This window comes from Falco cherrug, chromosome 7, assembly GCF_023634085.1.
Source record: "Falco cherrug isolate bFalChe1 chromosome 7, bFalChe1.pri, whole genome shotgun sequence".
Lineage (NCBI taxonomy): Eukaryota > Metazoa > Chordata > Aves > Falconiformes > Falconidae > Falco > Falco cherrug.
The window spans coordinates 29,251,571-29,395,749 of NC_073703.1; the positions used below are offsets into that span (position 1 = coordinate 29,251,571).

Consider the following 144,179-nt stretch of genomic DNA (forward strand, 5'->3'; position numbering starts at 1 on the left):
CTGGAGCCAGAGGAAGCTTCGCCTCTGACTCCAGTGACAGCAAAAGTGGAGCTCAGGGGACTGGAGGAGCATGTGGGCACACAGAGAAGTGAGATGTTGATCAGGGATGTATCCATGGCCAGGAAGACCGGTCACCTGTATGCCAGGTCATGCTGCAGCAAACCAAGCATAATCAGGAGTTTATACATATTCAGAGAGAAAGATTCGAGCTGTCCGGAGAAAATCATAATAATACTGGGGGAAAGAGGGAGGGAAGGAGGGAGGGTGTCCTTCCTGAATTTGGAAAGTATTCTTGTTTATTTCTACTTGCCTGTGAGGGAGATGGCAGCATAATGAATCATCCTAGCCGCATAAAGAGCACAACTAAGATTCTACCTGAACAAGAAGAAAGCTTTTTTCAAGGCTCATAAATGCTTATTGATTTGTCCTTTTCTATTTGTGTGCCTCTGCATTCCCAGGAGCACAAGTGGAAAGAAAACATCCCTGAAAAAAAAAAAACAACCTATTAGCAGAGGTCTGACCCTTAGCCCCTTGATAGCACTGAAGCCACTTGCCTCCAGCAATGGATTTGGTCCATCCTCTGCTGACAAAAGCAAACCAGCCCGGGTGTGCGGAGCCCCTGGCCCGCAGCCATGCCCTCCTGCGCTCCCAGCTGCCTCTCACCTGCACACATTCACCCTTCAGGCAAGCCCAGGACACTGCCTGGGGTCAGCTGGGGGGTAGCCAAGAGTTTGGCCCACAGTGTCTTTCGGCTTATCAATGGACTGTTGTTCGGCTTGGGATTCCTGAGGTCCTTAGTCACGTCTTTGCAGGTAACTATAAATCACCTTCTGCAGAGCCCAAGGTTTTGCAATACTTGGCCCTTTGCAATTTTGCCTCTTCTGCAAATAACAGGAGTGGCCATCTTTGCTCTGCTTGAGACAGACTTTCAAGTTATGGGCTCTGGGTGTATAAGAATTAGTTGGGCTGATTTTTCTTCCTTGCCAAAGTTATTAGATTTCATTAAAAGCAGCTAGAAACACAGTAAGTTCCCCTATGTTCTTGTTTCTCCAAATAAGGAACAGTTGCCACTGGGCTGGAAAATTGGCAAAAGCATCTATAAAAGCTTCTCTAAACAGGCTTGGGAAAAGACTGGGAAGGGATCGCATACCTGGTCAAGTTTATGTCTCTGGTCCAGGACCTCCACTGGTGGGTGGCCTTGCCCCTCAGGTGAGCTCATTGTTGTTTGCTGGGTGAAACCCTCCTGCTGTTGCTGTGACGGTGATCAGTTTGGCAGAGGCAGGTGACTTCTGGGGTCTCCCATCCTCCCCACATCAATTCCCATCCCATCACTATGGGTGGTGGAGTCTCAGAGGACAAAACCCGCACCCATGCCCTGCCCCTGTATCTCATGCCATGCATGTCATGGCACAGCAGTTCGGCTGGGAGCACGGCTGCAGGGATACACCTGCACAGCTAAATGTGGGTCCCAGGGAGGTCCTGGCTGATGGCTTAGGAGTGTTGTGCCCATGGCACCATGGCCCTGCCACCACTCCCAAATGTGCTCAGGTACCAAGGGGGCGTACTCTCTGGGGAGACAAAGCTGAGCTGATTAGCACCAGCCGTGGTGTCCCCCAGCCTCAGGTGCCAGCAATGCCACCCCAGGAGCACTTGGCCAGGCTCACAGGCTGTACATAGCTGATTGGGACTGTAGCACTTCTGTGACATTTGGCTCTGGGGCAGCTCATGCAATGGCAAAGTATTCCCACTCCCTCAGCCCTGAGCTAATTAGGACAGAAACAAGTGCACTGCAGGCTTTAACATTTACTGCCTCATTTTTCACACAGGCTCCTTCCCTTTCTAGGAAGTTGCGAAAATCATGGAAAAACCCCATGCTATTACAGCAAACCATCAGCATGGCTGTCATGTCTCTGTCTCACGTATGGTCAGCTCTGCCCGTGAAAGCAGCTGCCGCATTGGCTACTGAGGCTGCTCAGGGTTGGGTTTATTTTTTAATATTTTTTTTTATTATAGGGATAGATTTGACTTTTCCACTTTTCAGGTTCACTCACCCTCTCGTTGGTGCCTTTCTCTCTCTCTCTGAGCTTGCTTAATAATGCATGACAAGGATCACAGGCTGCTTGCTCTGCCACAGCAGTAATAATGCAGCATGTACCCACTCCGTGCGGGGTCAGGTTTCTGCCGCTCGGGAATTCAACAGATGGAAACGCTGGGATTCTTTCCATGGCCCTCCTGCCTCCCAGGCCCCCAGGATAGCAGAAGATTATCAGGGGCATATCCCAGCACAGTCGCTGGCATGGGAGAGGGAGGACCTATGGTGAGGGCTGGGGGGAGGCAGAGGTGGTAGAAGTTATTATTTTAATGAAAGTGCTGAAGATAAGACCCTTCCCTCTGCCTGGGAAAGCAGTTCATTCATAATCATATTGCTAATAAAATCAGTTTTGCATTTTTAAACTGATTTTGTTTTCACTGTCATGACTCACCTGATTAAAAAAGTCAGAACCAAGGTCCCCTCACCTCCATCCCCAAACTGATGCTGCTGTTTTCTGTCCTTTGTTTTCTTTGCACTGAGTCAGGAGATGTCCTCTGTTCCATATGAGCCTGAAGAAAATGTCCAGACACTGGGGTCTGCCTAGACTCCCTCACCCAGCAGGGCTGAGGCCGTGGTTGCAAGCTTGAGTGCTTCTGCATGAACATTGCACTGCCGTCCCGAGGCTACTGCTGCTTCAGATACCTGCTTCTAAAGATGTGGGGACTGGCTCACACGATCAAGCCCTATCCCTGTTCATGCAGGGGACTTTGCTTTCAGATTGGTCCCATTTGTGCCCAGTGCCCCATAGGTGCCAGTTTGGACAGCAGAGGAGAACAGGGAATTTTGGAAGCTGGTCTTGTGGGCAGCAGGTTATATATCTTATTTCCCTTATCTCTGTTGTCTATGACAACTAGGGTTTTCAGGTGACAGAAGATGGGACAGAAAAACCTGGATTAGGAAGAGCCAAAATGCACAGGGTGCACTGAAGAGAGATGTGACCAAGCAGATGTTGCAGCCAAAGCTGAAAAAGAACAAGAAAAGACATCTCATTTGAACAGGTTTGTGTTCAGAAAACAAAGAGCCAGTGGTGGTGATCTGTGTCATGTGTCTCTGTATCTTCTTTACACTGAGAAGCATGGACAGAAGCAACAAGGTGCAGGCCAGGGATTTCAGGATTTCAGGATCAAGTGTCACCCATGCTGGTGTGTACACAGGTGAGGACATCCTGAAAGACAGACTGAAACCTACACTCAGCTTTGAGCTCTGCAGCTGCCGCCCATCACCTCTCACATTCATTGGCATTGTGGCATGATGGTTTTTTACTTTGGCCCCAATCCTTTCTATATGGGGAAAGACCTGGTCTTGTCACCAGGAGTCATCTTTCCTTCCAAAAAAACCCACCCACCTACCTTCCGGATTTCATCCCAGATTGAATGGCTGCTTGTTTCAGCAAGAGCCGTCTGTACTGTAACAAAAATATTCATCTTAATTTTAGCGTATGAAACATTGCAAAAGTCAAAGTTGGTTATATTTTGCAGTTATGGCAGAGCCAGCTGGAGCAGTCTCACAAAACCGGCAGTGCTGTCAGAAATGATTGCTGGAATGTGAAAACATCAGTGTGGCAGATATTGTGAAGTTTTGGGGATCATTCAACCTCCTCTATAGTTGCTTCCAGTGGCATTAAGTAACAGGAACCCGTTATTCAGTGCCATACAGTATCGGTGTGTACCTGGGATGCTCAGTTATGGCAGAGTAAGCGTGATGGGAGCTGGTTGCTGTGCCTGGGCACACTGAGTGCGTGCCTACAGCTGGTGCTGAGCCAGAGGCTGCCTCCCCAGTGCTCCTCAGAGGGTGCACGCTGTGCTCCTCCTTCTGCATCTGCACCCCTCATTTCACCTCCTAACGCTGCCCCACGCAGCGACAAATCGGTCTAATATGGGACTTAGGTATACCCATAGTGTGAAGCCATCGGTTTTTGTCTCAGGCAGGACACGCAGGGTGCTCTGGCAGCTGTAGGAGCAAAGCGTGCAGGAGCAGGAGCCACCATGCTCCCGGGCATGCAGGCGGGCTGGTGCAGCCCTAGGTCTTCACGGCCAGCAGGGCAGGCAGGGGAAGGATACGTGCTGGGCTTTTGCATCCTCAGCTCCTGCTTGGGGTGGCAGGGAGGAGGTGGTAGGGTGCAGCGGGGCTGCCCTGGGCCTCTCACTGGTGGTCAGTGACAGACAGCTGGGAAATCACCGCGGGGCATGGCGAGCCTCCCCTTGGCTCCGGAGAGGAGAGGCAGGGCGTAATGCGAAACATCAGGCAGGCGTATCGTTTGACTTTATCCCTTCATGAGGCCACTTTGTGGCCACTGTCAATCCTGGATGACAAGATATGTAGATGGAAGCCAGCATTTGCTCTGTGTCTCAGTTTGCCCGATCCAGCCGCATGCAGAGGCTTAAAGCGCCTTGAGAACAGGGACAGAGACAGCTCCTGGACCAAAATATGTTGCTGCGGGCTGACGCAATCCAGGCAAGAGACAAGGGGACTTAAGACAGCTCATGAAAAAAATGCCATTAGACTCACTTTTAAACTTTGTCTTCAGGCTTTTGGACTTAAAAATAACACACACCGTTGACCATTTATGTTTAGCTCACTGGGGGCTTTCTTTCCTGCAGGAATGTGAGGATTAGATGGTCTTCTCCGCTTCTGCAGTGACTCCACCAGTGCCCTGTGAAGTGATCATGTTCTCCTCTCCTAAAGCCTGGGCTGGATTGGCAGCAGTGGTGCAACAGCAGATGCATGAATGAGATTCCAGTGTGCTGCGTCCCATCCAGGCGGGAAGGAGGGGACCGCTGCACAGGGCAGGCTCCGTGGTGGGCTGGAGTAGGATCTTCCAGCCAAGCTGACTCTAAGGAAAACGTGGGTGGCGTTCAGCTCCATTTTACAGGCAACAAAACCTACTGATAGCAATGCCCTGGTTTCTGAGGGTCAGATCCAGCTGCCTGCCTGAAATCGATGGCAAGCTGCCAGCAGGTTTCAGTGGAGTAAAGCGGCTATGAGTGACAGTAGGAAGTGGCTACAGAGGTTTGTTAACCAAGGAAGTGTTAGAAAAGCAAGTACTTAGCAGGGTGCAGCAAAATCGTCAGAGAGGTGTAACACTATGTTGTGGTTGGAGCTAGGACTGGAGCCGTGTCTGGGGATGTTGGGGACTCAGAAACCTCACTCTGCTCTCAAGTCTGAGCTCTCTGCCATACGTCAAAATAAGGTGTGGGGTGAAACAAGCTGTGGGTCCAGTGCTGGCTCCCCTCCAGTTCTTCCGCAGGACAGACACCTGAATCTGAAAGACGCAACCCCTGGCCTCAGTCTAGGCAGCAACTTGTTCTTTGATTGAGTTGTGAATATACGTGTGCAGTCCCAAGGCACAATCCCTCAGCCTGACGAGACAGTGCAACTGAATGCAAACGCCTCCTGCCCCATGAGGAGAAAGGGCTGCCCCAAATGGGAAGCTCATTTCTGGGCACCCTGGGCAGGAGCCAACCCGTTACACAATGGGCAGAACAAGGTCTCAGACCCCACTGCCGAGTGCCTTGGCTGCTGCTAGCACCTCCTGGTGTCTCTGGTGTGCACCTTGGGGTCCGGAGAGCTGTCATTAGCCAGGACATTCCAAAGAAAGAAAAGTGTTTCCTGAGCTCACTGGCACATTTCTTTCTTTTTTTAAAAAAAATGTATTTTAATTAAGCAGCTTTTTGGCCAAGTAACAATTTGGGGATGGTGGGTAAAATAGGAAATAACAGAGGAGGCTTCCTAGAAGAGGCTTAGAAATAGCGTTCACACAACTGGAGAGCAAGCTTACTTCTGAGAGTGAACCTGGGCTGCAGGCTCTGCCTCACAGTAGAAGACAACTTTGACACAGGGAGAGACACTCGCGTCTTCATCCCTCAGGGGACAGACAAGTGATGGAGCAGTGCTCCAAAACAAGCCTGCTATACCTGTACACTGTCTTGCAGATATAGGGAGACAAATTTTTTTCAGAAGGAATTTCATTAGCGGGGCCAGTGAGGTTGGAGTAGGTGCTGGCTGCCATGCTGGGTATTGAGGGGCTTTCCCAAGGTGGTACCAGCCCTCTGTCCTCCTGCAGAAGCACTCTGGCCAGCCAGCCAGAGGGCTGTGGCAGCAGACACTGCTGAGCTCTGGTCTGTGCACTGCAGGATATGATTCACAGAGGCGCACTGGGCTTCCCCAGCGCTGGGGAAGTGGTTTCAGCCCAGATAATGCAATACCTCCCCACCTCTCACAGCAGCTCAGGGCACCGGTGATGCCTGTCAGAGGCCACTGAGGTTGCCATGACTTTCTCCGTCAGACAGTTTCAGGCTTTCCTAGTGCCTGCTTCTTGGGTCATTTCACCTATTTTGGGGTCTAGCTGAAATACTTCTGTGGCTCCCTTCACACTAGTGCCTCAACACATTTCACCTCCAGCTGTGAGAAGAGCTGATGCTGTTACCTTTGCTTCACAGAGTCTCCTAAGGTACGCTGGTTTTGGAGGCTTTGTTACAGTATTGCTACCACACTTGGGTAATAGCCACCTCCAGACCACTGGCTTGCATTGAGATAGGCAGCCCTCTTCCAAAGCTGCTTCAGCCTTCTATGATCTTTGTGGAGCACTTTGTTATGTTAAGTGTAGGAAGTAGCATAAGACATTAGGGCAGTGGTCCTTAAAATATGCTTGCTAGAGAAGGAACATTTGCAAGGGTGAACCTGAGGTGAGAAGAACACATAGCTCAGATGTCAAATGCTATACTGAAAAAGTTGTAGCGAAATAAAGATTGGCAAACCTTGTGATGGCTGGTTTAAGAGATCAAATATTGCCTTCAGGCTACCTGTAAAAATGTGGAGCATCTAAAGACACATGGGGGCTGGTGAAAGAGAAAAGTGGTGGGTGATCATTCATACCAATCTAATAATGTTGGAAATAATTTGAAACAAATTAGCAGTGGAAACCAGAGGGTCAAAAAAAAAAAAAAAAGAAGAAGTAGGAAAGAACAACCTGTAGGTATTGCTAATATTTCTTGTCCTTTATGAGAAAAAAATTTCCTTGTGAAAAATTGGACTCTCCAGCCAAGTGAGAATGTGTAATTGTAATTCATGTGGAGAAGAAACTGTCGGTTGTCATCATTAATGTTAATATATTAGTACTGGATGTTCCAATGAGGGCCCTCTGTGGTCAAGTAAACATGCCTGCAGGGCTTAGCTATCATCTCTTCCTTTTAGAGAGCACCTAATTACATCTACAGAGACCTATTGCACATTTAATCGTGATAAATTATCGTTGCTATTCTGACACTAGAGCTGCCTATCTGCTGAGCAATGGTAGAGATCAGGAAGGAGACTTAGTAGGTGGTTCCTAAGTAAAGTAGAAATCACTACTGCCATCTGAGTGTAATGTGTTTTATTTCCACACACCTTCTGATCTTCTGGGTCTGAGCTGGCCAAATGACACAGACAATTTTCTTTTCTTCTGACCTCCCAGCCTTCTGCCAAGATGCAGTTCCCAAGAGGCAAAACACCAGGACATGGTCTACCACAACCATTGACCTGACTCTCAGGATGAAAGGAGGTGGCTCACCCAGCAGGTCTTCACAGGACTGAGCACCCCATGGAGATCCATGAAAGAGCCTGTGTTGAAGTACCTCAGGACAACCGCAGAGGTATTTGCCAGAGAACTTTCTTTGCTTATGAAGGGAAGAGATCATCTCTGCCTCATGGGGCCTTTGCAGAAACTAGCTTGAAGAACAGCAAAACCTCCTGGTGATCCCTCTGCATTTATGCAAATTAACTCTTAATGGGGAAAAAAAGAACTTCAGATTTTTTTCTGGTCACCTTTCTGATTTGCAGCTACAAAGTTTTATCCAGTGGTACCTATTAAAATATTTCTTGAGAGCCGTTGGGGTGGCACTGTTCAGGCAGGCCAGGAAGCGTTCAGAGAAGCAAACTGGCTCTCTTGATGCAAATGAGCCCTCTGAGATAGCTGGAAAGTTCTTTCTTGTGGGCTTTGCTAAATATGTGGTCTAACGGGCCGTTATTTGCTCCTTTGTACTGACAGTACATGCTGAATGCACACCCTGGCATGACGTTATGCTGTTTGTCCAGACTGCAGGCTGGGCACTAAAATTAATGAGCACAGACACATTGAGCTTGCAAAAACAAGAGGTTCAGAAACCACTTTCAGCTGTACACCAAGCCGCACAGCTAAGGGCCTTACTTGGGCCGCGTTTGCCCTTGTTTTCCACTGGCATAGCCCTGATGACTTCACTGCCATATAAACAGGGTCAGAATCACATGGTAAATATCTCTGTGCTTACAGTAGGACTTGAATATACAACAGTGGTACAATACGTCTGCTTCTAAAATCCCGTGTGTTTCCTTCAAGCAACTGTATAGAAGAGATCGGAGAGGTGCAGGCCCAAGTGGCTCCAGAGCTCTCTGCTTCGGTCTGCTGCTGAGACAGCAGCTGAGCAAACTACCAAGCACCAGGAAGCCCTTAGCTCACTCTGAAGGAAAGCGATTATCCCTAAATGGCTGGGGAAGTCAGGCAGGCTGTGGTTGAGGTCTCAAGTCAAAAAAGTCTCCCCCATCGGTCAGCACATGGTCTACCCTAAAATACCATTACATATATATATATATATATAACCTAAATAATCTATATATAACCTAAAATACCAGTCTGGCAATGATGTGCTTAACGCTGATGGTGAGCATTTTCCCAGCTCAGTGCCCATGTGTGTGAACAGTCCCACAAGAAAATATCACTGAGAGCTCCTCAGCCTTGCTTGTCCTGGGGCAGCAGGGACTACACCGACGAGGCCTGAGCCAGCCTGCCAGCCAGGCTCTCCTCTTACGGCCCAGCCAACAAAGCCCTGACCACACATGCAAAGCTGCAGAGAGCTTCTCCATGCACATTTCTGCTGGACAAGGTGGTCAGGCCATGGTGGTTTGGGGCTGGTTTGGGGTGGCCTGGACCACCACACCAGAGCAGTCGTGGCATCCATGGTGGAGCAGGAAAGAGCTGGTGGAGTGAAGAACATTTCCATTGCTGTGAGCCCCAGCTCCCCTATAGCATCCAACTGCAAACTGCAGCGAGGCAAAGAGAGACCATTTCCCTGTACTCTTAGTGGCTTTTTGTCATATTTTCGGCATTGGTTCACATCCTGTTCTTTTTTCACAGTACCTTTGAACTCCCTTCTGCCTGTCCCTTCCAAGCCTGATGCAGCGAGGATGCTCTGCCCTGCCAGCACATTTCCTTGGGGAATCTCCCTGCCCTGAGTCCTGAGCCAGCCCCCTGCACGGGATGAGGGCACCTAGTGATGTTCATTTGCCACAGGGCAGCAGGGCTCTGGTTTGCTCCTGCTTGCCCGCACATTCCCACCGGGGATAATAGTATTGTCTCAAGGAGTGGCAGGTATAGGTAGGGGATCAGGAAACTTGTTTGGTCATGCCGTAAGCACAGCCAGAACTCTCTTACCCGCTCTTATCACGCAGGGCTGCAGTGCGGCTTCCCTACTGCAGCAGCCCATCTGAGACCTGGCCAGCGGGGCCCGAGACCCCAGGGCAGCAGTGCCACCCAGGAGTCACTCAGGCTGTCCTCCTTGCGCTGACGGCCACATTCAGCTTCCTTGGGGATCCTGTAAAAGCGTGGAGGGATGGGAAAGAGGGCAGGGGGGAACCTGTGCATTCATTGCAGCTGTCTCCCAAGTCGGATACTGCTACGAGGCTGGGGCCAGCCTCTCCCTTGCCAGCAGCGCTGTGTACTGGTGCTGCACCTGGCCATGTGGTGAACCCCAGTGAAGGGGGGCTTGGCTACCCATGAGCCTGCACAGGGGGCAGCCGGGCCTCCAGGAGGAGTGCCTTGGCATCAGGTGACAGAGATGGGAGAGGACCCATCAGTCAGGAGGTGCCTGTGCCACCTTATCCCTGCTACGGCCAGCTTTCCTGCACTCGTGTTATCTGCTTATGAGTGAGGTTTGAGAAGGCTAAGCCAAGGTTTTGGACAGCTTGACAGATCCAAAACAAGATATTAACTTCAGCATGGTGTTTGCCACCCCTCCAAAGCCTGGCTGGTGCTGCCTGCCTGGTTTCTGGTCAGGAGCAAAGGTGAGTGCCAGATCTGCTGTGCTCTGCAGCCCTTGGCACAGAGGGTGGCCTGTTTCAGGCAGCAGCAACCAGGAGCAGCTAATTAACCCTGGCCTTATTTGAAATAATTGCTATGCAAAACAGATGCATGCAGGACTGGTTAATGCATGCCCCTGTTCCATGGTCAATCATCTCCTCATGCTCCTGGACAGCTGGGATTTGATGGTAGTTCCTCTGGACCTCTTGTCTGGAGGAGTTTCTTCCATAAGGAGGAGCTGGGAGGGTGAAAATTCACATCCTGAGATGCCCTGTGCCTCCCTGCTGCCCACCCCACACATGTATGACAAGATGAAGCAAGAAAAAGAAACAGGAGTGAGGATTTCTGATAGCATTTGAAGAGAAGGAGGGACCGGTCTTTAGAAGCTGGGTTCAGGATCATTTCTGCACTGAAGCTGGTGAGCTTAGCAGCTGTATTTCAGCCTTTTGTTTTAGACCTTGTTCACCATGAAAATACTGTGATACCCAAAAGTATAGGGGTGAGCCAGTGGCTGCAATCTTTGGGTTGGGTCCAAGTGTGGACAAACTGACCCTGGGCTGTTGGCTGATGCAGCACCAATTCTCTCTTCCTCACTTTGTTGCCCTTGGGGCTGCTGTGGCTGACAGCATCTTTACTGACCTCCTCTAAATCCAAAAACAAACAGAATTTTTCTATCATGTGAATACTGCTGTGATTTATTGCAGAATAATCTACCAAAAAGGCAATGGGGGAACAGGTCAAGACAGGAGGGTCACGGTGTCCTGGGCAGGCGCTGAAAACAAATGATACAAGAGGCTTTAGAGCGGAGTTGGGACATTGAATCAGTACAGAAGCAAGATGTAAGCCTTCGGTTCAGCAGAGAAAGCTGCTGACTTCAGTTTCAGGCTCCAGGGTTGAACTCAGTGCAGTTAAAATATTGCAGAAGAATGGGCAAAGGCTGTTGTGGAAATTAAAGCGCCATTGCTTGTTTGCTTTTTTCCCAATATACTGCAAGGAGCAGTAGCAGCTAAGCAGCATCTCATGGGTTTGTCCTGCATGTGAGGCATTGCCATCATCTACAAGCCATTCTTATAAATTATTTTACAATATATCACAGCAGATCTTCCGCCAATGGAAACTCTCTGTTTGTTCTTGGATTTACGGGGAGAGGCACGCTGGGGTCTGGCTGGGCCAGGATTGAATGTGTTTGCACATTCCCTCCCCTTACAGGATTGAATCCCTGTCAGCCTGGTGATTGATGCACTGCTGAGCCAGTATATCTGATAACCAGAATCATTAACTAAATTGTTGGAGGGTCAGGGGTCGGAGGGCCAAACACCGTTCTCGCTCCCAGTTTTACAAGGTTCCTTTGTCACATTGTGTGCAAGTGCAAGTCGTGTAGGCAGGGAAAGCCACCGCAGAGCCCTGCAATCACGGCCGAGCCACGGGGGGATGTGGCAAGTGAGGGACAAGCTGTTTGCACAGGGATGCAGAGAAAATTGTGGGTCTTGGGTCACTCAGCCACCGGATCTGCCATATCTTTGGAAATGAATGCAGGATTTCCCTGTGCTCATGGCTTCGTTTGAGAATGGCATTTGCCTTTCCTCTCTGCAGAAGGAGAAAGGGCACTGTGGTTGCAACTGGCTCCCCCCACCCATCTTCCTCACTGCCCTCCCCTCCTCCTCCTCCTCCTCCTCTGGGAAAGGTCATTTATGGGACGCAGCCTCTCTCCCTGCTCCATCAGGGCCTCCCTGCAATTTCTAGCTGTCACACACACACAGAGAAACTTTTCTGGAAAATTGCCCTCCATTTACTTACATCTGATGCACAAATGTGTGCGGATCCTGGGGAGGCGGCCACTCTCCCAGGCAGATGTCTCCAAGTGTTAAAAAAAAAATCAGCTGCAAGCTGGGATGCTCCTATTCATCCTGGAGGGCAAACTGCAGCAGAAAGAAAGGGCTGTGCCTGTTCCCTAGCTCTTTATGGAGGGGCTGTTGCTTAAAAGAATTGAACCAGATTCAATGCACCACTGAGGCATCTAAGAGGGGATTTAGGGACTGAAATTTGCCTGTGAGCACTGATACATGCTTTGTGAACAAATAGCTGTGTCCCTGAAGAGGTTATCAGGCTGCCAAAAAAAAAAAAAAAGGAGGGAAGAAGCAATCGACTCAGGTTGGATCAGACAAGAGGGAATGGGAGGAAGTGGCAGCAGGGAGGTTCAGGTGGGCACAAGGTGGGGAGCAGTTCCCCCAGGATGAAATTCCCGAGCAGAGACATGCGCTGCCCAGCATCTCGAGGAATACTCTGGGAAAAGGGTAGAAGGAAAACTGGTGATATTAAGTACATCCATTTCAGTGACCAAAAATACTATTGCTCATTCTTCAGTGTCACAAGAATACATTTTTGACATAGTATATTCAGACAGCTGCCTGCAAATATTCAGATTGAATTCTCTACTGCCAGGGAGAAAAAAAAAAAAAGAAAGAAAAAAACAGAAGAAAAAGAAGAAATGAAAAGGAAAGGAAAAGAAAGTGCCATCTCTTAAAAAAAAATGGCAACTTTTTGTGGGAATACAGAGCTTTCAAAAGTGACTTTGCAAGAAGCTATACTGGCACTTTCTTGCCAAGGTCAAGATATTCTCTTGGCCTTTTCCAAGAGCCTCTTTTTTTTGAAACAACTTTTCATTAATTTTTAATGCATATTCTATTACAAACAGCACAAATAGCAGTGCAGTTCAGAAAGGACTGAGCCTGGAATGAGGAGCATTGATTGCATTTATGGAGAAGGTTCTTCTGACTTCTGAAGTCCTACTTGTACCTCTGGAAGATTTCAAACATTTTTTTTTTTTTTTATTACATTTTGGTTTGGAAGCAATGTTTCAAACTCAGATAAGTTTCAAAATCACATAAAAACCAAAGGAAATTCTCGTGCTGCATAGCTTTACTCATTTCCCTCGCAGACCTGTGAAATGTGTCATCACCAGTGCCACTGCCAGGCTGAGGGGCGAGGAGCTGCAGAGCTGGCAGAAAGCCACTTATTGGCTGTGGGGAATGGGAAAAACTTCCAAGAAAAAACCCCACATCACCCACTTCGAAACGTGGACATTCTTAAATCAAAAAGCCACAGGCAGCCAAACACAGAGCCCAGGGGATCTTGCCCCTGTGCGAATATATTGATATTCATTTGACTGAGCACCAAAATGATTTCAGGGAAGATTTCTTGGGGTACATCTGTGAGAAGCCTGAAAGGCAGTGGGGTGTCGTGACCCTGTTAGCATCCCCTGGTGAGGGAGGTGCTGCAGACAGCGCAGCAAGGACCTTTTCCAAGTTCAGTCCGAATGATACCCGGTGCTGTTTGTGGCCTGGGCTCTGGCTCAAGAGGGCTGTGCTGTAGATTTGTGACTTTATTAACCCTGTGGCTTGCTGACCTTTGAAAGGAGACAACCTGGCTGCAGTCCCTGGGGAGCTGCAGGCAGAAATGGAAACCAGGGATGGCTGGAGACAGACCCCATGGGACACCCAGCTTCATGACACACTGTGGTGGGGAGAAAAAAAATGCTGAAAAGCATAATATTCAGAGGTGCTTTTCTTCAGCTGCTCTTGGCATGACTCCACTCCTAGAGATAGGAGAGGGCCATCAGGAAGCCCCACTGCAGACTGCCCAGCGCGGTGACACAGCTGCAAGGAAGCAGGGAGTAACAGCTGCAGGACCAGTGCAGGCACACGGTGGAGACCAGATTAGAGGTGACCCAAATTCCTGGGCTGGAGCACTTGCCAAACAGGTTCTTTCACCTGCACCACCAAAATTTGAGGGCTTCTGTGGACATGGTGGCTGCACACCACAATGTTTGTGGAAAGCAATGCTGCATGGCTGCGGCCCACGCCAAGGGCTGGTCCTACACCAGCAGCACTGAGCTGGGCTGCTGGGCATGCTCTGTGGTCAAAGGCAGGCTGGGCAACCCTCCCTCATGGTTGGCTCCAGACCCAAACACGAGCCCAGACCTAAGGAGCAAGCCTGGGAGCGTCTCTGTGTATGGGCAGAAACCAAGCAGGTACTCTCAGAAGGTCCCATTGACTCTCCATCAAGTAACTCACCTTCTGGATACATGGGGGAAGGCAGAAGAAAGAAGGTGCACTAAAAACTGGCCTCATACAGTAAGTTTTTTGCACGTCTTCCTCTCCTATGTCCTAGGACATTCTCCCTCTGGGGTGAGTTCCTGCACAAAGAGCCTTTTGGTTGCCTTACTCGACAGCAGATTCCCAGCTGGATGTTGTCCCAGTCCCATTGCAGATGTGTGGGCTCCAAACGCTCCGCACTTGACTCCCCATTTGGCAAACCACCTTGAGGTCACTTGGCAAATTTGGCACCTCGAGGTGTCAAAATTGTAGCTGACTCAGAGGTGGGCAGAAGCTGCTGCCATGAACTTGGTTTGTGAGACAACCGCACACGTCATCTCCAACATGAGAGCTGATTAATGCCACCGAGGTGATTGCTGGAGCATTTGCTGAATCACTGCACTCCTCTGCCTCAGATGGGTCTTTTTTATTATTCATTAGTCATAAGGAAGAAAGGCTTCTCATGTTTGTAAGCCATGGGCTGCTCTGTGGCATTCAATTAGCTTTGCAGCAGGAGGCTGCTTGGTCTCCTGTCCAGATTAAAAGCAACAAATATTAAATGTTCCTTCTTCTGATTGTATATTTACAGCAGGGTAGTAGAAAGGTGTGAGTATTCCTGTGTGAAGACTATATTTTAAACGAGAAATTATTTGATAACCAAACAGACCCCATGCTATGACCCCTTTTAGTGACATTATTGCAGGGATTGGTGGATGAAATGGTAAATTGCACATCTCTGGAGTCAGCCAGCTGTGGGCAAATGATTCTTAAATTGTCATCTGTGATGCAACACTGCACGGAGGGCAAGAAAACACTTACTTCCAAACAAGCTAATAATTCTCAGCAAGGAATTTGTTTGGTGAAGGTGAGTGAGGTCCCTGTGAATTCCTTGGAATTATTGACTACAAGGCTTGGGGGGGGCGGTTGCGGGTTGTAGGCGGGGAGTTTTGTTGGGGTTTTTTTGCTCGTTGTCAGAATTTCAGGTGCATTCTGGTGGGAAATGTAAGCTGTGGCATACGTTTCTATCCCCTGATGAACTCTGCAAAGGATTTGCATTGAGAGAGGACTTTCTGTAGCAGGAAGGACAATTCAGTGAGGACCAATAATTGTGCCTGAGGGATAAAAATGGGGATAAACTGAGCTGCCTGGGGCCTATGCAGAAGAATTAAAAGAGAGGAAGAATAAAAAGAGAGAAAGAATAAAAAGAGAGAAAGGATAAAATAGTAGTAGTAATACAATGAACTAATAATGCAATGAACTTTGTTTCTCAGGCAGTCCTGCATATTTATATGAAGTCATGCTGGGTCAAAACTGACAAGCCACAGGTTTGATGTTTCTTTGGTAAAATAATGGCTCAAGTGAGGATTTGGTTACAGCTAGCTCCAGGACTTGAGCATGTCCTTGTGCCAAGACACTAGCATGTCATTGCTCTGGGACATTGACACTTCATTGCTCTAGGACATTAACTTGTCACTGTTCCACGAAGTGAGCAAAGCCCAACAGGCCAATGTCAAGTGAGTCTTAATGGGGTATTCAAGCTCTGGGGAATGTTTCCGTTCTGTGATGAACTAAACCCAGCTTGAGGAAGCAGCTGCAGCTGTGAAGTGATTCCTATGGACAGAAGGACAATCCCAGAAGTGTGGCCCACAGTACAAATCCAATGTGCTCTTTGCCTGGTTTCTTACCTCCAAAACTGGAGGTGAGACCATGTGTTGCCAAAACCTGGGCCCAGACTGAAGACCAAGGAGCCCTTTGATCTCTAATTTTTCTGTGCTAACAGGTACCAGGCCAGGCACTAGCTGGTCAGGGAGCAAGTGGGCTTTTCTCCCTGTCTCTAGAGCAAACCACAGATACTCCCGGCTCTTCTCCACCCAGGGCAAAGCCAAAGTCACAGTGAGGTAAGCACAGCTCTTGGGCTTTGTCATGGGATGGAGGGAATGAGGAAGATGGCTGTTTGCTCTGTACACCACAGGTTGAGTGCAGAGGGAAGGGTGCAGAGGAAGCATCCTATGGGTAAAAAACATGCCGTGGAAAGGAGACAGCTTTCTGCAGTGAGCAGCTGTGGCAGTCAAGGTCCTACATCCTGAACTGCCTCACCCCATCCTTCTCTCAGAGCTTTGGGGCCTGAAAGCATTGCCATAACCTGGCATGAATAGTTCAGATTTTAGATGGTGACTCATTTTTCCTCCAACATTTGGGTTCTGTTGATGGTTTTTCTCCTTTTCCTTTTCAAGGGCATTTGAAAAGCCCCTGTGCTAATGACTTGAGCCTGCTCCTCTTTCAGTGTTTGAGTCAATACCCTTCCTTTAGCACATGATGGGCTCAAAGCACCACTGATTGCTCCCCACAGCACTATTACCAGACCTGTCTTGGCTGGCCAGGGATCCCCTCCGGGATGCTAATACCCATGTCCAATGCAGTACCCCGTGGGCCCTGAGTGGTTTCTCTGTCCCCATGTTGTGTTTTCATCACGTTTATCAAGTCATGCCACCTCTGAACAGCCCTTGGGTATTTTGTCAGGCTTCAGATTGATTAAAGGATGTTTTCCTATCTTTTAAAATCCATTGTTTATTCTTTATTCACTTACTTCTGTTGATTCAATCTGCTGCAGAAATGAGCCATTGCATGGAGGCTCCTCTGAGCTCCTGGAGGAGATGTGCACTTGGGCAAGGTGCAGCCCTCCCACAGAAATCATCAGCTCCTTGTTCAGTGGTGGCCATCTTCCATGGAGATGCTTTCCCAGGACCTGCTGCTGGGACAACCTTGGCCATAGGGGGGTCTTCAGTTAAACTCATCCCAAAGCACCTGGTTTTGGTCACGGGCCCTTTCCAGAACCTGAGGAAAAATGAAACATCTTCAGTTTTGGAAACTGTGGAACACCAGGCTTCTAATGCTGCATGCCAGGGATGTACGTTATTCATCATGGATGTAAGAGGCACAGCAGCAATACAGGGACAGGGGAGGAAGGCAGACCTTAGAGTCAGTCTGTTAAGAAGTTGAGTCTCCCCTTCATTTTAGCAAAGGGGACTGAGAGACCGCCTGCTATACATGCTTTGAAGGGGTGAAAACATTCAGTGTTACAGGGATCTTTAACATTACCAAAGGCATGGGTGGTTTGAGAGTTAAGGACAAGCATATTTGAACCAGAAGGAACGTACATGACTAAACAATGATGGTGACCAGTTACTGGGGCAAAGAGAAAGAGGCACTCCATCTCCCAGCGTCTTCCAAGCAATGTGGGCTTTAGTGAAACTCAAGCGATTGAGCTCAGTGATCTGGGTAAAGCCAGATTTAGCAATTCCTTCTGGTCATAAAAGCTATGACCCTGCTGGTTCTCACAGTTTAGTGGCGGGAAAGGGCTGAATTTGGTAAACTCAGACATAAATGTCGTGTGTTATATTTATACAAAAGAGTGCAGCATTCTCTGTAGGGAAGCAGCCCTCTCACTGCATGGCAGCAGTGACTCATCAAAAGGTAGCAGCAGGCCTTTGCCCCCAGGAGGGTGTCTGGAAGCCATCCACAGCTGTCCCAGGGTAGCGGTGCTGCTGGCATCCCAGACCAGCTTCTCCACCCCCAAGGAAGCTTGCAGGCAGAGAGGGAGGGTTTTGCGTACCCGGAAAGGCACCTCCAAGAGGTCCAATGTTGGCAGCATCCTGCAGCGCCAGGACAGGAGCCTAACACATAGAGGTGTGCTGTTTCTGAAGATGGCAGATAAATGGCATCTGCATTGCTGTAAGCAGATCTGATGACAGTCAGCTTCATCCCACATTTATGTAAATGCAATTATCTGAACACTCAGAGACCCCTAAGCTTTCCCAGCCAACCACACTAGCCCTATCCCACTGATCCCTGCAATAACAAAAAAACCACAAACGTGTTAAAACACTACAAGAAATACAAGTTTTGTAACTCTCCAAATCCACTTTGGTTCCAGGACAATACTCTTGTAAGACAGAGGCCAATTTCCAGCTTTTGTCTGGAAGACAGCTTCACCTGCTGGGCAGAACCCCCTGGTACCAGCCCCCTGCTCCCCCATGGGGCACGCACATGGGTGACCAGAAACGCTGCCCCAAGCCCAAAGCTGAGCTTGGGCACTAGTCTGCTGTAAGGCTCATGGTATTAACCAGGCCTCCTATGAAAGGATCTTGAGCATGGAGGGTAACACAGGGAGTGGCGTGAAACCCATCGGGGAGAGTAACCAGAGCAGCTGCATCGCTATGGCAATGGAGATAAGGGGCAGCCCTCACACTGCAGCTGACGAGTGACATGTTTTCTAGCCCTTTCAATGCCTTGAAGTGTTTTCCTTCTTGACTAGAAGTAGCACAACTTAAAAACAATCAATGTCCCCTTGGAGAAAATTAAAAAAAAAAAAAAAAAGCAGCAGCATTTTTCCCTTCTATTTTTAAGTCTCATTTCACCACAATAGCTCCAATATTTCACTCCTGACTCAAAGGCAAAGTCCGAGGGAGCAGGATATGCTGTAGGGTATCTCTCTTGCCACACTATTCGTGTTATTTTCAAGTTCCTCTCTCCTGGGTTGATCTTGGCAGCAGATCACAGCGCCGGCGCAGCACAATGTAAACCGGAGCCATTGTTACTCCATCTCCCGCTCCTCATCGCTGCAACAACATTTCCCCACACGCCTCCCAGCAAATTGTTGCCATGTCCCGTCCCACCTTCCCCCCCCCTCCAAAATCCATTAGCCTGCTGCAGTTCAGCTATTCATCTAGCCCCCTCAGAGGCACCGAAATAAAATGGTTTCCCTTTGTCGGCTGACATTACGCAGGGCTTTGACGAACGGTCTTGGTGACAGCGGTAAGGAACTGGCTGCCTGATGGTTTGTGTCATATGTGCTGAGCGGGCAGAAAAGGGTCGTAGGGAAGCAGGCAGCTAGTGAAACAGCCTTAAATTGCTTCATCCCCTTCCATCACCTGGTGAGGGCACAGCAGTGGGTCTGGTGGAGGGCTGGGGAGGTGACCTCTTCACATGGGATCAGGCTGTTGTGCCATCCTAGGAGCATACTGTGGTCTGGGGTGGCTTTTGCTGATGGAGCCAGAACTGAGGATGAGTTGCAATACCAACGGAAAGTGAGGGCTTCAGTCTTCATTAATGGCAGCAGATGCTGTCTGCTGGGGTTTTTGCTTACAAATTGGTGGCTAATGAGGCCCTGTATATCTGTGTATGCACGTGGGCTCACCCCTTCAACAACACAAAGCCAAACACAACACAAAGCTGATGCACAGCAGGGTGCTCAACCTCAGCTATCCCACCTTGCCTCTTGTGGGTGCATGTTACCCTGGCCCAGCAACTGCAGCAGAAGGATGCTCAGCCAGCAAAGCCAATCCCATCCCTGCAGAAATCCTCATGGCCATGCTCTGTCCAGGCTGGCAGTAGACAGTACCCACGATGGGCTGGGAGCAGCGATAAAAGCAACGTCCGTGGGAGTTCACTGCCAATTTCAGTGAAACAGGATCAAGCCTTCTGTCACTTGGCAACCCGCTTTATTAACATGAACTTGTATCTCTCTCTGCTGCTGTTTTTCCAAGGGCTATTCATGGTTCAAAGCTGTAGACAATACTGTTCCTTTCTTCACTCACCGCCACCTAGTTATCTCTGGCAGAGTGTGACTCTGGAGAGAAGCAATTTGAGAGAGGAAATACATTGGAGATGGAAATAGCATGGAAGATACAACAAGGACTTGACTTTCTTGTTTCTATCTTATTCAAGATTATGTTTCCTGACTGCATCCCCAAAGTCATTTGAGTTGTTCTAAAAATTAAGAAAGGAACAAAAAATAATTTTCATGCACATTATAGAAAATCCAGAGTGATTCTGCTGACTTCCATGGTGTGGGAGTGGGAAAGGGGGTTTGGAACCTGGCCCTTGGCTAAAGCATGAAATACAGGGAAGTCCAGGGCCACAGGAGAAAGAAATGCTATACCCGATTCAGATACCTAGATGGGAACATTTCTGTCAGCATCCCAATTCATCGCCCACTGCAAAACCCATCTTGGTCTCTGCAAATATTCAGTGTCATAAAAATGCAGTAGGTGGACAGAAAAATATTACAATGGAAAATTCTACAAATAAAGACTGTGGCAAGACAGGTTTAGTTGGGAGGAATGACTGATAAAACTCAAAGCCATATGTGTCAAATCTTGGGTGTAGTCCTTTTCCTTGGAAGTCTGTTGGATCAGTTCACCTGTACGGCAAGAAAATTTGTCTTCTCATGCTGGGCTTACCCCAAGTTCCCTGAATTGACATTGAAAGTTGATTAAGAAGCTTCCACAAATTTCATTCATGGAAAGGTGAAAATGAAATACATACACACAAAGACAGGACAATTTTTATAGTAACAGCTTTGTAATTTCAACAAAACTTTTCTTGAAAGACCAAAGTTATCCTCCCATGGGTAAGTCTGATCTGCTTTCTTTGATTTTCTGAAAAATGTATACATAGACTTAAGGTGGTAAGTTTGTAATGAATTAACCAAAAGGCATAACGGAGCATAAACAGAATAGAAAGAAAATGTCAGGGAAGGTGTGAATACAATAACCTTGAGAAACAACAAAAACATCCAATCAGCCTTTCCCCCACTTGGCTGACCTGCAACAATTCAGGCTAAAAGGTAACCGCAGCCCCTGCGGGAGGGCCCAGTGGCCCTGCTCTGAGCGGTGCCCTGAGGCTGGAGGGGGCTCAGGGCAGCCCCATGGGCAGAGCTCCTGCTGCTGCCCCACCACCCAGGACCGAGACACTGGTCTGCAAAGCAGCACTGGGATGCCAGATTATCCCCTCTGTACTTTTGGGGCCAAATGTTGGAAAGCCTCACCAGGACAGTGGCTCTGAAGAGACCCCAGGATGCCAAAATGCCCAAACTGAAACTTTCTATTTTGATCAAATCCAGCTTGATTGCAAAGGTTTCTCCTGCCTGATCCCAAATGGATTTGCAGATGGGGAAATTTATGAGAAATAAACAACTACAGTTAGATTAACACTTGCAGGCCTCTGGCTATCCTGGTAATAAATTAAAAAATTTAAAAAAAAAAAGGGAAAAGGAAAAAAAGGAAAAGGAAAAGAAAACGAAACAAAAAAAAAAAGAAAAAGAAAAAAGAAAAGAAAAAGAAACCTGACAGCAAATATTAGCAATAGATTTTTAACAGGTGGAGGAATTATCGTATGTATCTAGGAAAGAAAACAAAACAGGCACTCCTAAATCACTAGCGCTGTTTTAAACATGAGCTTTTAAATATAGTGTGTGAGCAGCAAATGAGTTCTAATTGAGGAAAGCTTGTAAACAAACAACAGCTTTCATCTGCAGCATCACAGGCAATACAGGCTTTGTGCTGGGGGTTGGACTGTGCTGTGAAGCCCAGGCCTGGGAGTGGAGGCAGGTATGGGTTCTGATCTCCCTGATGGATTTCAGGGCAGGAGCATCCTGGAGCAATGAGGAACAGCAAACCTGGACTCACCTTCTCAGGGTCTGGGTGAGCAAAGGGAGCAGCGTCAGGGCAGTGAACCAGGCACACACAAGGATCCCAGGGCTGCTCCATCTCATCCAGGTGCTGGAAAGAACCAGAGCAACATCTGGAGACAGCCTTGGAGCAGTCAACCTGCAGCGAGAGTCACTTTTTTAAACCAGCTTTAAGAGATGTCACTTGTCTTGAAGTAAGAGAGTTGAGGGCCCTTTCCAGTGCCCATGTGGGCATCTGATCCTTGCCACATTCACTTTTCATCTCCTGCTCTGGGTAAAGACTTGCCTCGACATCCAACATCTATCGAGCACCATGAAGAAGTATTGGAGGAGCGACCTGGGGAAATGGGAGTAGCAGAAAGGAGGGAATGCAGCTCTGAAAGATAGCTGGGGCTGCGGTCAGGGAAGAAAGGTCTGTTACAGCAAAGCATGTGAAGTTAATGCTCAGCCTGTGATGCAAGAGCAGTGGAGATACAGCACGTCAGGAAATGTCTAAGCAGTGCAGATACAATCAGGCTGAAAACACACTGAGCATGCCAAGGAAGTAACCTTGAATGTCTGCTGGTATTTTTCTCTGGAAAGCAACAACAGGATATTACAAAGGGACAGAAACATGGACATGGTTGCCAGTGCTTACCTAGATATATAAATTACCTGCCCTGGAAATGAGCATGAAAGGGAAAACTGTTTATGCCTGGTTCCAGACCGGGGCTCCTTAAAAGGCCAGCGCTGGCTGTGCTGGCAGCGGTGCCCTGCTGAGCTGTCGCAGTCAGCTGGAGGTTTTGACAGCCGAATGGTTGCATTCAGTGTTAGAGTTCAGCATTTCCACTGGGTCTGCAGGGGACAGGCCATGAAAAACACTCCTGTTGCAAGAGAGGTGGGCTGCAGCGGCCAAGCTGTGTGTGCGTCGGGCATCTGCTGATAGGAAAAAGTAGCCCGCCTTAACTCAGATTTTATTTCCAGAAGTTTTAATTGCTCTCTGCTCCAAGAAATGATTAATCACCCAGATGAGCTGAAGTAGAAACTGGCAAATCAAAGCCACCCTTGTTTGGAAAACACTTTACCCACAACCCCCAGTTTAGCACCATACACCACAGCAGGAGAAACACAAACCCCAGCAGAATATAGCACCCGCAGCTCCCAACCCAAGTACCCAAATTTAGGCATGTCGATAGAGCAGCTTAACCCTGAGGATTGCTGGGACCCATATAGACCACCAGAGTCAATGGAAGCAGCAGGTGCTTGGAAACACTGCAAATCAAAGCACTCATTTAGGGCACTAAATATAGAGCAAAATTTAAACACCCGGGCTGGAAAATGTCGGCCATGTAGTCCCTCCGTTGCATTTTGCTGTGGGTCTCGTGCACCCAAGCTGCTGCTGCATGATGCCCGTAGAAGGTGCTGGGTCTCTGCTCCCACCACCGCTGCTCATTAACAGGCTTTTATCCATGGTGACACAGTGCAAAGTAGGTTCTCCTCCTCACTTTTTTAGAGGATATTGCTGCACTTGAGATAACCTCACCGGTTTATCTGTACCGAAAGTGATGTCAGCGGGCTGTCAGAACACCTCCCTGCCCACCCATCACATCCATGCCGCCTCGGGGCTGTGTGCAAGGGTTGTCCCCATGCCACCATGCCGGGGACCCTCTCCAGGCTGAGATTCGCATCCAGGCACCCCGAGCAGCCCTCAACCAAGGCAGTGCCCTTGTGCTTCCCCGAGCACGGTCAATAGTGTCACAGGACAGCAGAGCTCTTTGCTACCCATTTTTTAATTTTTTTTGGTTGTGATTTTATTAAAAAAAAAAAAAAAAAAAAAAAAGAAAAGGAGGGAGCAGGGAGTTAAGAGAGGAGAGCTTGATGATCTGCACTCACCTTTTAACTCGCCCAAATGTCCAGCTCCAGCAAATGCCTTGTTTTGTCTCCTGTTGAGAAGCTGCTGCACTCGCCATTTCCAGTTGCTTCTAGGAAGTGGAGGTTAGAAAATGCTGCAGCAGTGGAACTTTTGGTGCCATGTGGAAGGGACAGCCCTGCCCAGGGGACTTTCAGTCCCGTGGAAGGCAGGCCAGGTCAGGGATGTCATCTTGGCCGGAGCAAGGGCTGGCTTGCCCATCTCCTGTGCAGGCTGACTTGGGGTTCCAGTGCCCAATGGCCCTTTCTCACTCCGCTTTACACCTCCTTGTAAGTAACACATGGAGGATTTTGGAGTGTCACCTAGTCATGTAGGCATACATCAATGAAGGGACCACCAAAGAGGGAAGAACTAGATAAACTGGCAAAAGGAGAAACAGATACATAACTGTCCCTGTATTTCTAATCTGTAGAGGTCAGGTCCTGGGACTGCATCCAGCAAGGGTATAAATGGAGGGAAAACTCCCCTTTCCCCAACAGCTATCATATGTTATTTTAAAATTATGTAACACAACTTTATATAAAACTATAGCTCCTAAATATATAGAACTGCAAATCTGAGCCATTTCTGGAGTTACGTTGCTGCTTTTCCCAGCATTAGTAAAACCTAGAAAAGCCCTGCCAGGGTATTTCCTCAGCTCCTAAAACAGCGAGCTGTCTGCAGCAATTCTTAAACATGGGTGAGCTTTTAATAACAGGCAGCCCAGCCATGGACAGGAGCTGCCTCTCTCCACCAGACGACAGTGTGGAAAGCCACCCAGGCTGCTCTCCTCCTGGCTTGAGCAACCACATGTCTACCCAGGGCTGAGCATAGGACAACAGCCACTCAACCCTTCCTCCTTCTCCCTTTTGCCTCTCCAACAGCAAACCTGAGTGCTGGTTGTGCAGCATGAACATGGCCACGTTGGCCTCCCCTTGGAGAGTGCAGGGCTGTGGGTACACCGCTTCTGAGAAAGACTGTACCAGCTGTGACTCGTTGCACAGCTCTTCAACAGCAGAGAAATTGAAAAGGAACGAAGTAACGCAATGTGGTACCCAACCCATCATGTCTGCAGTTGCTGATGTAGCGGTACCCAAAACATGGTCCTCTTCCACACTCACCGATGCCCACATCCTTTTCAGCTTCCTCCTTGGCAGGGAGGCTGCAGACTTAGTTCTTCTACTACCTTTGCGTGCACAAATCCTGAGCATTGGCATATTCCCTCCCTAAAACAAACAGGATCACAGTGCTCAGGCCCAGTGTGGAAACCCTCACTCCACCTCCCAGTGCTGCTCCTTGCAGACAGTCATGGGTAGAGCAAGCTTCTCCAGGGACCCCGACTCTCAGAGCAGCAGGATTCAGACAGCTTTGCACCTTCGCTCTAACAAGAACCAGGCACATGCGGAAGCCAGGCATGACACAACCATCTCCACTTCCTCCTCAGTCTCAAAGCCCACAGGGGCCAAAAAGCAACCAGCCCACCAGGGGCTGCCAAGAAAGGATTTGAATGAAGTAGAGAACAGTGCTGGTCTCTGTGGGGTGCCCACACATCAGGTGCTGTTCAGTTTGGTCATCCTGACTCAAATGTGGCAGAGAATAACTTGGAAAGGCACGGAGCTTATACAGGAAAACCAGCTGGAGATGTGGAATAGCATCTCTGCCAGTGGAGACAGAAGAGACTGGGACTCTGGACCTCAAGACTTAGCAAGAGAGGGGTGTCTGCACTGTAAATCCCAAACGATGTGAAGACGGTGAAAAGGAAACAACTACTTGCTGTATTCACGCCACCTTATCAAGGAACAGGTTCACAACAAACAGAAGGAAGCACTTTTCTACCCAATTCACAGTGCAGTTGTGGAACTCATTGCTACAGGATGCTGTGGAGGCCTAAAGCATGAAAGGGATGATGCATGGAGAAGAGGAGCCTACCAAACATGTCTGTCGCAGGAAACCCCTAAACCACTGATCGACAGAAGCTGCATGGGTACGAGAAGGGCTCCTGCTGCAATTTGCTGCTTTATTGCACATTCTCTAAGCATCTTCCACTGGGCACTGCAGAACATAGGATGCCAGACTAGATGGACCCTTGATCTGCATCAGCTGTTGCCTGAATCAACTTCCACCCACAGGTAGGGTTTAGTTAATTAATAGGTGGGGTTATGCCCAGAGTTATGCCTCCAGGCAGATGGCCAAGCCTTCAAAGGACCTTACATACACCGCTGCCACAGCAGTTTCCAAACCTGCTCCACAGCTCCCTGCTCAACCTTCTTTCATATGCAGCCTATCAGCACGGCAAATCTGCCACAGGGAGAAGTCCCCTCCAACCCAAGCCTCCTTCAGATGGGTGGGAGAAAAGATGAGATAGCAGCTGAGAAAGATCTACAAGTTAACACGCCTTTCCATACCAAACAGGGCTGAAGGATTTGCACTTGGTTGGGTTTGTGGTTTTTTTTGACAGAACGTTTGAAAGCGATAGTCTCTCTTGGGAACCCCTAGGCCAGAAAACCGTGTGACTCCCTCATGGCAGCCTTGCATCCTTACAGGATTGTCACATTTACACTCGCAAAGCGATCCTTCTGCCTTATCCATCACTAGGAAAAAAGAAATAAATCTCAAAATGGTTTTCAGAAAAGCACACGTTCTTTGTGTCTCTGTGGTTATAAAGAGTAATATGGATGGAATATGATTAATATGAATAAAAGCGTAACGCCTCCTAAACACTGCCTGTTTAAGGTTTCTACTTCCCACCCCCCCACCCCCATCTAGAAAAGCCTGAAGACTTGCTGTCACAGAAAGAAATCAACTAAAGTTCCTCCTGCGAGTTTCTGAAGACCTGGTCATTTTCCACTCAAGCTAGTTGATTTACATAGTCCTTTCATAAAGGTATTGCAAAGTACCTTTTGAGAAGGATGTGCTCCATCTGCGTAGTTGTAGGAACAGGTTACAGGTACGAACTACAGGACTGGTTATTTGGCTGCAAGAATCATCAAGATGGCACTCTTCAGTCGTTGGGAAATTACATGCCTAGTGCAAATCCTGCCAACTCTTGGCAAATAACCCGGTCTGTTAACTTTGAGACAGGGGAGTTGGGTACAGACATTGCCCTGTATATCTGTTTCTTCTTACTCCAGAAGTAGTACGTACAGTGTAAAAAGGAGACTCCTATAAACCACCCAGATTTTACTAGTTTTTGCAAGGGAAAAGGTGACTCAGTGAACCATGAAACTTAGTGATGCTTGCAGAAACCCCCCCCACAAAACAACATCCAATTTAAGAATGTTGCCTATGACGTTCATTTAAAAAAACTGATTGCAAGCAGATGTTTACAATCACATGCTTGAAGATCAAACATTTGCACTTAGTGTAAGTCCCTGTCATGCTGAAAGAAACCACTTGTATAAAAATTAAAATCAGTAAGTTCCACATTTCCATACAGAAACATCGTGTACATGAAACTGGGTGCTGTAAAAGGGATGAGCATGGGAAGGATTTAGTCATGTCTCATTCCCAAGGGGACCTTTTGCTCCTTTAATGTTTTATAAGCCCATTTCTTATTCCACCATCTGCAATGAAATAAGGACAAGAGGTTAGTTAGGGACTGCTTTGCACTGAACAGAGCAAGTCTGAGATTCACATAGTTTTTCCAAATCAAGGACAAGATTCCTACTACGAGTGACTCAAACACCTGTTTTACTGTTGAGAGAAGAGAAAAAGCAAAGCCAACCTCTACCCTCCTCGCCCCCAGAGGTCACAGCTAGACTGCCTAACAGAAGGGATGCTAACTGCCTGGGACAGTTCACGAGCTAGTTGAACTCTTCCTCAGGCTCATTCTTTCACTGTTGCATCCAAAGGACTAGGATAGCCCATCAGCACTCAAGATTAATGAGACAGCAATAGCACCATAACTGAATTGAACCAACTAAATTCCTGTGCAAGTCCTGTCCATGCTACCCCAATCCCTTGTTGTCCAAGCTACTTCACAACTAGTGGCCCAACTAATGTCCTCTGCAGCTTTCAAGGCAGTGACTAAAAATGCCTTTTAACTCTTAGGTTGTTCTTGAAGAAGTATGGTAGGGCAGCAGCAAGTTATTTTGCTAAATGAACTAACTTCCCACATAAGCATAGCTTGACCTCAAGGGGACTAGTTGCATGGTCCGCTGGAGAACAAACCAGACAAGACCAAATGGCCAAAAGACTCAAGCTCAACTGTGTTCCACATTCACACCAGATCTTGAAAAGATCAGAGAAGAACAATTAGCCTGGAACTACTCGTTCCTTAGAGCAACTTCAAGGAAGAGCTAATCTGTTCTTGTAGCAGATATGATTCTGGAACTAACACAACACTTAGCACATGTGCACCAGCAAGAAGTTGAGATGTAGAAGTTCAACATTTCATGTTAAATAAGTCAAAAGGAAACAAAACTACTGAATAAGGTGTTGTGGAGCAAATGAAGAAGACATGCAATTAAATTAAGAGCAGTACAGAAATTAAATCTGCATAAAATACATCAAGTTAAACTGTGCAAGTCAAAAAGTTTACTTTTTGTTCCTCCTCCTCTTTTGTTCATCTTGTTTCACGTATCTCAGTCTACATAACTTGCCCTTGGTCATTGCATGAAGGTTGGCATAAAATAATTCTTGGTTTTGGCAGGCAAACAGCATTACCAGGTTGAACATTTGTCCATACTGGTTTTGTGAATCCATAGGGGAACAAGGCCTGGACACAGGATCAGCCATTGTGGAACACTCTACCACTTTGTTTGGAACAGTGGGTGACGACCGCTGTTGTGACTCATTACTTTCTATGCTATTTCAGTAACATAAAGCAGCAGAACCAGCACCTTCAGGAGCAGTGAGCTGCACAACAGAACAGCAACAGCCTTATTCTATATGTATATAAAAAATTCTACTCTTTCTCCTTTTGCCTACAGCAGCAACACCCACTACATTTATTTGTATTCACGTAGAACCTCCAACAAGGAGCATTCTCTTTGCTATTTTAAGCACACTGTGAGTATCAAAAATTGCTCTCTGCAGCAGATACTCGCACTAGTCTGAGACTACAGTATTTGAATCTTTACAAAAAACCACATTTTTCTACACTGGCCCTGTCCTGAGTGGTTACAGCATTGCTCCCACTACTTCTGAGGAGCTAATGGCAGCCACTAAGTTTTCCCAAGGCACCATGGAGTTGATTTTAGGAAGTCATTATTGAAAAAAGCATTGGTTCTTTATCTCAGCTTTCAATTTCCCCTCCCCCATCTCTTCAAGGGCAGGAGAAAGATATTTGAAAAGTGGAAGTCAAAGATAACAATAGAATTTGATTTTGAGAACTTCGAAACAGCTCTCACTTACCAAGATAAAGACAAGCCAATACTCCAAGGAAAACAGTAACAAAGTAACTGTATAACGACTGGAATAAAAACTTTACTATGATCTAGAATTCTGCTTTGGAGGTTGATAGCTACTAGGAAAAATTCAACTTTTGTATTGCATATTATCTTACGTAAGAGTTCATCTTTTCCTACAGAAAATATTCTACACAAAAGCCATTCAAGTCACGCAAGAAACAGGCACAGACCTACTGAACTGAAATTGGAGCACAACACGTAAAAGGTCTGAATGGCTGCACAACAGAGCAGAAGTCATTGCATGAAGGTTGGCATAAAATAATTCTTGGTTTTGGTAGGCAAACAGCATTACCAAGTTGAACATTTGTCCACAGTGGTTTTGTGAATCCATAGGGGAACAAGGCCTGGACACGGGATCAGCCATTGCAGAACGCTCTACCACTTCATTTGGAACAGTGGGTGATGAAAAGAAAATGAAAAGCCTTACTTTAGAAACCAGCTCAACTGGGCAAGAATATCCCTGCATGCTCAAACAGCCCTCATCACCCAAGGAAGCAAACGATGCCACTTGGAGGGCAGTCATCCCAAACCAGTAAGTGCCAGGTAAACCCAGCCTTGGTGCTTTGCAGAGGGGCAGTGCAGGGAGCGTCCCGGTTCAGGTACCAAAGGTGTCTGTGTCCCGAGACCACGGGTGGGATACCACCTCCTACGCACGCTGTCAGCGGAGCAGTACTGGGCAGGGGACAGCGCTGCCAAGTTGGCTCAGGAGGTATCGGCACTTGGACGCAGGCTGTCAGCTCAGCTTGCAGGAAGTGCCAGGTATTAAATCAGGATTTTGACTCCTCCTTCAGCCTCATCACATCAGAACTACAAGCACTTAGAAAGCAAACACAATCTGAAGTATCTTACACACAATGAGGGAATCATTTTATTAGTTTATGGAAGACAGCAGCATAACAGTACAAAAAGTTACAAGAGTAGCAGAAAAAAAAAAGTGTTTTTGGTTTAAATACTCAGGATTATACTGGGGAACATGAGAAGGATAGTACCCTTTTCTAAACTAACTCCTAAGCAGGTTATCAAAATAAGTTTTGAATATTTAGCACAAGTAAAAAAGTTACAACAAACATCATTATAAAATGCTTTAATAAATAGTTTCTTTTCTGAAAGATTTTTTTAAAGAACATGTCAAAAAAATGTACTAAAACAGAAGATCCTGCAAAGCAAATCCTGCATTCCTGTATAAAATAACTGATTTCGAAACATTCATGTTTACATTGTTCATGGGCCAGAGTTTACACTCTCAAACATCCGCTCCTCTCACTGGTAGGGTAACTAGGTGTATGTAGTGTTATGCTTCTTCAGTAATTAAAATAAACTTATGGTTTGCCAAGTTAATAGCGATAATAAAGCCTTTAAAAAAAATTTGTTAAGTCTTCCATTACAATAACCATATCTAACGAGGTACTCCCATCTTCTGAGCTTGCCAGCCTTTTTTCTTTAGAACGAAAGATGAATAAAGCACAACAGAAACAAGACTGAGGAAAATATTGTTCCCTTCATTAGGCCTGTATTTAAACGCAAAAAAAGTAATACCACATGTAATTAACATATTCACAAAAGAAAAAAACAATGCCTCACTATGTTGGTACTGTACAGTAGATGCACCCGTTAGTGTTCTTGAGATGGGCTGAACATGGGGATAAACAAACATTTCTGGATCTATTTACACGTAAGTGGTTATGTTCCTAAGTAAATACAAATGACCAACAGATTCCTAACATTGATTGTATTAACATAATTTTCTAACCTGGACATAATACCAAAAAAAAGTCTTATAAACTGCCATAAAACCTCCTTTTCTACAACATAAATTAAAAGGAATGACATGTAAAAAAAAAGACCAAAATATTTAAGTTATTAAATCAAATATACAGAGTGATTCATTTAATATGTACATATTTACAAAAAAGCACTTTCACTATTAGAAAATAAACTGTGTCAGTTGGGGAACCTAGAGTTCTCACAATTTTACTATATTGATATGGCAGTCTTTGACAGTTGCTATAGAAAAAGTTTAATCTCAAGGCACTTGTCACATGCTTCAATACTGCAATTCTAAAGTAATTAAACAGAAATAAAAAGGCCACTTTTAAACCACAGTTGAAAGATCTCTATAATTATTTTTTTTTGTTCCTATTAAAAAGTGTGTAAGGCAAATTTGGGAAAAAATCTTACAGAAGCTACTAACGTAACAAGTGCTGTGAGCTGCCATTAATAGAGATTCAAAGTCAAGAAAGCAGTTTAAAGTTCACACAATTTCCTCAACCAGGAGGTTTTAAAGCCACCATTAAATTAGAGCAAGTAATAAAAAGAAATACATTCTGTAAACAGTGTACAGTCTTTTGTAATAAACTTTACACATATTGAAAATACAACCTCTCCTCTGCCACACAGCGAGTGTATTATAAGTAAACTTTACAAAAATAGCAACTATCAAAGATTACTCATTTTTTTCATCTGACAGTCATTGAATAATTTATACAAGGCTAAAGAAACAAAATAAATTTTATTTATTATTTTTATTTTTTTTTTTTACGCAAAATAAAGAAACTATGAACATTTGACTCCAGATATTTTTAGTCCTTGATGCAAAGTGGAGATGTCAATTTTTCCCCTCCCCAGTAAGCGTAGGCGCAGTCTGCCTACATTCCAAATACAGGTTAGTCTCTACTGCCTTCAAAGTTTGACGCATTCACATTTTTTACAGATCTGTTGTCCATTTTGCCTATTTGATGGGATTTCTTTACTGGACTGCTCTCTGACGTGTCAGATGCCTTTGTCGGCAAAGGCTTTGCGAGTTTGTGAGAGAGGAATTTGTCCATTTCCTCATCTCTTTCTTCCTCTTCATCCTCCTCTTCCTCATACTCTACATACTCCTCTACTGCATCACAAGTTCTTTTTTGAGGAGATATGAAGTTCTTGCATTCATAACGAATGTCTTTGTTACTGTAAGATCTGTCTATAGGATTTCTTATGGGATTTAAAGGTGCCCACTGGTTATTGGCACCCTCTTCTCTGGGAGGACGACTTCTCTCTCTCTCTTTTCTTCTCTTCCGAGTCCACCACACGCAGATGATTATACAAGTCAGCCATACAATACTAAATACCGCACAAAGAATTGGAACCAAATAATCTAGAGGGCAAATAAAAAAAAAAAAAAACACACAACACAAAGTCTTGAGTTAACAGAACTAGATCTATAGCACCAGACATATGCAAGAGAAATATCCATACATAACTACGTTACCTCTCGAAAGATTTGTAAGAATAAGTGTCATTGCAGCACAATGATAGTGGTCTGAATTCAGCAGTCCATCTAGAAATGCTCTTTACTAGTTTAAGCTGAGTTTTCCCTGTGTACTGAGGTTTGGGGTGGGTGGGGTGGGGAATGCTACATTTGAGATTATTTTTTTTTCCCCTCCAACAGACAAACTGGTTATATAAACAGAATCGCTTTCTCAAGCGCCTAAGGTAAGTTGACCCAGAAAACTTCAGTAATGACTCTCTCAAGGGGGGTGGAGGGAAGGTGGGGGGAAGAGTTGTAGGAGGCAGGCTATAGAGTACTATGCCTCTAAGTTGCTCTACAAGTACTGGCATTTGCATCAGAAGTATGTCCTGTGTTTACTATCAGAAAGAAGAGTCCTTTACCATCAAGTCCAGATCTATATATCAGCCATCTCAGAAAACATTCGGGTTAGAGCTATGTAATCAAATCATTCATGCACTCTTTAGGATGTTCCAGTTTTAGTTCAGAGTAAAACACCTGAGTATTGTCCCCAGAGACAGGAGTCTTTACTGCTCAATAAACAAAAGGAGTTACGGCAATTGCTTGTCTCCACGTTCCCAGTCACAAACCCCACGAGTGCTCTCCCAACCACACAGACCCAGGTTCTTTCTCTGGGAAAGAATTCCTGAAAATTTATGTATGCTTGGGCTTCTTTTTCCCCCTCTTCAAGGGCTTTACTGCTAGGATAGAACATTTTTCTGCTTTTCTTGATAAGCAAGAATTCTCACATGGTAAGAGGCAATAAGACATGAGGTGCTCGGCTTTTTGTAGAGACAACAGGACTGCTCAAAAGCTCTGTGTACAAATCATGTCAACCTATCACTCCGATTTCCAATCCAAACAAATTCCCTCTGCAGCTTTAAGACAACTGCTTACAGAATAACCTGCAAATAGCTGCACAAAAACAATCAACTACTTCAACACTATGGTCCATTCTAAAATTTAAGAATATATTCAGAAGACATTTAAGTGGAATATGACACGGTTTCAAACCTTTCCTTCTGATAAAGGGGGATAAACTGTGGATGTGGTTGGCCTTAAGGGATCTAAAAACTGTATGTTAGTAGTCTGCAAAAGGATTGTCCTCTTAGGAGTAACTACTATTCTCTCCTCATTTTTCATAAGCAATCTAATATTAAACCATGAGTGGGGGGGAAATACTTCAATGAAAAAAGGAGCTCTTCATACCAGCTTCCCCAAGATTACATCACATTCTCACTGCTATCACATCTAATATTTCATCATGAGCGTGGATCTAAGTTTACTTTAAGATTCTTATACAGAGGTCTGTATACATATTCTGAACTTGGAATATTTTTTTCTTAAAGCTAGAGGAAATTTACGAAGCATTTAAATGATCGCTTCCATCCAGACACTTGAGCACCCCACAGAAATGAGATTCTCAGAGAGCTTTACACCACATTTTGTGATAGGTTTCTATCTAATTCACCCAATTAAGAGGCAGCAATAAAACAAATGAAATAAAAGAACATGAGAGTCCAGGTTGCACTTTACTTCATAACTCCACTTAAAGAACTAGGGGTGAGAAGTCAATACTGAGCATCCATATTAAAACGAGGAGCCTGGAAACCATTCTCTATTACTAACTGCAAGAGAAGTCAAAGTCTCTCTACTCTCTTAGGAAAATATTTGAATCTTATAGAGATGGGAGGAAATTAATCCCTATCCCTTTTACCCTAGCATTTAACACTATCAGAAGAAAGAGGCTAAGGGATGTCAGAATCTCAGCTTGATTCTTTATCTTCTATGCAATTTCTGTTCAATACAAGAACAAAGCTAGTACACTCCTTCAGGAGGGCCAGGGAAGTAGTACATTTACCAGGGCTTTAACAGATAAAAGGCATTCCCTAGAAGGGAAACACAAGGGAAGTGGAACCAGGCAGTTTACTAACTAATTGTTTGGACTATGGGCGTAAGATCTTCCAGAAGATTATGTGGGGAAGGTCTAGGAAAAATTTGGGAAAGTCTCTTGCTATTGTAAGATTTCCACTCTGGGGCTCAGTTGAACTTGAGCCGACTGCTGGTCTTCCAGCAGACCATCTCCTGCCTCCCCCAGGCAGGAACACAGGCATGCAGAGCTGTCACCTGCTTATACTGACGTGGCTCTTGGAGAGCCAGTATTCAGAGATAAATGTTTCCCCGGTCATACCACATCCTCATTAAGGGGGATGGACATTACATTTTAAGCCAGCTGTGTGCTTGTGAGAAACATTGAAAAAGACAGCAAAGTTTTATGTTATCATGGCCAAGTACTGGAGAATACTAGGCATCCTTAACTGTCATTAAGGTAAACAACACTTAAGGACTTCGGAAGAGACTTGGTATCACAGTATGTGTCTTCCCCCTTCCCCCCATTTTCGTTACCTCACAGCCTCACTCCTATAGCGCAGCAGCACCAAGGGCTGAGGTTGGGTTCAGGTTAATGTGGGGAAATAGGAAAGGATTGGAACAGTGCATGAGGAGGACGCTGGCTCTTGTGAAAGCTATACTTAGACTGGAGAATGGGGTTGGAAGTCAGAGCCAAAGCAGTGGCAAGGGTAGCTAGGGATATTACACTAGGGATGAGGTTAAGTTTGAACTAGCAGACAAGCACAGAGTCTTGATTTTAAAACCACCTTCTCTTCAGTTAGTAAAAGCAATTAGCAAAACAACTCAATCTACCTTTTTCCCCAACATGTAAAGAAAGATGAGAAAAACACCTGACAGCAGGGGAACAGAAAATGCTTACGCACACAGAGGACATATGCATTTGGAACCTTACCTGATGATGAATTCCCAACAACAATGGTCTCTACTTTGACTTCAGTTACTGCCAACATAACAGTGCTGTTTTGCCGCTTAGTGATTGCATTTACTATTGTATTAGCAGCATTCTGTATAAGACTATTATCTTGTTCATCTCGATGCGGGACGAAAGACTAAAGGGAGTGAAGGGCAAAATCAAAAAGTTATTGCAGTCACTTAACTGTGGAAATCTGCCTTTTAAATCCAGCTACATCTTAATTGAGTTCACTAGGTTGAATTTACCTGACAGTAGTTACAAACAGTGTCCTAAAAGTTTACTGTTGCAATAGCATGGCTGGCTCTATCCAAACTGCAGATACAGCGTCAGACTTGGTGGGTAACACACCTACTTGCTAATCTAGCATACCTCAAATAAAAGGCAGCTGACTTCCATGTTACTTACACTGCTGAGCTAAACTTAGTCATAGTTTGGAGCACTTCAAGACATGTGGATTAATCTAGATAGAAGCTTGGACTAATAACAGTCTGCTCTATTTATACCATACACTTTGCTTCCTGCATCATGGCTCAGCATGTTCTTCACAGTACTGGTAGAGACAGTCAATCCAGCTTCTGCCTGGATGAACACTTTACTACAAAAATTAACTCTTTCCTTGAAATTAAGCAATACACAAGCCTTGAGTCATTGGGCTGTAAATGCCTCTGCAGCAAGCCTTTAGCTCAGCAGGGCAACAGTTACTTTCACCTACTCAACTTGCACCTTCTTCCACTTAGCACTTATTTATTTAATAAACATTCTCAAGCAGTCACACTCTAAACGCACAGCAGAAACTTCTTCACAAGAGCAAATCCAGCCACCTGCAATCATATCTCCTTACTGAGATCAATAGCTCAAGATCTGACAGAACAGATAGGCACCTGTTCACTAATTTGGGCTGAATTAGTCTTTACAGTAATTTAATCAGGAGGTTTAGGGAGTCTTCTGTCATTAATGAAACCTGTGTTTCAGCTATCTAGCATTATAGGAAATTGAGAGATCACAAAATTGCTTTGTAGGCAGGCTAAGCCACTGACTGCAGTACCTGCATTGAAGTGAAACAAGCTTAAATAACCTTTTCCCAGCTCAAACTAAAAATAAAACATTTTCCTATATATACTAATGCAAGTCTCATACTTACAATAGCAACTTCCACTGCATTCTCTGTGGAGTAAGAGAGATCACACAGTATTATCAGAGTTCTGTCCCTAGAAACAGTCCTAGTAGCTGGTAAATACCGGATCTCAGAACAGATATTTTCAGTTGTAGTGCCCTGTTAGAAGCAAGGGAGATTGTATGACTTTAGTTCAAGTGAAAAATAGTACATAAACACCTTCAGAGTTTTTGCAGTTACTGAGACCTGATCAAGGTAGCAAAAGGCGGCAGCAAGGAAGGGCAGAAAAACGAACAGGATTTCGGAATGAAGGGTGAGAAACTGAGCTTGCATGACTATCCGAATACAGTCTGAGCCCATCTTGCAATATAAGAAAGTAGTTCTTTGAGATTTAAAAAAGAAAAGAAAATACTCAGTACAAACCCTAGTTCTGCCTTGTCCTTTAGACAACGCACAAGACAAGGAGTCTCACAAACCTGCAAAATTTATTTTTACAGCAAGCAGTCATATTAGAAACATTAATCTTCCATGCTTTGACATGTAATATATCCCTACATATATTGCCATTCTTCATTAATAATTCTGTTCTTACCTGAGGGACTTTGTCTCCGTTAAAAATTAAAGTAATTCTAGCACAGTCATTGTCCAAGTATCCAGAATTAGGCAGACACTTGATATTGGCAGGCAGAGGTTCAGAGGCACTGCATTCTCCCCAGTCCGTGCATGGCGGCTGAAAACATTTCATATACTTCTCCTGGCATTCTTGACCCATGGGACACTGGTTATTCAAATTATCCCAGTGTCTGTGTAGCAGACAAGGTTTTTTCCCACACCACACCTAGAAATTAAGAACAAAGTACTGTTACAGTTAATTGCTCTTATGCATCAATTCAAAATAAGCAGTTTACATAAGACTGTCATGATCTACTACTGACTGGAAAAAAAAAATCCGTATTTCAATACTGCTGTAGTTTTAGTAGCAGATGGGGCTCACTGTCCCACAAAAAGAGGACATTTTGCACAGATAAGAGTAAAAACTGCAAAAATTACCCAAGGCACACCTGACTAGTCTTATCTCCTTAGAGCCTTACAGATTTGTCCCACATAACTGAGTTACAGTAAAGTTCAAGCATTTATTTTAAACCAGTTGTCTAGGCTTCTATGATCTAGAAAGAGAAACACCTCCACAAAGATTAATTTCTTCAGCACTTATATTTAACTCTTTAGTATTTAGACTGAAATCCTTGCCACAGGATGCTGAATACATTAAGAGTTGATGCATATTGGTGATAAGCACTGTCACTTCAACCAGTCTCCTGAAATAAAATAGTATGCTGGTACCCCCAAGTTACTGAGGTGCAGCAAGCTCTCAAACACAGCTCCATGTCATGATGTAACCTTTAAAGTTCTATATAATATTACACAGCTATTAGTTTAGGAACTTAAGGATCTCTTAAAGCACAATTATCAGCAAGAAAGCGTATCTGTTCCATCACGCATGAAAGAACCAGACACCACATGTGGATAAATTGCATTTACTGCACCACCATTCCTGAGACTCTAGTTACCTCCACATACTGTTATGTTCTGAAGACATCTCAAACTTGAAATCACAATGCCATAAAGGGTCTAAAATAGCATTTCTAAATGAGTAAGTGCAAGATTTAGTTCTTTGCCTACGGTACATACATAGCTAAACAAATTAAGATTAAGGATGGATAGATCAGCAAGACCCAGAAGTTTTTTAAACTGGTGCTTCCAGTGAAATGTGGGAGACAGCCGTGTGAGGCAACGTTATAAGTGCTATTAGTGCTCATCTGGAGCTGCCCACCTAGCCCTACAACTTGTTAGCAGCACTGATCTTGTCTCTCTCCAGCTGTGATATAAAGCTGTACAGGTACCAAAAATCCATGGAGAAATGATCTATCAGGAGGGCTGAAAGGCTTGGAGCACATATACCAGCGTGTTCAATCTGCATTTAGGCTAGTCTTATTTTAAGTCACAATCACCAGAATATAGGCCATAATACATATACAAAGGTTGTAATCTGTCAATTCATAAAACCTACTGAAGGATAATACAAAAAAAGTGATCATTACTCACTGAAAAAACTTTTCCTCCCACATGTCTTCTACCTTAGAACTAGCGTTTCACAAAATTAGGAGCTCTAAAACTCTGTTTGCAAAGCTTTGGCAGAGTGATTTATCTATCTTTTCAAGGATCATTATTCCATTCCAGTTCATACTTTTGTGCAAAAAGTGCCTTTCTGCTTCTAGAAAGCTTGTTCTAACCAGTTAGAGAGCAGGAGAGTAGCTTATCATTATAAAGAATATCCCACAAGCATTTTTACAGGCAGTCATTAGGCATTTTGTCCTTTTTTTCTTTTAAACAAAGCCAGTTTGGGGGAAAGATTAACTTGTGCATGAACAACAGTAAGTTCAGCCAGAAGGATTTAATAAAATAGGTCAAAATGCCTACCTTGGTGCAGTCAATACGGCCATCCAAACAGTGGCAGTTGTTGCATTCTTGATCCCACCTGCTGCCATGGGGAAAGGTTATTCCTTTAAGCCAGCAAGGTTTTCCAATTCCAATAACTACAAAAAAAAAACAAACCCAACAACACACTCAGACACTTGACCTCTGAGTTACTGAAGCTATACAGATTTACATTCAAAAAAATACTAGCTACTGTTCCTAGTCTGTAGCACAGACTACTTGTGCATAAACTCTATACCGGCTACATTGTACTCTACTGGTTTTTGGGTAAAAGCAGACAGCAGATATAGGAATACCTTCTTGGCACCTAGGACCAATTCTTCCAGGGGGACAAGTGCATCGGTATCCATTTATTTCATCTATACAAGTGGCACCATATCCACAAGGGGAAGACTGGCATTCATCAATATCTAGATAACAAAAATAGATAAAACTCAATGTCAAGGACATAGAACATTGCAGTTACATGTTTACAGTCTCTGTAATCAGACAGTACCTGCTTTCTTAACAAACAAAAGACAGTTTGGCTTCAGAATTAATCTCCTAACTGGACAGTTCTACCATTTTAGCAGTAACCTCTAACAGATTTCTCATAATTGCACGTTAATTGAAGTTCTGATGATCAAAGAAGCAGTCATATGCTGACTCATCTCACAGAGCAAAGGTGTTGGACAGCTGAAAGTGCTAATGTCTTCTCCTTCAGCAATAGAACTGAAGTCCCACATCTTGTGCTAGCACTAATCTCAGACATTTAGGTTTCCCAGAAAAGCACAAGCTTTCCAGAAGTTATCACAGTGCAAGAGCTGAACAATGAATTGGCTCAACAGTGCTCAAAAAAGTGACTTACTGCAATACAATTGACTATAAGGAAGAAGAGTAATAGCTTAGTTTGTAACAGCCATTTCGTGTTACTTTATTAATAACCTTGATATAGAGAGAGTAGATTAATTTAGTATATACACACTTAGCACAAAAGCCTCTTTAAAAAACCTTCAAAGATTCAGAGGCTTAACCCTAGAAATCTACTGAAAAAGGCAGGGAAGCATAGCGCATTCAGATGCACAGCAGTGTTCCTTGTTATCCTGGGGAAGTGACCAGGAGTATTTGATGCAACAGTCCACCAACAAAGGCGACAGAAACCAACCTGGCAAGCTGGGAGCCACAACTACTTCATTTTCAAGCATAACCATTCTCTTCTGAAGCATCTTTTGAAAGGTTTTCTGCCATTAAAAATGAATGCCCACTCCACGCCCTCAGAAAAACTGTTTAAACACCAATTCTGAACTGATACACAGTAACAAGTCATCATCTGTGTTTAAAGGACTGGACTTCGAAAGCAAACATTATGAACAGCAGTAGTGGGACCATTAACCATGCAGGCAATGGAAAATATCAAATGCATGTGGAAGGGCTTTTGGTTCTATCACAGCTTCCTTCAGAAGTACACCAAGATCAAGTTTTATACAAATACAGAAGAATATAAAATACTAAAGTGTTATAACTACTCTTTCTTCCTCTCCTCAAGCTATGTAGATTTAAGATTCTCCAGCCTCTGTATGCTGAAAAAAGTGATTGTTAACTCTGTTTTTGTTATCAGCCATAAAAGGCATTTTTGTCAGAGCTACCCCTTTTTCTCTACACCAGTCTAAAGCAAAATAAAAAAGTCTGCAGTCCCATTACAAATGTACAGTATTTGTCTTTGATTACAAATAGTTCTCTTTGCATTTCTTGTCTGTAAAAGGAGAGATCCATATCCCTCATTGTGTGTCCAGACCTAGACATCCGATTTTCTGTCACCCCTGGTCCTGTGTCCAGAGATCACTAAGCTGATGCTACTACAAGTAATACAGTCACCCTCTGACTAGAAGGGCTGGCTCATTTACTATCTGCCAGAATGAGGATGAATTCTCAACTTGACAGCACACCACCATACCGATGGAGTGGAAGGACAGAGTGCAAAAGCCTTGAGGCTACAGAAGACACAAAGTCTGATCTTCTGAGGAGATAGAAATAAAATAAGGTATCTATCACATACAAGTCAAAATGGAAATATTCATTAAAAAAATCCAAAACCAAAACCATCTTCTAAAACACTCAATGCAGTTTTAGGGTCTTCTGCTCCCCCTTTTCAGTTTCTATCCTTCAGGATAACGTCAGTGTAACAGGTTTGGTTTATAGTTTTGAAAGACCTTCACCATACTTCTGTTATTCACCAGCACTACACTCCTGCTGTTTTGGTTTTCATTTGTGATTTATCAGTGGATTTCGGTTTCTAATGTTAAACAGAACATCCAGTGATATATGTCATCTTTAACAAGCTGCTTATCAAGAAAAATACTTAAGCTTCTACGAAGCCTGCACTCCAGAACCTTCAGAATTGTCTGACAAAATCCAGCAACCAAGTCTAAGTATAAACCAAGCCAACTCATTTCAGTTCCATTCAGTGAAATGAAGAAAGGTACGTAAGTTGCCATTATTAGCAAGGTATCAGTACCTGACTGACTGACAGGTGGCTTCTGCTTTGTTATTTGAAGTTCAGCTAACCTAATGCGAAAAGGGTCACAGGGTGTTCTTTCCAACTTGTGTGTCAGAATGGTACAACCTTTCAGTACCTATACCAGTACTTACTAATTCTGCAGTCAGGACCAGCAAACCCAGGCGCACATTCACATCGAAACCAATTCACACCGTCAACACAGATGCCTCCATTGTAACTGTAAAAACAATAAACCTATCATTAACACAGACTGTTCTCAGAGGTAGATTCACTGGTCTAAAGACAAGCAAAAACCATAGGTCTCATGCAGCATGTTCAAATGCAAATTTCTATAGTTGCTATTCACAGTACTTTCCCACCACTCAGGAATGCAGAACTAAAGTACCTGCTAATACATAATACCAGTCTACTTAATAAGCCATCCACATTGTTTCATTGCTCTCCAATTAAAGCTTTGTTAATTAAACCTTTTGTTGCTGTTTAGAGGCACAATCTATCCCCGTCAACAGAGAAAGCATAATATTAGACATTAGCATTGCTTAGTAAGTCACCTGTTAAAACAGCAACATCCTACAAAAGTGCATGCATGCACGGGGAAGCAGATCAACAGAACTCAAGGAGATAAGACAGCACTGTAAAGTGAATATGGGGAAAGCCCGAGGTTTTGCAAGGGTTTGGCTTTTTTAGTACACAAAGTACAAATTATTGCATCAGAATGGACAACAGAAAAAGATAAGGTACATGGTTTGCTTCATCCACATATCAGTATTTTTCCCCTTCAACTATAAATACCAGCCTATGTATTTTAAATACTCCCATTATATCTTCCCAAAATAGTAATTTTGTTTTAAAAACACATGTATACATAGTATTTGATCCAACAGGACATTTTTTATATTATCGATAATTATTTCCTGTAAACTAACAGGTTTTGGTTTCTCATTTTTTATTCTAAAATTCAATTTAGATGCTTGAAATGTTATCAAGACATTCATTTCATATTACTGTAATTTACTAGTCAGTTCTGGCATGAAAACTACACAAATACTTTTATCTGTTCACATATGAATCAATTCAGGATTGTTTTGTGGTCTTTGCTGCTGTCAAGGAATAGATAAAGCATAGCAAAAGTTTGGTTTAAGATTTTTACAGAGGCTGGCTTCAATTGTTTTAGGCTAGAATGAGTTCTAATCTAGAATAAAAATCTGTATTACTGTGTTCACTTATTTTCAAAACAGGTACAGAACCGCAGTTCACATACTTACCATGGATGAGGGTTGCAGTCATTGGTATCTATAAAAAAAGAATATGGACTAGTGTAACTAGTGGCACACCTATTTTCTAATGTATATTATAGTTCAAGAGACACTGTATTTGATAAGGAAAGAAAAATAGAGAATTGAACATTTTCTTCCACACTCGCAAAGGAAGTTTAACTAGACATAACAGACCAATTAAATACCTTCAATTTCATGAACAGACTGACAAATGCAAAATTGTACAGCTTCAGTGTTATTTTGATAGATCAATGGCACAGACTGATACACAGCATGATGACAACATAATAGAAATAAAATGGTATCAGTTGCATTGGTAGAGGGTAATTCAGCCAGGCTCTAAAAGCTTTCTAAAAGATTACTACTGCTTTGGCACTTCACATGTGCATGTGCAACTAGTCAGATTTCTTATAACAAATCCTTCCCATTATAAATAGCTCTAAACTACTTGATAGCGTTTATACTAGTACTGTCAGTTTTAAAACTGCTAATTAGGGCAAACATCAATACAACAGTAATTTCACAGTAGATTCAGAGTAAAAACAGAACTCAAATTTAGCTTTTCCATTCCCCCCCTCTCCCTTTATGTTACGCCTTTAGGAGGAAAAAAAAATAATCCAAGTTACAGGCTTTATTCCACCTAACCAATTCATTGTGTTGGTACGTCAAAGTAGTTAGCCGCTATCCTCGGAGAAAATGATGGAATATACACTACTGCCTGCATTCCCACATACTTTTCATTATTAAATTATTTCTGAGGGGACTTTTTTTGTTCGGCACATATTCCCAAAACCTATTTTTATAGGAGGCTGAAAGTCTTATTTTGGCAGAGACTAGTTGCAAAAAGCAGCATGACAAGGTCTCCATTCATAACTTGAGCGTCATCTTCTTTACCTACCTCCCACCCTGAATGATTCAGATATTTTGGCAGATGAACTCTATAAACTTGCTTTGTTTCAGTTAGCAGTTCTGTGCCAGACACTCCTAATATCCCAGGGGAATGCAGGGGAAGAAAGGAGAAAAGCCTTACTCTGTGTGCATGTACGTCCCTCCCATCCTTCTTTGCAGATGCAAGAAAAGGAATCTCCACTGCCAACACACGTTCCACCATTCATGCAAGGGTTTGGAATACAGCTGCTGTTTTTAGCTTTGAAAACAGAAAAAGTCTCTGTTTAGCACAGAAAACAAAAAGTATCATCTGGATCTGTCAATATCACAATCCTGAAGAGCATTTAAGTCAACAGTGCAAGACTTGCAAGAAGGTTGAGACTCCCAAACCAGTCACTTTGCATGATAATCTCTCACCTACCTTCACCATCATCCCAATTCAATTGTTTAATTGAACCATGATATTTTATAAAAAAGATTGTCTACTGTTTCCCCATCTGTGTAAACATCCTTCAAATACTGCTAAATTCTTACTTTGGCAATGAGTTGCCCAGGTAGTGAGGTTTACTTCATAATAAAATACTAGTGTTTAAAATTCAGATTTTGAGTAAATGCTGCAATTGTACATATAAAGTAGAAGAACTAAACTAAATTCCCTTCATCCAACTTCTTGGTCCTAATGGAAGTTTCACATTCAAAAAAAAAAAAAGTACCATGGAGACTACATTCAATCCCCCAAAAGCTCAAGAGTAGCTCCCTATGGTAGGCAGAAACTCTGCAAATCCCCTAGCAAGAATCACTTAATTTTATTTTTCCTGAGTGTGTCTGCTCATACACCTTTCAATCACAAACTTATTCACATTATGAACCATCGAGCAAAGCAGGGGACTAAGTTCCCAAGAAAACCTTTACACAGTGGTCTCTAAAGACTAAAAGAGAGGGGTCAAGACACAAGTCCAAGTGTTGTAAATCTGCCTAGCAGTAGCTGTGTAAGACCATGTAAGCAGCCTGCAAAGAACAGCTTCCTAATAATCAGTAGGATGTCAGGTAAGTGGAAGAAATTACTCTAAACTCCAGTCACCAGTCAACCAGAACACCTTTGAACTACCCAGCTAGAAGAACAGTGTGCCTGTTTACTAAACAGTTAAGTATTACTTGAACACTTCTCCGCTTCTTCTGGAGACACTTATCTGTAGATGATTTTAAAAGCTTACCAGTGTTGCAAGTACTTCCTATCCATTCTGGAGGACATGAACAGCGGAATGTATCTCCATCATCATAGCACGTTCCACCATTGCTACAAGTATTCGCATCACATTGGTATTCACCTATACGTCATAATAAAACAGTTTTAGCTTCCATTACTCCTGCTGAATTTTAAGACCAGGTACTTTTTTACCACAGTTACTTTTAAAGAGACTTCACATTTAAATGCAACAGTAGTTCTACTTGCTGTATTTACAGTAAAAAATCAGAAGGGTGGAATCCAAATGCATCTTTTACAACACTATTTCACTACATGAAGGAATACATTTTTTAAATATTCCATTTTGTTGCTGGGAAACTGGAAGAGGTAATGAAAATATGCCTGTTATTTCACTGCAATTGTTTTATTTTAAATTTCAGGAACTCTAGTCTCCTGAGAAAAAAGAAAACAAATCTTTGGGTAAACTAAAGATCAAAGTAAAGAACACTTACGTGAATGGCAAGTTTTGCCTTTCCAGTCATTCTTACACTCACAATAGAAGTCATTTACCAAATCAATACATCGGCCACCGTTATGACATGGGTTAGGAGAACAGTCATTGAAATCTAGAAAAAAATTATTCAAATTAGATGATCTAGCCTAGCCAAGGCCATGAGAAAGTATAAAATACTTCTTTATAAGAGTAGTAGGTTGTGCACTATTTAGGAAGACAGCATTCCTAATTGTCGTGGGGTTTACATAAGCAGGGGAAAAAACTCTGATTTAATACAGAACAACATGAAATAGGAAAGATTTTTCTGGCCATTTAAAGCAGAAAAGTATCATTCAGTATGGCTTCTAAGTAGACCACCAAAATAGTTTCATTTTTCCAGCAAATAGCTGTATTCTGACCTTCAGAAAAAACTTGCTAGTAGGGACCACAATGTCCTGAAAAGGAGCTCCAACGCAGGACATCCACACAGGACAGCTGAGACTCCCTCTCCTGCTTTACGTCTCAAAATACAGAGTGCCTTTAAGCCATATAGATGGCTTAACAATACATATACATATATGTGCGTGTATACACACATTCAACATATACATAGGTACATGAATTTCAGAGAAAGTTATTTTCACTTGAAACAAATGTTTTAATAGGTAGAACATAATTATTCCAGACTGAACTTCATCTAGACCACACAAAAAGCTCTTCTGACAGCGATAGCTGCCAAAAGTTTCTCAGTCTTTATTTCACATCTCAATTGGTGCATGTCCTGTAATAAGTCTCAGCAAGTCCTTGCTATCGTGTTTAAGAAGGGGCTTCATTCAGAATAGAAAAGGAACCAGCTGCAGTCTCCTCTGAGTTAACTTAACCATCTGCTGGCCTAGTACACTACTTTGTCAACTAAGGCCAGTATGTCTCAAGCCAGAGCAGCAAGAGTAAAGGCCTGCTCCCACTGATCTCAGAATACAAAACACTGACTCATATTCATCAAGAAAAAATTCAGGCTTCAGCAGTTCTTGTCTTACTAAAGGAATAGATATTAAATTTATAAATTCCTTCAGTAAGGTGGAAGGACATTATAACTTGCACTGGCTTCAAGCTAAAAGGCTTTTCAGGTTTGGAAAATACTGTGTATGAGTGGATTGGGTAAGGGACAAACTTTTACATACAGTAAGTACCAAGTAGTACCTAAGCTTATAGCAATAAAAGCAATATAATGAATAGACCACCTAACAGGGTCTCTTCTCCTGAGATATATCCTGTACTTTACTGAAGAATCAGATTATGGTCCTATTCAAGAAACTGAGACTTTCACAGCTGCTACCCAAAAATCTTCTTGAAAATCCTTTTATAAATAACAGTGGGTAGACTAATTACAGAACAGAGAAACTACCCCATTGTTATTAACCACATACCAACCGTCACTAACAGTTACAGCAAAGCTGTAATATTTGAACCTCCAATGCTTAGCAGTACTCACTTGTGTCACACAATTCTCCTTCCCAGCCGCTTGAGCAGAAACATCTAAATGAATCGACCTCATCAATGCATGTCCCACCATTCTTGCAAGGTTTCCCAAGACAATCATTGATATCTATGACAAAAAGTCAATTATTACTCAAGGCTGTCTTCACCTACCTGAAGGAGTGATCAACATTTGTGTTCCTAGGAAACTCAGTACAGAATTACACTCCATTTGTACGTATGTAAGAACAGCTCAAACATCTGTTTTCAAGCCTGGTAGCATTTCTAGATGTATTCTCTCTTACCTTGCAAGTTGAAACAAAGTGTTAAGTTCACCTGGCAAAAATATCCCAGTGTTAAAAAAAAACCAACCCAAAACAACAAAACACAACCCTAAAAACCCCACCAAAAACTGGAACACCAATACACATGCTCCTCCTAAGCTGTGCTGTCAGCGTGTCTGTCCATTCTTTATCATTCCCATGTTGGAGAACTCCATGGCTTCCTGCAAGACTGTGCATAAACGTAGTGGATACAGACACATTCACATTGAAGTTGGACTAAAACCAGTTTTCTTTCATAGAAGTGTGAACCGCTACAAAACCTGTTACCAGAAGAAACTGCATTTCAAGCAGTACACCAGAGAATGATCCATGCAACTTTATTAAAATTCTAATGTTTTATTTGAAGTTGTAAAACTTCATAACAAAAACTAAGAATGTTTTAGAGCAACAAAATCATTTAGAAGAAACTTCTACTTACTTTCATGACAGTATATTCCAGTAAAACCTCTTTCACAGGCACAAGTAAAGTTCCCTCCTGGCTGACTAATACACCGTCCATGAGGCCCACAAACATTAGATGAAATGAAACGGATTCCTTCTTGGGTAGCATTAGTGAAGACTTCTATTGTACAGCTGTCTATTACTAAGAACAAGAAGTGTATCATCAGACATAATCTGCATCACCAATCACTTCTTAGTTTTAAAAAAGTTATCCAGAAATTAAGACTAATCACAATGCAAAAGTTAAACTGTAAGTTAACTTCTGCCTCTTCATAAATAAGGGCTGTTAACAAGCATTTCTTCTCACTACCTACTTCACAAAGTGAGTACAAGAAAAGTTTTTCTGCATTATGCTATTCCCAGAAATACTACTGTTCTTTTTTTAATGCACCACCAATACATTAAGACAAGTTTCTGGACAACAGCAGGTACCTTTACAAGAGTTATTCTTGCAGTGGTCCTTGAGATGAGAACAATTCTTTCCATCATAGTCATCAGGGCAGGCACAGTAATAATCTCCTCCCAGATCATAGCATTTAGCCCCATTCTGGCAAGGATTAGGTTCACAGAAATCAATATCCATCTGTAAGAGACACCATAGTTAGCAGCAGCTACTTTGTCTCCCAGGAGTAAGCAGTATTATCTGTAGTGCCAAAGCTGATGAAGCTAATATACAAGGAACCTCAAGTTTTAAGAAGGTTTATGAATCACATATATTGCATTCCATCCTATAACACAGAGACATACTTCAGGTTACTGTGGTCAATCCTAATACAAAGCATTTCTGATACTGCCAAAAAGATACTCCTTCGCAAGAGGCTGAATAAACACATTTGCAAGAACTTACTTAGCAAAGAACAAGCCATTAAGAGAATCTTACCATTACTATTCTGGATCATTTTAAGTCACTTCCCTGTCCTTCACTCCCACATACCAAGTGCTACAACACAAATTAAATACCAGTGCACTTGTCAACTTTGTGTCTGCAAGACACTTAGAATACAGAGAACCGTAGAAAAATCCTATTACCTAGAGCGACTTCTCTTCCCATCTCAATTAACACATATAATTTATTACAGAACCACATAGCTTGAAAGGGACCTCTAGAGGTCAGCTACTCCCCACCTGCTCACAGTGGGTCTAGCTAGACCAAGCTGCTCAGGGGCTTATTCCTACAGATATTATCACCATACCAATTTACACACAGAAATACCAGGTACATTTTGAATGCTTCTTACCATCTGAATTAAAAAGCAAAATTCAAACCTAGCTTCATAATATAACCCTTAATACAGACAAACTGCTGTAGCAAAGCAATTCTACTTCTACATCTTATGCTGACACAGAAGATCAGAGTGGTGATGCCCTAAATTGGCCTCAAAATCCAAAGGAATATTGTTACATCACAGTATCTTTCTTCTAAATTGTTGGTCTCAAGGATTGCTTTCTTCCCCTCCAATGAATTTTTCCCCTCTCAACATCTCATGTGAGAAAGATAGCTTTCTCAACATTACAGACATAAAAGTAAGTCCAATAGTGGACTTTGTCACTATTTTCAGTAGTTCTGTAGCTAAACAGGAGAAAAAACCAAAACTAACTAAAACAGAAAGAATGCAAATGGTGCTAAGAATTTAATTCAGAGGAGTACTAACAATTCCAGCTGCAATAGAGAGATTTTTCAGCAAGCTATTTTGTGCTCTCATATGGTACATTCAAAGCAAACTACTAAGAACAGCTAAGGTCTGAGAAAGATTCTCATATCTCCTCTATCAGATGTCTCCATTTGCTTCCTTCCATTAGTGTAAATTTCCCCTTCCCAATGCAAGTTCAGTAGCTGGTACTTTAGCATCTGGAATCAATGGTAGATATTTCCTGCAACACACAAGGCAAGCAGCCAACTCCCCCCTATTATTCAAACCCATTTGCTAAAACTTTAATTACATAGTATGGTATGAATCAGCCAAGAGTAGAGCACTCAAGCTATGATCCTTATGTAGAAATGGTACAGGATCTATCAGGTACTGCATCAGTTTAACAAAACTGGTCAGTATCTGCAACCTTTTTAAATTTCAAATAAAAGGATGGCATTGTTTCTTTAACAATGCAAATAGAGTAAGATTACTTCAGCATATAACAGACATCACTCCAATACCCTCCACAAAAAATTCTGGAGCAAATCCAACAAAATTCTAACACAATGCCTCCAGTTGATACTGTCTTGCTAACCATAATGCATGAATTTGGCTATCAGCAAAAGCCAGAAAGTGCATACTTAGGGCAGTATAGTTTTACATTGAAAAGTCTAATGTCCTCCCTAGAATGAAGATCTTAGTGATAATTCATAAAGTACTTCATGATAATTAACACTTCAATATTTCAGATCCGAATTCTTATTTAAGCAGCAGAACTACACATCCCTAAAATGATCTCAAACACAAAGTTCTGAGAGCTAATACTTGAGTATCTGTCTGCCTTTAATTATGTGGCTACTCCTACCAACAACAGCAGGATTCCTTGAAAGGCAATTCAGTTTTGTACTTCAAAGTTACTAGGATGAAGACCCAGTAACAAAAGACCACAGGTCCTGAAAAAATTTCCTTCAAACATTTAGGAGAGCCAACACCTATGTGCAACAACTTGCAGTTTATCAGGCTGCAAATTAAAGTGCTACAGCACCGCACAACAAATTTGTTTATTCAGAGTATCAAGTAACAGCTACATTAGTCAGTAGCACTTTAGGCTTGGGTTACTCCCATTTAAACGCAGAGATATGTTTCTTTCAAGAACTCAATCCATGAGAAGTATTGCAATAATGTCACCACTGCCCTCACCTCACAGAAGACTCCCGAGAAGCCCTGTGAACACAGGCAGCTGAATCCATTTACCAGGTCTTTGCAACGGCCTCCATTTTGGCATGGGTTGCTTTCACACTCATTTGTTTCTGTCTCACAGTTTTTTCCTGTGAAACCACGAGGGCATAAGCAATGGTAACCATTCACTTCGTCCTTCACAGAGATGGAGGAAAAAAGCAAGAGTAGAAAGATTTGTTTAATGATAAAACTTGCCCACAAGAATTCAAGTTATCTCTATATTCTGGATTTGTGAACTGCAGCAGCGCCAGATAAGATTATTTTGTGAAATGGTGCAAGAATCTGTAAGTGCAACACTACACTTAACATTTAACCTCATTTAACCAACCTGTAACTGCAAACTATAAAAATTCATAACTAGCCAAAACAAGATTAATTTTCAACATGGCATGTAATAAACAAGAGTTACCTTACAAGTACCTCCATGCTGACATTGTCCACGGCAGTCATTAGTATCTATGGATAAAATACACAAGGCATTAGAATTTGTAGTGGAAGACTGTAGAATACAGGTCTAACAAAAGAATGGAGATCAAAATTTTTAGAAAAGATTTTTCTAGATGTTTCCATGGAAAGCAAGGACACTTGATGATTAAGAGATTCTCAATTTAAAAATATGTAATAGAAAATGACATTACATATTTCTATTACACTGTAATCAGCTAATTTCATATCTAACAGTTTTTTAATTTTTATTTGAATCATCACATGGTATCATAAAATATTTTTAATTGAATCAGCACATGGTATCATTCATAATCAGGGATGAGCGAATAGATAATTCTAATAAACCTCTCCCTAAGTGTATATCTAATCTCATTTTAATACCAATTAAATGTCCAAATAAATTTTCAAACAGGATTTTCAATTTAATTTGCTGGAGGTTAGAAAAATCCTGACAACAGGTATTTTTTCTTGTACAAGTAAATGGACATATCATTCATCATAAAACTTTTTTTAAAGACTAAAGCATCCTATGGTCAACATATATACTAAAGAAATACTAACTGATATGACAATTTACTCCTGTCCATCCTGGAATGCAGTCACAGTAATATCCACCAATGAGATTTTTGCAAGAGTAAGCATTAACACAGGGTTTCCCCTCACACTCATTAGCATCTGTGAAAGAAGATAAAAGAAAGAAGAGAATAAAGAACAAACCCAGAAACAGATTACCACAGCACCAAGCAAAGTTTCCATGCAATCCAAGCATCAGAAGCTCATATTATACATTGGTAGGGCTCTAAAACCATTTATATACCACAGTTTTTTAATGCACACTTGTCTACAGTAGCACATGCATGTTATCTTACTTATCCCTTTGCCAAAACTCAAAAAGGCAATATGTTAGTCAGGGCAAATCCCTTCCTTGCCTTGATAAGTTTATAGTCACTGTTCTGCCACCATGAAGAAGGAGCTACCATCACCAATGCCATATTTTGAAACAGAAAAGTTATCGGGCATTCTAGAAGAAGTACTGTAAGTAAACTTAAGTTGGGGCTTAAATAGTTACAGGTTAATTTGAAACTTCTGACTGTAAAATCTACTAAAGAGCAGCTAAGATACCAATAACAACACATCTTCAATAAAAATCATGTTGAACACTTACACAGATTTATTCATTATTTAGGAATAATCTCCAGTGGTCTTCAAAACTTTGGAAGGTAGTAACTTACCAAGCTGACATGTTGCTCCAATCCACTGTTGTGGACATATACACTCAAATGCATTAATGCCATCAATACAGGTCCCTCCTTGAGCACAAGGGTTAGATGCACACTCGTCAATATCTGGAAAAGTCAAAGAGTGCCTTCCATTACATCATCTAAAACTTGGCTTAACCTGTTGGGTTTTTTTACAGCATGATATTATCAAGCTGTATGAACCCTTCCAAGCGAGTGGCCAGTCATCAGTAAATGCATACCCACCGATAGCACACGTTGGTCCACTCCACCCCGATGGGCAGTGACACTTGAAGCCTGATGAAATTTCATGACAAATTCCACCATTAGCACAGGGATTAGACACGCAAGCATGCTCCGCTGGGGAGAAAGAAGGAAAGAAATTCTTGCTAAATACTCTTCCAGTATCAATTAAGCAGAACTCACATGGTTAGAAATTGCATTCTGATTAAAAGTGACCAAGAGCATGAGCAGTGTACAGAAGTTGGAGCCTCCCTCTCCCAGCCACAGAGTAAGATTCCCAGGAGAAGACTGAAAAAGGATTTTACTGACGATGCATGATCCTTCATATCTACTGACTAGAAAGCCTAAAGATAGATGATGGGTCACTATGTCAATATCTCAGGAGCTAGAGAAGTTCTCCATTAACCTACTGCATTCAGCCATGCACTTCCATATCTGGAGTGCTACAGCATTTTTTTTTTCTTTCCCTTCAGTGAGACAAAACAGATATGCTGTACACAGAAGTCTGAACAGTAGTAATAATTTAAGTATCAAAGGTCTGTTTAGCTTCATTCTAATACTGCTCCTTGGAAACAGCAAAGAATAGAGCTACTTGCAATTATAGGCAGTCCTGCTTGTTGTCACTCCATGTAGGGCTGTAACACTTGCAGAAGCTGTGCTAAGCAACAATCAAGTTGAGGAGGGACAAGCTGTATGCCATCACTTTTGATATTTTCTCTCTCAGAAGCCAAGAAAGCTTTTGGAAAGAAGAAAATAATCCCCTTACTAAGTAAGAGTTTCAAATCGTTGCTAGCATTTATGTTTTGAAAACTTTCTCTTAGGAATGGTTATCTAGTTTGCAAATTGAGTTTACGTAGCCTATGATGTTAGGTACTAGTACCTAAAGCAGCACATACCAATCTACTGCTAATAATCAGCACGGAACTCATTAAGTGTACAGCTCCCTTTATCCCTGCCTCCTTACTTGAAAAGCCAAGGTGCTTCCCCAGAACTTCTGGGGCACGCCAAGACAAGATTTCATCTATTTTAGCCAAAACTTTGCATCACATTCTACCAGCTGCAGAAAAATTCAGATTTGGATAGTATCATTAATACCATATAGCAGTCTATAGAAGTTCAAAGGAGATCTACATCCTGACAAATGTGAACACCTTCTGCTGATAATAGTTCAGTGAACTTAAGGCCAAAGAGTTACGTGAAAGGAAAAAAAAAAAAGGTTCTTTCCATCTACACTTATAACTATCAAGGGATAGCAAATTCAAAGCCAGAAAACTGTGAATGTCACATTTATGAAAAAGGATTTAATAGTCAATCATGGGAAAGAAAGTCACTGCACAACACCCAACTGAATACTAAATGTGAAAAAGTTGATCTGAAAGTTTTCGGTTTTCTCCAAACATCAAATAGGCAAGAAATAGAAATTGCATATTGTGTTTCACAACAAAGGGACAAGTAATCAGGAAAAATCTCCAAATACCAGAATAGTCTCCAGTACATGAAAACTTTGGTCTTTGTGTAACACATCACAGATATAAATGAAAATAGCAATATGCTTTCACATTGGACACAGAACTGTTAAGGCTCTAGACAAGACGGCATACTTCATCAAAAATATGGTTTAAATGCTTTCCTCCATTTTGCTAATGGGAAGAGGAAAGAATTAACTTTGTTTAGACTGCTCAAGTTGACTCTGTAAGAGGGCTTGAGCACATTTCCATAGTAGTTAACATCTCATTATTAACACAAATGAAGTCCCATATTGAAAGATTATTTTAAAAATCAAGTTTCAGTTGATCAAAAAGGATAGTCAACACATTTAGACAGCCAAAAATTGAGCCAAAACCACACATGACAGTTAAAACTGAAGCGCCCATCATAGCTACCTCCTGTAGTTCCCAGCTTGTATAAGATGCATGTTTGCAAGCAAGCCAGAAGACAAGAAAAGGTGTAGCAGGGAGAACAGTAACAGGGAAAGGTGCAACTGTAACCCATTTCCATGAAACTATAGCCCAACTGCATGTTTAGATTAAGGAAGTGAAGAAATCAAAGGGAAAAAGTACTCTCAGTCTTATCTAAATTCAAGGGAACCTGTTGCAGCATTTCTGTTGTTTTCAGTGGGTTTTTTGACTAGCCAGCCTAAGGCACTAGACAGGAGAGACTGAGCTGGCCTATCCCGCTATCACACAAAGGAACAATCAAGTTGAAAGGACAGGTTGCACACTACCACTGTTCACACCTCCCTTCTCAGAAACAAAGCTAGCTTTTGAAAAGGAGAAAACAGCTCCTCTAGTCTAAAAAACAAAACAAAAAAACCCAAACAAACAAAAAACCACAAAAACAGCCCCCCAAAAAACAACAAAAAAACAGTAAGCATGTAAGTGGCACCTGGCTAACTAGAATGTAGCCATGCCTAAAACAGTTTCAGATTTCTAAAGATACGTGCAATATCCAAAAGTACCAATTTCGCAGTTCTTTCCAGAGTAGCCATCTGGGCAAGCACAGCGATATTCATCTGGTTCAGTATTCATACAGGTTCCACCATTCAGGCAGGGATGATGACTTCCACAGTAATTCAGATCTGGACAGAGAAAAGCATCAATCAACAGGGAACACAAATCTCACCATTTTAACCCCTAGTCAGACATACAGATGTCTTTCTGGCTTGAATATTCACCCACATCATCCCCATACTCCGTTAGCTAGCCTATCATCATCCACAGAACAGGAAAGGATAAGCAAGAAGACAACTGCATGAGAGTTAGAAGACTCAGGACCATTCCAAGTCTTTGGTCTTAAATTTCCAACACTTATGACATTTAGACATGATCTGCCACACAAGAATTAGGCAGAGAGATACTCAGGTAGTCACACACTAGCAGGAAAAAAAAATATGGGGGGGTTAATGAGTTATCAGTTAATCATGCAACTTTATTTTTCCTGTACATTGATGTTAAGTACCTTTGTTACAGAGCAGGCCACCCCAGTTGGTTTCACAATTACACTGCCATGGTTCATTACAGCTCCCATGAGCACAGCCCGGGTAGCGGACACACTCATCACAGTACTGTCCTTGCCAACCATAATGACACCTAAGATGTAAGTTTACATGTTAAAAGTTAGCAACATGATGCTTAATTCTCAGCATTACAGGTATTTAGAACACTACACTTACCATTCTCAAGAACAAGGTCAACTGTTCAATGTGTAACAGGCAACACAACTTTATTTCTCCTGTTTAGAAGGGACATACTAGTGCTGTTGAACATCCTTACTGCAACTCATCTTGCTCAACCGTATTACATACTACAGCAAACACCACCAAGCACTACTACATGTTATAAGAACCGTACATAAACTAGGCTGTTCTTTCACAAGAAGTCCCATCTTCACATAATCATCACACACTAGGATAAAAATTGTGATTGGTATAAAAAAATAAATTGAAATTACTTTCAAAAGGAGACTGCTGGCTTACTGCACCAAGTACCATAGCTTTTTTCTCTCTATCAAGACAGTTTTCAAGATATTACCTAGTCTGCTTTAGAGTGCTACAAGTCTTGAAAGACCAGGGCAGCCAGAGAGGCATGTCTTGACAATTTTCTCAGGATTTAGTTTCTTAAGAGAACCTTTTTTACAGATTTTTCCTATTATATCCTCAGTGATCTCTAGTGACATTATGACAAAAGTGCTCTTTGGAGAAAGGAGAAAAGAGAACAGAAATAAAAGCTATTAGTAATTCATTTATTACAAAATTTTAAAACTGTTTAAAACTAAACCTCTTCAGAGACCAGTATCTTTATGTTATCTGTAACAGAACTCTGCTAACAAAAGCAACTGATTATGCTATAGGAAAAGTATTAAAGTCTGAACTGAAAAAGAAAAAAAAAAAACAAAGAAGGAGGACATAGGCTAATGCTTTTTTTTTTAACATATATTTCACACACATTTTCATAAAAAAGAAATAGTAAGCTTGCTCTTTTGGAAAAACAAAAAAAAAGTTCTGCCTGTCATTTTAAGAGTATTTCTTACAAACGATTTAAGAGCCATACTAGCAATAGAGATGCATAAAAACACACTGAATGGGAGCTGATCACATGCATGCTAGTAGAGCCCTAATGCCTAGAGGAAAAATGCATTAGAAAGGAAACTATTTTTTTTTAGATTTAACACCACCATTCTATTATCAACATGCTTTGAATACCAACAGAAAATAAATTCTTAAGTCTTTGGGGTGTGGTGAGAGAAGACAAGGAAAAAACTATAAGTGAGTAGCCTTGGTTCCTTGTGAATATTTATTTCCCCCATTTTAGTAAGCTGTATCAATCCCCAAAGGAATAACATGGGTTATGCCTGCAGCATATTATTTAAATTTCTACTATTTACACAGGCAGAAGGAATCTAGATGCAGATCTTTGCAAGACTTTTTTTTTTCTATAGACTTGTCAGTCCCAGTATCTGCTCCTCATTCTACACCTCACAGCTGTGGGATCCTACAGAGACCCTCAGCCGTGTACCTAGCCCAGGGGCCTCCAACTGCTCCTCTGAGGAAGCCTGGAGAACATACATATTTCAGAAGCAGCTTTCTTTTGCTGTATTAGCAGTAAGAGGAAATAAATACTGCTCCCACTAAATTTGATCTCTTCCTTCCTCCTCAAGGACAGAAAAGAAAACAAAATCTTTGCAGGGGCTGGTAATAAGCAATAATAATAATGATTAAAAAAAAAAAAAAAAAAAGTACTGTAACTCACTTTACTGGCCCCAACCCAAATCTCCATCCACGCCAAAGCTGGCACTACTGCCAGTGATTCACCATGACTATCCTGGCCAGAGCCAACTCCCCACCCACATATAACAAGCATTTTCAAGGGCTGAAAGTCTGCATCACAAAGCAAATAATCACAGTAACTCAATTTGTTTTCCAAACCCAAAGGATAACAAGTTTCTTTGTTCAACACTGCACTGGTGATAAAGAGTGCAAAGAAAAATACAGCCACCTTCTTCGAACTAGGAGGCACCTTAAGCACCTACTTGAGTTTGTAGGTACGCTCGACTGCATTAAAATTAGTTCAGCACAAAAGGGTGGCTGGTTTTTCATGATACTCAACACAAAGTTTACTGTCAGTTACCACCAAGCCTGAGGGAAATAATTTCTAGAGTCGAAAAGCAGTCCAAAGGAACACAGTGTTTACAAGTCAAAAGGTTACTATGTGGTAAGCTGATCAGCCTTCAGTTTACAAGGAAGAGTAAATTAGGATTTCCTCTTGAACAGGAAGTCTGGTCGCATCCTACATTAGCAGGTGCTAGAGCAGCTTTAATTCCACTTCCTTCTAAAAAGATAATGTTTACATGGATCTCAGCTCACCCCTAGAGCAAGATGCGATCAATAAAGTGAAATCAATTCAGAAATGGGCATTGTCATTTATGAGAAAAATATCAAGCCAAAACACAAGGATGAAAAAAGGTTAATGATCCACTATGAGAAGCCCAAAAGGTACAGTATAAAAGCAACATCTTTATTTAAAAAACCAAACCAGAATTCCTTTTTAAGTAACAACTACTATGTAAAAGCCAAAAGGAAACAGTTAGGAGTGGGCTAAAGTTACTTCTTCCCTGACCCCCACAGCTGAGAATAATCTGTTGGAAGTTTCTACAATTCTAAATTTTTTTCATGTCTGACTAAGTAAGAGCACCAAATTTAGAGAATTCTTAAGGATTCCCATTGTTCAATGGGCAAAGAAAATTCTTACTGGAATCAAGATTCTACTTCCTCTGTCCTTCCCCTCTGCTGACTTCATCAGGTCTAACTTGTCTTTACAACCAAACGCACACAAAACAAAAATCAGAGATCTTAGCCCTTGCTGGGTTATTAGCAGTACAAAGAAGCTACCATAAATAGATTGTTACAGTTTAGTAACTTCCTGATGGAAGGCTGAAGTACAGGCATCTGCTCCCAGACCAAAGCATCCCTTCCGGTCAGGATTAACGCAGAGCAGGCAATAGGAATAGAAGAACAATTGCTAGTTATCTTGAAACCAAGAACCTGCAGAAAAGATCCTGATAGTTCTACAGACACGCTTCACAGCTTTCATTTTCCTTTAGATGAAAGTCTGGTGGGCAACAGGAAAATGAGAATTTAAATACATGGTTGGAGGAAGGGGAGGTGGCAGGAATTAACATTAGCAAAGCTTCTAGATAACATTTCTGTCTCGAGATTAGAGAAACTGCAACCATGCAGGAAAAATACTGGTGTCATTGACAAGTATATAAAGCCACAATAATTTAACTTGTAGTGTATATTTGGTTACAGTAAGACAGTGGGGCTTCAAACAGCCAAATTCCAGGATAAGAAAGACTTTCTACAGTAACTCTCAACATGTTTGAAGTAGTAAATTTAGTATCAAGGAATCCTACAGAGGCACCCGTCACTACACACAATTCAAAAGATACATAGGTACTCAAGAGGCAGGAGCAGGGCGAAGTGCAGAAAGGAGAAAGAAATACAAGACTTGGGATTTGGTGGTGTTTTTTTCTTTTCTTTTCCCAGGGCTATTAAAAAAAGCTAAACTAGTCAAGTTCAATAAAATAGATTTTTCTACAGCACTGTGCTTTCCTTATGTTCCTCTGAAACAGTTATAACTAAGGAAAAAGCTGATACTGATGCCTTTATTTTCCTCTGAGGATGTTTGTGTTATAATTACTTACTGAAAGCTAGGTTGAAACTGAGCATTTCCAAATCAGATGGCACAAAGTGTTGGAAAGATCTCATGTTGCTGTATGTAAACAGTTACATGATTTGTGAGGACAAGGCCCTGAGCAATCTGGTTTAGCTAGTCCTCCTTTGGGCAGGAGGTGGGACTGGACGACCCCGGAGATTCTTTCCAAACTCCATGATTTTATATCAAATCCTACAATAGCACTTATGCAACTGATGTGGAAAAGCAAAGAGATGTACCCTGTCCTGATGGTCTGTAAACCATGGTCCCTCAGCACCTTGCATGATTAACTCCTCATCCAAAAGGAAGACAGACACCTGCTACATTGCCAAAAGTTAGTGTGCTGTCAACAGTCAACTTTAACTCTGCTGTTTAATACTATCTTCACACATGGTTTATTCCTCTGGTTATTTGAGAGTTCTGGACTTTCTGTGCAGAAATTTCAGCTGAGAAACTTCATATTGCAGGTCTCATCCAACCACTAATCTACCCCGACTAACTGTATGAAAAGGCTCATAATACATGAGAACGAGAAGATAACTCAATAGGTTCTGTTCTACACCTAGCTACAGAGCTTTGTCAGCACTTAACACTTAAATACACCTAAACCACTGTCCTGCTTTCAGCTGGGATTGAGTTAATTATCTACTTAGGAGCTAACGCGCTCTGTATTGGCTTTGACCTGAGACTCTGCAGTTTGTCAGCCCTTGCTAGTGAAACGGCTGGAAGGGCACAAGGAATTGTGAAGCGGACACAGCCAGGCCAGCTGACCAGAACTAGCCAAAGAGGCATTCCATACCATGGGACATCATGCCTGGTATGTATACCTGGGGGGCTGGCCAGGGCAGGTGGATCATTGCTCAGGGGCTGGCTGGGCATCAGTCACAGGCGGCGAACTGTTGCGTTGTGCACCATGTGTTCCCTTCTTCCTTTCGCTCTGGATGTTATTCTTTCCCTTTCCCTTTTCATTATAACTGTTATTGTCATTATTAGTGTTCTTTCATTTTTATTCTATTTCAGCTATTAAATTGTTTTTCTCTCAGTCCTCGAGTTTTACATTCCCTTCCAACCCTCCTCCCATCCCTCTGGGTGAGGGGGGGAGTGAGCGAGTGGCTACATGGTGCTTAATTACCAGCCAGGGTTAAACCACAGCAACCACCAGTGTGAAGGAAATCAAAACTAAGCTATTTCTGAAGTCTATGTCAGAACATGGGGCCTAAAAGTCAATTTAAAAAATCCCTCCATAGGGAGGATGTAGGCAACATGGTGTAAGTCTTTAATTACCATAGGTTATACTTTAGTGGTATATTGCACATCCTACAAAGGCCAAAGTAAAGATTACAGAGACATATTTACACATCATTTTTTAAGCAGGCTTTTTGGAGGGAGCTTCTCCCACTCGTATTTCAAATGGAAGCTGTGGCCAAAACACTGAACACAGGAAAACGAAGCAGAACAGTGACATTAAGAGCAGAAGCAAAATGCATCATTCAGGGGTGGGGGAGAAATAACCCTCTTAAATGGAAAACCACTAAATTTTCTAGTGACGTGAACAGGATGGCGTTGCATAGGCCAGAACAATAGCTTTATATTAGTTATTTACTTAAAATAACTATAAGAAAGTCTGTTTAATCTTTTAAGAGATTAATTATTGCACAGCAGGCAGCAATATGGTCTAGCTGTTAGATCCTACAATTCTGAGCATCCGGCTTCAATGTTATAGTTAGTACAGTACTCATTCACTAAGATTTGTCACGGAACCACTTTCCCCACCTTCCTACATTTGAAATGGGCAAGATAGCTTTGTGAATAGGGAAGGAAAAGATGAACTTAAATAATTTAATTACCTGAAAGCTTGTCATCTTTTCCTCCCACCCCCAGCATTCTTACTGCACCAAATGATACAAACCTTTCTCTACAAACTTTTTCTCCTCTAATAAAGGAAGTTAGTGAAAGCTACCCTTCTCATTTACTGTATTTAGAGTTTTGTGAAGGAGCTGATAGGAGGGACGATTTAACCCTTGCTCAGTTATCCTGCAGTAAGTGGCCCTAAGGGTGTGCTTGCATTTGCATTAGTTCACACCAGGAGCATGCTTTTTAAGTGAACTGCCTGATTGTTCCTGTCGATGGTGTGTTGGTTCTCATCAGAGCTGTTTTGGAACAAAGGAATTGAATTCCTTTTAGGTTAAGCTAAGGTAATGTAAGACCATGTATGCCAGGAGGCCACCTAATGTGTTCCAGCTGCAAACAGCCATTCAGTCCACAAGAACAGATGAGAGCTAGGCTAAAATTTGTTTAAAAAACAGCCTTAAGTGGTTTTAGCATGGATTTTGGGTTCTCAACGCTGCTTTGATCTACTATTCTAATTTTTCTGCAGTGCCTACTATTGCAAACACAAATTAAAGCACTACATGTTTTTACTTCCTGTATACCTGCTCACATTCTCCTGGAAGCAGCATCCACCTTTAGGACATACTCTCTGCCTTCCTACTCACTAACCATCCAAGCAAGTGCTGAGTGTGCCTCAGTTCCTTCACCAATAAAACATGGAATTCTTTTTTGTCTGAGTATGTTTACTTGTGAAATACTTGCCAACAAGGCATACCACTAGGACATAAAAAACAATAGTAAAAGCATACTGGTTATATTAACAGGAAAAAGAACTTGCATAATAAGACAGGCAACAATTGTAACAATTTTACAAGTTCTTGAAACTTGAAGCTGTGAAATGGTATCTTGCATCAAAGAAGAGACTAGGAAGAAGATGTCCAGGTACTAGTACCAAGTGCACTCCTGGCAGGGCCAGACAATAGCCCTATGCTCCTTAGGGACCACAGCTGCTCCAAGACCACAGGAACTGAAATGGTCAGATGCCACAGCAGCTAACGCACTCCTCAAGGTTTTTTCTAGTTTACTGTTCAGAACAGCTTATGAGCTGTCTCATAATTCCATTCCGGAACAATTGTGTAAACCAACCATATCAAATAGATCTGGCTGATCAATTTGATCTAGTTAGTATGGAAGCTTACCATCTCTTACTTTCTCCTCATTTTTAGGAGCAGGCATTTTATTGCCTTCTTTTTTTCAGTCATTTATGATCTTTTGTTAGTCCTCTAGAAGTCTTTCAATAACAAACTGTTTTGAAATGCCTTACCAGATCTCCTTGTACCCAAGAATGAGTTTACAGGAATCCAGCTGTCTGGATTTTTTGGGTTTTCATTTTACTGTTTTTTTTCCCCTCCACTTCAGAGTTCCCCAATGCTGACTGTTAACCATGTAATCCACCCAACTGTCCTGAAAACACAAGCAACACATTAGTGATATTGGTAGGCCTTCTACTAAAAAGGGTGGAAGACTATGCAATCCATTAACATTTAACAAAGGATGTCTAGAATACTATGACAACCCCAACACTCCAGGTAGTTAGCTGTACCTCATTTTGCAACTCAAGCTTTTGTTCCTGTATCTCCGTAAAAGTCTTGAATAATAGTTGAGCAGGTTCTGGCCCTTATAGTGACAGAGTAAGGGAGCAAAACCACTTGGGAGAGCAAAACCACTACAGCATCTGCAGATACTGCTGGACACAAGAAATCAGCCCTGCAAGCAGGGCTGAAGTGGAATACGAGGACTACAAAAGGCATGGCACCGGACAGGACGTTTGAGAAATCTGTTTCAATAGGGCAAACATCAGGTATGTGATTAAATAAAAACAAACAAAAACCCCACCAACACTGTAAAACCAAAATTGTCACATATAGTTCAGGAGTAATTCTAGAATAAGACAGTTCACAGCACAGATAAAACAGTTTACTTAAATTTTTAAAGACTGTATGCTTGCTTTGCTCACCTTGCACAAATTCATGTTAGAGTACTATTAGCAATCTCACTTCCAATTCATTTCCGTTAGTCTACACATTCTAAAGAAAGTTTTCTATCACAGTTGTGTGAAGCAAGACTTGCATTTCCCAGGACGTAACCTAGGTCCTACCATAGCTCCAGAAGCTGAACACAAGCTGAGCAATGTTAGAGAAGTGATCCCTTATGTTTTGCTTTGGAAGAGAAATTTAAACATTCAAAGGCAACAGGAAAAGTAGAAACATTTCTGAAAACACCATCTTCCTGGCAGGAATATGACAGTGTAGGCCAAGATACGAGGCATATCTGGACTTCTGCCAAACCCATACCACTCTGGATCACAAGGAAGTGAAAGATTAAGCCATTAAGCCTACTGACAGTTTATGAGTGGTACCAAACATACTCAAGTCAGCAGTTTTAATCAAGGAAGGAGACTGTCACTTATGGTTTCTCTATATTCAACTTTCATAATTTCATAAGGCGATTGAGCCTAAGCCAGTTATAAGCCATTAGATCAAACTTCATTCTTCTCTAGACAGTTTAATGGAATTTAACAAAGTACTTAAAATGATGCAAAAACATACAAAAAGCACCAACCATCATTGCTTGGCCATGTTGCTTCTCTGACAATCCTTCCTACTACTTTGTGCTGGTGAATCAATCAATGAGACCATTTGCCCTGCCACTGCAGGCTTAAAAACAAACAAAAAACAAAACCCCACCCACAAAAAACCTGAAGAAGATTACAGTGGCCAAACCCTTTGAGTCTAGATATGAATAAAGGTTTTTTTGGTTGTTGGTTCGTTTTTGTGTGTGTGTGTGTATGCACGTGCACTTTGGTGTGGTTTTTTTTTAAGAACATTTCAATCTCCCATCTTTGCAAGAGTTAGCTAAGATGCTTTTGCTTTCCTCAAGGATGTAATTTTGCTATTATTTAGCAATTTATTTTTTTTTTCTGAAATGCCTCCACAGTCACAAAAATCTATCACCTAGACCCAGCCAAACCACAAATCATTCCTACATCAGGTCATGCCCCACTTATTTTCCATTTCTTTGAAGAAAGCTTAACAGAAGAAATGGCAAACTTCATAACTCCATAACTTTCTCAAAACAATGGGTACATGAACCTGCCCAACAGATGATGTACAGTTACAGCTAATAACATATTCTTTATCAACAGTCTGCAGCCATTCAGCTACTGAAGATCCATTTTTGGTATAATGTTTAATCCAAGAACAGCTCTAAATTACATTGAAACATCAAAGCATGGAAGGTAGATCCTTTCTATGGGAGTTAGGCTGAAGCCTCAGAACCATTGCTTAAGTCACCTGCATGTTCATACAAGTTGAAGGTGGAAACAATTTTCCAACTTTTCTATTTATAAATGCCACTGCAGATTTTTGAAACTCATTAGCTAGTGGCACCAGTAGATTTCCATGAATCTCAGGCCCATGTTTTTCTCGCATTTTCATTTTCTTTCTGAATTAAAAGGACATTGTTTTCACCTGTTAAATGACAGTGGCAACTGTCCAAAAACCAGGATGAAGGAATCCAGATTATAATTCAATAGCACGAAACAGCAGTTTCTTTTAAATAACAGCTTCCTTTGTACTGCTGAAGATAAAGGTCATGTCTGTAAGCTTTGCTTATTTTTAGTTCAGCATCATTTTTCTACAGAAAGCATTATCCATTTGGGTTAAAAGCAACATTTCTAATATAGCCTAATAACTATTACAGAACACAAAGTTAAAGTTATCTGTGTGAGCAAGCTCAGGCTACCAAATCATATTTAAAGAGGTAGCCAAGAGTCTTATGCAATACTGCAGATAAGAGTGGCCACACACAGAAAGGCCATTGCTTTTCTTCAACATGCTGATCACAGATCCATCACTTCAGCAGACAGGCATTAAGAAACAAGGCAGATGGCACGCAATCCATCTGAAACGAAGTCCCTCATTCCTTCCCCCTGAGAATTCTCTGAGAATGAGAAGTCTCTCATTCTCATTTCAAATGAGAGAATGCATCCAACAAAGCAGTGAGATTTGTGATCAGAATCCTTCAATAGACTCAGCGTTATTTTTGTGAGCTTTATTTAGTTGGACAGGTTAGAATGAGGCATCTAGACTTAAAACACTAGATGCTTCTTCATGGCAGTGAACTGATGTAAGGAAAGGTTTCACTCATGAGACCACCGACTGACAGACACCTTAAAGGTACCATGGCCACCCAGCCCCCATCTTCAAAGGTTTTGTACTCCCTTCCTCTCCAACTTCTGTTTTCCCAGACACAGCTGGTATCACACAGAAATGAAAGCTAAGAAGGAAACTGCATCATCCCCTCTCACCCCCACCAAAAAAAGTGTATTGTTTTGTATTTACTTAAACTTGTTGCTTTTTTACCTTTCTTCAAAGGCTCATTGCATTGAAAAAGCAAACATTCACAGGCTCTTAGGACACTCCTACAATACCTACAGGACTTCAGAAACCCTTACATGAATTAAAATTCATTAGAGTAGGTTCTCAAGGGGAAAAAAAAAAAAATCATTCTTGGAAGGCTCCAGGAAAGGCATACTACTTAGTTGGGCAGAAGTGATACTGGCCCAGCTCACAACCACAATCAAAATCTCTACTTGCAACTAAATAAAAGTATCACCAACATTAGTAGGGACACACAATACTTAAGATTACAAGCAAAACATTTAATGATACAAAAAGATCACAGACAATATTAAATAGAAATGTTCTTTTTTACAAAAAGGAAACTGTTTTAAACATCTGCCTTGGGGAAAAAAAATATCTTTTAAGGGAGGTTTTATAGCTCTTCAGCAGTAAAACTGCACATGCGCTGAAGCGCTGCAGCTCGTACACTGGAATTTACGGTTTTCAGTCAGTTCTGAGAGCTACAACACAACAAATCTTTCAAAAGTCAACAGCATCTGATTGGTTTCTTTCTGTCCTGAAACTTCTCTGTGGTGCAATGATTTAAGGTTTACTTTGTTATCTGCCATACCCCACTGTCAGAAACTTCAGGCTCTTTAGCAGGACAGGACTTGCTTGCATGTCACCCAAAATACCTCAGACTGGCACTTCAGCCCCAGCTTAGCTCTAAGCCCTGCGAAGCTATGCAACCTGAATCTTATTTCTGCCACTTCTGTGATGGTTGTTGCAGTTACTAGTAGGAGGATGAAGCAGAATTGCCTTAAACTATCACAGCTTGCCACAAATGGTATTTGACAGCTCTCAGGGGTTCTGGCAGCCAGTTCAGTTTCACATCATTTCAAGCAAGCAGATTCAAATACAGCTTACAATGGAACTGCTGCACAAATCTGCTCTTACAATGATGCATAACACCTCTAACCACAAATAAACTCGGGAACTTACACAGGATCCCAAACTTGCAAGTACACCTGCCCCATTTCTTCAACAGCCAGTAGAAAATAAACACCCCATTTCCCCTTGACCTACTACACTGGATGCCTGAACCTTTACAAGGAAACAATCAACTCCCCTTGCTATCACAGAGTCTACTTCAGCTTCATCACAAACTAAAAGAAACATTTCAGACAGTTCTTTCACATTTAGGAAACAAAAACCATTCACCTGGGGTAGAAAGTTTTGGTTGGGTTTGCCACTGTATCTCCATTGCTACCAAAAAGACCTTTTTTTTCTTGGAAAAGCTAAGTTTACTGTATTTTGGTGATCAAATATATGTATTAAACATTCTAGGACTGTGAGCATTTCCTAGTCTTAATAGTCCAAAGAGCAAGTTCCCCTTTTTATTTGAGGGGAACAAGTAGCACATAGAGATCAAAGCCCCCAAGGATTTTAAAAAGAAGAAAAAAGATTATTCTCGTTTGATAAAGGCAGTTTTGGATTACATGAAGCAAATCTGTTCAGCCCTGTATGTGAAAAAAAGGACTGCAAAACAGTATAAAGTATATGCAGTTCTTACACACGTGAAATCTCCTTCAGACCTATTTCCATTCATGTTCTGACACAAGATTTTTTCCATTTTAAAGTAGACTTCTTAAAAAGTAGCAACATACACAGAAAATGCTAGAAATATCAGTACTCCAAATAAAATACTCAAGTGCACACAGACTTACTTGCATTCCCCAGGTGTACTGCAACCCCCATGGAGCAAATTACATCCTTGTTTACATACAGCTGTAAATATAAGAAGAGATTTAGGCATCAGTCTGGGCAGCTAGGTATCCATTAGTACAGCAGCAAGCTGAACAGTTCCAGATAGGGCTTCTGTCATTTAGCCTATTTGTTAGCTGTGCAAAGCAGACTGTCTTTTGCCATGCTCCAATAGCTGTTGCTTCCAGCTAGCTACTTCACAAAACACAACCCCATTACAACTCTTTATGAAAAGAGTAACTTAAGGTAACTCCTTGAAAAAGTTGCTACCAAATACATTTGCAGAAAGAGTATCAGCACTGAAATGTTTATCAAATACAGGTTTTGTTGGTTTTTTTGTTTGCTTTTTTTTGTTTGTTTGTTTTACACCTGGTATTAGACTGGTATTATGCTGGAAATCCCAAGCTTCAAAAGATACACATGATCTTGAGTAAATACTAAAAATGGTCTCCCCTGTCATTAACAGGCTTTTTACTGAAAAGGGCCAGAAAACAAAACTAAGTACTTAACACACTCTTCTTTCTGTTGAGGAATTTTAGTGCTGATTATTCACTGAGACTGAAGGCAAAATGCAGAGATTTGATTGAGTGGTTCATTAAAAAGGATGACTACACTTGAATTTCTGTTCACATTAAGATCTATTAAAAAGCTTCCAGTCTTGCGTACATTACACTTAAAACTTTTTCACTGCAAAAAAGTGTTATAAAGGCATTTTTACAGTATCAAAGTCTACAATATTACTGAAATCATCGCTGTTCAAGAAAAGCTTACGCTACTGGATGTAACGTCATTTTGCTTTGAAGTAACACCACCATCCAATAAAATCAACTTGTAAAAAGATGTTTCACTATTCTAAATCTTAAATTTGTTGTACAGCTCCTGTAGCGCACACTGCAAGCAACACTGTATCCTATGCTGGGCTCCACTCTTCACAGAGGATATGTTTTCAAAGATAATAATTTAAAAAGACAATGTATATGTTAAAATTAATATGCTACAGCCCTCACACTACAGAAATACCTACTGCAGTTTACACCCATTATATATACACTAGACCTAATCTAAAATGAAGCAAACAATACTACCTTGTTTACATTCTTCTCCCATCCAACCTTCCATGCAGGCTTTGTTTCCATTTTGATCACATGTGTAGTGACCAACAAAGTCATCTCGAGGGCCACAAAATTTATTGCACAGAGCACTGTAGTAGTTTTCATCACACTTCACTCTTATTTGTACTTCAAAATGGGCAACAGGACCATTAAACTGTAGTGTCTTCCATCGATCTTCTGGGTTGATCATGCCAGCATGTGCCACTCGTTCTATCAACAAGTCTTCACCTTTTTAAAACAAGGTAAATTCAATAGGCAACAAATTTGAGAGATACAAGAGCATATAAATTCACATCAAAAGTATTCAACTGGTTAAGAGAAAACCTAGTAAGAAAATGTTATGATGATAGAGATGTACTGTATAACTGAATTTTCCTTTGCCTTGCAAAGTCCGTTACAGGAAGGCCAATTTAAAAGAAGTCTCCCAAAGGAAATATTAAAAAACCCTGGAACATAATCCATAGGAAATAGCTTATTTTTCAAGTCAGCCAAACATACCACACCCACACACGGATAACTAGCAGTTTTATCTTGATCTGAGGCTCTTTTTGCCTCCTTTTTGTTCTTATAAAATTGCAAAATCTGCATAACCTCATAGCCGAGATAAAAGTTCTCTGGTGCAAGTTTAGTTTTAAAAATAAAGCAAAACACATAGTAAACTCACCTGGCTGCAAAATTCCTAAGCAATAGTAAGTGCTCTGGTAGGCTTGTGTTATGTACATAAACTAACTTTTTTCCATTTTTATCATTCTCTCTACAATAAAGGCAAAATATCTTTAACAAACATTTCATAGAACAGTGTGTAGCTAGTATTTGACCTTTTGAGAAGAAATATACAAGTGAACCTACGATTGTCAAGGGGCCACTGTCAGCTCTGTATCCTGCCTACCCTTATCCCCAATGGAAATACTGGTAATTGTGATTACTGTTGCAATATTTTATAAGCACCCTGCCTTGCCCTCACAGAAAGCAGCAGCACTGCTACTGCCAGTTTGCACTGAGACCAAATGTGCACAAAGTATATCTATCTATCACACGAGACAAGATGATTCTAGGATATAGGACCATGGAACTGCCAACAAGTATTTTCATTTTTATGAATATCCATTTTGTATTTTTATCCATTTTAACTCTTGGTTTAGAAGCTTCAGTACTAAGCAATAAGATGCAATTATAGTCAGTAAAATTAAATTACACAGTTGGTTCAGTAAATGTTAAGAAAAAGCAAAGCACAGTAAGGGTAACTGTAGACAGTGAGTAACCCCAGTGAAAAGAGTTTTCAAGTGTTTTCACTATTCAAATCCAGCAACATCCTACCACAAGAGTTTTTCTAGGTGGCTCTACAAGCTGCAGCTGGAACTCCAAACACCATTTAGGAAATAAAAAGTTATAGAAGCTTCACTTGTATATATGAATTTCATACTCATTTATGAAATAGCTAGAATATTGCCAGCTCAGAACTTCAGCATCCGTTTTCTTTAAATAAAGATTCTTTAAAATGCACTTTAAAAGAAATAAAGAACTAAGAACTTGCACACAGGAAGAGACTGTAATGGCAGCGACATAATCTAAACTTCAGATTATTAATACAAAACATGGCAAGCTGGTAGCAAGCAATACTAAACTATAATTTTCAGCAAATGCCTTTCACCTCTACTTACTTTCTAGAACTCATTCATCTAATCCATTTATAAAATAAAACCAAAAGGAGTAACTTTCTCACCTAGAAAGTTATTGACACCATAGAAGTATCCTGTGCATCTTATCAAAGCTGTACTCTCCCTCTGGCATGTAAAAAGGCTCGTGACAATTTTCAGTCACTCCAGTATTAAAGGAAAAAGAAAGCTACAGAACTGATGGGCTCTGCAATGTACTCTGTTACCTTAACATCTTTTTCCAAGCTTGCTTCTATCATAAAAATCTTTCCTCTACTGAACTTACAAAAAAACAAAGAGCTGTTTTAATTAAGCATTGAAAGGTTCTCCAATTCTTAAGAATTCAAAGTGTCTCTCTGATTTAATATTAGAAGTGGTATTGCCATGTATAGGCTACAATTCATGCTTGCCTGCACAAAACATTTTATGGCTAGACAAGACACATTGAAGTCTACCTCTGTTCTTTAATTTCTACATGTGAACTCCTGTCATCCAGCAGAATGTGGTCAGTAGCAAAGCTGACAAGAAACCGGCAAGCTAGAAAAGGCTGCCTCTTACTTTTGCACTGAGCAGGTTATCTATCATACCACTAGTCACTACTAAAAGCTACATGATTAGATTCAACATTCTTTTATAACCTTTTCCTTCTCTAAGGACTATTGATCTGAAAAACTAAAGGAAAAGTGCTGAATCACTGGATGCTCAAAGAATTTGAAAAACAACAAGTATGTCTAATAGAGCTATTTTCCAGCTATAAGCAACACATCATCAAAACAGCTGCAACAGCCACTGCTGGAGAAGTGTTTCCTCAAAGTGCATCAGATGGACTGAAGAACAAATCCAGAGATTAAGAGAGTGGTTTATGTAACAAAAATCTTATGAAGCATCTTCATGTTAATGCAGATTCACCAGTCGCAGTTAAACAACAGCAACAGGCATTACACCTATTGCAAATATACCTATGCAGAATAGTCCTCTTGATACCTGGGGTCGAGAACAGGGGAAATAACCCAATAGTGCTTTTTTTTTTATTTATTATTTTTTTGGAGCATTCAAACTTTATCTCCACAAACTCCTCTGGAAAAGAATGTATTGAGTCTCAAGAGCTTTTCCCCTAGCTTGTATCAGTAAAAGTAGGACTTAACAGCCTAAACAAGCAAACCAAATAATTTACTCTGAACTACAAAAGGCATCAGGAAACCAGCTCCAAGCCATTTAGTTTCTAATACTAAATTCTTAAGTACCAGAGTAAGCATAAGAATTATGTTTTACTTCAGATTTAAAACGGATCCAAAATAGAAGGTCCATCTTTCAAAGAGATCTGTAATCACAGGAACATGTTTGTCAAGGTTTCTCCTTCCTCCCTCACAATGCCAAAGTGTTTCTGAAGATAATCAGTCTCCCACATTTAACTGTTTTGATGAGACAAGTTTGCTCCCTGCATCCAGTTTACCATTAAAATTAATGGTGTTAGGAACTGTCACACACATTATTTATAGCTGTCAGTAAAGGCAATGAGCTGCATAACAGAATTTGTCTGGTTATTGGTCAAAAAAGCAGCATATACTGCTCAAACCTCCCTTCCCCACACACATCTCAGAAGCAGTAAGGCTTCTCTTCCTTGTACTAAGAAGTTTTCTTCTAAAAGCCTCTCTAGATAATCAGATAGTAGCACAGATGCTTGCATAAAAGGAGATGATGGCTAAAAGGTGGTTCTTTAATGTTCCCAAGACATCTGATTTTTGGAAGAGGAAGCCTTATCTGAAGGGTATTTTAACTGTAACTGCAATCAGGAGTCATGGCTACACTTAGATAAGAACGCTGCTCATCAGCACCCAAACTTTTAGCAGAGGTCAGAAGTTCCCAACAAGCCACTCACAGGGCAATACAAAAGGTAATGCTGGTAGCTGTTTGCAAAGAAACACACACATGGTAGCACATGAACTTCATGTCCAAAGGAACAGGAGGTGCCCATCTCAGGAAGCACATTCTCCTCAGCCTTTTTCAAGCAACCATTTAAAACACCTGTAAGGGCATATTAAGCCTCCTACAGACTAACACAGAAGGCGGCAACCACTGCATCCCTGCAGTGGACATGGTCAAATAAAGTTACTTTACATGTGAAGATCACACAATCACAGAATGGTCAGGGTTGGAAGGGACCACTGGAGACCACCTAGTCCAACCCCCTGCTAAAGCAGATTCACCTAGAGCGGGTTGCACAGGATCACATCCAAGGGGCTTTTAAAAGTCTCTAGTGAAGGAGACCCCACAGCCTCTCTGGGCAGCCTGTGCCAGTGCTCAATCAAGGTAAATAAGTTTTTCCTCATATTCAGATGGGCCTTCTTGCATTGCAGTTTGTGCCCGTTGCCCCTTGTCCTGTTGCTGGGCACCACTGAAAAGAGCCCGGCCCCGTCCTCTTGACACCTGCCCCTAAGATATATATGCATTGCTAAGATGCCAGCTTGCTTCACAATGGCAGTGCTGGGTTAGGCATTGCCAAGAGCTCTGCTATACAACTAGAATCTTGTTAAGTCAAATGACTTACCTGGAAAGCAGCCTGAACTGCTGTGACAGGTAACAGAGAACAGGCCCTTTACAGTGACTTTGTATCTAAAGCAGTTTCCTCTCCCCCTCCTCACCACTCTCAAAGCAAACTAGCAGTAACATTATAGTGTCATGAGCTTACCTCCAAGCCAACCCTGCTGCTCAGAGGAGGAAAAAAGCACACTTGTAGTTCAGGAATCAGAGTCTGAAAGCCCCTCTTAGAGTCCATAGTTTGTAAGTACTGGGGAAACATTTGCCCTGGAAGACTTCTTGTTGAGAAGGTACTTCACAGATCTGCTCTGAGCACCCCTGCCTTGCTTTCACTGAGTGCAAGTAAAAATACAGGATGCTAGGACACAGAGAGAGGGAAGAATGACAACTGTTGTAAAATCTTGAAGTTGTTCACTGGAAACTCTTCTTTCCAGGTTTTGAGGTTTTTTTGCTTGTTGGCTTGTTTCTGTTGTTGTATTTCAAAATACTCACTTGTGAGTCCAAGCTAGAACACAGGACCTGCATTTAACTTTCAGCCTTACTCATCCCCATTAAATAAGAGCAAAATCTGACTTTGGAACTAATTAATCAGCTTATAAAGAGACTCTGACAATTAATTTGATTAATCTTTCTTACAGTAGCAACAGAAGACACATGTAATCTGATCCAGAGATCAGCACAATATTCAGGATATGATGGGGAGTTCGGCTTTTCACAGACTCTTTCTTCATCCCCTCCAGGATGCAGATAGTGTCTTTTCTCTGGAGGAGTTGCCATATTCCCTTTCCTGTTCTCTTACATAGGATTTTTTTACTGATCTGTCCCTGTTTGGCAGCTCAGCAGTCCTTGCAGAAATATAACGGAAGTGTCTTTGCATCTTGACAGATTCACAAGCCAAAACCTACTGGAGGGACTCTGTGCCAAGACCATGCAAAGGAAAAAAAAAAAGCCAGCATTAAAGAATTCTTCCTAGGAACCCAATATGCAAGTCTAAATTACAGCACGGCAAAGCAACAATCTCAATTACGGAATTGGTAAAACTACAGAAACATTTAACTAAGACAAGTATTTAGCTAGTCTTCTGCCAAATCACAGGCCACGACAGCCTTCCTAAATTCACATGACAAGCCTTCTAGGTTTCAGATGCAATGCAACTTAACAGCACCTCTCCAGCAGCCTACATTAAAGGGAATTTCACCTTCCATTAGCAGTTTCTCAAGAGAGCTAAACTGTAACTCGATGCTGTATTATAGACTCCCACAGTTCACGGAAACTTTAAGGAGATGGCCCACTGTGCCTCCAGAAAACACTATATCCTGTTGGCTTGAAGTTCAGAAAAAAACCATAAAAACTACATCAATGCAAGTAAATAGATTTGTTAGAGCTGCATTAAAAACTAGAAAGCATAAGAAAGACTTGACACAAGCTTAAAGTTACCATGCCCTTATCAAGTGTACTTAAGAAGAAACCTGGGGTTTAAAGCTACATGTTTGCCAGAGGATTCTACAGACTCTAAGACATAAACATAGCAAGTTACAAGACCATTAAGTAGCTTATTAAAAAACAAAATTCAGCACTTAAATGCATACAGATCTGTTTTGCAGGATAAGCTTTTCGTGTTCACTCCCTTCTACACCACCTCATGAGCCCATATGCCACCTAGAACAAGGGCACAAGTATCTCAATATTCGCTGTACTATTTGCCCCTAGGTAAATTATTCCCAAGCTGGAAACTAGTGAAAGAAGTTAACTTCATGAAGTACTTTTTGAACAAAACATTCAAAAGGACTCCCCCAGTTTGTTGCTGCGTAGGGTACCTAAATTTATTCAAGATTCAGGCCTACTCCGCTCAGCACACAAGATCTCATTTTTAATACCATGTCCAGCTTCAAGAAGTGGCATTCAAGAACGCTGTGGACCAACTGAAGGGTTGCGGCAACATGAATTACCAGAGATCTAAAGAAAATATACCTATTAGAAAAGGTTGAAGGAGCTGTTAAACAACAAGACAAAAGAAGCTTAATTCTAACAGAGGAAGGGCACAGGAACAAACTACAAACTCATCATTACTTTGTCTATCAGTGGAGATAAGGTATGTAAAAAAAAAAATCTAAGTTAGGAAAGTCTGTCAGGAAAATGCAAGTGGAGCTGGTCCTGATCTTCCAAGAAAAGGACCTGGAAACTCTCACATAGCCTTAAAATCAGTTGAGCTTTGCCAATTGTTTATTTTTTATCTATTTAATTTGATACATCTTGATAAGGATGGTCAGTGAAGCAGCAGAGAATGGAACCTTAATTAGAAACTGATGATGACTTGGGATATAAACCTTTCCTATCTTAATGCCCAAACACTTATCTTCCTCTATATTGATCCCAGTCTCGATTAAATAGTCCATCATTAACCACAACAAAAGCCTGAAGTTCACAACACTTGCAGCCAAAAGCACCAATTATTTTAAGACAGGTTTGTAAACCACTACCAAATATTAGGTTCAAGCTGGAGTCCTAAATCAGCAACAATATGGCAATCAGCACCTTCATATGATTTTGAAGTATTATACAATAATCTTTGTTTTCTTTCAGATCAATAACCCTGCTCTGATACTGAGCTTTAGCACTTACAGACCAGAATTGCAAGGTAATTTTCGGTACTTCAGAAGAAACAAAAAGGAGAAGGAATCACACCAGGATTTAGAACACACTAATCAAAACCATCAAGCACGGTTTCTTTATGGGAAGCAAGAATGCTTATTTGTTTACCTGATCATGAAAAGTATTGCATAACGTGGTTATGGGTAAACTGAGTAGAATGTGAAGTACAACTCCACAGTACAGATTGCTTTCCTTTTAGAAAAGGCCTACAAAGATTTTTAAACATTTTTTAAAAGCTAATTATCAAGAGTCATGTATTACAACCTTCACTTACTATTGTTCATTCTTCTTCCTATCAGTAAGAGTTTTTCACAGTTCCTAGCCCAATATTCACTGCCTGGATTTGTACACGCTTGCATTCAGACTGATTTGAAGAGATGGCTAATTGCAGCAGCATACCATTTCCCTTCTCCCCAGTCTGTGTACATACAGCTCAGAGTAATAAGAACTGAAAGTTTTACATAAAATACTCACCAGCTTTTGTATCATTATCCCAATCCCATGCTTCTATTACTAATGTGAACGATCTCTGAAAAGAAACAAGACAGTAGTTAGTAACAAAAAAACTAGTTACACACCAGACAGTGATTTGGAATACACAGATAATGCTGCTAACAAGAAAGCCAACTGAGAGCAGTTACAAATTTTACTTCTCTGCTGTCATGTGAAAGCCCTTGCAGGCATCTTCTCAAAAGCATGAAATGTAACAGCATTAAAAATTATGGGGCAAAGCATGCTAACAGCAAAACAAAAAACATCCCACACACACACCAAGAACTGAATTATTATTCTTCTCCTCCCACTGCAACTAATTTTCAGCTAGCCCTAAAAGGTTTGAATGAAGTGAGGCATTCTGAGCACTGGAAAACAGCTAGGATATGTAAGACTTAAGTACTAAAGACAAAAAAACACAAAAGAAACCAACCGAATAGAACCAGAGCCATCCTTTACGGAGATGTCTATCCAACAGATTTTTTTGCTGTATTCTAGAAAAACATATATATCTGAAGAAGAAACACACAAAATTCCACCCTGCATCTATCAAAAATTCAGAGTTTTTTCTTATGAAAGGGGTAGTGTGAAAAATGGACCTGCAAAAGACACAGCAGGAACATCACTGTTAATGGAAGTGCACTGGGTAGTACACTTTCCACTGAGGAAAGAAGAAAAGCATGATTTCAAAGAGTTTTAAAATTATATGGAATGAGCACGAAGGCTTTACTTCACTAAAGCATAGCTTTAGACATTTTTCTTGGTTTTATGACCAAATATGCAAGTTAGCTGTTGATATTCAAATACTAAACTTATTTAGGAAGAAGTTACCTTATGCATACATGTAATGGTTGCCTGTTTTGAGTTTAACATGAGTAGCTGTCAAATTCTTCCAACTTCGCTATTTTTCAACTTCACCAAGCTCACAGAGATTCTCACATACATTTAGAACCAAGGAAAAAACCCTCCAAGAACAGTTACTGCATTGCAACACTATCCTAAAACACTCATGTATACATCTTTGTGCTTAGAGGCAAGCCACACCAAAACCTGAAGCTCATTAAATACAGCAAGGCCAAGCCTTAATGTGCGCAGAATTCACAGGCTAATGATCTACAAACTCACATGATCCTGGGGACTTTCAGCCAAGAAATTAAGAGCACCGTTTTAGGATGAGGATTATGTAAGAATTCAGCTATCTTTTATAGGGTGCTTAGGACTCTGTTACTGTTATCTCAAGAGGTGTAGATTTTTACTTCGAGATAGCTCGTGCTTTCTATGCCTCTTGCCTCCCCACCGAGGAGGGGCTTGACCACAACACTGAAATATCCCTATTTTAGAACAGCAGCAGCAACAAGACAAATCAGTGCAGCATCCTAAGCAGACGGGCTCTTTGCCCGAGGTCTTTCATGACTAGAGCAAGGGATTAAGTCTATTCAGAAGGGCACTTAAGTGAGCACATATTTTCCTACTGCTGAGTTACATTAACATATAAACTATAAATTATGCCTTTGAAAAACATTTTTCTTCTTACTTTCAGCTTCAGACATATAGTAGGGAAGATGATTTTCCATCATTGAAACTGATAAAAATTTAGTGGTAAATATTTAGGTTACTCTCAAGGAAGGAGGGAAAAAGGGAGGTCAGCAGGGACTATACTGGACAGAGGCATACTGAACTGGAACTGCCTTTGGAAAAGGACAACTGATTGAGATCAGCTTAGAAAGTAAACACCTGTACTTCTGAGGTATGACACCACAGCAACAACTCCACAAATTTTTTGGAAACAAATGTTAGTGGAGCATTTCAGTAGCTTCACCCTCCAGCTCCCTGCTCTCCCTGCCCCCCTGCAGTCTCAGCATTTAGGGAAGCAGGACAGGATCCTACTGCATTCTGAAAACACTACCTACCGCCCCCCTCCTAAACTGCTACCAGAAAAATAAATAGTATCAGCAAATACGTACCATATAGTAATCTTCTGTCAATTACAAGTCTCTTTATTTTGCCCTAGGCAGAATTCTGATCCAAAGCTGTTATGCACCTCTCCTGTTAACAACTTATCTTCTAACATATTCCCCCAGTTTTTCCTGTGTTCCATTGATCTGTATTAGAAATACAAAATAGTGCTCAAGTGCTCCCAGATGTCCACTTACTCACTTTTATATAAATGCTGGTCTTTCCTACTGCAAATTGGCTGTTGCATCTGACTGCCCACACAGGCTAAGGCAGAAAAAAAAAAAAAAAATTAAGCTGGACTTGCTGTCTTAGGAAACTGATCAGTCAATTATGCCTTCCCATCATTCCACTTGAGAGCAGATTTGTATCTTTGCCTAGGATGCTAGAGAATTCTTGTGGGTAAAGAGTTCCACACAACACACTGCTCCTGCACGCTCATGCTGGAAGGTGTGAATGGGGATGAAGAGACATTCTACCAATTTTAAGATGCGTAAAATAAGTATCTCTGGTGGCAAATCTGACCACCTAAGCTGGCATAGACTCTGGAGTTGAAAATATTCCTTTACTACTTTATAAAAACTTCATAGTATGTCACAAGCATCTATGACTGGCACACAGCTCTTCTTCCAAGATGTGAAACAACTGCATTTTTGGTCAAACAAGTGACCCCTGCAGCCCGTGTTGCCTCCTGGTGGCAGGCAAGGCAGGGACGTGGCTCTGCAAGCCCCAGCTTGCACAGGCTTGGTCTCAAGCATTTGCTTTTACCACCCTCTCGCTAGTGACCATCAAGAGCTATAAGCCCATCTCTAAAAAGCTTAAAGAACATACACAAACAAAGACAAGACCTAGACTATTAAATCCTTTCACTTACTAGCACCCCATAGCCTCAGTTTCCCCACATCTGCTTAGGGGCTAACAGGCTACCAGTTGGATATTTACACGTGAGCAAGCATGTGGAGGGTAACATTTTAGGAAGGCTTGTACCCACACTTGCAGGAAATTAGAGATGTTTTTCAAATGGCAATAAACTGTATTGATAGACAAATGTGTATTTACTGGAAGATCAGTTCCAGCTGGGACAGTTCTCAGTTGTGCAACTTCCCGCTTTCTACTGACAGTTACACAGTCACCCTTCAAAAAACCCCCAACAGGCACAGGAATAATGTAACCAGAAGAGAAACTGATTTTTGTGGCTATTCTACCTCTAGAGAAGACAGTTAACTTCACAAACCCAACTTGTCGTCTTTTCCTCACCCTCCAGCTAGTTAGTAACTTTAAAGAGGAATTCCTCACCACGGTAGCATGATGGATCATCATGTTACAATTACTACATCTCAAAACAGGAAACTGATCCTTAATCTATGGTTCAAAAACACTTCTCACCCCCAACCACAAGTCTTCCACTAAATCTGCCTAAATTCTTTTGAATTTTGCACTTCACTTCAAAACAACAGCTGAAAATTTACAAAGCAGCCGTGTTACTGAAAGCTTTCATGGTATGCTGCACTGAGAGCTCTCCAGTTATTGCTCAACTATCAAACGTCTGACTATCAAAAACCATTTATTAGTGGAAATTTTGATATCCATACACTCACTCAAAACTGTAAACCTGCCCAACAACCACAGTAAGAGCTATAGGCTGCACTGATATAAATTCTGAGGAATATTTTTAGCTTATGTAACAGACATACTTATTTTATAAAAGCTCCACCATTGGCTTGCATTAGTCATGTCTGCACTTTCTGACATAAAGTCTAACACAGACTACCCAGCACATCTGCTAGTACCAACTGCAACTCACTCTTCTGTAGCACAGATACTTACACCAGAAAACATCTTTAATTGCACTTACAGAAAACAATTGCAGGACTTTCATTACTTTAGCTCTTGCCCAGAATCTAAGATCTACCCATACTGCAAATCTTTAAACCCCTCACATCATCCAGCAGTGTATTGGCTCTTTGATGTATCATTAAAAACACCAGGCTAGCTTAAAAGCTATTTAAGGTAATAAGTTCTCCACAGAGGCTATTGATACAGATCTAAGTGTGCTCAAGTTCCAGCACAAATCTAACAGAAGACTCTCATTTTCTAACAAGTATCCTAAGAATGCCCCAAATTCATGCGTCTCTTATACATAATGTACGCACACACTTCTATTCGAACTTGCACAAAACTCTTGCTGTAGGCTGGTACAGCTAACACTTCACAACAGGACATGCACATTCCAGTCTGTTCTTATACTTAAGAAAAGCTTTGTGAGGTACTGTCTGTTGTTCAACTAGTACTAGCAAAATACTTAGAAAATATTTTGAAAGTGGGGGGAAGGGATGGTGGTGAACAATAGCACTGAAAATGCACTTGATTCTACTGACTTTCGTGTCTAGGTTTTTCTTCCAGAAAGAATTAAACATAAGGCAGTATTTGCACTTGTCAAATCATAAAATAGAAGATGTTAAAGGCTACAAGTCGGAAGAGCATCAGCACACTTCTGCAGGAAAGTACAGCCTTACTAAAGCACTGTTTTGTAGGAGTTAACTGTACAGATAATGCCAAGTAGTTTGGAAAGATACAGATTAAGCCTGTTTATCCAAGTGATGCTGCTGCAGTTGTGTTTTTCTTCTCAGGATTGGTGTTGACAAAAGCAACTTCAAAGCATTATTCCACTGTTTACACTAAACAAAACACTCCCCATACTATCCCAGCGACCTCCTTTCTGGGGAGGGGGGAAACAGACCTGTAATATTGGTTTGGCATTGTCTTTTCACAAACTATTACTATTACTTTGATATTTGCAAATTGACATTCAAAGGCGGGGTGGGGGTGGGGTGTAGACAAACAAGACATATCAGACTTTTAATCCCAAGAAAGATGATCAATCTGCTGACAGCACTTTCAGTCAGGTATAGAACTTACGTTCTCCAACTCAAAGTCTGAAAAAAGCAAAAAGTGAAGGTTGAACAGAAATCAATGTTTTCTGCATCGATATTGTGCTATTTGTATTAAAATGCTTTTATTCTTTTATCCTAAAAAAGAATTACCAATTTCATGTGAATAAAAGGACTGACTTTCTACAGGGAAAAACCTTGGAAGACATCAGGAATTGTCTGTGAAGTAGAAAAAAGGGTGGTTCCTGAAAAAATCCAGAGCCCACCTTATCTTCCTGTTTCTCAGTAACACAGTAACTGTACAGTCTCATCACCAGTCAATACATTTCCTTTCATATTGCGATCAAGGATAAGCAACACTGGTATTTGAGCACTTCAAGTGCAAACACATGTCAAACAGCAGCCTATCACTATCCTTATTACTAGTCTAATTTTTGTAACTTCTGGAAGAAGTCATTGCCAATATGTCTTGCAATGAAGTCCGTTAAGTCTTGATTAGCACAATCAACTCACACTTGCTTTCCAAAGAAACTTCTAGAGAAGTGAAGCAAGCACAGGTCCAGGGGCTTCCCCCTCTTCCTCCCCCCCCCCCCCCCCCCCCTCCTCGCCCCCAAGCAGCCTGCTTGCCATGGAAAAAGCTGACTTCAAGGCAAGCATATTACATTTCCTTCCCCAGGAGCTCTGCACCAAGTTCTTACAACTTCCTCATGAATAACCCAGAGGTGCAAAGGGAGTAAGGAAAACACAAAGAATGATTCTAGAAGGTCCGGGACTCATCTTCAACACAGGTTTAACAGCAACAGATGGAACAAGCTTGCAGGTTGACCTTTTAGAAGCAGACATTATAAAGCCATAATGGAAACCTTTACTGAAGGAATAAGTGCTCCCCTTTTTGGGGTGGTGACAGTGGTGGTGTTTCTTTTAAACTTGAAGGGTATTCCAGCCACACTCACATGCAAAAACTTGTCTGCTGAACTCAGAGGCTATTCCATCACACAAAATTATAGGGATGCCCATCCTCTAAGCCCTCATTTTTGAGAAGCAAGCACCACTGGTGTAGCAAGTCCTAGACAAAAGCCTTCCCTTTGGAAACCAGGGCCAAACAATCACATTTTGTTAGGAATGCTGTGGAAGGCCAGGTTACATCAGCAGCAGATAGCAGAAAGCTGTTGAGCAAGTTGAAGCCTTCTATTTGAGAGCAATTACTGCAGTTATACTCCTTCTGGCCCAGTCACAAAAGCAAGACAATGTTTACAAACTTTGGAGCCCTCCTGTTGTGTGAGTGGAACTCTACCAGTTAGCCCCACCTGACAATCTTTAGGAAGCCTGCAAAACCAGGGGTGTAAGGGGGATATTTTTTGCCATGGTTAGCAGCCAACAGGCAGATTATCTCTGCCTACATGAGTTTGAACACCTCATTCCACTCCTACCCCAAACTAAGCCAAGTCAAAACTGAAGGGGGGTGCATGTGTGTACGCGTATGGGGGTGGTAGGAGGAAACCTAGATGTCTAGACTATTAAGACTCATTTCATTGCAAAATGAGCACAAATAAAAACAACAGGTGAATAAGTTAGAGTCAGTCTTGGAGTTGATACATGAAATTTAACATGCAGGTAGACTCACCTTCAGTTACAGAAAGTTACCCAGCAACTAGGTAGAAGAATCCTACCAACAACCAGTTGCATGCATCTAAAAGATAAAACAACTTCAAGGAGGAACTCAAAGGGGCATTACATCATCTATTTGGCAGTGCCTAGTATGTTCTGAAACAGGAGCATAGTGTGCTTTTTCCAAGGTGATAGAACTACTAGATCATGACATAGTTTACCAGATGATATATCTATAGGAAGATCTTCAAATGAAGGTTTGAAGATACTGTGATCCTGCTGCAATGGCAGAATGCAACAGGAGTTTCTCAGTATGAGGGGTCCTTGATATATCACAGGACAACAAACATTTTAGCTGTGGAGTTCTAAAAGTCATCTTAAGTCACATATCAGCTTTAGCTAATGCCTGTAGAAACAATGACCTATTTTCAGGTAGCTCACAAGAGGCCAAAATGCCGTATCTCCAACTAGAGCTCCTCAAGGGAGGACATTAACACAATCACCTCAGACCACATACAAAGTCAAGAGAAAGACCACTGGAGATCCACCCACATATGAGAAGCTAAACCATCAGAAGGAAAGACTCCACAACTCTAAGCAAATCTCAGCCAATTCAACCTTGTGACAAATGACAAGTCTTAGAGGCAGTATTTGTTCCCAATACCTCAGTACCGGCCCTGACATTTGACAGCACCCTGTCAGACAGCTGCTGAAGACAGAGCAGCACCCCTGAGTAAATGGGAAGCATGCACCTCACTAACTGTTTTTACAGTGCCAGAAGCAAGTCATTATCTTCTTATTTATAAGAGCTGTGTGAGATCTGACCAGGCAGTAGTCATGTCAAGACTCCACCTGAAGGAAAAACCTTGACCTGCTGGCTACTCTCAGCTCACAGGAGACTAAAGGTTCTAGATAGTCCATTCCTATTTTAAAGCTGTGCCTTTCACACTTACACACATAGCAGCAATGCTAGTCCTGTGGAATAGAAGTAATTCCTGCCTCTGCTTTTTGTAGCTATCTGCTCTTCATCCCCACCCTACTCCAACCCCCCTCCTGATTCCAGCATATACACATCTCTGCTGTACTCAGCTACATTAAGCTCCAACTCTGAAGTCCAAGCTGTCACCTGTAGTCACTTAAATTTGAACAAACACCATAGGACTGGCTTCCAAATAATTTTCCTTACACTTCCGGAACTAAACACAAAAAAGGCATCGGTGAAAACTTGGCTACTCTGGTACAAGGGGTCCTGTGATAGCTTGCCTTTGCTGAGAGCTTCCAGCAAGAAATGAGAACAGTATCTATGTTTAATGCCAATTTATGCTATCAGCCACCACATTTACCAGTGCTGTTGAAACACTTCTATTTTACTGCAAATGCTTCCTGCCTGTGGCATCTCCAGTCACATCCTGTGTGCCACAAGTCTCAACAAAAGTATTCATTTATAAAAGTAATCAATACATCAATGGCGACATAGATTATTTTTTTGTGCCAACCATATGAGCAAGCACAGAGCTCATGAAAAAAATAATGAATTTAATCTTACGCAAACGATCAGTAGCTACAATTTTATTCTAGTGACTAGAATAGTGGCATTCTAGGTGGTCTTTAAACTAGTTCTTAGGCTAACATACACAAAGTTTAATCTTACCAATTCTTTCTTTCTCTTTCCACAGTATCTTTAAGAATTCTTTGCACCAACTCTCATAATGGGAATACAGTATTTCAAATCTTGTCATTTAAGCTTCCAAGCTTGCTGAATGTAAACTGATTTTCAGACAGCCTCATATAACCCTGAGTTAATGACACCTGTAACTTGGTGGTTCTGAGCAAATTTGTATTGCTAATTGAGGTTTCACAATGTAAGTCTTGTGACCCATCAATTCGATAAACAGCTGCTACTCCTTCAATCCATCAAAGCCATCTTGTATTCAGCATGTGAAGGGAACTCGCTTAGCTAGAAACAAGTTCTTTGATCAGATCGCAGTAAGAGGTTTGCTTCCCATTCTCATCCATGTCTTCACTATATAATATTCAGAAGTCAGTTGCAGAGTGCACCGTGGCTAGGAGAGGTTAGAGAACAGGGGCAAAACCAAGGAAGACTACGTTCGGTGTTATGCCACTATGTGGTTCTGTAACTGAAGGTGGAGGGAAGCAGTGTGGGTTCTCCTGTTTTCCCTCTTGCAAGAGATGGGATGAACAGCACCCCTCAAGACAGAGATGTTAGAAATCAAAGGTCCAGAGAAAAGCAACAAGAAGGAAAATAGAATCAAGTTATTTCCATGAGAGGAATCAAAGTGTTGGTGAAGACTTCCCAGCCTAGAAGAAAAACAACAGGAGTATGTTATAGATGTCTACAACACTACAAAAGGCCCTGGGGATGGTTACGAACAGATCATCCGCTTACTTGTTCTTGAAAAGAACTAAAGGGCATCAAATTAAGCTTACAGCAGCCACGGTGAGAAGAAAAGAAGGAAGAGAAGATGGCACTTCATGCAAAGCTTGGCAAAATGTTACACAGAATTGCCCAAGTGGTTTTAAGAGCTTTGTTGATCCAAGGGCAGAATGGCACCAATACATAGCAGAGACCAACCACAACTAGTTCAGAAAGTTCCCAGGCTGAAAACAGAGCTTGGAAGAAAAAGAAAAAAAAAAATTCCATATTCTTGCCCTTTGCCTTCCATGAACATTTGCCTATGTTCCCTGAACTCTGGTTTCAGTACAGGTGCTGTTGTGAAGCAAGTATTCTGCTTTTCCTGATGGCTGACATTAAAACAAAAGTACAAAAAAAAATTACACTGTAGAATCTTGTATGCCTGTCTGAACCATCAGTATCTATCCCAGGGTAATCAAAATCACGACCAAGGAATATTTGAGGGGAAGACAGGGAAGCCAGGATAAGTAAAAAAACAGTTCTAAATTAGATTTATAATTATACCTCAGAACTCTGCTTTGAAAGCCATGACAGAAGTAGTCATAATTGAAAAATTTAACCAAGATTCACCTTTCTGCAGTACTGAAGTGTCACATAAAATAATTGTAAAAATCACTAAAACATGTACACAATATATGCATAGCAAGCCATGTAACCATTGCAGTAGATGGAGCAAATGCTATTCAGAAAAAAGACAAGAGCTGAGCTAGACCTATTAATTGGGGGACCTTACTATGCGGAATAAAGGTTTAAAGGACTGTAGGCTTCTGAAACTTCCCCTTGAGGAAAAGGTAATCACTCTTAAAAGACTGTCTGGATTAAGTCAGGTGACACAAAGCACAACATACTGTCATCCAAAGCCAGAGAAAAGAAATGCACAAATACAGCAAGCATTTATCATTTATTAACTAGCTGAAGATTGACAAGTGTCAAGTGAAATACTAAGCCTACTGATTCTATAGCAATTTTTCACATAAAAATTTGTCAGCACATTTTTGATAAAAATCATGGTTTAACCATAAGAAAACCAGTATTTGCCTTGGGGAAGACTAAACTGAGGCTTACACAGAAAGGTAACTGAAATAACTAGGCACTTCAGCTCCAAACTAGCTATTCTCTTTACAGTAGTCAAAACCAAAGCCAAAGGTGGCTGGAGCTTCTCCTAGTTACTCTTACTCCACTAAGAAAGTGATTCTGTAATGTGTATGTATGCCACTGAGCCAAGTATCACGGTTCTAGACAGACATGTTCTTCTACACTAGCTGAAGAGCAAGCAAGAAATAGTTCCCCATTAAAGGCCAGACCTCTCAGTCACTTAGGTACTAGTCTTTCTAATATGGAACAAACAGCTTTCAAAACATCACCTGTATTCTCCAAGAGGAATTAGAGGAAGAACAGAATAGGAAGGGTGAAGATTAGGTTAGCAGGACTGGCACAAAAGCTGTGAAGGCAAGAGTATTTGTGACAGTCTGGAGATAGCAGCTAACAAGAAAGAAGAAGTGTTAGAACTTTAAAGCTGAAGTGGAACAAAAAGTAAAAATGTCACAGACTTACTGAAGTTCCCCTAACTTGACCGAACCACCTCAAAATGCAACACTGCTACCCATAAAACCTGTCTTCAAATATAGTAAGGAATCCTTGTCATTACTCAAGATTCCAGACAAACTACAGGAAGAATCATAGAATGGCTTGGATTGAAAGTGACCTTAAGACCATGTAGTTCCACCCCCCTGCCATGGGCAGGGACACCTTCCACTAGACCAGGTTGCTCCAAGCCCCATCCAGCCTGGCCCTGAGCACTTCCAGGGATGGGGCATCCACAGCTGCTCTGGGCAACCTGTGCCAGTGCCTCACCACCCTGATTGTGAAGAATGTCCTTAGATCTAATCTAAATCTACCATCTTCCAGTTTAAGGCCATTCCCCCTTGTCCTATTGCTACAGGCCCCTGTAAAAAGTCCCTCTCTGGCTTTCTTGCAGGCCCCCTTTAGGTACTGGCAGGTGCTGTAAGGTCCCCCTGGAGCCTTCTCTGCTCCAGGCTGAACAACCCCAACTCTCTCAACCTGCCTTCATAGAAGAGGTGCTCCAGCCCTCCAATCACCTTCACAACCCTCCTCTGGGCTCACTCCAACAGGTCCATGTCCTAATTACATTGGGGGCTCCGGAGCTGAATGCAGTGCTCCAGGCGGGGCCTCCTGAGAGCAGAGGGGAAGAATCACCTCCCTCAACCTGCTGGTCATGTTTCTTTTGAAGAATATCCAGTCTCCAGAGCAAGCCAGATTAATTGCCTAGATTTCTAAAATATGATCCTAGATACTCTGCAGGGATATCTAGAATCTCCTGATAAAGGGAAACTGTACATATATCTGCTTAGCCCTTTGGATCTGCCTCAGTAGCTCTGAGGCCAACAGTGGCTATAGGCTTAGTCCTGGGCTCAGACAACACAGATCCAGAACTTGAGCCAAGATCAGACTCCTTCGTGACCCCTGCAAACACATTTTAGACCAAAAGGAACAGGGGTGGGGAAGAATTAAGACATTACAGGCCTTCTGGAGCCATAACTATACAGGTGAACCTATTTCAGGTCAACTTTTTGCTTTGAACTTTTGCACACTGTCCAGTAGGAAAAAAAAAATGCCCTAAACGTCTTTGTCAGTACCCACAAAAGACCTTCTCCTTCAAGTCTCTAACAAGTCATGGGAAAAGACTTCCAGAAACTCAATGCCATTCAACAACTCAGTAAAACTGCTTTTCTTCTACATAAGGAAGCCCACCCCACCACACACACACCCCAATCTGCAAAGAGCATGGCAGATTTTGCCTGCATCTTGGAGGTGAACTTCAGATCTCCTGGACAGAGGCCTAGCACCCCACGAAAAGCTTTAGGCATGGAAAACTGGCCTCAAAAAGGACAGCTTCACCCAACTGTCAGCTCTTCCACAGTTGACTAAGCACTACAATGCTCTGCTCACACACAACCACTGCAGAAGAACAACCAACACTATAAAGAAGGATGATACATACAGAAAGTAAAATCCAGGTGAAAACAGTCTTAAACCGTTCTGCTTTGTTTCAAACGGCTGATGAGAGCTAATGATGCACACAGAGCTAATGCAACCAGCAAATGCCCGCGCTCACAAGAAGCATTAGCCCTTCCACTGCCACAGCCCCCCTTCTGCTAGCTAATTTACCTAACACATCCATAAACATGAAACCTTTACACAATGTGATTAAAAATTAACTGATCTTTAAATATCCTTTGATATAGGTGTTAGCGTGTCTGTTCCATTGACGTTTTCTGGAAAGTAAGTGGGGATATAAGAAGATATAAGTTAGATAGTAGAAAAACGAGCCAATTACCAGAACAAAACTGTTGTAAATGTAACCACTACCAAAGCAATAGAATTTGGTATGGTATACTACAACCATACAAAAAGACAAGACAACATCCCAGTAGTTTACCCTGAGGGTAGTCAAACAAGTACCAGTTTGTATTGTACCTGTTTGAGAAAAGCAGGAAAGCCTAGTGTAACCTCCCCAGGTTTCACAGTTCTAGAGCAGAAGCAGCAGGAAGGGAAATGAAATTAACCCCACATGCATCAACCCTGCAAACCTGCTAGAACCTCAAGTAATAGCCTTCCCTTCCATCCTATTCAGGGAGAATACAAGGTGTTGATTTTTAATGAAGATCAGAAACTGAGATTAAATAAGAAGTTATACAAAAGAGAAAGTCTAGCAATTCCAGCAGATGTTTCTCTGCTAGTATCTGATTTTGGGGAGGGGGGGGAAGTCAGAAACCTGCCAGAAAACACAGGTTTAGATGGAGGGTCACAGGATTAAGTTTTAATAGATATTTTGCCTGATCATTACATAAAAGGAAATAAACAAGCTATTTACATTTTAAGATACTTTAATGACTTTGCCATCTATTAAGATACAGTCCACACTACCACTGCTGAAGCTAGCACTAGCAGTTCCCAGAAATCCACTGAGTTAATCCAACAGCAAAGAACAGAAGAAAGTATTGATGAAATTAGAGAACAGAGGAAAAAAAGCATTTTAGAAAGAGATGTGTACGAGTACAATACCATGCAGACAGCTGGGTACTCTCTTAACCTCATTTTATTAGATTTAAGCAGGAGCTTTCAGCTTTGCTACCACCTTTGAACCCTTTCAGACAAACTTGACATTAACCAAGTATCCACATTCTACTCTTTTTCTAAAGTTTTGGAAGAAATCCAAGATAAATTAAGCCCATTATACATACACTTTCTTGTTGCATTAAAGAAAGTGTAGCTAGATTGTCTCTTTTGAAGTGTATGTAACAACCATGAAGACCCATTAATGGTTAGTGCAAGATTTGTTTTATGCTAATGTTTAGAATTCAAAAGATGAGCTAGTAATTAATACTGGTCTTCCCCTCCCCTCCATGCGGCATGGATATTAGTGTCCTCTGGGCACTTTAAGCCATGCATCGTTATAATTTCAACTTGAAGTCAAGGGGGAATTAAACTAACTATGTAATAACATACTTTAATTATTGTTCTAAACACAGAACACCTGCATGCACTCTTTTGTATTGGAAATATGCATACTAAGAGGGCGGGCAAATACAGAAAAATAGATATGCCCCCAAGTTCTAAGCATGCAAAGTTCCCAGGAATAGAGAGTAGTGTTTTAATCTTAATCCTTTCAAATAATGTTAGCTGCTGACAGCACTGCAGTCCTTCCCTTGTTTTTGAAAAAGCAAATGCCCACAAAACTAATTCAAGCTAACGAGCCTAAATGTCTTGCCGAGGAAGAGGGGAGGCCCATCTGAGCCTCTGTTCCTAAGGGAGCACAGAGATTAGGGTACTGGCTTCTGAGCCCTCTTCAATGCTCTCAGTCCTACCCAACAGGGTCAACTCTGGAGCTAGCTGGGCAGCATCAGCCACATATGAAAGAGGACACACGAGGCAAAGGCAACAGCTGCCTGATCAAGCATTCACGGAGCTCCAAAAAAGAGGCATCATTTTTCTCCAGTGGTGTTGACTCCTAACACAGGTATCTGTATAGTTCACCATAAAGGAACACAAATGTCTAGGTTTTATTGCTACATGAGCTGTACAACAGCTTCAGCCAATTTGAACTTCACATTTTCACATGAAAATTATCAAACAGGTTGTAAATTTCCTCACAGTTGGTGACAAAAATGTTGTTCATCCAGAAAAAGGGGATAACACATTTAAGTTGTCCTTTGTTTAGGCCCCAAACTGAACACTAGTTCATTTTTTAATTTCTGCATATGCCAAAGAGGCTGACAAAGTGGGTTTTTTTCTGTTTGTTTCTCTATTTCAACTTTATAGATAGCTGCCCACCTTCCCTTATAACCTCCTCGGCTCTGAACCAGGACACTACAGACACAACCACAGCTACATTCGTATCTTGTTGTGTTCCATAAATTTACAGGAATAAGTTGAAAAGAAAAACAAGTCACCACTGTAAGAGATGGTGCAAACTCTTTCATGTAGATCATACACAAGGAACTTGAATAAAGGATTAAAGAGAGATTCTGCACACAGACATGCACACTTAGTTAAATACACATGGTAGCACCAGAGCTAAGCTGTGAAAAAAGTTTATAAGCATGTTCCTGAACAAATACTTGTATCATATTCCAGCAGCAAGACTGAATCTTCTGAACAGCACTTTGTGGCTACAGTAAATCTTTATCACATGTTTGCAGCACCAACCACTATGTTGTTTTTAATTACTATTAAAAATGAACAGCTTACAGCAGCAAATGAATGCAGCATACAATACATGTAGCCTACAATTCAAAGATACCTATTTGAATATATAAAAACCAAGACCTGATCAATCTCATCATAACAAAGCAGCATCAGAACTTTAATATAAAACCATATCTTTGAGATTAATATAAACTGGAAGGGATCTGATATAGCTTTCTTTTACCACAAAGCAGGCAAAACCCACAAATTGACACATTTTTGGAAGGAAAGCTTTAAGTGTAGCAAAGTACATGGAACAACCTTTGAAAGCAGGCACTTGCCCTGTAAATTTACTCTAAGCAAGTGAATTAAGAGTGCTCCTCTACTTTTTCCCTTCTCCCACTGACATGGATCCGGAAGCTATGAAAGGGAGATCATCTCAGCAAAACTTTACGTTCATTTCATTGTTGACCCCTAGTTACTTCTCTGGTGGGTACCAATATTACAGCCTTCCTCATAAGGATGAGTATCAATGGAGAATAGAATGAAGCCACATAAAGCAAACTAACATTAAAAAAACCCTGGAGACTAATTTTGCTAGTCCAAAGCTGGACTCATAACTCATGAATATGTACTAGTGAATACTTTTCAGTTTCTTTAATACTTTATTTGCCACTGACTCCTTCTGCATGTTCTGTATTCTCCAGACTCCTGGCAAGCTGAAGTTTCACAGACTAAGCCCTTAGGCTGGACTTTCAGGATTCGGTAGGGACAACCAAAATTATCATTGAGAGCGAGCTGCCACAAGTCAAGAGTATCTTTTCCTGCCAGCTAAAGGTTACTTTGTTTACCTTACATTTGCAGTGGCCTGGGAGTAGATACAAACAGCATGAGAAGATCTGTTGACATGCAACAATTTGTTCTGTCTAGACCCTATGACAATTATGACCTGACAGTACAGTTTTAAGTCCAGGACATGCAGCGTTAAAATAAAAAAAATCTGAACTCTGGAAGTTAACCTCTAAAGAATTGTCACCAGCTAGGTTTGAGCAGCCACTTTACTCTTCACCTCTCACAGAGCAAGAGGAGATGCAAAGCAACTGCAAGCTATAAAGCACACAACAGTGAACTTACCACAGCTTAACAGCAATCATGAGAAGGCAATGCAGGAGCACTAAATATCTGACAACCAACATCTTAAGTGTGTATGCAAGTCTAAATATTCCAGTTTCTCTACCTCCTTCCCTTCCTCACTTTCCAATAGAAGCAAGTGCTGGTCTGTGTGGATGAACCATAGGAACAAATAGTCTCGTCCAACAAAGGTCTCCAACAGCCAAATACAACATTAAAACATTTTAGGCCTATATATAAACATATGGTTTACACAACAGTTTATTACCAACACAGGAGGTGCCATCAGCTCATTGTTGCATACAAAACCCAATTATTAGTGAGGGGCAGCAGGTAGTTATACTTGCTCTTAATACTGCAAGTAAACACAGCCTGACTTCTAGACTTCAGTGATTCCATGCAGCCAGTTACAGTAAGAACTCCATGTTGCGATATAAGGAAAATCATGTTTATTGCAAAGTAAAACATAATTAGAACTATAAAGAGCACCTAAAAAAATTAGTATCTGTGCATTATATAAGAGAAAGGAACTGCCACTAAAGGCTGTTAAGCAGTAGTACAGGTTACCAGACCAATGCTATCTAAAATTGTCCTCAATGAATAGGAAGAACAGTAAGTGGTTCCAAAGCCTGCACACCCTAAAAAACTTGTACTTCAGTCTGGATTGGAGCAGATCAATGATGAAGCTATTTACATATTTCTCAACTTACTGCTTAAAGCACATGTAAGTCAAGCCTTCCAAGTATGAACAAGCTCCCTAATTAGAACTTAAGTTCTCCACTGAAACCCTGGACCTCTAACATTAAAAGTTTACATTGTGTTCAAGTAGACATTAAACTTTACAATGCTGTAAACAGAACTATACATATTCAGGGAAAAAAAAAAGATTGAAAGAATCCTGTATGATGTCTTAGGTTAACTGCCAGCTCATGTGGTATTTTACTACAATTTGCATGTACAGAACTGCTTCTGAAGGAGTAAAGAAAGCTAGCTCTACCTGAAACTAGCATTTTTCAACCAGCTGTAGGACACTGCATCAATATTAATTAATACTGGCTAGTCACTGAAAGTCTGAAAACGTAAGATTTATCCAATTTGAACATTAGATGCTTAAAGTTACTTAAGCCAATATGTCCAGTGTACTAGAAAGCACTGGAGAGACTCGAGACCTAGTGGACTACCTGGAAGTAGAACAGTCATTGCAAGAACAATTTAAGTATAATAATAATAATCATCAAATAGTAGCAAACTGCACAAAAACTACCAGAACACATCCTGCTAGGAAAAATATATAAATATATATATATAAAATAAGGACTTTCAAGCCTGAAGCCGGATGTAAACAGATTACAGTTTACGTACTAATAGGCCAGTCTTATCTCAGATTTCAAAACAAAACAAAAACAAAACAAAAAACCCAGCAAAACTTCAGAGAATAAGCACCTGTGCGTCTGTCCAAGGAGCATATAATTGGTTACTCAAGGACTATTAGGTTGTTTCTTAGCAACCTCTGCAAGCTCTAATCAAGTGAGACTAAGATTGTAATTCAGCCTTGAAATGCCTTGCCCCTTCCACCTAATATAGCATTGTCACTGCTATTGAGGAGCAGTCATTTCAACCACAGATAAGATCCATGCTTACTCTGTGTTTCAGCTGAGAGTTCCTCTTAGCACTTACTAGCAGATCTTCATGTCAAATACACTTTTTACACTTTATTTAGTATCTGAAACAGCAATTAATAAAATGGACCTTTAATGTTCTTCCTTTTTATACAAAATAAAGGTTAACTACAAGTCTAAGAAAAAAATCACCTTGGGAACAAAGTTTAATAAGGGAACATAAGCTATAGCTCAAGTCTTAAACAACAACATTTTACAACAGTAAAACATTGTCTGAATAGAATTACAAGAAAAATGTTTAATAGCAAAAGCAAAAGTAAAGATATTTCAGGTTAATAGGAAGCATTTACCTCAACGCTGGATGGTATTTAAATCTGGTGATGCTGAGATCTACCATGTCAAACACATTGCATTTCTAAAATTAAGTATCTTTGAGCAAAACTCTAGCCATCAGACTAGAAAAAAAAAGCCAAAGGCATCTGAGTAATTGAAAAAAACACTCAGCTGTTCAGTCCTAGTCTAGCATCTCTGCCATAGTATCAACAGACATATGACAGTCTCCATTTAAGACAGCAGTCTTAAAGATTAAGTTTTATAGAAAGTATTTTTCCTTATACAGTAAGCAAAGGCACCAAAAGTCTATGGTTAAATCAGGGACAGCCACTCCTCCATAACTCAAGATGATCTGCATGACAGCCATCACACAGCTCTCTTCAGCTCTCTCCCTCCTGACAGGTCTGCCTGGTGTAGAGCAGGAGTAGGCAGCAGCTATAAGGTCCCACAACCCATGGGAGGTGGAAGTTCAGCAGCTGTCTGACAGGACCTAGCACAGATGGTCTCAGCCACCCCTACTGGTTCATATCCCAACCCTGGGGGCAGCGGCATGGGGCGCAGTCAGTCCACATGTCTGCCTCCTGCTTGCAACCATTGAAGATGCAGCTCGAAAACCACCAAATGGTTATGGCAGACAGTACTGCCAGTGGTCACCTCCAGCCAAAGATCAACCAATTTTAGACACTCAGAACCAGAAGCCAGAGCAGCTTTCTGCCAAGAAGCCCAAACACATATCAGAGTGCTGAAGAGGAAAAGAATGGTGGAGTTACTGCCAAGGAACAGTGGCAACTACCCTTTGGATAAGCATCTGGCTAAGCATTAATATGCCAGAAGCAACATCAGTATATCCTTATTCCTCACTCTTTGAAGTAGCTTCCAAATTGCTGCTCCCAAACTCCTTCCAGATTAGAGGATTACTAGCAGCTAGAACTGGAGAGGACCAAGGGAAAGTAAATTGGTGTGCTAGCAGGAAAGTGACCCTCCCTTTTTATTCTCTTCAGTAGGCTGAGCAGCTCTGAACCAGAGCAAGCAATGCAAATAGGACCCACACAGAGTTGACAAAACATTGGCCTTGTTTTCAGAAGAGGGAAGGGAGGCTTTCAGGCACACCGTATTTTAAAGCTTCTGCAGGTGACTAAGTATATGATGTGATCATAGCTGCTTTATGAACTTAGAATAGTTTCTAAAGTATGTTCATAGCATGTATTTCAGAGCCAACACTCACACAAAGCAACAACTACAGGAAAAACAAATGAAGGAGTCAAACTACACAGAAAGGATGAATTCCACTCATCTCGCCTACATGCAGAGACCCAATGGTGCTGCTTAAGAAGGGCCAGACAGCCCACAGTTGCAGCACAAATGAAAGTAATTTTAAAGGTTTTAAAAAAATTTAATATTATCATTTACCTTGCATGTCCATCTCAAAAATAATCCTTCTCATAAATGAAAAAATTGTAGCAACCAATTAATGACAAAGATTAAAAATGCATTACACCACTTTGGCTTTTTTACATCCGGAAAACATAGTAGTTTTGCCTTATTTATTGTTTGACAGAAACTTACTTCGTTGCAGCTTCTGTGGTGATAAACAGTGAACCCTAACAGTAACTCAATGCCAGCTGGACCTGTGCAAGGAACGCAAGCAGTAGCATCAAACACAGAAGGTAGCTTCTAGAACAAAGCTTCTCAACATCTACACCAACAGATCTCCTTGAACTTCAACAGGATCGCTCAGAAAGTCTACAATTCAGTCAGAACAGGCCCAAGTGGGCCAAACATCACGTCTGGTATAAAAACAACCAATTATAGTGTCACCCTAACCAATTACATTAAAGATAAACCTGATTGTTTAAGATTAAAGCTACAAGTAGTCATGTCTTTACTAGACCTTTTGTATGCAATTTTTTTTTTGAGAAAACAGTTTTTGAAACCTCTTCAAAGTGCCCAAAGGCAGTAGCACAAAGTCTCTATCACACTGTGGTGCATGGAACATGCTCTGTTTTTACCTCACCCTCTTTTCCAGCTCACATCCTCTAGTGTTAAGAGTAATCCCGACTGCTTTAATACCTATTCCATTTTCAGTCAAAGATTTAATACCCACACCAGCTGTGTGGCCAAGAGTGTAGCATTTCACAGATAGGCTGGCTGGAGTACCTTCTGGAATAAAGATTAGAAAGTTGGTGAGAGGTGTATAAGCGCTCTGCTCTCAGTATCTGGGAGGTAAGGTAGTTTGTCTTCAAGTTTTGAGTTCAGCCTCAGTGTTTCCAATAAATAAGCAAGTGTTTATTTAAGGAAGCTTTGAAGGAGTATAAATAGAAGTGTTCTTTACTATCTGACCATCTCTGTGACATTCAAAAGCCCCCCCGAACTATAAGGTACAAAAGCTTAAATAGTTAACAAAATACTGTTCTCTGAGGCATATTTGTTTCAAAGACACATGAAATTCTAGGTTTAGCAACATCAATGTAAGAAAGATTAAGAGTGCAAAGAACATTTCTGCTTAAAATTAGAAGACAGATTTTCTATAGTTACATGAAACTTAAGTCTTTAGGCTTTCTATTCTGGGCAAGCTGCAAATAGTTGCTGGCACACACAGCATGCCAATAATAAATCCCTTTTTCAAAGAGGGGTTCTGAAGTGCTCACCATTAAGGCCTTGATTCTTTTTTAGAGGTGACACCTGCAGCTGCTATTGAAATCAACCAGAGTTGTCACTGCCCAGCATTGCTAAAGTCAGTCTCTAACCCAATTAGCTTCTTTTAAGAAAGAGCATAACAAACCCCAAAAGCTACTCCTTGCATTCATGTCACCTGAAACTAAAGGGATATCATTTATATAATAAACCACTCCCCCAACCTCAGCCTTTCATTTCTCATGAGAAAAGTTTGAAGGCAAACACAGTACTGAGCAGGTGAAAGCGTAAGATTCCCCCTCTACTTCCCCAAGACTGAGGAAACACCGATCCACATTTTCTGACCCACGACCTAGCTGTCCATGAATTGCAACAGGCAGGGCAAAGCTTTATGAGCACAAGCACTGCAGGCGTTTTGTCAAAAAAAAAAGAAACAGTTTGGCATGGCAGCTCCACAGCAGTCCTGGAGACTACTGACAAACCAGTCGGGCAGAGTCAGTAAGCAAGCACCAAGTTCAAGGTGGTAGGGAAGTGGTCAAGTATTAAAAAGGAAGTTTTGTGCTATCAGCAGAGCCCTCCCCACCCTGGGGAACGAAAAAAAAAAGTTAGGCTGCTGGCAAATAAGACATTAAACATTTATGTAGTTCATCAATATATGGCTATCAACTACATTATTTTTTCCATGCTGACTTCCTCTGCTAATGAGGTGGGATGCATGTGCATTACAACCCATCACTACACCAGGTCAATTTTACATTTTGGCATAAGATCTTGCTCTTTCTTCTTATTCCCTGCCCTCAGGTCTTACGTGGGATTGTGTTTGCATGCACTTAGTTTTTTTTAAGGGGAGTTTCAATGGAACAAAGTACAACTATTTAGAGGTAATGCTTGCTGTGTATCACTTGAAAATGCTTCATTTGTAAAATTCTGATCTTTTTCATGGTAAAAGCGTACCTGCTGTTCCTCAGGTACAGTTGTGTACAAGTACCTTTTCCAGTGCTAAATGCCCTAACTTTAACCTGCCTAATTGAAGCATACCTGTCACAACTGGTTGTCATTCACACTGACAGGATGCATGTTTCCTCTATCAGGGAGCACAGAGTAATTAATCCAGGATATTTTTGTCACAAAGCCTCAAGATCCCGATCTTGAGCAGTGATGGCTGTGTTAAGACAGAAGGTAGACCAACTGTAGATCTACCAGCCAAACAAAAATAGACAAGAGCATTTCCTACAGTCAGGCTATCAAGCTCCCTACAGGCAACAAGGATCCCAGATAATGCACTTCACGGCTAGACACCTTCCAGAACCTCACCGCCTTGTTTTTTCAACGTAGAAGGACCAAGAGAACTTGATGCAGAATCCTGTACTGAAACAGACAACATCTGAAAGTGCCAAACACAACACTGTACCCTTTAAGTAATAAAAGCTGTAAGGTCAAGCATTCCTGCTCAGGTTTTGGCAGGGGAGGGGAGGGGTTGCTTTCTAAGAAATTCAACGTTTACCACTGCAGCCAAGTTATCCTCTCAACAGCTTTACATATTTGATGGTTCATGCTCCTGTCTGTGTATGTTTTAGATCAAGACTGAACCCTTCCAGGCATGTGGATGAGACTCACACATGGACTGCACATGGATGAAACTCACACAGAGCCTGGCTATTAAATTTATGTACTTTCACAAATTCTTATCTACCTGAAAATTAACAGTCCTTCAGAAGTTTAGAGAGGTGCTATAATCACACTATAAATAGGAAAAAAACCACAAGATCAGTGCTTACAAAAATAATAAATCAGTTGCACACATTCTAGTGGGGAAGGCACTCTTTATCCAAGCAAGTTGCGAGGACTGCCTGAACCTCTTATGACCCCTACTTCAGGCAGGTACACAGAGTCCTAGCTGAGCACCAAGGAGAAAGAAGTGAAATTGCTGGTCTCCGTTACTTGCCTCCAAGGCCTTGAACTCTGGAGTTCACCTGTGGAGTTGAGTATACTGTACTCATACGTATATTGCACTGACTGTCACACTAGAATCTCAAAAACAGAGGAGCTGAGGGGAGATAATGATGTATACTGTAATACATGATTTCAACATCCACAACTAGTCAGAACAATTCTTCTATGTGACTAATTAACTGAAGTAATGGATGGCATACCAATATTTATGGTGCAGGAAAAGCTGTGAATTCCCTGAGGGAAGGAACAGGGTGGAGGAAAAAACCCACACACAACTCCATTTCGTGCCATCTTGTGAAGGAGCATGAAAAATGGTTCCACACACCCCATCCAGCAGAACATCTATAACTTTAAAACATCATCTTCAGAAGCAGCCTTCAATTAAACCCAAATCTAAAATCCTGCCAATAACCTAATCATTACTGATAAACATTGCTGCACAAGGTATTTCTGCAGCGTCAGTGTCTGAACAAACAGCTTTGTGGTAGAAAAAAAAATATGCTCAAGACTAATGAACCTAAACTGTGTAAGTGATCAGAATCACTTTTTCAAAGCTAGTTGAATTCTTCAGTCTTTTTTGTTTTAAAGTTGTACATAAATTTCAATTGTATCATTTGTTTGTTAACAATCTCAAATGAGCTTCAAGTTTTACAGGAGGAGGCAAAGAAAAAAATGTGAGGTAGGTGGGTAAAGAAGACAGCTGTATTGTTCTAGCTGTTCCTCAGCCTCTCCCACTGCCAGATTGCCGATGATATATCCCAAGGTAGCAATTTTAAGAACTTTTTGGCAATATCCCAAGTTCCTCTTGCAAATCAGAGATCAGACAAATGATATTAAAAAAAGACAGGAAATAGGAATAAACTGGATAACTGACACTGTATCAAACAGTGGAAGCCACTGAACTCTGGTACTGCAGCTTTACAGAAGAGATACCTTGTTCACATCTTGAAGTTTTAGCATGTAAAATTTAAAAAAGAAAAAATCAGCATGACAAAACCAAGGCAAAAAAACACCTTTCAAGATACTACTTGCCTTACAGCTACTGCTAGCTCAGGACACTGCAATATCAAACAGACATCAAGAAAACCTCCCTCGAGCAATGTATACACTAATACATTATTCTCCTTAAGTGAGGGAGGTATTCAGATGCGGTTCAGTAAGAAGCCCACATACACCAATTCTGGCTTTCATTAGGGTTGGATTTTGCAGTCTTACAAATCCAAACTAGAACTACTGAAGTAAGTCTTTCACTCACTGCCACCACCAAGGCAGATTTGTTTCAAAAGCGAAGGATGCAATTTCTGGTTCTCTTTAGTCTTTTCCCTTCCCAGCACATTCAATACAGGAACATTAATTTCATTTCGTTACTGGGGGTGTGTGGTGTGTGTGTGTGTCATACAAAAGACTATGTCTATATTGGCGTTTCTTGTTTGCAAACTTGAGTATAAAAAGAATATTTTTAAATTACCCCAGGGAGCTGAAACCTAACCATCTAACTCCATCTACTTCAAAAACCCGTTGCGTTACACTAGCATTACGATTAAGCCTCTCCTTGCAGGGTCTGTACAGCTTACATACAGTTGTGACGAAGATGCTGCTGCATTCCCCATCAACAGACTGCATAGCCAAAGTTCAAGATGTAACTACAACGTACAGGAGGGACTTTTTTCCATCACTGCATCCACAGACTGCAATACAGGGACTGTTTTTAAAAGTACAGCTACTCCACACCTTATTTTTAGACTCGAGGGTGGGCAGGGAGAGTATTGAGTAAACCTTCCAAAAATCAGCCAGCCACCCACTAAACTGCAGTGGCACTATATAAATAAATTACTGGCTGCTTTGCAACAGCTGCAAAAAACACAACCAGTAGAAAGAAAGACCAAATATTTCAAGTCCTTTAAAACACTGGAGGCAATGATACAAGAAACAGCAACAGACAGGGTACTATATGCTAGAGATGCTGTGGCCATTTACCTGCAAGAGGCAGGTCAAACAGGCCTTTCTTAGGACTGGATGAGCATAGAACAACAATATCCAGCTGCAAGGTTAGAATGTGCTTATTCCAACAAAGAAAACCCAAAGTAGGCTGGGCTTGGAGACCTGCATTGCAAGGATGATCAAACTCTCCTGTTTCAAGTGGCAATACTAGAAACTGGCAAAATAAAAGCATGAGTTAAGTTACCTTTACTTCCTCACACAGATAACTTATAAAGCGTGAGGTGCTAATGTTACCAAAATCTCCTACAGAGGAGTTTATGATTTCACCAAGCCTGTACTAAATGGTCGATAAATAGGAGAAAGCATTTTCCCTTTGATCTTATAACTTCAGAGCAAAATTCTGAATACCCTGTCTTTATGGTATTGGCTATATCTATTAACGGGAATGCTTCCAAACTCAACAGGCCACAGGACCAACAAAGGCAATTAAAGAAATTGCCCAGCTTGGCAACCAGAATGCAAGTGCCTCTGTGCAGAGATTTTTATCGGTTGTACCATTTTTTTCAATCATCTGACCTCTGCAAAGCCCCTACCTTCAAATAGCAGTCAGTTCTTAATATAAGGTGCACAAGCATCAGGCTGGAGGGTCCCTGGTAGCACAGAAAGTGATTTTAAACGGCCTGGGTTCCTTTAGCATGAAATACAAGTGGGCAGGTTTGTCCCTGGCCATTATTAGCAGTAGCTTGGCAGGCAGCAGAGATCCTGCGAGCTGCCGGGAGGGGCCGGCAAGGGCCATTTCACGTTAGTCACCAGGTGCCAAAGGTAACCCGCAGGCTCCCGATACTCACCCCCCCTGCTGAGCCAGCGCGCTGCACCACCCCCGCTCCCCGGTGCCTCCCAACCTGCCACCTTGCACCCCGCGGCCCACTCGGAAGGGCCGAGAGCGGCAGCCGCGAGGCTCCCTGCAGGAGCCCACCTGCCTGCAGCCCGGCCCGGCCGCTCGCCAGCCCGGCCCCCGCGCCCAGCACCCCCGAGCGGCAGAGGGCAGCGCCCCGGCCCCCGGGAGCGGGCCCAGCACCGGCTGCAGCCCCCGGGGACGCGCCCCTCGGGCAGGCGGGGGCTGAGGGAGCGGACTGGGGGCGAGTGACGGCCCCCCCCGGGATCCTGCGGGCCGGGGGCAGCACCAGGGTCCCGCACGGCCGCAGCTCCCGCCGCCACCAGCCGGGGCCCGGAGCCGGTCTGTGACAGGATCCGAGCAGGGCTCCGCTCCGGAGGGGGCAGCCCCGGCCTCCCCCCGCCGCCCGGGGGGCGGAGAGCGGCGCGCTCGGCCCTGCGCAGGTGTGTGGGGGGCGGGGGTGCCGCCCCAGCCCTCACGCCCACCGCCGGCGGCTCCCGCCCCTCCGGTCCCCGCGCGCGCCGCCGCGCGGCCCCGCCCGAGCCCCGGGAGGGGCGGCAGCTCGCGCCCTTCGCGAGCCCCGGCACGCGCCCCGCGCGCCCCCACCTGCGCCGCCCGGCAGCGCCCCCTGCCGGGGGCAGCCCCGCGCTGCGCAGAGCCGCGGGGGCTCCGCGGCCCCGGGGCGCGCTGCTGCCGTCGGGCTTCGGCTTTCAGCGGGATTCTCTCCGCCCCCCCCCCCCCCCCCCCCCAACCCCAAGCCCCCTCTCCGGTTTTCCCCGCACCTGCAGCCTGCTCGGGCGCCCGTCACGCGGTCAGTCCGCAGCTGCCCCCTGCCGCCGGCAGCCCCCAGACAGGCCGTGGCGGCCCCTCCGCCGGGCCGAGAGCTGCGCATCCCCCCCCCCCGCCCCCCCCAGCCCCGGGCCCCGCTCCACCGGCCCCGACCGGGCTGCGCTCCGGCCGCTCGCCCGGCTTTCTTAACGGAGGAGCGGGCAGGCGCTGCAGCACCGACGGGGGTGGGGGCGGAAGGCACACACAAAAAAAGGGCGATAACAGCGCGATCATCAACCTACCGGCCACGCAAACTGAAAGGGAATAACAATCCTGCCCGTCTCGGGGGTTCTGCCTTGATGGGAGTATTTGTTGCTGTTCAAATAGAAAATATTTCCACCGAGAACGGGGGTAGATCCGAATCCGTAGTTGCAGGGTCCGACCGGAGTGATCTTGGCCTGATATTCCTTGAGGCAGACTTTCACGTAAGTGTCGCACTCGTCCCGGGTGCAGTCCTGGTTCTGGGGGCTTTTCATGCCATCGCAGCATTCCCCATTGAACAACTCGCCGTTTACATTCCGCACCGAGTTAAGCTGCAGCTCGAAATAGCCCGTGGACCGGGACACCTAAAAATAAAAATCAAAGGGGAGACAGCCTCGTTACTACCGCGGCCGGGGGCGCGGGGCTGCGGGGAGGCGCTCCCCGGGCCCCCCCCCTCCAACTTCGGCCGGCCGCGGGTCTAGCCCCGCCACGGCGGCGCGTACGCGCACCGGCGCGGTATCTCTATAAACAGGGCAGGCGCAAGGTGGACGCGGAGCGGGGAGGAGGGAGACGTGCCGCGGCGGCGCCCCGCGGCCGGGCGCGCAGCCCCCCGCGCCCCCCTACCTGCACGCAGGAGGCGAGGAGCAGCGCCAGGCCGAGCGCGGCAGCGCGGGGGGCCCGGCTCCGCCGCCCGGCGCCCCGCATGCCTGCTGCTCCGCGCGGCCGCCTCAGAGGAGCCCGCCGAGCCCACCGGCCACGGACCGGCGGCCGCTCGCGGCATGGGCGGCGGGGGAGCCGCCCGCAGCGCGCCGGGGGGCGCAGGGCATGGGCTGCCGGCGGGGCCGCCCGGAGCGCTCCGCCGCCGCTCCCCTCCCGCGGGCTCCGCTCGCCCTCTGTGCGCCTCGGCTCCGCGGACACCCAACAAGTAGGTGCCGGAGTGACAGCTTCATTACCCATTCGCCGCCGCTGCCGCCGCCTTCATATTAATGAGGGGGACGGCCCGGCCCCGCGGCCGGCGGGTGGGGCCAGCGCCGCTCCCGCCGCGGCTCTTAAAGGGCGGCGGGCGGCGGCGGCGGCCCCCGCCCTGCCCTGCCCCGCCCCGCCGTGCCGCTGCCCTGCCCTGCCGGCAGCGGGGGGTCCGCCAGCCCTGGGGACGGCGGGGGTGCCCGCCCGCGGGCGCGGAGGAGCGCGCGCGGGGTGCGCGCACCCACGCGGGGTGGGGAGCGCCCGCAGCTGCGTGTGAGTGAGTGGGTGGGTGGGGTGCGTGCGCGCGCCGCCCCGGAGGAGCGCGCAGGGTGTGCGCGCACCCGCAGCGTCGGAGGAGGCGTCCGTGGGATGCGTGCACCCACAGCTGTCGAGGGGTGTTTGGGGTGGGCGTGCCCCTGGCCGTGGACACGTCCGTACTCATGCAGAACTGCGCAGGGTGCACGCGTGTGCAGGCACGGAGGAGCACGTGTGATGCAAGCACACGCAGTCGAGGAGAAGTGTTGTGTGGGAGCACCGCAGCAGCGTGTGCAAAGTTCATGCACTCCACAGCTGTGGAGGAGAGCGCAGGGTAGGAGCACCCACAGCTGTAGAGGAGAGCGCAGGGTATGAGTATCCACACCTGTGAAGGAGTACACAGAGTAGGAACACCTGTGGAGGAGAGCACAGGGTAGCAGCACCCACAGCTGTGGAGGAGTGCACAGGGTGGGAGCACCGGCAGCTGTGGAGGAGTACTGTGCACTCACAGCCGTGGAGGATTGTGCTGGTTGGGAGTGCCCACAGGCATGTAGGAGCACAGTGCATGCAGATTTAGCTGTGGAGGAGAACACAGGATGGGATCATCCATGACTGTGGAAAAGCACGCGTGATGCATGCACCCACAGCTGTGGAGGAGTGCATGGGATGCACAGGCCCACACTGATGTAGGAGGTGTGCACCCCCAGCCACACAGGAGTACACACAGCATTGCTTATAGAGTTCTCTCGGTGACATGTGCACTACACAGAGCAGATGGCCGAGTGATGGGATCGTGTCCTCCTCCAGTGGTGGCTCAAGCAACTATGAGAGTAACTGAGCAGAGATTTCTCCTTTCGTTTAAGCATCCTGTGATTTTGATCCCTGCTGACAACTATGAAAGCTATACATCCAGACAACTGCGTGCTGTGGATATGCTATCAAAGCCCAGATCCGCAGTTCGGACCTAAGTTTTCCTTCTGTTTCTCTCCCTCCCCCCTCTCCCTGTTTAACTCTTTAGCACTGATCAGCCACTGGAGTGGACAATTGGAGAACAAACAGCTCAGAAATCAAAGGGCTGTCATGTTCCCCTGCACGGAAAACCTTTCAAAGAGCCTCCCCCTGCCTTTTCAGTGCCCCGGCTGCCTCCCGTCCCTCCAGCAGCCAGCCGGCACGCTGCTCCTCTGCTATTCATGGCCAGCATGCAGCTGCAGCTACTCTCCTAGGCTGACACAGCAGCAGCTGCTATATGTGTGCCAGCTGGCTAGCTGCTCTCCAAAATTCTCTTGTCCTCCCTGCTCCCCTTGCTTTCCTGCTTTCCTGCTTCCCCATCTACAGACCTGCTTCTCCTTCCCCACCCATGTCTCCCACTTGCCACAATCTGCTCCAGTTTCCTATCTCCCCACTGTCCTGAGCCTACCCCTCTGCTGTCCCGGTTCACCTTACTTGCTCTCCAGGAAGCATCCCTTACTTTCCCTCTCATCCCTCCTGAGCTCAAACAGGAGCTCTCTGAAGTGGAGTGGTGAATATTGCTTTTAATTATTTTATGTGTCCTCTCTTTGAAACTGTGCCTCCCAACATAACTGCATTCAAGCATTTTTTTGGTTAAGATAACCTCTGATATAACCACCCTTAGAAGGCAGCAAAGGGAAAGCAGGGGGAGCTGAGGGAGGGCCAGTACCTTGGTCTGAGGTGTTATTTTAAAGTTGCTTTGTTTTGCTAATCAGAAACTCTGCTGGGTCCATACCCTTGCCCAGCTGCACTGCTTGCTGGGTTCCAAATGGACAGGCAAATGCTCTTTAGTTTTTAATTACTTTTTCTGGTGGCTGAAGGGAAGGAGTTTCTTAGATGAGCTTTCTGCCTAACGATTATTTTTGCAGTGGATGGCAGCCAAAATATTTTGCAAGACAGGTATTTTGTTTGCATGTATCATCATAAACAAACATAAAACCTCATAATCTACATTCAGCATTATGTGGTCAATATGCCTGTGGAGGAAGACATACATTTTTATCACTAAGCTAAGCAAATGTAATACAGAAGAAAGATGATCCAGTAGTTACAGCATATGCTCCGTCTCTACAGAGCCAAGCTCGGTTACCTGCTGTATCACAGAATTTCTTTGTTACCTTGAGCACACTGCATGCTCTTTCTGTGCTTTGGTTTCGCCTTTGTAAATATTCTACAGTACTCAAAAACTCTGCTGCCATTTTAAAATGCCTTTTCTTGCTGTAACCTGACTTCACAGGAGCAGAAAGTGGAGGTGCAGCTATTTCCAGGCATTCTCTCTGCTCAGGAAAATTTTCATTTTATTCTTCTTGGTGCTGTAGCCCCATTTTCAGCCTGAACTCCCGGTGGTTATTATTTCTCAAGTGCCATGGATTTCGCTCTGATCTTCTTCAGGTATGGAAAGTTCTTTCATTGTAGGTTTGCACAGATAGTGATGGTTTTCAGAAAACGCAGCAGAAAGATTTCTTAACATACAAACTCTGAGCTTTTAAAAAAGCTGGGTGGGCAGATCGGGAGGTGAGCGCTGAGCGAGGCTGACGGGAGCAGTGCCTTGCAGCTGAGGCAGCCTGCACCAGGTCCTCCCTGCGGTGCCAGCCCTGAATGGTGACAGCTCAGCCTCCGGCACAATCCCTGCCTTCCCACCAGGCCTGCCTCTGGCTAGCATCCTGAGGAACGTGAAGTTAGGTTAGATGAAACACAAGAGGTCCTGAGCAGTCCTTGGGGTACCTTGGTCACTTCTGACGGGCCACCGAACTCTTCTTCATCCAGGAGTACGGTGACAGGGTTTGCCGCCCTCTTCCTCCAGTGCTTCCCGGGCTCTGGACCGCTGCCGCAGGACAGCTTGCAGGACCTGGCTTTCCCTGCCCCCAGCAAGCCCGCTGGAGGTGGCTGGCTCCATAACTCATTCCCAATCAGCTGCGCTCTCCAAGGCCCGCTTGAAGCCCTGGCTGCCAAGTGTGACGTGTCTCCTCTTACACCCACACCTGCAGCCCAGCCCGCTGTCACCCAACCCGTTGCCTTTCCCGGCCGTCCTGCATCTGGCTGCACCCTGTGCCAGCAGCTGTCCTTTCCCCAGTGGGTGAGGCCAGGACCGTTCCCTCCCCGCTGTGGGGTCATTCTCCTGTCCCTTTCCCCAGGGAAGGGTCTCTGGGCCTTTGTGTTGAGTCATGGGGCCATGGTGCAGCCTGGTGCAGGCAGGCACCTGCTTGCAGCTCAGGGGAAGTCAATATAAATTCCCCTGTGCTGAGCACAAGCTTTGAGGTGCTCTTCCTTCACTCCCTCCCGACCAAAACAAGGGCTGTCATGATCCAGATAAAAAAACCCCAAACATAAATATCCTTCCATCGCTGCTCCCTCACTTCCTGCTGCTCCTTCTCCTTTCTCCAGCAAGCCCTGCTGATGGTAGCAAGTGGGAACTGGGGTCTGTGCATGGAAAAGGGGTGGAAACAGGGCTGAGAAAACTCATGCTTGACTTTAAATGGGGTTTGAGCTTTCAGTTCACAGTTACTCATCCTGCATGAGGGGCGCGACTGGAGAACATCGGTCCCTCTGGCAGGGAAGGGATGCGCTCATTGCCAGTCTCAGGCAGGGTGGAGTGCCGGCATCCCACACCTCCTCATTCCCAGCTCTCTGGGCCAGGATTTTTGCTTTTGTGCTCTGGCTGTGCACTTATGCTAATTTTATGCCTGTATGCAAATTCTTTGCAAGTGTGCTCATTAAATCATCTGCATAAAATATCCCTGGAGGCTCACAGCGGCTAGGAAGGGGCAGGGTTTATCCATTTGCCTTATAGACAGCAGAGGTAGAGGGATGTCATTAGTCAGTATGAGTATGGATGTGGATATATCTCATTTACCCGGGCCAGAATGTGTCTGCTTGGGAAAGTTAAAGGCAAGAAGATCATTTTGGATGTTGTCCATCTGAAAATTGGCAGGGTAGGAGTTAACCCTCCCTTTCTGGCCAGAAAGGCTACAGCTGCCTGTCCTGAGAGCAAGGCACTGCAGGACAGAACCAGCTGTGAAGAATTAATTTCTCTCCTTCCTCCTCCATGAGAAGCCTTGTGAGCTGGGGCTAAGATTATGAATGAAGAAGACTGCTCAGGAAGAGAGCTAGAGGGTAACCAGAGGAGAAGGATTTTTCTTTCTCTTTGTGGAAATTGGCTGGAACAAGGTATTTTGAACTTTGCTATGGACTTGGCAAGGTACAGACATGTCTTCTCCCTTGAATTTGACTGAAGAGTCCTGTTGGATTTGTGTGGCTCATGTAGTATCTTTAATGAGTGTGTACATGCACGTGGGTGCTCTTCATGGAAGCAAAGCAGACTTGAACTGCAAAGATGTTGTTATGAAATATCTTCCAGTATAAGTCCTGGGATTGGTTTCTCTTAGTTAGGATTGAGCTGCATAGTACAGCCCAAGAAAAGACCAAGCAGAGAAGACATAAGGTAGTGCCTATATTTGTCTTCCTTTCTGACTACTACTAGGAATGTAAAGTTATGTTTGATGGAAGTTGTGCCAGGAAAGGAGCTGAGATCTTGGCACCACCCTTTCCTATGTCAGGGGTTGCCCAGCTCTCAGCTGGCGCTGGTCTCTGCGGGCTCCAGAGCAGAAAGAAGGTGGTTTCCTATCGTTTCAACTTTGCTGCTTGGCACGCTTTCTACTTTTGGAGCCTGGTCTTCTGCCAGCAGAAGCGTATGCTGAGTCTGGCTTGAGAAGTCAGCTGGTCTCAGTTTGTACGGCTCGGTACTAAAGGCCAGCAATATTAATAAAATGAAGGAGATGTACTGAACAGTCTTTGAGAGTTCCTCCTAACTGATCACCTCCCGTGTTTCCAAGACCTGCCGAAAATGTTAACACTTGAGGGTGAGGGTGGAGGTGTTAACTGGTCACTTGCCGGGCGAGGCGGGGGTGGGTGGGGGAGAGGAATTAGAAAACCAGCCTAGCTGATCTGACTTCTGAAACTCAATCCACTGCTTTAAAAGTGTAGTTCTTGCTTCCTTAGTGGCTTATCTTTGTGGATTTTCAGAAGACGACCCATCTGAGTAGCCTTCTCAAAACTGACTGAACCATGCTGTATCCACTATCCACAACCAACTTTTGCTCTTCAGGTTCATTGCAATCATTCTCAAAGACTCTGTGACTTCCCTGGTGTGTGAATCAGACAAAATAAGGTCAGAAGGGATACCCAGAGATTATCTAGTCCAAGGAAGGACAAATGGCCCCTGCTTCTTTCATAACATGGGTATCTGATCTCTTCATAAAAACATCCCCAGATACAAATTTCTTAGCTGTGATAACCTGTTCTAGTGGTTAGCTGTCAGAAAACGTGTGCTACTGCATTGCTGTGCTTTGATCCCACTTCTTGACCTGTTTGCAATGGATGTGGAGCCCAGCATATGCCCTTCCTCTCTACTGCTACTCTTCATGTATTTGAAGACTGTTGTTGTGCCTCCCTCTGATGCCTTTTCTTTACAATGAAAAAAAAAAAAGTATTTTTATGGTTTTACATGATCATAGGTCATATTTTCTAGACCCTTGATCATTCATGTAGTCTCTCTGCCCTTGTTCCTCTATTTACTTAAAATCCAGTGCCTCAAATGGGACACAGAGTTCCAGTGTGATCTAAGCAGCACTGGATGAAGTGAGAAGACATCACAGACCAGGCAGAAGTCACTCCTAATTATGCAGACAAGTGTGATTATATTCTTTTAATTTTTTTTTTTCTCTTTCTTGCAACAGCATGATATTGTTGGCTTCCGTTTGGTTTGCCATCCACCAAACAGCTTTTCAGCTTTGGAGCTTTAGATCGTGTCTTCTAGTTATAAGAATGTCATGTGAATGTCAAAATCCCTGATAAAGGATAGGGTTTATTGCATCTACTAGTTCTTCTGTACCCTGCTGCCTCAGTAATAGGAAAAATATCTGGGTGATTTAACAAATCTGTGTCAGCCATTACTCACTTTCTTGTTATTTTCCAGATGTTTACAGAACATTTCTTTATTTGTTCCAATTCTCTCTGGGAATTCAAATTCAAAAAGAAGTTATGTCTCCCTTAACCAGCCTTCTGACACCTTGCTGGTTCTCTGTGGCGTCCCAGAGAGCTGTTAGCAGTCTAAGCACATAATACTTAATCCAGGTAAGTGTTCTTCACTTATTCTGTCTTCTTTCCAGACTGAGATCTGTCTCTATCATCTGTGGCACTAACTGTGTTAACCATTTGGGTGCGAGTGGTCTTTTTACTGAAAGCTGAAGTGAAAAAGGCAAGTACTTCCACTGTCTTCACATCATGCATTGCTCGCTTTCCTTCCCTGTTGGATAGTTCTTCCATGGCATTCATGTCACTAAGAAAGTATTTTGTTTTCTTGATGCAGTTGATCCTGTTAGTTGTGTTTCTTTTTGCATAGTAACTTTTTCTTGTTTGGCCCCTACATCTTCAGCCTATGCGTTTACATTCACATGCAAATGAATCTCTCTTCCATTTTCTGAATGCACTATTTCTTGTGTTAAAGGTCAATGAAGTGGTCATGATTTAAGCAAATCATCTGTCTCTTACGACAGTTGCTTTCCCTTCTCTGCTGGGATTGTTTGAATTGATGTCCTTACCATTGTTTCTTTAAGGTGCTGCGAACTTTCCTGAATTCTCTTTTCTCTGAGACTTGTTTCTCATGATTATCAGTTCTATGAGGTTTTTGAAATATGGTTTCTGGAAGTCCATTGTATTTATTTTGCTGTTCTCCTTCCTTCCTTTCCTATGACTCGTGAACTCTGTTGTTTCATGGTCATTCTCACCCAAGCTGCATTCCTCTTGCATGTTATAAGCAGTTCCTTCTCTTTAGTTAGAGTCAAATTCAGTTCTCGTTTTGATTGTGTATCAAGGTTTTAATCTCTTCTTATTTATTTCTCATGCTCTTTGCATTATTTCATCAGGTGATCCATTATCCTCTTCAGCATCCCTCCAATGATTTTCTTACGAGTAATGGTATTTCCCCTAGTTTATAACGCCTCTGTCCAAGTACTTGGTGCTTGTATTTCCCCATTCACTTTTGAAACCAGTCCTTGCAGATCCTAGTTGCATTAATTCTGCAGGTCAGGACACAGAGATGCTCTTCCTGCCTTGTGAGTTGAATGCTAGTTCTGATCGCCAGTTCTTTTTATTGGGACATCCATCCAGGTTCAAGCAAGTCAAAACCTTCTTGGTGATACCACCTGCACAGCCATGCATTCATTTCCAGGAAAAGCGTTATAGGTAGCTGGTGCCACTCATGACCAAAACAGCGAGTGCTTAATCGTGGAAGGAATTTTTCCTTCCTCCCTTCATACATGAACTGGCCTGACTAATGCTGAGAAAACCCGCTCTGGATATGTTGATTCTAGCCAACTGCCAACATGCCAGATCTCTAATTCCCCTGGAAAATTCACACGAAATTATCTAAGATGCAGTTAGAAGTTTATCTAACTGAAACCCAATCTACCTTTAGACTAAGCCACTGACATCTTGGATAATCTGTGGTCAGAGGAGGGAGGCCTGACATGCTTCTCCTGTGTCTAGACCACTTGGCAGAGCAGGAGCTGTTGTTGACAGGAGATCCTGTTGTCCTGCTAAAAGTAGACAGCAGAATTCAGGAAAATGTGATGAAATATCCATGTCTGTGGGAAGGGCATATTCAATGAGAAGGGAGGAAAGCAGGCATCTATCTATGTGATTAATGGTTAAGGTGCAACATATTGAGGTATCAGATGTATGTACATAGATATAATGGTGCATTTCTCTTCATCCAAAGACATTCCTTTCACCACAGTAGTTGTGTGGTTGGCCTTGACCAACTTACAGCTTGTAAAATGCAAGTAAGGTAGAGAGTATGGTAGATGACAGGAAAAAATGTGAGGTGTTCAAAGCTAAAATTCCATCTTCTCTGTTTGAAGCATCCTACTCACTGTCAGTGGAGTAGGGTTCATGCATTCCTCACTGCTATTAGGCAGCTGATACTGTCCACTATTTCTGGTCACCTGGAAAACCTACCCAACAAGGGATTGTTTTATGTTAGGATCCTCTGTCACTTAGGGACCACTGTAACACAAAGTGCTTTAGAAGTAAAGCAGTCAGACCTAAGGAAATGCAGAATTCTACATGGCACTGCTGAACGCCACCCTGGGGATGTCCCGGTGTGAGCATCGTGCCAGCCCGGCCTCAGCAGTGGAGATGCGCAAGAGAAGCTCTTCCAGTGCAAAGATCCAGTAGTGCACCTATTCAGTGACACTGATTTAAAAAAAAAATAAATAAAAAAAGATGACCAATAGCTAACACATTCCTATAGTTGGGGTTTTTTTCCAGTTACTAATGCATTTATTTGAATCGCTGCTTGATGCATAATTTGATCTGATGTGCATGGTCCTGCAATCTTTCTTCTCCCTCACTGGCACTTCTAGCCCCTTATATTTTGATAAATGAAGTCAGATCTCTTTCTAAAAACTTCTGTCTTTGGGCTTTTGTGTAGATTAGGTTGTCAGAGAAGTGACTGTCCACATCACAGCTCTTGAACTAAAATACTTGTCTCCATTAACACTTGGATCTTGGTCAGTCTTTGACTTTTCTTTCACCCAGTGCCTTCCAGCACTTTCTGTAAGAAGGTGATGTGCAGGAGCAGACCTCTAGCTTGCAGAAGACAGCTCAATTCATTTGAGATAAGTGATTCTGAGCCAGGACATCCATTGTGCTAGATCAGAGTCACATTCACAATTCATCTGTTTATGCCCTGATTAACCATTCAAATAAAATTTTTATCACTCCTAGTTAAAAGCAGACATAAATGAGAGCTTCCTCTTCCGAACAAGAGACTGTGCTCCAAAACAGAATTCCTTCTTCCTGGAGCCAGGCAAAATAACCAAGAGGGTCGACAGATGATTCATCTACCAGTGCTCTCCATCAAAAACTCTAGCTAAAACAAGATTACTTAGAAGAAGAGTGCTATTAAAGGAGGAAACTGCTGCTGTAATTTTGTTAAGGAACATGAGATTATTTAAAAGCCTTTTTAAAAGTGTGTTTGTTCCGGGAGAGGAGGGGTGAGGGAGGATTTTAGAGGAAGGGAGAGAGATTACTAGTCTTTCTTGCCTATAAAGATTCATGCTGCTTGCTTTGCCTTAGCCAGCAAGGGTAGTGATTTCAGGAGCTGTTGTAAGTCATTACTCCAGCCCTAATGAATAGAACACAACCTACACCTTAGCTTTGCAGAGGCTAAAAGCTTGGGGAAAAAAAAAGGTTGTGGGGCACAGAGGATTTGGTGCACTACACTGCACATAATTGCAGGTTAAGATTTTTTTCCAGCCTGCATTTTTGTTCCTGGCCATGATGATCCCTAGCATACTCACACAGCAGCAGTCCCACGTTGTTAGGTATTGCTCTGTAAACTCTCAAAGCCATGAGCAAGCAAGTCTCAAAGGATGTGCCCTGCTTCACTCGCCGATAGCCAGTTTTGCACGTGCCTAGCACATGAAGCAGCGATGAAGCAAGCAGTGAAACAGGCTGCCACCGCTTTTAGCACACTCCGCTGTATCTCACTCACAGCAAATTACACAGTACATATGTGTTAGCGCACTGACCCTGTAGGAAGTGGTTCAGGGACCTACAGGGCAGAATCTCAAAGGTGGGTGATTCTGCCAGGGTGGATCTGGCACTGGCTGCAGACCTTACCTGGGGATTGCTGTTGGATCTGGTCTGCCCCTGGAGCCCCAGGTCCCCCCCCAGAGTACAGCTGTCCCTGGGATCGAGGGCAACGCCTTCACCTGGGAAGCTGGAGATCCCGTTCTGCTTCTGAAAGTGGCTTCTTCACGTACCAACTGGATGTACTGTAGGCATTACTGTGAGAGAGAAAGAGGATTTGTGCTCTGCAGACACAGATCACCGGCCTGGAGTTACATGTAGCCACTCCAAATGTGATTCTGTGTGGAAAAAGCTAAGGGACCAAAGGGATCCATTAAACCAGATGCTTTGGTCGTATGAAAAGCATTTTGTGTACAGTGTCAACTCACAGCCAGAGCTGTGCATTTTGATCAGATTTTCAAGGTCAGTCGGAAAGCTGATGGTGATCCGGTCTGACTTCAACTGGTTTTCAGGCTTCCACTCCGTTTGCTGTTATTAAAAGAGAGGCTTTGCAGCAGGGCTCCCCACGTTGGGCTCAGGAAGGGCCACTTACTGGGAAGGATATGGCCTGAGAGCTGCCTAAAAAACTGAGAAAACACTGCTGAGTGGCAGAGAAAAAGCTCCGGGACACGGTACAGGTTGTGTCTGTGCATTTATCCCAGGCAAAGGAAGAATGCTCTGGAATGGAGCTGATACCTGTTCGTTAACTGTGTGTTGAAGTTGTGCTGCTATTGTAAATTAATGGCATGTTTTAAATGCAGAACTCCACTGAACAGAATGTTATAGAACTTTGGCTTTGTTATGGGGCGGGATGAGGAGTTTGGAGGAACTGTGGCAGTTCTGGACTTCAAAAAAAGAAATGTTACACAAAGAAGCTTGGAAGTTGAGAGAAGTTCCAGCAATGAACAATTTTGAATAAAAAGATTTAATTCATGCTGCACAAAAATGTTCAGGATGTGGCTTGTTTTCTGTAGTTAATCCCTTCTAAATATTTAATAAAAAATAAAAAAAAGAGAGAGAGGGGGAATGGAAATGGTGCTTTGTTTAAAAATAGGACCAGAGGTTCTACTAAACACATGAAGAAATCCTACAGTTTATTGTACCCTGGGATCCCTCCCCTCGAACAGGCTCACCCTACTCGATGCAGTCCTAGAAGAGCCAAAACCGAATTAGCATTTTAAAAACATATATCTAGGATATGGTAGCTCCCGAATTTGGGTTTAGCCCTCAAAGCGTGTGTCCGAGGCATATGCCGCACACAAGCCGTGATGTATGTATGCAAGGAAACAGGGGAGCAGACCTGCTGCTACTTTAACGGCAAACCGACCCTTGTCTGGAGAGATGCCCCCCCAGCTCCTGTGTCAGACCCACTGTACGGCCAGTGCAGGCTCCCCTCCTTGCCATGCCGTATGAAATCTCTCTCCACAGGCCAGTAATGTGCCCGGGGCCTCTGAAACCCTGGATCTATCCAGCATAGACCAAAACACACGGAGCTGGCTGCACGCCAAAACGCAGGGTTTTGTGGGTGTATTGTGTCCTTGCATATATTTCCAGGCAAAACATATTACACCTAGCTTCGGATGCCAAACTTTTCCAATTATGAGAGAACAGTAATTCACCAAGGAGTAAGTATTCCTTCAATTTCCTTTGCTTGGAAATGATACTGAGAATCTGTTCTGAATGGAGGCAGATGAAAAATGCTACATGTTAATGCATATTCTGGGTTAGCTGTCTTTGTTAAATTAGAATGAATGCTGTTCATTTCCCATCTGGTCCTCTTTGACATTACTTCCAGAATATATTCACAGCTCTTATTTGTACAGTACAAATGGCTGGCTGTAGTACCAACTTTACATTTTATAAGCTGCTAAAATGTTGGTGCCAGATCGCAAAATAATGTTCTACTTCTAGGAAGCATCTGTGGACATTACTTGCTCCAACAGCTTTCTTTTTTTCCTCCCCTTATTTTCTTTAAATGTAACCATATATGTGAAGTGAGTTTGTTGTCAAACCAAGTGAAAGTTGACGGTTTGACAGTCCTGGAGCCTGCAATCCTCCTCACACAGCGAAGATGCAGCAGGCAGATCAAGAAACGTGTTATCAGCCTCCTCATCTCTTCTGTGCAGTCTTCCCCGAGGGCTGAGAGAGCAGATATTTCTCCATCTGCAGCTGCTTGTTGGTGCCTTTGCTGGCTGCTGTGCTGAGGGATTTTGTGCTCTGGATCCCTGCACACTTGGGTTGCCCTGAAAAATAGCAATGCATCAGAAACTGAACAGCTCTCAGCCAGCGCTGGATCCAGTGCTGCTGACCTGAGCTGGTTTTCTGATTATTCCTAAATCTTCCAATCCGTGAGTGTTTGTTTCTGGTGGTTTCCTTAGCAGGCTCCCCATTCCAGAAACCTCCACCCTTGCCGTCCGATGTGTTTCAGACCTACCTTGGTAAACAGAGTGTTGTGATCCGAAACGCCCACGTTTGTCTGCCTGGAGTGACCAAGGGCTGCAGCGCCACGCCGGGAATTCTCACCATAGCAACTACTGGCACTGACAGAATTTGGTACTTATTAAATAGGCTGTTTGTTTACCTCTCAGACTGTGAGAGTAGGCTACAACCTGTAGTGAAACACCACGAGCTGAACAATGCTGTGCTGCCACTAGTATCTTCACATGTAAAACAGATAATTACTGTGTTCTGTAAAGGAAACGGATACAGAAAGCCTGCGTGGGGTAGGAGTGTTGAAGATGTAGGGTGACACAGTATTATTATCGGAAGATCAGCAAGCATGCTCATCAGATGCTGCCAGGCGGTCTTAATGGATCCAGCAGAAGGTGAGTCCTGCCAGTCACATCTCCTTGACAGACTATTTATGTGACTGTGTTTATGGAGGTCAGTTCATGGGCTTAGCAAGCAGCAAATATATGGGCAAAGACCAAAAAGAAATTACTGGCACCCCAGCAGAAAATAAGCAGGCTTGCAAATAGAAGCTCAGTGATCAGCCTCTCAGGGACCAAATATATGGAAGTGGTTTTTAAGGTGTTTGTCAATGTCCAAATTGCAGAATCCCATAACAGTGCAAAAGTGATTTTCACAGAACACCTCCCGTCATCTGTGCAACTGTTTCAGTTCTGGCAGTGTGGCAACTGCCGAGCTGTGGTGTCCCGTGGATGCTGTGCACTGGCTACAAACTGCCCATGCATGCACCCTGGCAGCAAAGCCTCAGGGCAACCCTGTAAAATCAGCTAATGAGTCCCCAGCACCGCCAAATCCCCAGAGAAGGGACATGTGCAACATGGCCAGAGCACAAACTGGGGGCACCAAGCACTGAGCATCACGCATCCTGTGGCACGCAGCTGCAGTTTTTATCCAGCACCCGAAAGCGTTGCCCACTCTCCCACATATCACCTAACAGCCTGTGATCTGGGTGGGAATTCCTGCTTGCCCCTGCCTACCACCTGCCTGAGCACCACGGAGGCTGAGGATGTTCTCAGCCATGAGGGGCCCAATCCAGGCAGCAGCCACAGTGCGTGGCTATAAGATGCTGAAAAAGGAAAGAGAAGCCATACTGCATAACCCCCTCCTGGCATCCACACTGAAAGGGGCCAGGGCTGCTGCTTAGATCCCTACCATAGGCAGGGAGGGGAAGGGAGGTGGGCTGGAGTCACTTCCCATACCATCACCCCATCAGAGCATTTCTGTAAGAGGGACAGGTCTGAGCCCCAGTGCCTTCACCTTTTAGGGAAGCACAATAGCTGTCCGGTCACGGATGGGATGATTAGGATTTTGTGCAGGCAGGTGCTTGCAGGAAGGGAGGGCAAAGGGGAGAAATACCTCCATAGCAAAGGTGAGCCCGGAAAGCAGCCTCCATAGCTCTGCTGGCTATAAAAAACCAAGGACTCCACAGGTGTTTATTAACACTTTTCCTCAGGTCTTACCTTGAACTAACCTCTCTCCCTTTCTTATGCAGTAATTCTTGCTCTTTTTTTCCCTAGCCTTATCAGTTTGTTAGCAGTCCTTTCTTCTGTGCAGGTGCTAACCCTTCTTTTCACTTACCTTAAGTAATTCACAAAATTAAGCTTAAGGAATGGTTCTCAGATATCCCTATACTGGAACTGCTGCTTCTCTTTCAAACCCAATGAGGGGGTTTAGACCTGGAAACCTGCCTGTTTTCTCCAACCATGTGAGCTTGTATGATGGGTCGTTATATTTCCATATAACCCTGGCCTTGCTTAACAGCAAGGAGAGGAAAGCCCTGTGCTCTTGTCCCCATTCCCCCAACTCTTTCAGCACCTGTTTAATTGTAGATGCGGAGTGCTATCCTTAGGGGTGCCTTGAGCATGAGGCTGGGGGGCAGTTGCAGCGCACTCCTCACCTCCTAGCTAACAAGAGCCTCAGTTTTCAGCTTTTTGTTTCAGCATCAGTGGGAGGAGGGATGGAGAACACCTCTGTATCCCAGCCAGGCATGGGTGCGCTGCCGGGGGTCTTCCAATGGGTTTGGCTCCTTGTCTGAATGTGTGTGTGGTGGGAACCAGAGGGTCTGGTCCCCACAGCTGGGCTTTTTCCTGCTCACAGCAGCAAGGAGATACCCTAGAAGACAGCGGGTAATAAATTGCTACTGCAGCAATGGTTTTGGCTGCCAGGATCTTGGGAAGGCTTGGGCAGGCTGGGCCACCACAGCTTTGCTGCCACCACTTCGAGCACAGCTCTGAGTGCAGATCATCCCAGCCAGACCCACACCTTGATGTGTGGGGTAGCACTGCAGTTTGCTTGTATATCACAGACCCTCATGACTTTGGTATCCTCCAGTTCTGGGTGACTTTAGATGGCAAAGGTTTCATTTTCTGAGGTGCCAGGCTGTCCTTGCTCTTGCTGCAATCAGGGTAGAGCACAGCAGAAGCAGTAAATTAGAACCTCCAGTTTGGTTAGAGAATGGGGATAGCAGCAGCAGCATACCCAGAGGGGAGAGGTTATTGCTCTCCCTTTGAAAGGGCAAGGATGGAGTTCAGTGAAGGTATGAGGATTAAGCAAATGCTAATGGTGAACATGTAAATGGGAGATCAGATTAGATGGAGGGCTGCAGGCCCTTCCTTACATGTAGGGACAAGCAGAATTGTGGGGCAGCTACTGGCCACAGGGCTCTTCTCTTGCTTTGGCTGCTCCTGCCTTTCAGAACAATGCTGCTGAGCCTTGTTTCCAGGTTGGTCATGGCAGGTTACTATGTTGCTTTTGTTCCAGCCTTACCACGTACTATGACCATGGACATTTTACTTTTCGAAGTATTTTTCTACTGACTGTCATAGGAGCAGGAGTATGACCCAAAATGTGGCCTTGAATGTGATCATATGAAAGACCTTCAACAGCTAAAATTTCTTCAGTATCAGGCATTGCGTGGGGCTTGAAGATACAAAGATGTTGAATGATGGTTTCCTGCCATTCAGTTCTGCAAGGAGAGGGGCAATGGCATGTGTCAGGCTCTGATGGGATGGTAGTTCCGCACTCACCCATGGGACCTTTCAGCCAGCCTCATCTGCACCTTCCTCAGTACAGGATAAAATCATGGTCCCTTGGAAATTCACCATAGGTTCCCAGGACAAAAGGACACTTAGAAAATGTATCTTTGCTGAAGAAGTACTCACTGTGCAAAATTAATTACATTAAACAGAAAAAAAATATTTGCATGTGGATTTTGTACGTGAATTAGTTAGGTAAGAGGGAATGTTTTATTTTCACCAGATTATTTCTTGCTGCCTTCCTACTTCCATGATTTCTGAAGAATTGCAGTTCCCCAACTGCACTTCAAACATTGAGAGCGGTTGTGGACAGTGTGGAGTTGCGCACCAGAAGAACATCGGCTCATTTTTCTCAGTGCATAAGGAGGTCCCAACATGAGTCTTTTGCTGGATTCAAACCATCCATGAACACCAGCAGTCACTTCTGGTTAGTGCTTTAGAATAACATCAGTGGCTTTCCTGGGGATGTGTTCAAAGTAGGGACTGCTCCGCATCTGTAGGTGCAGGGTTTCCCTGTGGGGAGGGAAGGACCTGACTCAGTGCACATTAACCCTGTGGGACAGTGGTACTGGGCTGTGAGGGAGGTGGAGGTCAGGAGCTGAACCTCTCCCCTCCCAGGCCCTGAGCTATGGGACTGCCTGCAGATCCCCCTGCCCACTTTAAATATGCTCCTTCCCTCTGTGAAGCTGCACATCCATGATTTGGGGCTGAATCGAAACTGGGTTTCAGGGGCAGCTGAGCCCAAACAAGACCCGAACCCCAAAATTTATCCTGTGTCAAACACCTGGGAGACGACTGCTATGAATTAGACAAGTCCCTTTGTTTCCCATTTCTGACTCATCCTCTTTTACTGCCTCACGTTTCCAGCAATGAATAAGTCCAACTGCCAGTTTGGAGAATTATTTTTGTGACAGAGCGTGCCTGATGGAAGAGACACCCATTGCTATCCATTTCCATTAGCAGCCTGTCAATAGAAATCAAATTACACGAACAAGGCACTATCAGTGCCAACATCACTGCAGGAAAACATTAATTAATCCTCATTTACATTAGTCAATGCTACCATCAAATAGACTCTTCAGTTGCTACAAAAGACATTTCCGCAAATGATTGTTGCTGTCTGATAAACAGATTCACAGAACCTCACTGACTCACTTGTTGGGCACTCGCCATTGCATTCAGGGTCTGAACCAAGCAAATGCTTTGTGGGCTCCTATTCAAAGCCCAGGTTAAATGCTGGGCCTCCGGGTCCTATCCAAACCACCCCAGACACCAAAGAGGTGGGGCTTTGGGCTTTAAAGAAAATAAATCCCCAATTAACTTACAACAGTCAAAGCAAATTTATTTTTCTAAGGAGCTCGTGATGTGCCTGTCACTGTTACATCTAAACATCACTAAGGGTCTAATGATCTTGCAGAGGGTGCTATACAATAGGAGGAAAACAGGGGGGACCGATCCTTCCCTTCTGTCTCAAGAAGGAAGGATTAAGAGCTAAACTCTCTCCTGAGTGAATGTGTAAGACAGACGTGCTGTATTTAAATCACGCGTTGTCTTTACTTTTGGAGTTTTGAGCCCTGCTGAAATTCGGATTTGTGAACAGGCTCTGTCTTCACCGCAGGCTGAATGAAGCTCTGGACACCACTGCCCTTTGCGAGGCTGCAAGCCCTGCAGCTCATTCACCTCCGGGGTCCTCTGCCCAGCTGCCTGCCCACCCTCTGGGAAAAGGAAGCAAGGAGCAGGGCTGCTGCATCACAAGAGCTGTCTTTAGCACCCAGCTTTTGGGAGATCAAGAAAAACACGGTACATGGCCAGATTCACATCTGGGGCTCATCCCGTGCAGTAGAAGTGACAACAGTGTCACTGTAAAGGGTCCTCATGAACCCAGAGGCTTCCCTGATGCTCCCACACTCTCACCATCCCATCCATCTGTTGAGCTGGCACAACTGACCTCACTGCCAAACATCATGGATGTGGATCTGAAATGTAAGCAATGCAACCCTGTTGCCAGCAGGCCTTGGTTTCCTTCCAGGGCACCTCCTGGGGAGGGAGGGTCTGCCAACTGGGATGGGACAGAAAGCAGTTTGGAGAAGTCAGGTGGCTGCTTTGGAATTGTAAGCCCAGTTGTTAGATCTGGATACTGCACGCAGCAACATTCACGCTATTTCCAAGCCCTCTCCTGGATGTGGAAGGAACACTAAGACCCAACCATCAGTCCCAGATGGGGCGCGTTGTTGCTCCGGGAGCTGCGGAGGCATCGGCTCAGGCTGAATGACACACCAGGCAGAGCTGGTCACTGCAGGTGTCTCCACCTCTACTAGAAGCCAGAAATGAAGCCAGCAGTCCTGGTGACAAAAAACAGTGATGAAGAAGGAGTGGTGAGGAAAAAGCAAAGAAAACACCAGGGTGTCTTTAAATCATGGCAATGACTTTCTGCATAAGTTGCGTTGCACAGCTGGCTTTGCTGGCCACTGAGGTGACCGCGTGTACCAGCACTGCAAACACTTGATTGTTCTACTTTGCTACGGGAGACAAATTGGTCTAATGGGAAGTGGGAATGGGTGGAAATGGAAATTGTGATCACCAGCAGCTTTTGCCAAGAGATATGAAATGCCATTAGCAGTTCTCCGTGGCAGACTGCTGGGTCGTGGGCGCTGCTCCTCCTCCCTCAGTGCTCAGGAGAGTACTTCATCCAGCCACCACCACTGCTGGGCAGCTGTTTGGAGGCATGGAGCTGAAAATTCTTAATTCTGCTGGAGACCTGTGTGCTTGTGCTTGGGGTCTTTCTTTTACCCCTGAGGAAAAGTAGTACTGGTATGGGTCTGTACACTGAAAAGTGCTATTTTGAGCCAGTAATAGGGGACAGAGAAATATGAGAAAAATCAGCCTAAAATCTCTGGATTTGGGTAGGTTTTGAAATCCTATTCATTGCTTTGACTGTATAGTGTCTGTCACTAACTGCTGGTTACTGTAATAAATCTCTAAACCTACTGTAAATGCCCTTCTATTTCTTTCCTTCCTTTCACAAGGCACGTGTTCTACCACCAAATGACTATATGGGGCTGTATTAAGCAATAAACAGCAGAGTCCAGATAAAAAAGCTTAGCTGGAATAAAGATAAGGCAGTACCCACACAATCAGTGCATGCACAGGCAAAACCAAGAGCAGGAAATGAGAGATGCACCTCACGAACACTGCGCACAAAAGCAAAGTAAACCCCATAACCCTTCAGACATCTAGCCTGGGGAAGCGGAGATGTAAACAGCATGTATTTATTGGTCCTGCCTCAGCACAAACTGTCCTGGGAGTGCAGGGACTGGCAGTGGTTTCCACCCTGGGTAGGAGATGCTGCAACAGGGCTTTGAAGCTCTGCTGGTCCGTGTAGGGGCTGCTTTCTGCGGTGCCCAGCCTGTCCCCAGGTGTGCAGATCACCAGCCTCATGCTCCACCTCTCTCTCCGCTTAAGGATCCATTGCTAGGGAAAGAGCATTCCAGTGCACATTCCCCCAGAGCTGACACTTGAAAAGATCTCCGCAGGAGATGACGGTGAGCAGCCCTCAATGAAAGCATGAGCTAAATCTGATTCACAGCCATCATTTGAACCGTGTTACCCAGTCACCTGCTACCTTGCACCGAGTGCCAACGCTAATATAATGAACCGCTGAGCCTTCACTTAATAGCTACACTGTGACTGAAAAGCGGGGGACTCCTACATCATGTAAATTTGCCTAGATTTCATACGCCTACGGCTGACCTCGAATCCCTTTTGAAATGGTTTAGCTCCATTTAGAATGGATTTATTCTGGGTTTTTTTGTAAAGTAAATGAAATGGGAATCAGGTCCCTAATGTTATGTTAAACTGCATTGAATTACCTATGGCAGAAAATCTCAACTCAGGTAAAATGGCAGGTATCTAACATTTTTATATACTTATCTCTAGCTTTCCTTGCATAAGCTGCTTTTTTTTTTTTTTTTTTTTTTTCTCTGAGTCTTTACCCACTTTTCCAGATCATGAACCTTTCTGCTTCGAAGCCAAGAGTGAGGATGTAAGGGCTGTTACTTCAGGGGATTCTCACCAGGCAGAACAAGTAAAATCAGGAATAATTAGATAAAAATGTGGCACCATGAAAGACTGATATTGCTGAAAGCAAAGAAACTGTGGATAGTCTTACCTTGGGGTTTTTAAAAAGCAGTGATTTAAAGAAGCCAACTGCAGTATGTGTTAAGACATCAAAGCCAAAAATCACCTTCAAATTACTCATCACCTTAGAAAATGCCCATTTAATTGAAAACAATCTCCTTAACTAAACTCAGAGACTGGTTTCAGTCAAGACCTCATGGCATCTGACCAAGGCTTTATCCAGCACACAGCCAGGGTATCTCCCACGTGGCCAGTATTCCCATGGCACGGTGACGAACAGTGTCCATGTCCCATGCCCCCTGGTTTCTCCCGCAGCCTGGGGACAGGCAGCTATGCAGGGCACAAGGGACACTCTGCCCAGTGGCAGTGACAGAGGTGATTTCATTCTCTTTTGCTCCTGGACACAAAGTGAATCCAGCCGGCTGGAGGCTCAGTTGATTGTAAGACAAGGTGGGAGACCCCTGCCTCCCACGCTGTATGCCACCTCCCTCCAGCGTCTAAATCTTGGCACTCCAGGAGGGGCTGGGGACTCACTGGGAGCACACGGGGCTCTGGGGAGCTTTTTCAGTGTCTGCCAAAGAAAGAAGGTGGTGAGTTAGATGAAGGAGAAGAGATGGTCCAAGGAGGGTGTTCAAACACCACACTGGAAAAACTGTTTCTTCCCCTGCACCTCCCATTGTGCAAGTTGCACAAAATATATGATGTGGCAAATGACTTGCTTGCAATTTTTTAGTGTTTTCCTCATTTTCTATGTGCCCACCATGAGACACTCACTTATTTTACTGTGATACATTGCTACCATGCTTCACAGCACCTGAATGCCTTCCACATGAAGTGGAGAGCCAAGGTGAAGTCCCTGGAATTTAATGATCATTGCATTATTTGCTTTGCTGTCTTTCCTGTCCCTTCATGGGTCTGCTGAGCATCCACGTATGCATGCACTGGGGGAGGGAAGAGAGAGGATAGGTGGGAGATATCCCTTGACTTGGCTGTGGTTCAGTAGGGCTGTAAGGGCACAAGCGCTGGATTAATACTTGACTTCAGATTTCCAGATGTCTGAGTGCTCACAGCTGATGCAAAGCTTTCACGTTCGAACTACAAAGTCTGCTTGATGCTATAAAACATGAGCATACAGAAACATCTCCAGCCAAGCACTCCTAGTAATTGGGAAGGTGGCAATTTTGACCTTAATCTCCTAGCTTCTCCTTTTTCCAGCTTTCAAAAAGAGGTCACACTATCAGGTCTCTCATGGAGTCATGCTGGTGAACTCAGTGCTGGCAAAACAGCTCAGCTACTGCAAAGAGCAATTGTTAGCAATGGGGCAAGAACACTGAGGTGGTGGTGTAATTAAAGACATCCTTAATCCTGCTGTTTTACCTGTGCAGTACTTGGTTTTGTGGTACCATTTATTGTTTCAAAGATATGAACAGTTCCTTATCAGTCCATGAGAAATAAGAGGGGAAAAAAGGATCATCCTCAGAGATTGCAGTTTCATGTCTTTATCCTGGGATGGTTGTTCACTGACTCACTGAAAGTAACTTGAAAGATTTTCTACCTTTAATGTGAGTTACATCTCAAATGAGACACAGCAACTTGGTAGGGTGAAAAGCTGCTGTAGAAGGGACATGGAGAATTGCCAGGATGGTGAGATATTGAGTACGTTTGGCTACACACACTTCTTAGTTGTGTTGCTGTAATCCTTGGAAGTCTAGCTGTGGTTCAGCATCCCATTTTGCAAAGTTCTTGTTGATTCTCCTCCTTTATTGTACATTTGCTTTGAGATAACAGATAATTGCATTGGAAATAGAAGTTGGGCAAGAGACCAGGACGGGCTTTTGCTCTCAAAGGCTACCCAGAAAAAGTGGGGCATTTCCCTGGATAAGTACATGCCAGACATCCCATCAGGATTGTGTTTAATCAGTCAACAGTGATGACCCCCCTAAAAATTGCCATTTGCCTTAGATAAGACATATCTCTCTGATAACCTCAGTATTTGCCTTATTCAAGATATTTCCCATAACGAGTACAATGAACTAGATGCTATTTGTTTAAGCAAAATTATTTATGTAGGGAAGGCTGGTGCTGTGACTCTCATACTCGCAGGCACTCTTGGGTAGCTGACAGTCACAGGGATGTCCTGTTCCAAAGGGGCCATCTCCTGCAGGGCTGTGGTGAGCCACCCCAGCCCCCTGCCCACTGCTCCTGGGAAGCTCACCCACATTTGCTACAGCCCAGCTTGCCATGGAGAGACTGAGCAAAACCGCTGATACATTTTTATTCTGTGTTTTCAATGTCTTTCTTCTGTTTTCAGCCAAGGTCTTCCCTGGTTTTCAGGTGCCTTGGTGGCTGTGGCCAGGTGGTGGCCAGGGACAGAGAGTGGGTGAGGATGTGACCGGGTCCACCATCTGGAGGACATAGAAGTGGATTAGAGCTTGCATGGCTGGGAAGAACAAGCCTGTGTCTTTCTTATCTGGTAAAGCAAGAGGCTGAACATAGGAGACATTTCTATGCAAGCCAAGAAATGGAGGAAATGCTACAGAAGGGAAATGGAAGAGGAAATCTCCTACTGGAATCAAGGCAAGCTTTCACCCTCAAGAATACTTCTGGAAAACAATCAGCAGAGATTTTAACTTTTTCACTGCAGTTTATAAATACATATGTGTGTATATATATATATATAATATATATATATATATATATGCATGGATGTGTGTGGGGGGCTGTGTCTGTCTATGCCAAATCCCCCAGCCCAAGCATGGTATGCTGACCACTCAATTGAACCTGTGAAGAACATTATACAGACCTACAGACCCAGGAATGACAAGGATTTTACAAGGGGCATATACACACACAGGACCCCGAAGCCTAATAAGGAAACTCTTTACCATTTGTTTAAAGACTACATAATTTATGTTTTTCATCATCTCACAGAGAAGGTTGTTTACTTTGATTTGTTGATGCAGCAATTTTAAACATACTGTATGGTATGTGGAGTCTATCTGGAAAAGAATACACCTTATTGATCATGGCGTAGCCAACCCGAAAGCCATGGCACATAAAGAAAATTGAGTGTAAAGGATAGAGAGAATACCATTCTCGCTCATGTTATGCACCAGCGGCCTTAATGCAACGTTTGTGATCAAAGACACCTTGCAGGAAGAATTGCAGAAAAAGTAAAGGGAAAGGTTAAAAATGCCAGATTTGAGGTGTGCCTTGGGGGTAGAAGGAGGGAGAGGCACCCACGGAGTCACCACAGGCTGCACAGTGCCCTGATGCCGTGGGTTGAGGTTTGAGTTCTCGGGGACAGGTAGCCGTGAACCCAGAGGAACAGCAGCGAGGCTACTCCATGGAAAATCTGCAGTGATAAATTGTTTGCTCTTAATATAAGCAGGTTCATAAACCAATCTGATTCCTGAAGCCTGATAGAGACCAGATACCAGAAAGCACATTTTCAGCTGCAGAGCTGGCAGAAATCATACCTGGGATCCTGACCCAGGTGTAGCATTACATCGTGCTTCGAACAGGTTTGATTAGTTGCGATGTCCTCGTGAACTTACCCAGCACTGTCACGTGTGGTGAGGCTCTGAGGGCTAAAAAGCTTTGATTTTGTCATCACAGGCAAAGTGTTGTGTCTTGGGTGCACACAGGCTGCCTGGCAGCACTTTGGGAGCACGGACTGCTCTTTGCTGGGCTGCCAAGCAAAGCACCATCGGCTGCGGGGCTGCGTGTGGCACATCGCCACTACCTGCAGCATGGAGGTGGGCAACCTGGACAGACGCCTGAGATGCAGCTCTCCCTGCAACTGCCCCTTCTGTGCGGGAGCCCGGCCAAAAGGTCCCCTCTTGGTTGCAGAGCGGGTGTAGCAGCAATGCCAACCTGTGGGCTGTGACTGTGGGTACCAAGCCAGGGTGACCCCATGATTTCCCTCTGCACACATCTCATCACCCCCTCCACCCCTCAGCTCCTACAGCAAGGAGTTTAATGCCCCTCCTTTTGCTCTGGTTTCCTTGCATCTTCTCTTGTTTTCATTTGCGGTACACAAGCACGCTGATGATTTTAAGTGGGGACAGCAGACCTTCAATTCTTCAAACTTTTTACAAGAAAAGAGTGCACTTTGCCTAATATGGGCTGCTCCCTGGGCTCTTTGCTTACATCTATAACTTTAAACAGAAGGAGTGGGTTTTGCTGGTGGCTTTTATTCCCTCCTTGCTCTCATTTGTTTTACTGTAAGGAAAATGTGGCCATGTAGTCTCACTTCTTTGTGCAAAGGGTTCGCATTCAGGCAACAGATGAGAAGTAACAAATTAAGTTCAATAGCACATTTTCATAGACCTGATATGCAAAATCTGAAAAAGCCAGATTCTGCCTTCAGTTCCTGAGCCAGATTGAAGTAGGTGGGCTAACCAAACTAAAATCTAAATCAAACCTCTGACTTTGTTTATAGTAACTACTTTTTCCATCCTGAATGCTCTTAACATAAATTGTTTCTTTTTTTTCTTTCTTTCTTTTTTTTTTGGGTGGGGGTGGGGTGGGGGTAATGTTTGCCTTTTATGTTTACATCTTAATGCAGCTGGGAATTTATTGGCAGTATCTCTTATCAGAACTTCTGGCATTGTGCCAAAAATTTATTGAGGCATTTTGTAGATACAGAAAAAATAACTTAATCTTGCAAGGACTCTTCCCTGTCCTGTAGCTTAATTTTTCATTAGAAGTCATGAAATCAAGATATCAAGCAGCAAAGTGGCTAATGGCTAGAAGTGGACTAAGAAAATCCTCTCCTTATCTCTTCCTCCCACTTTGCAACTGATATATTTTTAAACAAAATGAAGTTTTAGCTCCACTAAAGTATTTTGGCTTTTGTCAGAAAAAAAAAATTGATGACTTTTCTGGAATAGAGAAATGCTTTTTATGTAAAAATGACTGTTTCTGCTAGGAAAAATGTCTCAGCAGGAATATTTCAACTAAATTTACTAACAGCTGTGTGCCCTCTGTTCCTATTTATTAGTAGGATATATTCCAGTCAGTACTTGAAATTAAATAGGCAGTTATTAATACAAAGTAGTTTCAGCCTCTGAATTCTTATGTTCAGATGATTCAGCCTGAATTTTCTTTGTTCATGCAATAATCCTTATTTTCCTGTTTGAGAGATGCACTTGGTTTACCTTCAGTGTTCATTTTGCACTGAGGACCTAATCAGCCGCCACATGTGAAGAGCATAAACATGCAAATCCTTTTCAGCATCTCATCTCTCTGTTCCCTTGGTTTGTACTGCAGCAATACCCACGTTGTCATTATAGATACATATATGCCCTGCTGGTATATAAAGAGCAACAGCTAAGGGAGCATCAGGCAGTGTGAAGGAGGGGAGGTCACCACCATGTTGTCTCTTTTGGAGACTTGGAAGGCCTGCAGGTGTTGCCTGCATGGCTTGGTGCAGTGGCCCAGGTACCAGCGTGGTACTGCCCAGACACACCAGCCCAGGCCAGCGACCCATCTCCAGGCTCGTTAGCTCCAGCCATGCCGAGTTTCAGTGAAACCAACCCTTCCCACTCCTCCCTCCCCGTTACTTGTTCCTGCCCTGCTCCATCCTCTTGGCCATGCTCGCAGGAGGGTACCGGCATCTGTTGAGGACAGCGGCAGAGATCAGATTTGGCTGCAGGGAAAATGTGATTTATTATTTTTCCTCCTTCCCCACATTATTTTCCAGCTGTATGTTTCCTGAGCTGGCTGACAGAGATGCTGTGTGGGTAGGTACGTGGTGGGAGGGTTTCCCTGGTGCTGGCGAGGGACAAGGCAGGGAGAGATGCAGGGATGCTGAGAGCCAGCTGTGTTCTTGAACAAGACTCCTCACCCCTGCATCTCAGCCCAGGTGGCCAGAGCAGCCTCTGGTGAAACAGAGCCCAGCTGCTCCAACAGGCTCTTCATTAAGCCACTGTACTTGTGACTAATTTCTTAAATATCTCTTTTCCTTCTTATATTCTCTCAAGAGCCTCCTGCCCTGCAGTTGACTCACATGTGAGCAGGTGCTGCCGGCAGAGATGGTGCATGCCAGTTTCTCCACCCCTGCCTCTGTACTGAGCCCCAGTGCTGCTACCCCAGCGTCCCTCGTCTTCAGCACTGGGGACGGATTCTTCCCAGACTTGTCCTGCTGCCTGTGGGGTCAGAGAAATGATGTCGTGAAACATCTCACAACATTCAAAGACCCATCTAGGTGAAGAAAAAAGCAATGTTACTGTTTGCTTTACCTCTCCATGAGGCAGAAAGGGTTTTGCAGTGCACAGGGGGGGCTGGGCCTTGGAAAACAAAGCCTTTTCCACCCAGAGTCATCTCATAATTTCTGTGACGATATTTCTAAAGAAATCACTGTTCTCAGTGCTGAGTACTGCATGGTGCAGTTTATGGTATTGTGGCCAGGCAGTCAGGGTAGGCCTATGAACAAGCTGGTCAGCTGCATAACAGGGATGAGAATTGGATTTAGCCATAGCTGTCACACCACTGACAAATTAACCTGCCCTCCTAACCCAGTCAGTCTTTCTTAAGAGAATGACAGGAGGGGCCAAACTCACACGATGTTGTAATGCAATAATCACTGGAGGACTTGGTCAAAAATTGTAGATCTTGCATTGCCTGAGAGTAAAGTAATTCAGCAGCCTCAGCCCCCTGCATACAGCTCAATGTGCACCGAGAGAAGGCATGGACACCAGAACTGGACCTCATTTTGCATCGAGGGAGAGGTCAAGGAGGAAGTCAAGGGAAGGGGTTGCATTTCCTTGAGCCAGGCATGGGCAAGGGGATTTTGACTGTGGTGCTGCTGTGGGGTGTCCCCTCTGTCTTCTGGCAAAGCCCTTTTATTGATTAATGGTTAAGGCATAATTTGAGGTGCTGTAGGCTATGGGAGAGGAGAGGAGGCAACCGTGTGTCACACACATTCTTTGTATTGATGTTCCCTTTGGTGGCCCACAGGTCACATCCTGGTGCAGCAGTTCCATCCATCCGGAGAAGACAAGGAACTGTGGTGTGAGCAGCAAACACTGCCCAGCTTCCCGATTGCTCTGCATGGACACTGGGTTTGGCCAGTGAGACTGAAATGGCACAGCCCAACTATTTTGGGAGCTACAGCTGCTCCTGTGAGCCGTTTGCCAGCCTTGCTCTGCCCTCTCTGCTGCTGGAGGCACTGCACGGTGTCAGCGAGGGCCATGAAAACCAGCCATCCCTGCAGCAGCGGAAAACATCACCTCAGAGCACTCTGCACTGCGAAGAGAAAGGGCAGCAGTTGCCTGTCTGCAAGGACCTCACACCATGTTGTTAATGTTTGGTGGCAAGAAAAACATCACTGGGAAAGACTTTCCTCCCCAGTGCAGGGGCACGGCTGCACTCTGTGTCGGAGCTGTGCTGAGCCAGCCAGTGGATCTATACAATTTCCAGACTCCTTTCTTGCTCGTCCTTAGCTTGGGAGAGCAGATGCAGCATCACTGAGCTCATTCCTGCTTTTTCTTCCATATTAGGCAGACCCCTAAGTGTTGTGCCCTTCACAGAGCTAACATGATCTCCAGATAGCAGCAGATGGCACTCGACGGCTTGTGTTGTGTCCGCAACTCCTCATGCATGTTTCACCCTTCTCCAGGCTTCAGTTCCCTCCCCCCAACATTGCGTCCCATCACATCATCTCTTGGGGGTGCACCCGCTAGACCATGCTCTTTCTCCTGTTCAAAGCTAGCCAGCTGGCACTGGTGGATGTGGGCTCCTAATGAGCAGGTACCACTTGGACCAACTACTGATGCTGTGGAGAAACGGTCCCCAAAGAGGAAGCAAAGATGTCTCTTTGCCTTGGCCAGTGGCCTCCCTGTGACCTGTACCAAATGACAAAAAAAGACAGTGGAATAACTGAAAAATGCCATATAACCTTTGTTCACCTTGGCCTCTGCTGACACGTCGTCCCCCTCCCATGCTGTCGGGCTGCAGGGGAGTGAGATCATCCACGCTCTCACTTGCGGCGGGTCAGCCCTCGTTGGCCCACCTGGTGTTCATGTTGCTAAATATAACAAGGATGAGTGGCACCAGCAAACACATCTAATTGTCATGCAGCAGATTTCTGCAGTAGATGTCTCGTGCTGATTTACCACAGTAGTCATCTGAAAGATGGAGCGTGCACAGGATAAAAGCCTTGGAGATGCCTTACAGACACTTGTCTGTAACAAGTGAAACTCCTACAGAAACCCATCCCAGAAACAGTTGGATTTTGAGCCACCGCAAATGTTTGAAATATCTAGGCTACATATTTATCTTAGCTCACAGCTTCGGCACTGAGTGTGTTCTGCAGTCTGTAACCACGGGCCAAGGAGGTTTTGCCTCTGCCTGGCAGATAAATGACCCAGCGATTGGTTTTGTGTGATGGATTTAACCAAAAGTTAAGTGTGTGCATGATCAAGGCGTTGCTCATGCAACCCCCCCAACCCAGCAATCAACCTGGGTCAAGAGTTGTGAATTCACATGCTGGTAGGCAGATAGATAAAACCTGCTTTAATGCACAGAGAAGTGACTTAACCCCAGGTATGCAAAACCAGGCTTGATTTCATGCAGCTGATTCCCACAAACGAATCCATCATTTTGGCACTTGGTACAAACAAGAAGATGGGAAACAATGGGCTTGCTTGATCACAAAGGGTAGATTACGTGGGTCACCTTCTTGGGTGGAAATATGCCCTCTGCCCGTGTGGATTATCTTTGTTCCCCAGCTGCTCAGGAGGGATCCTCAAGCACAGATCATGGCAAAGACCAGCTGGCATAGCTCCCTGTGCCTCCTTTGCAGACCTTGCCAGCCCCACACCATGCTCTGACTTTGCTTTCTTATCTCTGATGGTATTTGGCTTTGGCACCCATTTCATCAGAGCCTGGGCAAAGAGTTTTACTGCTACCTGCCAAAGCTCCCTGTCTTCCCCAGCTATCGGGAAGGGTGGTGGCACCCTGAGGTCTTCCACCCTAGTGGGAAGGCCATTTCACACCTTGTCCTTCATGCCTGCAAGGCTAACTTCAACGTGGATGCTGTGCAAGGAGGAATAACCTGAGATCTGGGACAGCGTTCAGACATTTACACCTTCCCCTCCCATCACAGAGCAGCCTTTGCAGCCAAGGGGAGATGGTTTGCACTTAGCTCATAAAAATAAACAGTGTTCTCTGCTGCATTCCTGGACGCAATGTTTGCAGATCTGATATTCACTTGTGCCGCTCCGGCAAGCATTAGTTGGCTCAAATACTAAATATTTACATAGCACGTGTCACGTGCAGACTGTGAGGAGGGAAAGCATCATTGCTCCCACTTACAAGGGAGTTAAGTGATTTGTCCATGGCTGCTCTGGAAAGACCCTAGCAAGACCTAAAAACTTGCAGAACCCCGGGTCACAGGGCTGCCGTCTTTCCCTGAGCATTTGGAAGCCATCCTTCTGGGGAAAGGTGTCTCTTGCCAATGTGAAGGGAGCAGCAGGGAATTCAGCACAGGCAACTGGATAAATCTGTGGGTGCCCTGTGGAAAATCAGGCCCTTGCACACACTGTGACGGCATCACCAAGACCAGGCGGCTGGACCTGGTGCACGGCTTAATTCCATGCGGGAGGTGATGCCAGAGGCTTTAAAGAAGCAGCTGCCCCCTAATTCCAGAAATCACCCGGACTTCTGAGAAAACTCATCTTTTCCAGCCTGCACAGAAAACAAATTGTAGCTCTTTCTGTTGATGACATGCCATAAATTATCCCGTTATATAAAAGGGAACAGCAGCCCGAGGAGTTGTGCTCCGGCCAGCTAGCAGGCGTTGTGTTTTAGCAGGGAAGGGCAACCCCCTTGTGTTTAAGTGAGATGCCCCCAGTTTACCCAGGTTGTTGCCCAGCCGCCTGCTGCCTTTCTATAGGTTTCTACAGTAAAGGTCGCATAGATGGCTTGGGAATAACGCTCCCCTTGCTGCGTGTCATGTGGATGGAGCTGAAAGTCTCTCAGGACTGGTTGTCTCCTGCATGTTTATTTTATTCAGCGGTATCATGTCAGTGTGTCTGCCTAAATATAGCTTCTGTGAAGAGCATTTCTAAGTTTCCTGTTACAGTTTCACTCGCAGTTACCTTACAGTAAATGGAGGAAAATCAATGTAATCTCCATTACGCGCTGCGTCTAAATGTGCCTTGCTGGAAATTCTGCCCGGATCGATTCTCCTCTCATGAAAACCACCCATCCTCTCTGCCTCCTCTCCTCCCTCTCCCTCCTTTTTTGTTGGAATAAACCACAAATTTACCATTTAGAAAAACCTTTCCCTCTCCTTTGTCTGATGTGCCCTGCAGATAAGGCTCTCACAGGAACTGACAGTGCAGAAACCATGGAGTCACTGGACAGGGTTGCAACTGCAAAGCCCAGATTAATTGACTCTGTGGCATTTGGACATGACCATTTCAGCAGCTTCTACAGAGCAAATTGAGCAGAAGGGTCAAATTCAAGGTAATCACTGAACAGCAAGCATTAGCCTAGAGCTTGCTTCTTTTGTCTTTTTACAGACTAGACAATCTACAAGTAGCAAGAAAATGATTGATTTAAAAATGTATTCCCTTTGCTGTGGTGTTTAAACACAGCTCTTTTACCCGTCCCCACTGCCTTCCAGTACCATGTATCCACAGATAGAAAAAATACTATTATCAAATCCCTGCAGTGTCGGTGTCAGCTGGTCACCAGTAAACAATCACAGCTATAAAATGATCCAACAGATGTTATGCTAGAGATGAGTAGTCTGAAATAGAAAGTCTAAAAATACATCTGCAGGGCCAAATCACACCCTCTTTATGCTGTGCTCTGCCATTTTTGGCCCACAACTGGCTTCTTGGTTCCAAGTGCAGGTAGTCCCGCAGCCACCAGCACACACTGGGACAGGGCAGGGTGCGGGGATGTTGTCACATGGAGCTCTGCCTGCAGTGACCACCCAAGGAGCAGTCCTTATCATAAACAGGTTCATTTGAGTATTATTACTACTACTGCTATTGCTATTACTATTATTATTATTATTGTTGTTATTATTATTATTTTCCCCTCAGATATATCTGTAATCCAACACAAGGGCTTTGCTGATTCCCATAGACTTTCAGAAATGGTGCATATTGATAATATATATTGTAAAGACTTGGACCCGAACTAGGGTCTAATACCCAGTTGGGCTGTGCTGGTATGTGGAAAAAGAAAACCAAAAGCCTCAGATGCTGTACGAAAGTGGAGTGGGTTATGGCAGAGAGAGATCAAGTCACAAAAGGTGATGGTACCACTGTGCTACCCATGGCAGGATGGAGCTGGAGCCAGGGGTCCTGCACTCTCATCATGGGCCCCCAGTCCCTGAGTCCAGCAGAGACGTTTCATCAGGAGATTTTGTTTTTATCTTGCTTCCACATCCTGGGACTCTGAGCCAAAAGAAGAGCCCTCAGGGGTTAAGCAGCTGCTTTACATAACAGTATCTATCAAAGCCTGGAGGCAAATGCAGGCTTATTTTGTGCTTTTTTGAAAGGAGGGACCTAGGAGATGTGTCAGCAGCATCCTCTACACAGAAGGGTGCTGGGGACAGGAGGACCCCAAAGAGGGACCCTACAGACCTGTCACCATCGGGTCGTCAGGGGCTTTGTTCCTACAAGTGAGGAGCAGATGACACCAGCCGTTTTGGCCTGTGGTTGTACTATCTGGGGCTGTGATCCTATCAGACCTCGTGAGCCAAACAAGACCAGGCGTGGCAGCAGCTGGCTGGGACATTTCCAGGAAAAAAGCAGCAAGCAAGCAAGCAGCCTTTACAAACCTGACCCTTTGCTCAGTTCAGGGCCATGGGAGGAGGACACGGGGCAAGATGGGGCATTAAAGCCTCAAATCCAGGGTCAGTTCAAAGACCCCACTCCCAGCCCAGCTCTGTGACATGGCCTGAGCAGGAGGAAGCTTTTCCCAGCTATTCTGGGCTGTCAGTACAGTTTCTTTGGCTATTTAAAGGTTGTGTCTTCTGTTTGGACTGAACAGGGAGGGATGGACCTGACACAATCCCTGAGCAGAAATGGGACCTGCACAGCCAGAAAGGAGGGATGGGATCGGAGGAAGGGGGAAGAAGCAGAAAAGCTCCTGGGAGAGAGTAATATGTTCTGCTTTCGTCTCTGAAGGCAAGTGGCCAGCAGCTTCGATAAAAAACAGCAACAGCTGGAGAAGACCTGGCAGCTTCCATCACTGCCAGCCTCTGGGGCAGGAGGGATGATCCAGAGGACAGAGGCAGATGGCACAGGGAATATCTCAGTGCCCGGGGATGGGGCTGGCTGCCCCCCAGCCTGCTTGGCAGGGCTGCTGTGTGATGGGCTTGATCCTCCCAGGCATACTGGTCCACACCAGCGTGGCACATCCATCAGCCACACATCCATGGACCAGCTGCCCTGTGTGCTGCCACTTCCCTGGAGCAGACATCTCTGCTGGAGGAGGTATGGAAGTGCCTGATCCCTTGGGCTGCAGACACTCCCCTGTTTCTACAGACAGGAGAAATGCAAGCGACAGGACATGAAGGAATGCAATGATGCTGTGTCAGAGGAAGTTGAGATTGGACTTTAGGAAAAGGTTCTTCACTGAGAGGGCAATCAGTCGCTGCAACAGGCTGCCCGGGGCAGTGGTCACAGCACCAAGCCTGTCAGGGTCCAAGGAGCATCTGGGATGAGACTGTTAGTCATATCATTAAGTGTTAGGTAGTCCTGCGAGGAGCAGGGAGTTGGACTCAATGATCCTTATGGGTCCCTTCCAACCTGAGATACTCTATGATTCGATGATTTTATGTGTTTTGATGGCTCTGGGGACATTTGCCTGTAGGAGATGGTCACCGTTGCTCCTCCCAGTCTGTAGTGGCACAAAGACAATTCCCATGTTCCCAGTCTTGGAATGAGATGAGGATCAGAGACTTAGCAGCTCTTTGCAGTCATTGCTCCAGTGAGTGCTGATTTCTTGTTTCACAGCTTTAATAGAGAATCTGATGTGATCACAGGGTCTCCCCCCCTTCTCCACTGCCTTTGCCTGGTGGTGAACATGCTTGTGTCAGCTCAGTCTCAGAGACTGAACCATGAGAGCCCAGTCTCCGTGTGGCAATACAGGAGCTACCAAAGACATGGAGATGGTTTTGTAATGGAAATCAAATGAGATTACTTCTAAAACACACTGCCTGGTAGGGTCCCAGCTCAGCCCCAGAGGTGTTATATGAGCTCTCTCCTGCCCAAAAGACAGTGCTTCCAGGGATGGTGTGCTTCGACTGTCTGTATCCTTCATCCAACACCTTCTCAAGCTAGGGCACACAGTGCTAGCTAGGATGCTCATATTCCTCTGTGAAAGCAAATAATAAAACCAGAGTGAGTTTGAAGGGATGCCCAGCCTGTGTCTATTTTCTTCTGAGATGGCTGTCACACTTCTAATTTTTCACAGATTAATTCTTGCTCCCTGTGTTGGTTTTTTTTTTCAGTTTTACAGAGACTTGAAACTGAACTCATTTACTCTAGAAAGAATGCTTCTTGCTTCAGCTTCCCGACATGGGTTAAAATCAATAACATTAAAGTTTGTTTTAAACACTTTAGTTTATCAAAGCAATTTTCTTAGCATTCCAGCCTGCTGTCAGTTTTTTCACTGTTATTTGCAATGCATTAGGTGCAGTAAAAGTGTTTCACAATCCCGTCTGCTTTCAGAGACCTTTCTAACAAACCCTGCAATGAGGATATAATTCATTTGATGACCTTGGTCAAAAACAAACACAGGCCCCAAGGTGCAGCATGTGCAAAGGGGTTGATACACTCACAGGTTTTGTTATAGAAAAGGTTTTATGTGTCACCGTCTTGCTGCAGGTGGCTGGCTTTGTGTACATCCAGCAGCACCGCTGCTGCTGGCTGGGCAGCTAGCTATTTCTTTGGCTCATTTGGAAACCTTGAAATATATTTATGCTTTTAAATAAACCCCATAGCCTGGCAAATTTCTGTGCCCATGAGCTGATGTTTGCAAATACATTATGCCGTTATCTCATCAGCTGAATAAATGCATGTGCAAAGTTGCTCAGCTGCAGAACTTGAAACGGATGATCAGGCATTTTTGCGAGTGAGAAGAGTTTGGAGAAGGCAAGGTGGGCAAATAAATCTGCCACGGATGAAACACCTCTGCAGGTCTATGTCCCCTAATGGGAGGGCAGGTGGATTTTACCACTGGTGTCCTCCCGTGTTGCAGACCTGCCCGATTGGTACAAAACAGGGTTTAAGCTGATTCAGAGCTGCTACAGACTCAGCCACTTCCATGGAGTATCAAGCTGTACATGGACCAGGCTTTGAAATTTCTTCAAAAAAAACCAAAACAACAGGTCACCTCTTGGGTGCTGGCTGTGGCATTAAAAGTCTAATTTTAGGCTCTTGGCTGCAGCAAGCACCCCTGTACATGCTCAGCTCCTCTGCCAAGCTTCTGTAGGCTGCAGTGGAAATTTGCATCAGGGAGGCTTTACCTTCTGCACTCTGAGTTGGGAATGAGAAAACAAGATACAGAAGGATCATCTGGATAGAGCTGCCTCTGGGAGGGCAACACATGCAATAGAGATAGAAATACTTGATGTTTTTCAGCACAGTTTTAGGGCCAAACTTGTGACTTCCCCCATCTTTCCACCCTCCTCACATTAGCTCCTGGCAGCTGCAGGCTGCTGCTGCCCTGACCATCCCCTGGAGCCCATGGAGTGGTCCAGGCTCAGCGCCAGCACCAGCAGTTACAAGTAGAAACAAAACTGAACCAGAAGGGTGGGTATGAGCAGTATGAGATGCTGTTGACTCTGATGTCCCATCTCAAATCTGCTGCACATGGGGAGAGAGATGGGGACTGCAGAAAACTTGTCTTCTTGTGGGAAGGAGGTGGGAGCAGGAATGGATGGATGGTGGATGCTTGGAGGAAGGAGGGGACGGCTGCCTGCCACCCTATACCCATAGTTTCATATACATAACTGATACTCTGAGATGACCTCTGGGTTATCTGAGGATGCAGATTAGCTAAGTACTTGTTTGCAAAGGACAGTTCTTTTACAGTGGTGTGAGTTATCTGAGATGCAGGCTATATGCATGAAAATACAATACTTTGAGCTCCTCAATTCAAAGCACTGTGATGTGATAGTGAGATACATATTCTAGGGTCTTAAATCATGTCTACAGCACTGATTACGAATTCGCATAGTCCTGTCTCAGCATGCACCCGGATCAGGGTCAGACCTGGAAAAGATTCTTTGGGGATGGACTATTCAAGTGCTCTGAATTCCTGCTCGGTCTCTGCAAGAGGGTATTGCTTAAGTGATACCTTCATTTTCCAAGACTTTCAGCTGGGAGAAAGCCTGTGCCACTTGCAGAGAAGGTCCTGCCCATGTCTGGGACACAGCAGTTACATGCAGCCGTTGCTACGCTCCTTACACAGGACTGATTATAGACACAGGGCAGCTGGCACAGACAGATCCTGCCCCTACCAAAACCAGGGACTGACTCGCACATGCCAGCGTTTCACCAGGCACATTTCTGCTCTACTTCGTACCCTTTTTCGTTGTTCATTAGAACCTAAAATCCAACAGAGCAGACCAGTCAGGCACCACTCAGAGAAATGCAGGCATTTTCTAGCGTTTAGAGGAACAAAGATGGTTACCACGTCCCTTTGTCCTGGCTTTCTTGTGCCCATTTGCTAGGCAACATTTCAACAGCTGACTGCATCACCAGCTTCCCTCCAGCTGTTTATTCCACATTTTACAGGGAACATCTGCACCACTCCTGCGTTTGCCCTGACTGAAGGACTTTTTCCTCTCCAGGGATTCCGGAGGATGAACCTGCAACTGAGCTACCAGCCTGGTATGAATGGGTAGGCTGATTTTCAGAGGAGCTTTTTTCTTTCTTTTTTTTTTTTTAATTTTATTTTTATTGTCTTTGTATTTAAATGGCAATATTGAACTTTTGCCATAAGTTCTGGTCCAATATGTCATATCCAGGGGTGAGATTCATGGAATGTTTGAGGCAACCACTCTGACAAAGGATCCAGAGACAGCAGGTAAGAAAGGTGCTGTAGGTCCATGGAGATAAATTAAACAACGTCCTGACCCCTCCAGTGTGTATGCCAATACAGACCCATGCACAGGGATTGCTTTCAGCAGCTGCATTTTCCAGGACATATTTCTAATGGAGAGAAAAGAACTCAAATCTGAAGACTGTGACTTAAGGACAAAAAGCCTTCATCTCCCCAAGCCTCACTGAAAAAATCCTAAACAGGTAAGGCCCAATACTGCTACCAGGATGCTCTTGTTTTAAATGAGCCTTACTTAAAGAAGGCCCAGTTGGTGTGCTGAGGATGACTTTAGATAGGGGAGTTAATTAGTTTGCAACCCACAGCTGCAAATATCAAACGTTGGGACAAGCTCCTTGTTTTACCCAACTCTGCAGCTCTTCAGAGGAAATGATGGCCATGCGCTGAAATGGGAATTGCTGGGGTAGCCTCAAGCCAGGGCTACTGATAAGCAGCAGCAGCAGTAGGGTGGTGAGGCAGGCAGAACATCTCAAAGAGCCACAGGGCAGGGCCTTGCTGGGGACAGCCATGGGCAGATGCTGGAGACACTTTCCTGACCAGAAAAATGTCCTGGGGCGAGCTCAGAGCCAGGTATGGCTCTGGAAGGAGGGGAGAGAAGTTTCTCTGCACGTTTCCATCCCTGTGTCATTTTTCTGGTTGGCAATGTGGTCAGATGTCCTGGAAACCCTGCAAGCGTTCCTTTCCCTCAACAGCAGATACAGAGTTTGGTGTTGACAGTTCCTTCCTCATAAGCCAGACACGTTGGTTCAGGAGCTGTGCCAAAACAATCAAAGCAAAGAAAAGCCACGCTATCTTCCTGTGTAGTGTAAGTCAACACAGACCCTTCCCTGGCAACAATGGAGCTGTATTTGCATCCAACCTGGTTTGGCCCCGAGGCTGCAAATAAAGCCATGTCATTTCCAGCAGGACATCGAGCAGTTGAAAATTTCCCTCTGTTTTCAGAGACCCCTTGAAGTAGGGATGCTCACATTTCCAAGAAAATCAATGAAAGCTGAAATGCTTAAGCCACATTCCTTTATCATTACAGTGTGGGACACCTGGACTTCTTGTGGGAGTGGCAGGAGAAGGATATAATTTGATATGATCAGAGATGCAACCGTGGTTCCTAACATCATATCCTAACGTTCCTGCACCGGACTGAGGCCACTGAACCTGCAGGTGTGTTTGTGCTGGGCTAGGGGAGCCACCAGCCCCATGGTTGCTCCAGTCTGGACACCTCCATCCTGCAGGAACCACAATTTCACATGAGAATGGAGAAAGGGTTTTCATGGCAGATATTTATGGAGTTATGATCCTTTCTGGGGTCCCTTGGTGGTGGTGGGTGTTTGATTTGTGCTGTGGTACCCATCCATCTCCTCTAGGGCTCTGCAGGACAATGATGAGAGTGCTGTGTGCCGCCAAGCGCTTTCCTCCCAATCGCTGCTTGAGTGGACCGATCATTTGGGATCCTGTGTCTTCTTTTGTGATGATTTTAAAGCAGTTATACGATGAGTTCAGTGCAAAAACATCCCCTTAGCTGGGTACCAACACGCAACTTACTGGGGAAAACACCTTCCTGAAAAAGAGCCTTTAAAACACAGCCTGGTTTCATTCTGCCCACTCTCGATGAGGCAGCAAAGCTCCCACTGATGGCTGTGAGCAAAATGAAGAGCTTTTGGCTTGTGCATCTATAATTGGACTGAGCAGAGAGCAAAATATTCCATTATGACAACTTCAGAGTTGAAATAAATAGGTCTGGGCAAATGTTGATTTGTAGGATAAACAAATTATGTCAATTCAATTTAGCCCCCTCTACTGTTTTAGTCCTTTGTTCCTTGATTTAAAGTGTCAAATACAGCGCTCGTGCTGTATGCATGACAAAAAACACGTACCGGGAAAGACATATAAATCTGCAAATAGAAAATATATCCAGTATCCTGGTAGGTCTGCTGTATCTCCCTACTGTCTTTCAACCTTCCAGACCTCAGCTTTTACGCAGGGCTGGTGTCCTACAAATTAAAACTCCATTTACAAAGCTTGAGCAGCTTGCAGGTGAAACAATGGCCTTCAATGCAGTCACCTCTCGGGATTGCAGCGCTGCAGTCTCTTGTACTAAATAAGCAGACTGAGCTACATTTTCAGGTGAAAACGACATCCCTTATAAAAGGCTGTTTGGTGGTGTGATGCTGGGAGGGAGTCAGCCTGACCTGCACGCACAGGGCTGGGTGCTGAGTCCCTCCCTGCCCGTCCATCTGTTATCACCCGGGAGGGCACAGCCCTCGAGGCTGGGACTTTCCTTGAAGCTCTGGAAAGCCCAAGCCCGTAAAGCGTGTTAATACAAATCACTCGGAAATAAGTTTAGTTGAAAACAGACAAAATGAGGGATCCCTCCTGAAGCCACATGCTCTTTCTGAAAAGCCGAGCCTGGGTTTAAAGGGCTTTACTTCCTCCAGAGGTCTCAGGGAGGCCTGTGGCTCCTCTGACCCAAGTTTAGACCGAGACATAATTCAGCCCTTTTAATAACTGAAAGGCATTTGAGTCTTCTTAGTCCAAAGGAACAGATAAGCAGCTTTCTGAGTACTCAAACTCAGGCTGATTTTATAAGGGGCATTAGTGCAATAGTCTTTCCGTGCTTAATAATGTGTTTTGCAGCCTAATAGGAATATTAGTGTACACACAGTCTTAGAAGAATTGTCTAATATTTTTATTGTTTGGCATTTACATTTCTTGAAATGCAAATGACAAACTATTGTAAGTTAAGACAGTATTATGAGCTGAGATTCATGATTTTTGTTGTGAATATGTGGATGCACCGGTACACTAAACGGCAACAGCTAAATATTTTAATTTGGTAAAGAAGAGGTGAGCATATTCAAAAAATCAGTACTCAAACATAGATCCCATGGGACTGTGAATGGATGGATCAAAGAAATGGGTCGAGAGGAAAATGGGATCCCAGCCTTCGTGCTGCAACACAGTCCTGAAGTCCTAGTGCTTCACCAACCACTTTTTACTTGTTGGACTTGTGTACACAAACGTTGAAAATTTCAGAAATTTTAGAGGAATTCATGTGATCTAGAGCATCCGTGATCTGCACACAAATGGCTGCTGGGTGGGCTGAGCACTGCATCAGTTTAATGACCTGGAATACCACTGAGCCACTCTGTATCAGATGCTTCTGCATAGGATCTAACACCTCTGGGTGGCACAAAGGGGCAGGCACACAGCCCTGTGCCCCAGAACGACCCAGCTGGCCCAAAACTGGTTAAAGGGAAGGAAACAGTTAGTTCCCAACCTGCACAGATGGTTCCTGTTAAGTCCCCTGCCTCATCCCTGTAGCTCAGACTGGTGTTACATGGCAGAAAGTGTGCTGTTTTTCTGGCAAAACAAGAGGAGCCACAAAATGATCCAAGCTGCATTTGATGGCTTTCCTGCAGGCAAGCACTTTGCTTTTGTTTTGAACAGCATTATAGGATGGATATTTGCAGATGACAGAGGGCTGCAGCAGTAAGCCATGTTGCATGAGATACCAGACTACTGTCCCTACAGCCTTGTGGACTCTTCCCAAGCTCCGAAGGCTTCCTCATGCTGTGGGAGTCTCAGCTAGAGGTGGGACCTGAGCCCCCCGAAGCGTGCAGAGTGGATCTGCCTGGCTCCAGACTCCCCTCCCAGACCGATCTGCTTCCAGAGACTCACCACAGGCTCTCTGCTCTTCTTGAAAAAAAAAAAAAACCAAACCCAAAATTCTTATGCCACATAACAGATCTAAATATAGTATCTGAGGCAGGGGGAGAAGTTCCTCATTTTTGATTCAAGAGTAAATGCTCTGGGTTAGTTCTGCAATGCTGCATGCACATACTGGAGGTACTTTACAAAGCCAGTGAGGCACAGCAGCTCTGGAAGCGCCAGCCCTGCAAAGCTGAACCACCACCACAGCTCCAGCTCCTGAGACCCTCTCTGACCTTTTCCAGAAACAGGACTTTACAGAATAACATTTCACAAGAAAACAACTTTGCTACATAAAAATGAGTCACATTGTTTAATGTTAGACTAGTTGTCTTGTGTGTTTCCAACTCCTCTCCCTCCCCACCGGGCAGCCCTGGGTAGGTGCTGGAGTACAGATGGGAGAAGAAACTCTGGGAGAAACGCATCACCCTGTAAGTGGCAGAGCTTGGGGGCTGGGACCGTGGGATGCTTGTGGCTCGTCTCTCTCCAACAGCATCATTAAACCCACCCTGGAGTAACTAATCCATCCAAGAGGCAGAGGTGCCGGGGTGGGCAGTAGCCAGAGTCCCTGCACCTGGAGGCAGGTTTCATGAGCCCTGCTTCTTTGGAAAAGCAGCTAAAAAATGCCAGGGGAGACGTACCACAGCCTATGTGCCCAGTGCCAGGTTTGTTTTATATTGCAGCAGCGTTGGGACTTGGGCCCCAGCCATTCACAACGGGCCAGGCATTGGGGGCATGGGGCCGGACAGCCACAAGCCGTCACCACAGCTGGGCTGGGGCCAAATGCCATGCCCTGCGCTCTGACACCCTTCCCCCAGAGCTGTGGTCCTATCGGGTGCCATCCCAGCTCCTGTGGAACCCCCCATCCCCCCGACCCACACCAAGATTTGCTTGGGATGATTGTTAGACCTGAGGCGCTAACCAGGAGGATTGAGGTGGTCTCAGTTTCTTCATCCCTTGTTAAGAGGGTTTGCACCATAAGAAGATACCTTACTCCAGAGCAGCCTGGTCAAATGGAAACAAACACTATCTAAGTAAATGCTGATCATCCTGCTTAGAGACTTGAATTAAAAAGCTTTGCCAATCAGCCTTGATTGATAGAAAAAGGACAGGGCATTAGGATCAGTCATGCAGCTTTAGAAGGCAAGACCTTCGCTCCAACTGTTTTGCTTCCCCATTGATCGAACTAGGAACAGACCTGTATTGTTAACTGCAGAATATTTACACATTGCTTTGGCAGTGAGAAAAAACAAACCTACATGCTCATGTCCATCTAGGAATTAAATCCTGTGCTAGAGAGAGCTGTCACTCTGCTGTGATCAATAAACCTGTTAGACTTCACTCAGTGCCTTGGCTCTGTGAGAGCCCCTGGAATCAGATCTTATTATTTTGATGTATTGGTGTTATTTTTACTGTGCTCATCTGAGAGACTGGGATCAGATTGCATGGAAGAGCAATAAAAGCAAGAAAAAAATAGAAGACAAAAAACCCCAAACAAAGGCATTAGAGGTAAAAGAGTCATTAGAAAAGATGATGCTGGTAGCATGACTGGGAAGATGCAGCAGACAAGAACATCGGGTACGAGGCTGGTACCTGACTTAGGTGTCTCCTGTGCATTGCTCGGGCTGTGTGCAGCTCAGAAGCTGCTAGGCGTGACACTGCTGCTGCAAACTGGGGCTGCTGCACATGGGGCAGCCTCCACCCTTACAAAACCAGCTGCTTGGGGATGCAAAGGATGGTGGCTGCTTTGGAGGGCCAGTGTGAGGCCGTGCCATTTCCATACATGCCCAGCATTGGCCTGACTCTTTGAACTAGGAGCCTGTTGCAAGCTCCCCTCCCTGCTCTTTAAAGACATTGCATAAATATTGGACAGAAGTATTGGAGGCAGAGGTTGCTCACCACAGCAAATAGGGTTTCCTGAAGCACTTCCATGACTAAGCACAAATCTTGAACGTGACCTCGGCTGCTTTGCTTGTTCCTGAGGTGTGCAGATGCTGGTTCTCCAACTTCACCACCCATGATAGGAAAAGATAGGACAGATCCTGACACCAGTCTCCAAGACCAAGGAGACATTTGTGGATGTCCCCCTCCCTCTCCTGTTGCCTCTGGAAGGTCCCAGCTCTGGGGGCTGCACTTAGCCCCCCCACGCTTGGGGCTCCCCTGTGCTGCCACAACCCTGCTGACCCACCAGAGTGGGAGCAAGCATGCTGCAAACCTGCCCTAGGGCTCTGCACATGATTGATAGCAGCACGGAGCGGTGGGGCTGGCAGAGTGGATTAGCAGCTGATGGATTGCTGTAACTCAAGCCCTCGCATCCCTGCTGCACTGCCAGCTTTGGGGTCAGCAGTGCTGGGGCTGCTGTACAAACCTAGCCAGGCCAGTGAGCTGAAAGGCTGCTGAAATCAGGAAGCTGTGGAGGGGCAAACCCCAAGTTAT

General features: G+C 43.8%; 1 protein-coding gene across 1 annotated transcript; it reads right to left on the bottom strand.

The window, feature by feature from the left end:
* Positions 1–29,881: 29,881 nt before the first annotated feature.
* Positions 29,882–102,408, bottom strand: JAG2 (jagged canonical Notch ligand 2). The gene is made up of 26 exons (XM_055716759.1): positions 102,061–102,408; positions 101,478–101,801; positions 75,289–75,343; positions 67,943–68,197; positions 66,821–66,881; positions 55,106–55,236; positions 54,606–54,725; positions 52,151–52,264; positions 51,899–52,012; positions 51,228–51,341; positions 50,629–50,675; positions 50,181–50,354; positions 47,782–47,932; positions 47,327–47,491; positions 46,581–46,694; positions 45,108–45,221; positions 44,624–44,737; positions 43,552–43,668; positions 42,510–42,537; positions 41,376–41,461; positions 39,044–39,157; positions 38,730–38,845; positions 36,844–37,089; positions 36,279–36,410; positions 35,117–35,273; positions 29,882–32,181 (listed from the first exon to the last, which is right to left on the bottom strand). The coding sequence occupies exons 1-26, from the start codon at positions 102,391–102,393 to the stop codon at positions 31,709–31,711; spliced, it is 3,969 nt and encodes a 1,322-aa protein (XP_055572734.1). The 5' UTR covers positions 102,394–102,408; the 3' UTR covers positions 29,882–31,708.
* Positions 102,409–144,179: the final 41,771 nt, after the last annotated feature.

What these genes read in the sequence shown, in the direction of transcription:
- JAG2 (XM_055716759.1), bottom strand. Translation starts at nt 102,393, where the DNA reads ATGGGTAATGAAGCTGTCACTCCGGCACCTACTTGTTGGGTGTCCGCG. An exon ending in TGGCCTGCTCTGTAACAAAG is followed by an intron (nt 54,726 to 55,105) that starts GTACTTAACATC and finishes TTCTCTGTCCAG; the next exon opens with ATCTGAATTACTGTGGAAGT. An exon ending in AGGAGTAAATTGTCATATCA is followed by an intron (nt 50,676 to 51,227) that starts GTTAGTATTTCT and finishes TTTTATCCATAG; the next exon opens with ATACTAATGACTGCCGTGGA.